This window comes from Talpa occidentalis, unplaced genomic scaffold (assembly GCF_014898055.3).
Source record: "Talpa occidentalis isolate TD23 unplaced genomic scaffold, MPIMG_talOcc4v2.1 talOcc4.4, whole genome shotgun sequence".
Lineage (NCBI taxonomy): Eukaryota > Metazoa > Chordata > Mammalia > Eulipotyphla > Talpidae > Talpa > Talpa occidentalis.
This window is the reverse complement of record NW_023604295.1, coordinates 53,450,578-53,583,485: the sequence shown is the minus strand read 5'-3', so window position 1 is coordinate 53,583,485 and position 132,908 is coordinate 53,450,578. Positions and strand designations below refer to the sequence as shown.

General features: G+C 37.4%; 1 protein-coding gene across 4 annotated transcripts; it reads left to right on the top strand.

The window, feature by feature from the left end:
- The first annotated feature begins 12,750 nt into the window (after positions 1-12,750).
- On the top strand, positions 12,751-102,841 carry NECTIN3 (nectin cell adhesion molecule 3). 4 transcript variants are annotated; one of them, XM_037525588.2, is made up of 9 exons: positions 12,751-13,051; positions 39,025-39,366; positions 41,940-42,236; positions 46,226-46,343; positions 52,362-52,513; positions 68,492-68,630; positions 69,919-70,003; positions 98,838-98,900; positions 99,675-102,841. In XM_037525588.2, exons 1-9 carry the CDS (start codon positions 12,892-12,894, stop codon positions 99,852-99,854), a joined length of 1,536 nt encoding a protein of 511 aa, XP_037381485.1. In that variant the 5' UTR covers positions 12,751-12,891; the 3' UTR covers positions 99,855-102,841. The 4 variants fall into 4 exon arrangements, 3 of the variants coding, with proteins under 3 accessions (XP_037381485.1, XP_037381483.1, XP_037381484.1); XR_008553874.1 differs by lacking the exons at positions 69,919-70,003; positions 98,838-98,900; positions 99,675-102,841 and adding an exon at positions 57,310-58,151 and having other exon boundaries at positions 68,492-68,529; XM_037525586.1 differs by lacking the exons at positions 68,492-68,630; positions 69,919-70,003; positions 98,838-98,900; positions 99,675-102,841 and adding an exon at positions 57,310-58,636.
- Positions 102,842-132,908: the final 30,067 nt, after the last annotated feature.

The following is a 132,908-nucleotide window of genomic DNA, read 5'->3' as shown; positions in this document are numbered from 1 at the left end:
ACAGTAATGTAAGTAACCATGGAGATAGTTATAGAGATAGAAAGGAAAGACAAATTCAAAAAGTTAAATAGAATTTTTGTGAAATGTATTAAGGCAGAATAGAAGAAGAAAAAAAAGTTAGAAAGCAAAGATTCACTTCAGTCTTGAGGTTTTGGTGATTTTTTTTTTTTAAGATTTATTTATTTATGTTCACAAGACCTGGGGTGTAAGCCATAGGTGCGGGGGATAGGGGGATGGTGTGTGAGAGGATTCAGCAGAGACAGAGTGGGGAGCAGAACAGGCAGATCCACTGAAATACACTACTGAGAGGGGCAGCGGGCAAGACAGGAAAGGTCTGCTGTGACATGTGGGTAGCTCCCTGGCCAGCTGGGGATCGAACTCATGCTGCAGTGGCTGGTGATACCTTCATAGCACTGTCTTTAACACTCATGCCACAAGGGAGTCTGAGGTTTTGGCGATTTATAGAACCACAAATGAAAAGAACAACAAAACTATTTGGTGATTTAGACAAATATTCACATACATTTTACATTTTATATATTTTATACCAAAATAAATTCAAACAGGGAATGACACAGAAACCATGAAAGTGGTTAATCACAAGATATATAGAATTGATCCACTTAACAAACTGGCTTGTTTAGTACTATTTAGTATTTAGTATTTACTATTTAGTATTTAGTACTAGTATTTAGTACTATTTAGTATTTAGTATTTACTATTTAGTACTAATAGTATTTAGTACTATTCATTAGGTCAACTTCTTTGTCATTTTTATTCCATAAAAGAAAAATGGTAGCATACCTGAGGGCAGTGGAGCTACCAGTAGTCTGTTATCTTTGAAGCTATGTTCCTGATTCTGAAATTGGATTTTAAGAATTCTAAATATTCATAGTGCTTGATTTACTTCTAGGAGGTGAGTTGTACCCATGCCTTTCCATTGCTAGCTGCTTAGACTATCAGAATCCATAGGTTCTGATTTGTGGGGGAGAGTGAACATAGGTTACTATCAATTAACTTTTAAATGATTGCTAAAAGAGAAGAAATATGGGTGACCAGATAAGTTGAATTAAAAGGCAATTTATGCAAATCATCTAGAAAGGTTTCAATATTTTCAGGCAAGTAAGTAGTAATGTTACCCAATGAGAGTGCAAGGGCTAAGAAAAGAGATGGAGGTTTGAAGAGAAAGAAAAAAAACTGGAGAAGTCACTGTAAAATTTTTAATAACAATTATAAGGGTTAGAAAAAAATGATGAGGATTACTGAGTGATTTTAAGAGCCTGAGGAGAAATTTGAGATCATGACATTTCAGGAATAACAGGTGCCCCATTGAGAGTTTAGCAAACAACTTAGGATCTTTGGCAGGAATGTTGAGTGTTGTTAGTGAGGAATAGCAAAGTAGATGAGGGCTGGTAACTGCATTATTGAAATATTTACCATAGAGTAGGAAAGTAAGGTGGAACCACCAGAATGGGAGTAATGGATTTGGAAATAAGAGGTAGATGACAAAAATTGGAAGAAAAGGATTAGATTCAATAGTGATGGTAAACTGATAGGAAAATAGGCAGCTATGTTCAAAAAAGCTCTTAAAGAGAGAAATTACCACTGAGAAAGAAAGTCCACAGAAGCTTGTAAAATAATGATGTTGCCAGGGACTTCAAGTAGAAGCAGAATTTTAAAAAGTATACACAGAAAGTCCAAAAAAAAAAATGGGTTGATGAACGAAGGCTACAGAATAATAACGTACAAGTAGATATACCCACCCCTATTCCAGGCAGCATGGGCTGAAGAACTGTGGGGCGGGGGGGAGGAAGAAAAGACAAACAAAATAAACAAAACAAACTTTCTGTAGAAAATAATGTAAAAGATCTTAAAATTCAAGCAAAAAACCCACATTTCATTTTGTTTGAGAAGATAAGATTGTCAAGTCAAGAATATGGGGGTGTTTGTTCATGGTAGATCCTAAAGGGTCTCATGAAAAAACAGACTGTTGGGAAACAGCATGGTTTAGGGTGTAACAGGGTGGTCCCCAGGAAAAGCGGAGAGCTTTGATTTTGATTTTGCTCTTTTCATTCCAGATGTGCTGGGCCCCTTCTACCCCTTTTTCTATGGGTCCCCACCAGAAGAGAGGGCAGGCTTTCAGGCCTCAGTGGCCCTGTTTTGGGCCAACCCTTTTGGCTAGGCATTTACCCATGAGAGGATGGGTAACTTTGAGAGGATGGGTAACTTGGAAACTATATTGTCTTTTCTTTGTTGCACACTAATTGTATTAAAGTTCCTTTCCATTAAAGGTCTTATATGTTTTGTCCTGATGCATCAGGTGGCAGAACCTATTTAGATTGGGCAGTTTTGGGGGCTCCAGGATGCCCCTTTTCCTGCCATGTAACAAGGGCAGTGCTGAGGCAAACAAGCTAGAGAAGGTGGCTGGAAGTAATGCTGAGTTTATGTCCAGGTCCTTGAGTGTCCCTCAAAGAAATTAACATAAGGGAGGTGCATTTCTTAGCAAAACCAAAAACAAAACCTCCTATTTCCTCTACACTATGCTAATTTTGGACACCAAATGGTGTCCTTCAATCCAATTATGACTGTGTGGAGCTAGCACAGACCCCACAGGCTAAGGGTCCAGTCTCAAGCTTGCCCTCACTTCAGGTGCCAATTACAAGTTTCAGGTTTGGAACAACCAGTTACAAATTGGGGCTTCTGGGACACCCTCCCCCCCCCCCCGCCACACACACACCCCAGGTTCAATAACTTCCTAGAAAGGTCTTCAGAACACAGGGAACACATTTACTTGCTTATTACAAAGAATACAACTCAGGGACAGTCAAACGGAAGGGATATAAAGGACAAAGTATGTGGGAACGGGAGTGGACCGTCCCTGTCCTCTCATGTTGCTTAGTGAGCTGATGTGTCTCCACTCCAGTCACACTTTCCCACTCCTGGAGTTTACAGTTCAGACAGGTTTGCAATGCTGGAGCAGGGACTCTGCAAACAATAGTCTCCTTAACCAGCTGACTTCTGGTAGATTCTAGCTGTTGAAGTCACTAGAGGGAGGTTGGAAGACAGCAATAGGAGAGAAGAAACGCCTTCCTGTGTGTTTACTTCCTGCTCCTCTCAGCATCCTTCAATAGTAATGGCTGTTCCCAGTCATCAGCAGTTGCTTCCAGACTCTCACTTCTTTTGCTCTCTGAGAACCACAATCATCAGGACTCTTCAGAGTTGCCAGCAGCAGCGACACTGTGCCCACTTTTCCTCGCTCAGCAGTACCCCTCCTCTGAGCTTCTGGGTAATAGCCCAAACTTTCCCTTACTCCCCCAGTTCTAAAGACAGTAATAGTTTTTCCACAGATCATATCTTGGGGTCACTTCAATTTTCCCCTTTTTGGTCTGGAGACCCCCTTCTAACAGTATCCTGCAATTAAGTCTCTTCAGTAATCTGGTATGGTTTCTGTTTTCCTAACTGGACTTTGACTGATGCTCAGTTTTCAAGCAATTATTTCCAAAACCCTCTCTTATAACAATGATTTTTCTCTAAGTCAAACTGTTTGAAAGTGCCAACACCCATCCGTCAGTTCATATAAATAAAAGCAAAAAAAAAAAAAAGCAAAATTTGTTCTATTTCACTGGCAATAATCCACATTAAGTGGGGGTAGGTTTAAAGAAAGGAAATTTGAAGAAAGGAGAATTTTAGTATTTTAAAGCAAAATAGTGTTTACAGTGGTTTTAGACATACATGTAATTTTTTGTTTGTTGCTGTTCATCATCTAAATCATGGTGAAACAAGTAGGACTTTCTACTTTTAGGTGAATTGTTTCTTTTGCAGACCTTGATTGCACTTGAGAATCATTATGGAACTTAAAAGTAGCATTATTTGAGAAAGGGAGAAGTGGATTTCTCTCCTAAACTAACAATGAAACAAACATAAATTTCACAAAGTTATCTAAAGGTACAATGTTGCGGGGGTGGGAGAGGGTGGATCACCAGGGTTCCAAAGAATATAGTTTGAGGAATTGATATTAAAGCAGAGAGAAAAGCTATGCAATAGCGTTACGTGCTGCAGTCTATGACAGATGTTGCGAATGGAAAAACCCAAGATCTGACCCCAAATATTAACTAATAACAGTATCCTTGCCAACAATGGAGGGAAGAACACTATACACAGGAGAGAGCAAAGGAGTCATCCCAGGTCTGCCTAAAAAAGACTGGGAGGCCTTATAGCAAAGATAGCATTTGGACAGTCTTAAAGAATGACTAAGAGTTTCCCACACAGATGGAGTAAAAGTAACAGAGGGAATAGGAAAATGACAGGAGGTTTTAGAAGGACGACAAGAATATGATATGTTTCAGAAACCACAAGTATTTCTGTGCCATTAGAGGAATTTAGGGGAAAAGGTAAAAATGAAGTTAGATGGGTAGGCAGGGATTTTTAAAATCTTATAAAGAAGTTTGGATTTTATCTGGTAGATCATGGGAACAACTAAAAGGTTTTGGGTAGAGGAATGATGAGTTTAGGTTTGCTAGCGAAGTCACAGAACAGTTTAAAGGTGAGGATGGATGGATTGTTATAGGATTTGGGAGAATATATAAGCAGAAATTTAGTAAAGGCGGTTGTATGAGCAGTCAGAGTGAAGGCCTGAACTAGAGCAGTGATAAAGTGAATGGAAAGGAGAAAATGAATTCAAGAGAATTTTACTAGTTTAAAATAAAATAATGTTTACAGTGGCTTAAAATATGGCTTGACTAGCTAAGAGACAGTAATCCAGGGACTGAGGGAAGCAGGAGGCAAAGGAGATGTGAAAAATGTTGAAGAAGGATGATAAGAGAAATATTCAAAATAAGTCAATGAAAATGGGTATTTGGTTTCTTTAAGTTCAGTGTAACAGAGTCATTTTTCCCCCCATAGGAGTTTCAACAGATCCTGCCCTGATTAATCACCCAGTTTTGTTTGTAATTTGTTTTTTGTTTTTAAAGATTTATTTATTTATTTATACAAGCACTGGGTACAGTCAGAAACTTGGGAGGGTGAGAGAATTCACGGGGGGGGGGGGGGGGGGGGCAGACCAGGCAGACTGACAAAGGACACTGCTGAGGGGAGCAGCGGGCGCGGCAGGAGAGGTCTGTGAGCCATGTGGGACCCTTGCCAGCCAGGGATCCAACCCGTGCTGCAGAGGCTGCGGGCAGCTTCGCAGCCCAGTGCTCAACTGCTGCACCACCAGGGAGGCCCTTGTTTGTAATTTATATCCAGAACAGATACTCAGCTACTCTCAGTTTGTCTGTTCAGAGATGCGCATAGGGAGACTGTAAGTTGAAATGTTAGATGCCCTGAAACTACAAAGCCTGGGGTTTCAGTACAGTTCCTCTACTGTGACATTTGATAAGTTGCTCAATCTTTTTTATTTTTGTATGTAAAAATATGGAAAATGATTACCTCTTCCTCATTGTTGCTTAAGGATAAAATTAGATAACAACTTTAGAACCGGCCTGATATAAAAAGCCCAAGAGGTGTTGGGCTACCCTTATTGTCAATAGTAATGGTAGTAATTGTAATAGTGTTAATGCAACAGGGTGGTCCCCAGGAAAGGGGGAGGTTCCCTGCCCCACCCAAGGGAGGGTGGAGCTGAGCAGGAAGAGGAGAAGCAGAAGAAGAGACTAAGGAAGGAAGCAGGATGGAGCAAGGAGACCTGGAGGAGGCACATGGAGCCTAGAGACACGTGAAGAAACTGCGCTTGTCTTTTGGTCGTGGACTAGGTGACACAGATGTGGGTGAGACCCGTGGGGAGGTGACAATGGCAGCTTTTATCTTGATGTTGATTTTGCTCTTTTCCTTCCGGGCTTGTCTGGTTGTTTCTGACCCTTTTCTGTGGGTCCCCACTGGAAGATGTTTTAGACTTGTGGCAGGCTTTGGGGCCTTGCTCTGGGCCGACCCCATATGGATGGAGTTTTACCCACGAGGGGATGGGTAACTTTGGGTGCTTCATTTAGAAACTAGACTCTTTGCCTTACCTGTATTGTTTCCTAGTTTTTATTAAAGTTCCTTCCCATTAAAGTGTCATATGTTTTGTGTTGATGCGGCGGATGGCAGAACCCATGTAGAATAGGCAGGTTTGCGGGGTTTGGGCTGCCCCTCTCCTTGTCCTATAACATTAATATTTTTAAACATAGATCCACAAATCGAATAGCAATCATGAGCAACCTGAGAGTGAAATTCTGAGAAGGCTCAAAATTTAGTTTCCACCTCCAACTGATATTTTGAAGCCTGTTCTAATGAACTGTCTTCTATTAACCATACTGTGCTAATCCAGCATCCTTCTTTATTGCTTACACACCTCTACAGTATACCTCGTGGGTAGCAGAATGATGATCCCCTAAAGATATCTACATCCTAATCCCCTCAACCTGTGGATACGTTAGGTTAATACCAAACGGGAATTAAGTTTGCAAATAGAATTAAGGTTGCTTATCAACTTGTTTAAATAGGGAAAGTATGCTGTATTACTCTGCTGGGTCTACTATAATCAGGAAGGTCCTTAAACAACAAAGAGGAAAGCAGAAGACTCAGAGGGAGGTGTGGTTTCAGATAACAGATGTGACATTAATGGTTTTTAAGATAAAGGAAAGGGACAGTATGCCAAGGAATCAGGCAGTGTTTGGAAACTGGGAAAGAAAAAAAGACTGATTCTCCTATAGAGCTTCCAGAAAGGAATGTAACTCAGCCTATACCCTAGTCAGGTGAAACCCATGTTAGACTCCTGAAGAAATCATAATATGTCTCTGTTGTTGTAAGCCATGAGTCTGAAGTAATTTGCTAGTGCAGCAGAAGACTGATTTAATGAGAAATATCTCTTTGATCTCTCTGGTTCTTGCCTCAGAGCTCAGACAACTTTTGGAATTTCCTGAGTGATAAGGGTGTGAGGAGTGTTTTTTGTTATTTATACTAAGCCCCTTTCAATCTTATTGGCATTTATGCTAATGAGGTGACTCTTGGAGGTTGTGGGCTGGTTGCCAGAGAAACCAACCTAGTCAATAGAGGGTTGGAACTTTCAGCTCTACCTCCACAACCTCCACGGTGGGGAAAGGGAAGGGGATTGGCTATCAGAGGCCAATGGTTTACTCAATCCTGCCTGCACGATGAAGCCTTCATTAAAAACTTACCGAAGTGGTACAATTGTTATAGGACAGGGAGAGGGGTAGCCCAAGCCCCGCAAACCTGCCTATACTAAATGGGTTCTGCCATCCGCCGCATTAACACAAAACTAGGAAACAATACAGGTAAGGCAAAGAGTCTAGTTTCTAAATGAAGCACCCAAAGTTACCCGTCCCCTCGTGGGTAAAAGTCCATCCATATGGGATCGGCCCAGAACAAGGCCCCAAAGCCTGCCACAAGTCTAAAGCATCTTCCAGTGGGGACCCACAGAAAAGGGTCACAAACAACCGGACAAGCCCGGAAGGAAAAGAGCAAAATCAACATCAAGATAAAAGCTGCCATTGTCACCTCCCCACAGGTCTCACCCACATTTGTGTCACCCAGTCCACGACCAAAAGACAAGCGCAGTTTCTTTACGTGTCTCTAAGCTCCATGCGCCTCCTCCAGGTCTCCTGGCTCCATCCTGCTTCCTTCCTCAGTCTCTTCTGCAGCTTCTCCTCTTCCTACTCAGCTCCACCCTTCCTTGGGTGGGGCAGGGAACCTCCCCCTTTCCTGGGGACCACCCTGTTACACAATGAGATTTCAGGTTGGGGAACAGAGGTGTCGGAAGGGTGGTACATGAGCCTTTGAGAAGTGGGGCACAGTGTAGCTGCTGTCGGTACCTCTGAAGAGTCCTGATGATTGTGGTTCTCAGGGAGTAAAAGAAGTGAGAGACTGGAAGCAACTGCTAACGACTGTGAAGAGCCATTACTGCTAAAAGGAGGCTGAGAGGAGCAGGAAGCAAACCGACAGGAAGGCGTTTCTTCTCCCCTATTCCTGCCTTCCAACCTCCCTCTAGTGACTTCACTTGATAGAGCTGTTATAGGGCAGCCCCGATAATGGAATTAGCTTTAGGACATCCTTTTCCCCCTAACAGAGCCAGCTGGTCAAGGAGACTATTGTTTGCAGAGTCCCTGCCCCAGCATCGCAAATGTATCTGTACCACAAATTGCAAAGGTGGAAGTGTGAACAGAATGATAAAATAGCTTACTAAGCAATGCTAAACGCCATTAAACTAAGAGTCAAGCAATGATCAATTAATGATCTTCCAATTCAAAAAGCCCAATCTGATTGTATACTCAAGACCTTACAAATTAGTATTATTCTGGGCCTCCCCTGTGGTGCAACAGTTGAGCGTTGGGTTGCAAAGCTGCCCGCAGCCTCTGCAGCGCTGGTTCGATCCCAGGCCACCTGGCGAGGGTCCCACATGGCACGCAGACCTCTCCTGCTGCCTGCTGCTGCCCTCAGCAGTGTACTTCGGTCCTTCTGCCTGTTCTGCTACCTGCTCTGGCTCTGGTGAATTCTCTCACCCTCCCGCGCTTCTGACTGTATTCAGTGCTTGTATAAATAAATCTTTTTTTTTAAAAAAATAGTATTATTCTGTTGAGTTTATCTGCTATTAGACATGTTCTTGGATATGTTAAGTCAATATAGTTATTTAATTCTCCAATCTTGGACCTATAGGGCAGATACTGTTTTAGGTGGTTGGGTTTTCACACTAAAAAAACAAAACAAAAAACCCAGTGTAGGGTCAGGAATGACACTGAGCAGGTTTTCTGATCCCATGCAGACCAGGTAAAGGAGGAGTTAGAGCCCTCAGTGGTTTTTTGCAGGTTTTTAATTGGGATTTACCCGGTACACAGCAGGCAAGGGTGCTGGAGGGGCGGGAGGCTGGCAGGCCTCTCAGCCCCCAGCAAATCTTCACTCTATCTGGGCACTCTGGTGTTCTCTCTCGGCTTCTGCTGCTTCTCCGTTTCTCTTTCTGCTTCTACTCGTTCTTGGCTTCTTCTGGCGTCCCCGTGACGCCACCCTTAAAAGCCCAGTCTTTCAGCCCAGGTGTACCCACTTCAGGTGCCCGCCATCAGGCATGCATTCAGGACCACAAGTTTCCCTCATCTGTCCTAATGGCGGGAGGGCAGAAAAGCCTGATACCTTTTACCTACCCTACACCCAGGTACTTGTCAACCTTTATAGAACTTTCTAGTGAAGGGAAAACAGACAATGAGCAAAGATGGCTACTATAATGAGAAAATAAAGCAAGTTAAGGGAGGGGACATGCATTGGGGCTGTAAAAGATTTCAATGGTAATGTGAAGTTTGATCAAAAACCCAAAGGAAAAAGGGAGAATGCAGCATGAAACTTGTGGGGGAAGATATTTTCAGTAGGAAATATTTGCATTTGATAAATGTGAGGTTTGTAAAGATTTTGCACATGGAGGATTTTCAGTGAATTTGTACTTCATTTTTTTAAAACTATTTGCATAGTTCTGCTTTAGAACTTTAGTTCAGTAACATTATTATCAAACATAGTACCAAGTTCATTATTCCACGAACCATTGCTAATATCTTTGACTGAAGGTAAAACAACATTTCTTCACCCAGTAGGATATAAAAAAAATTGCTGATGGTAAAGGGGAATTAGCTGGCTTGCCTCTTCTATAAAATACTTTTTTGTTTCAGGGGTAGCTATGAAAATTTAGTAATAGTCTCAAACCTTTACTTTGAATTATTTGAGTAAATGTAAAGTGGTCAGCACTGTCCATAATTACTTCTTTGTTAAGAGGTCAACCTTTGTTTTTTAGTTTAGAGTTACTGAACCTCAATAATTGGCCAACAGACTAAGGCAGAGAGTGGGGTGCACATCATCAGTGCATTTAACCCAAAACAATGAAAGCATTGTTGGTATTATGATCATGTTGCTGTTTCTTTAGATAATATTTTTCTTGACAATATACACATATATTGGATTCAATGGTGCCGTAACTATTAATATTTAACTATAATTTAGTGTAGCTTCAGCCGGTTTGTTATTCAAACAATAAGGTGAATTTATCTGCAATGTTAAAAGAGCTGAAATTGGTAAAACCTGGTAATAGTCCTAAAGGTTTTGAAAACGACAACAGTAATTCTGGCCCTTGAAAAATAATGATCTGTGCCATGAAATATAAAGGATTTCTCGCAATAATTTTTTAAGGCTGGGGTGGCATAGCTTTGTGGAGAAGAGTGTGATTTATGACAACACAGCAAAAGTAGAAATCTGAGTTACCTTAGTAAATTTATTTTTAACTTTTAAGAGGAATCTTAGGTTAGTGGTACTCATTGGAAGACAACAACTTGGTTCTGCCAGATGAACAGTGGCTTGTATTATTTGCACTTACTTGGCCTCTGTGCCTAGGTTCTTCCCTCTTTTTAGTGGGGATCTTAATAATTGCTACTTCCATGGTAAACGTGTGCTTTGACATTTCTGACTAAAGATGCTGTATCAACATAAATTATTAGAACATAATGCAAGTATGCATACAAAACACTAGCGTGGTGCTTTTTTAATGCTTATATATCTGTAAATGTTGCACTTTCAAGGCTTCCTCTTTACGTCAGAGGAGAATATACTCATAGTATCCCACTAATCCAACATCTCATAGTATGGAGGAATGTATTTCTTAAAACTCCCCATCATCCTTTTGAGAAGTACTAAGCCTGTTAATCCCTTATGGTCTCCAGCAATTGCAGGACGGCCCTCACAATAAATTTTTGGCAGCTTTTCAAATGTTGGCTAAATTACTTTTTTTCTGTAGACTGGACCCATCAGGGAAAGGTTGGGGGAATGAAATTGGAGAACAATATTCAATTTTTGATTGTTTTAAGATTTAACTGAATATCAACAACATGTTAAAGTACTAGTTAAACAGGTAATTAGTTGCTTCGCAGTGGGCTCTAAATTTAGCAGTGAAATTAGGTTTAGGGAATGCGAAAATAAGAGATTTTCTCAAGGGAAATATGGTGTCAGCACAGCGGAGGAATGTCACAATAGCTACGTTTCGTCAATTGTGATCATGATCAGGGAATCTCCCAGGGCAAGGTCAATTTCATAAGTGCTTCCTGAGGACAGGTGATAGAAAGGAGTGGCTGTAGTAGATGGACTTAACAGGGCATGTCAGAGACAGACAGGCATAGAGTCGGAGAGGAGAAAGGGGGTTAGAGGAAAAGGGGTATTAAATCTCGCGTTTGGAGGCTCGGGGGTAGAATTTAAAGAAGAAAAAAAGAAGAAAGAGCGGTGTGCAGGGGTAGAATGGTGTGTAGTCCTGCAGATGAGTAAAACCCAGCAGGCAAGTAGGTGGAGGGGGAGAACAGCGTGCTGCTGGCGGCAGGCAGGCATCAGTTTAGCTGCGATAGGCGGTTAAATCCTCGCTAGACTTTGTTATAGGACCACATTTGCGGCTCTCCTGGAGATGGCAGGACCTCCATAAAATTAATGGTGTCAGGACTGAGGACGTGTGTCCTCTGCCTCCAGTTCCCCCCGGGACAGTCCAGACTGTCCACCCCCGTCCTGCAGAACTGCCAGTGCCTGTGGCTCAAGGTCAGGCCACCAGGGCTGTGCGAGGCGGGCGGGCGAAGAGCACCAGGGGGCGCAGCCATTTGCGGGGGAGGGCGGGCGCGCGGGCTGTGGACCACGGACGCCCCTCTGGCAGGCAAATGTTTCATTCCCGAGCTCGCTTTCCCGCGATCAGTTCAAAGGAAAACAGGCCACGGAAATAAAATTACACGTGCGAACATGCAAATACACCAAGCCCCGGAAAACCCCACCGCACTCGAGGCGCGCCGAGGGGGAACCCCGAGGCCTCCTGTTGCCGGCCGCCCCACGCGGACCGCAGACAGCCGCGCGGCCGGGGACGCAAGCGCGAGAAGCCAAACCTGCCGGGGTCCCTCTCCTCGCCCGGCTCCGCTGACCCTCTCGCCAAGCCGCCCGCCCAGAGAAAGGAGCCAGCAGCGCGCCCGAGCAGCCGCGCCCCGGCGCGCCGGAGGGACGAAGGGAGGGGACCGGAGAGCACAGCCGTCCCGGGCAGCCGGGGCGTCGCCCCGCGCATCCCCCGAGCCCTCCCGCCGGCCGCGTCCCGCTTCCCACACGGGAGCCTCCGGCTGGGGCAACGCAAGGGCAGCCCCGTCTGGCCTCGCCCTCCCCGCCCCCACTCGCCCCGGCCCCGGCCCCGGCCCGGCCCGGCCCGGCCCGCGGGGGAGCGCCACCCGCGCGAGGCGCGCACCGCCGTCCCGCCGCCCTCCGCCTCCGTCTGCGCCCGGGCCGCGGCGGACCCGCGAGGGGCGGAGTGGGCGAGACCATCGGCCCCGCTGGACGGGGGTAGCCGAGCCCGGCTCGAGGGGCGGGGCCTCCTAACCCAGTCCAGATTTCCCGTTCTTTTTCAAGGCGGCTGTGCGAGAAAGACCCGTTATCAGAGTGGAGAGAAGAGATTTTTTTTTTTTCTGAAAGGGGAGGAGCGTGGGGAGGAGGGCGGGGTGGGGAGAGCCGCGGCCGGCAGTCGGGGATCAGACGGGAGCCGGAGTTGCGCGGGGCGGGCGGGCGCGTCCCAGAGCCGGCTCCGAGGGTCGGCGGCGCTCCCCCTCCCGCGCGGGCGGGTGGTGCGTTCCGAGTTCCCAGGAGTTCGAGGCGGGCGGGTGCCGGGGGGAGGGGAGTGGCGGCGGCGGCGGCGGCGGCGGCGGGCGGCTCCCGCCTCAGCCTCGGCAGTGGCGTCGGCGACGGCGGAGTCGAGGCGGCCTCGAGCGCTGGGCTGTCAGCCGGCGGCGACGGCTCCAGAACTGGGAGTTGAGGACGCGCGCGCCGGACCTTCCGCCGCCGCCGCGCCGCGGCCGCTGCCGCCGCCCAAAGCCTGAGGCGCCGGGGCCGGGAGCCGGGGGCGGGCGGGCGGGCGGGCGGGGAATGGCGCGGACCCCGGCGCCGGCTGCACTGGGTCCCGGAGGCGGCAAAGCACAACTTTCCTCCGCTTCTCCCCCCGGGGCCGGACTCCTGCTGCCGCCCCCGACGCCGCCGCCGCTGCTGCTGCTGCTCTTCCCGCTGCTGCTCTTCTCCCGGCTCTGCGGTAGGTGGACGCGGCGGCCGGCGGGGCTGAGGCGGCGCGGCGGGTCCCGGGCGGGCGGCGGGGCCGGGGGGCCGCTCCCCGCGGCGGCGAGGCGGTTGTGCCCGGCCGTTGGCGGCGCGAGCGGCCGCCGCGGACTTTGGCTGGAAACTTTTCGCCGCGCCCGGGGCGAGGCCGGGGAAGCGCCGGGCCGCTCCCTCCCCCGCGGCCGTGCGGGCGCGCCCGGGGCTTCTCCCCGCGCGCCGGGGCTCCGCGGCCCGCGCGGCTCTGGGGTCGCTCGCGGGACCGTTACTTCCTGCCGCGTTCGCGGGGAGACCCCGCGCGCCGGCTGGGGCCGGGCTGAGGTGCCGGGGTGCACGTTTGCCGCCGCCCGCCGCCCCCGCTCCTCCTCCTGCCCCTGGTGAAACTTGAGCTTTGATCGGAGGGACCCTGAGGGACCGGCGCCCGGCGGAATGAAGCCTCGGGGTCCCCCCTCTGGCCGTCCTCCTGGAGGAGGCACCCGGTTACCCCACCCTGCGGCATCCCCCACGGTCCTGCTCTCCGGCGCCCCGACCCTGTTCCGCCCGGCAGCCTCGGGATGGCTTTGCGTGGAGCCCCCCGCCGCCTGCCAGTTGGGGGGCGCCTCTCGCTGTCCATGTTTTGTTAGCAAGCCCGGTTGGTTGTTTGGACCGTGGATTTTGTGTTCCGGGGCCCGATGGGCATCTTCTGTGCGCCTCTCCTTAACATGCACGCTTCTTGCCCTTCTTCCATCAAAGAATGTTACAGTTTCCTTGGCATTTTGGGGAGCTGGTCTCTTTGTAAGTTGTGTTCTGGCCTGTTTATTCAGGGGCGTGAGAAAATCTGCTTTCATGCAGGCGAGATGGACGAAAGGGATTATTAAGTGGGTGGTGATGATTTGGGGAAATAAACCCCTCACTCTTTGGGGATTAGTTCTGTCTTTGGGTGAATTGAAATATTGCAGGACGTTGTTCATTCGAGGGAGGGCTCCTGGTGAGGAAGGTGGAGAGGAGCAAAACTTGATTTTGCACAAACATTGGCTTACCTAAGAGGTTTTTACTGGCATGTTAAGGCTGAATTTCAAAGAGATGTATGCAGATTTTTTACGTAGTGTCACTTAGGAGAGAATTCCGTTAGGGGTAGGTGTGTTAGTTTGATTGGTTATCAGAGAAGCAAAGTTCTCAAGAGATTGAGTGCCCCTTATAGGTTGAGAATTTTCACTACCAGTTCACCACCACCTTGGAAGCATTGTAATGAAAGTTTCCTCTGATTTACTGTGTGATAAATGGCGTGTTATCTAATCTGCATTGTTTCTGTCGCCCCTCTTCCCACATGTTTGGTTCCAAGACACATTTCTTCATGGTTGTATTACCTTTTTAAATTGATGCAAGAATCTAGATTGAAATTGTGTACTGTTCTTTTCCATTAGGATTGTGGATTACAATCGGGTGGGAGGAATGTTGGGGAGGGTGTTAATAGTTTATTACCCTGACTTAGATTGTGGTAAGGACTGAGAAAATATTATTTGTAGCTCCAGTAAAGACTTAATCTAGCAGGGAAAGCCTTATGGAAGACTGAAGCTAGGTACAGCAAGTACTGGGAGATAGAATTTGGGTGATAACTTCACAGTGATTGTGCAAGTGAAGTGTTGATTACTTTTTGAAGGAACAGATTGATTTTCACATGGAAGAAAATGTTTTTTTAAAAAAGTATTTAATCATGTGTTGTAGGAGGGACTTGAGTGTTTAAGAGTCCTAAAAATTCAAGCAGTGTAGGCAAAAGGACTGTGATTTGGAGGAGGTGTAAATTGAAGTTTTTAGAGTCGCCTCTGCCTACGGTTGTAGAGACAGGCACTAGCTTTGTGAAAACTGTGCACTGCTCATTTGAAGAGCTTCCTTTTTTGGCTTATAGTGTTATAACACCCTAATTTGTGAGTCCTTGTGACAAGTTTTTTTTTCCATCAACCTTTCTCTATTTTAGAATTCAGTCTGAGTAGGGCACAGTTGTGACTTAATGGATGCATAGTAAGTATGGAAACAGAATTTTCTTCATGTAACTTATTTGTTGATCTAACATTCACAGTACTACTTACTTACAGGGTTTGGCATCCTCAGTTGAATCGCTTAAAAGTTGAAAAATTTTTTAGAGTTACTATCAAATGATTTGTTAATCAGAACACTTATTACAGATTTCTTTATGCTGCAAATACTACTTACATTTAGCACAACCTTCAACTAGTCTCATACTAGTCTCATCGATTAGCATAAGATAATGTTTATATCCTGTTCATTTTACTACTAAAAAATGCTCTCAGCTGGTGTACTTGATATTCTGAAAGCTATAAAAAATACTTAAGATTTACTGTTTTGAGGGCATTCATTATCTGTCTTATTTGAAGAACTGAACTTTTAACATGAGAATCTTACAGGTTGACAAATTGCCAGTTTCTCTTTTTTCAGTCTAAAAAATTCCTAAATATAAAAGCTAAGGGGGCTAGATTTACATCAACATCCAGGTTGATAACCTTGTTTATCAAATTCTGGGCTTCTGTATTTCTTTCTGAGGCAATAATCAATTTATAGGTGTTCAGCTTTATCTCACCTTTCCTTCCAATATTTTTCTTGAGAGATAGAAAATATTGGCAGGTGTTCATATGGTATTGATGAAAGAGAATATGGACTAATTTACCTTTGCAAATTGCCATTTGAATCTAGGATTCTGTCTGCATTTTCAACAAGGTTTTATGTTAAGATAGATGTTGAGAAGGTGATGGAAATAGAAGATCTAACCTGATATTGAAGCTTGAACAGCATTTTCAGTACTTTCTATGCCCAGGAACTTAGGGCATTGTAATAGATGTAAAGGAAATAGATGACTTTAGAACATGATAGAGACCTGCATTGAGGTACAGTGAATTCCTCAGAAGAGGAATAACTAACCCATTCGGTAAAGGTATGTGAATGTGAACTGAGGGGGAAAAATTAATTTAGAAAAATCAATAGTCCGCTGTTACTGAAATTAAACATTTTGGTGGATGGTACAAGTTCTTTGTTTCTCTGTGCAGTTTTGTGTTTCAGATACTAAGCAGGCAGTTTGATTCTGAAAAAGGGCTGCCACTTAGTAGCTGTGTGAATTGTTGGTAAGTTATTTAACTTCAACTGAAGGTTTCTCATCCTTTAAAAAAGGTTGTGTTATCACCTTGCTTATAGAGTTCTTTTGAGGATTAAATAAAAGAATAAAATCACACACTTAGAGTGCATTTAATATGGTAAACATACAAATGCTAGCATTTATTGTATTTCGTGTTATAAACTGACCAGCCTGGTAGTTATCATTCTTATTCTTAAATTCTACACGTATGTCTTAAATGATTACATTTTCAAGTTAATTGAGTTGTATCTTGCAGTTATATTTCTCTTTTGAGTATCTAGCCCAATTAGTGGTCTTTAAATATTTACTTTTCTTCAGATAAATAGATCTTTAGAATACGGTGCAATTAACTATGTCATTGTATGGCACCTGGTTGAATCTTCCCTTTATGGTATACTGTGCATTTTAGGACTTGGCAGTTCATGAGGTCAGAGTGTTGGTGATTATATTGAAACTGTAAAGGTAGAGAGGGGAAACCACAGTTTTGCTTCTACTTTCGTATGAAGTTACTGGTAGTATCTAGTTTAAAGCTTGTAAGGCCATATTACCCATATGAGTCTTTCTGCATAGAACAGTTGGAAAGTGAATCAAATTTAGAAGCAGGCAAAAAAAGAGCAGTCTTCCTTCTTGCTTTTAGCTATAGCACCAGGAGCAGAAATTGGAAAAAGCTGGGCAGTTATGTATTGTTTTTGTTTGTATATTTACTTTTTTTTTTTGTCACTTAGGAATGCATATATTTTATATACACACATTAGTGACTCAGCACCTCTGATATACATTGTGTGTCTGTATAATTAAGGAATAAAACATGACTTGTTGCCTGTTATTTGAAAATTATTGAAAAGAAGCGGGGTATGGTGCCCTTGTTTAAAAAATAGTGTTTTGACATTCTGTAATTTACTCTTTAAAAAATAGTGAATAATATATTGTTATTGCATATTCTGTAATCTGTTAATCTTCATAAAACTTGATAATAAGGACTATATATGTGCAAAACTGTGGCATTTAATGAATGGCGATTTATGCACAAATGTAGGGTAAAAGAAAATAACCCTTAATTTAGTAGTAGAATAAATACTAGAAATGATTTTGTGTGCTAAAAATTCAGATCCAGAAATCTAAACACCAGCATTAATATACTTGTTCTGATTACCTTTCATATTTTTACCTCAAACTGCCTTTAAAGTGTTAGCCTATATCCTTTCCTGAGCACCATAAAACTTAAGATTTTTATTCTTATAATAGACTTTGATATAATCACTTAAAGTTTGTTGTGAATCTTTCTCAAGGGTGAGCTTAAATTTTTTTCCTAAATATTTCACTTATTATAGAACTCATTAATTTAAAATTCTAGTGGGAACTGCCTCCTATGAGAAGATAGAATCACACTGCAGTTGTTTAGAAAGGATAATGCATTGCATATACATTTTGCATATTGTCAGTTTTATATTCCCTTAAATGCAGCATCCAGGGAGATTGTTTTTCTTGCAACTCTGTTGATTGACCAATATTCATTTTGCTAACTAGGATGATAGGAAAGGATTACCTGTTGCATTGTGAGTATGTATTCATGAATTGGAATTTGAAGCATGTGTAAAAACATATCAGCTCTTTAACTGGTTAAGAATTGACAGTATGTTATTTCACACTTCAGATGATTATTTTCTAGGTGTAAAACAGTAAGTTTTGTATGTGACCCTGAAGATAGGATAGGTGATAATAGTTTTCCCCAAAAAAAATATTTATTTGGTTTTCTTTAACAATGATAAAAAGATCAAACTTGTTTTTTGTTTTTTTTTAAGATTTATTTATTTATGCATACTAGAGCTGGGGTACAAGCCAGAGGTGTGGGGGTGAGAGGATTCACTAGAGACAGAGTGGGAAACAGAATAGGTGGATTGACTGAAATACACTGCTCAGGGGAGCAGCAGGCAAGACAGGAGAGGTCTGCTATGCCATGTGGGTCAGCTCCCTGGGTGGTGATTGAACTTGTGCTGCAGTGGCTGAGTATAGCTTCCTAGTGCTACGACTTAACCCCTTGCGCCACCAGGGAGGCCCTTGTTCTTATTTTAAATTTAAAATTTGTAGGGTCTCTTTAGTCTCTAAACTTGGGTTTCTTCAGAAGAAATGAAAATTTTAAAAATGAGAGGAAGGGACTATAAATCGCTATTCTTAGCTAGTCAGGGTCAGCAAACATAGACTTTTGCTAAAGTGAGTTCATATCATAGTTAAGGGAATCTTTTTTAAAACAACATTCCAGTCCCCACTATAGATTTACTAAACAGCTACAGATTTTGCAAGAGAAAAGGGGTGGTATGAGGTGTGAACCAGGGATTGGGGCATTTGTATTTTGACTAATATTATATCTTCAGAAGATTCTTCACGCCCACAAGTACTTTTTGTTATAGCTTTTTTGTATGTGATTTGACTAGACCTGGTCATTCTTCTGAAAAAAATATGCTTTAGTGTTTTTTTCCATATTGATTTCTCATGTGCTTGCCTCTTATAGTAGACACTCAACAATCTTTAAGATTTTGAAAGCAAAGTCAAATTCATTCTAAATTAATGTTGTACAACAGAAATATAATGTGAGCCACATAAATAATTTTAAGTTATTTGGATCTCACGTTATAAAAGTAATAAAGGAGACAGGTGAAATTAATAATATATTTAATTTAACACAGTGCAACCCAAATATTATTTCAGTATTTCATTGACATTAAAAAATTGAGAGATATTGCATATTTTCTCTATAGTAAGTCTTGAAAATTGTGTCTTTTCTATTTACACTAGTTATATTTGGACTAGTTATATTTCATGTGCTTAATAGTGAAATATGGCTGGTTACCACTATATTTTATAGTTCAGGGTTTAACTAATCTTTGTCATTGAGATAGGTTAGGCCCTACTCTGTCTCTTACTTGTAAGAGCTAAAATGACATTATTCTTCCTACACTTAAAATTCTTTTTTTTTTTTTTTAAGATTTATTTATTTATACAAGCACTGGGTACAGTCAGAGGCGCGGGAGGGTGAGAGAATTCACCAGAGCCAGAGCGGGGAGCAGAGCAGGCAGAAGGACCGAAGTACAGTGCTGAGGAGAGCAGTGGGCGGCAGGAGAGGTCTGCGCGCCATGTGGGACTCTCCTCTAGTGGCCTGGGAGCAGCCGGGGATCGAACCGGTGCTGCAGAGGCTGCGGGCAGCTTCGCAACCCAGCGCTCAACCGCTGCGCCACCGGGGAGGCCCCACTTAAAATTCTTGAGTGCCCAGTTTAAGATGATTTTCTTTAGAAGTTTCCCTCATCTTTTCTTGCTTACAAGACTTCATTGTATATATAAGTACATATGACAAACACAAATTATTTATTAAACTATGGATTTTAACATTTTCTTCCTCCCTCTCCCTTCCCTCACCCTCAATAATGGCACTTTAAGGTATGACCAAATACTTGGTTGTGATTCCTTCTTCCTTGTAGTCCTTAGAGGCCTGCTCCTTTCTGTGATATCAAGATTAAGTGGCACATGCATACAAATGTCATTTTTTCATGCTTTTAGACTTAGCACAATATTTACCAAAGTATTTTGGTGGAACACTTGTCTCTGAAGATGTTTTTGGAAGAAAGTATCATAGCTGAATAATATTTGGGAATGGGAAAACTAATCATATAACTACTTCGTGAAAAGTCACAACTTGCATTGGTTTATCAGTGGTATATGAAATTCTTCAGTAAAATATCCAATTCCACAAACTAGATATCCTTTTCTTGTGTAATACTGTTAAATTGCAGAAGCTTTGCTGTGCAGAACACACTATAGGAAATACATCCTCAGGGGGGTTTGTACACTTGATGTTTTTCCTATTTGGATCTTATTCCTAAGCCTTCTTTCCAAAGTAGGGGAAAAAATTAAATAAACATGATAAATTTCATAGCATATAAATATCACATTTATTTAATAGTTTACCAGAGATTGCTAGGTTATGAAGATGCTACATGGTGAGAGTTCTTCATTTGTTTTTCTCTCTTTACTAAAAATTTCTTTCGTTCTCTTCATTTCTATTTTTTTTTATTCCTATTGTCTTACCCATTTTGAATCTGAGGTGTTTTCAAAATTGACCTAAGAGAAATGCAGTAGTTCTTTGCAAAATCAGCTATGTGTTATTTACTCCAGGATAGATGTAATTTACTTAAGCAACTTCTGTGGGACATACTTTATATATTGTACCCATATTTCACTCTAGATTTGAGTGTTAGGAATAAAGTGGGTAAATTTAGGATACCTACTCCCATTTTGTCATGGGAATATGCCAGTACTATTATTGGGAAGGACATGAAAACACAGAGAGACAGATATAAAAACAGGTGCTCTTTTACAGGGCTCCCATTTGAGTGTTTGAGAACATATAATTAAGAGTGTGCTTATGTCTTCTATTTAGTTCAATTCTGAGGAAAAACAAAAACATTAATTAACTGTTAGTAAACTGTGATAAGATCATTTTCATTTATAACTATTTGTTTTAATGATTCTTAATGTAGTCATATTGGTTGTAGGCAATAGTAAGATTCATTTCACAGTTATCTCCCTTCTTATTGATATACATCAGAGATATTCATGTCTGTAAGTTCAACTTAATAATAATAATTCACAGTAAACTATCTAGTTATAAAGTGTGCTTAGAGACAACTTTTTAAAATCTTAATTTATTGTTTTTTTTTAAAAGATTTATTTATGCATATAAGAACTGGGATATAGGCCAGAGGTGCAGGGGGTGAGAGGCTTCACCAGAGACAGAGTGGGGAACAGAACAGGTGGATTGACTGAAATACACTGCTGAGGGGAGCAGTGGGAGAGACAGGAGAGGTCTGCTGTGCCATGTGGGTTAGCTCCTGGCTGGCCAGGGTTCCAATTTGTGCTGCTGTGACTGAGGATAGCTTCATAGTGCTGTGACTTAACCCCTTGTGCCACTAGGGAGGCCCTATTTTTATTATTTTTATTTTTTTTAAGATTTTATTTATTTATACAAGTATTGGGTACAGTCGGAAGCGCGGGAGGGTGAGAGAATTCACCAGAGCCAGAGCGGGGAACAGAACAGGCAGACTGACGAAATACACTGCTGAGGGGAGCAGTGGGCCACAGGAGAGGTCTGCGCTGTGCGCCATGTGGGACCCTCGCCCGGTGGCCAGGGATCGAACCAGCGCTGCAGAGGCTGCGGGCAGCTTCGCAACTCAGCGTTCAACCGCTGCGCCACTGGGGAGGCCCACGGAGGCCCTATTTTTAAATTTTTATGTGTGTGTGTGTATATATATATATATATATATATTTTTTTTTTTTTGGTGGGACCCTCGCCAGTGTCCGGGGATCGAACTAGCGCTGCAGAGGCTGTGGGCAGCCTCGCAACCCAGCGCTCAACTGCTGCGCCACCAGGGGAGGCCCCCTATTTTTAAAATTTTAAACGCAAAATTTTTTTTTCCTAGAAGAGATTTAAGTTGGAGACCGTACATAACAGTTCTGTCTGCATAGGAATAGAGTATCCTACCTTTTTCATAAAACATTAGTATGTATTTGTTAATGACCCATAGCAACTACTATAAATCTCTGAGTTTTACTTGCTAAACTTAAAAGGGGTAAAAATTACCACGAACAAAAAATGTGAGAAACATGCAATTAATGAGTTGTATTGACTGTAAACTTGTGGTAGCGTCCCCATTTCTATAAGCAATTCTAATACTATAAATATGTGATTATTTGATGATGCAGTCCCATGTGCCTAATTTATATTAAAACCAGAATGAACTTTAACACTGAAATAATAAGGAACCCCTGTATCAAGCCATTACCTTCTGTTGTGCAGTAGCCATGTCAAAGGGCTTATTTTTCTTAAAGCTGGTATAGCTCTTAAATTTGATTGATCCTGAATAGCATAAAGAAGACAAAGCTAGTATTGGAAATATTAATGAAGACATCTATTCTTGGCAAGAAACAAGTCTGCCTAAACTATTGACACTCTTTTCTGTATTTAAGATAAAGTTTTTATACTTTTCAATGAGAAGACACTTTGAACTTTTTGATTTGTAAAAAAGTCAGCCATTATGACTTTTGAAGCCATGCATTATTTATTCAACTTATTTCCATATTTACAAAAGCGTTTTTATTGGGCATTTATGGTATATTTACCATTAATAGTGAAAATGTTTAAATATGTTAGTAGTTGGTAAACTGTATAACATGCCAAAAAATCTCTTCTAAAAGCTTTAATACTAAGAGCGTTTGTTAAAATATAAAACAAATATGAAGTTCCCTAAGAAAAATACATATTTTTCTTTGAGAATACTACTGTTACTTTGCTGCCCTCTACAGTCATCTGAAATAGTCACTGTAGATTTTTCTACTGTCAGATAATTCCTTGACCCACGAGTTTTAAATTTCAAGAGTGGGTTAAGTAATATTTACTGTTATATGACAACTTTTATTAGTAACACAATTGATCTGTACCTGTAACTGCTAAAAATAAAGGCTTAGAAATTGGAGGGTGGGATAGATTGAGCATCAATCAAGAAACAGATGATAGAGCACCAGTCAAGTGGTAGGTAATACAAAGAATGCCACAGTGACAAAAGACATGGTTATGTCCTATGGCTACTCCCAAGTTTATAAACCCATTATAAGATTCATTGCCTGTTCAAATATACGCTTAAAAAGACGTTTGCAACAACATAACATATCAAATAGTATGATATAGCCTACAAAAACATCTATAAAGCCTAGAAGAGTCAAGGAGAGCTAATTAGAGAGCAGACTTTTCAGCTGTATCTGAATGAATGAATTCGAGTTCAGACAGGTAAAACAGTTATTTCAAACAAGAAATAGAATATTTATTAAAGCACAAATTCTCTGTTACCCAGAAAGGAATATGCTATCCCTAATGTTCCATGGGATGAGAGGATTGTGGAGATAAATGGAAATTAAGCAAGGGCTTTGAAGGGAAGTGTGACTCTAAGGAGTAGATAACATGGTGTTTTGGGTATTGTGGGTGGGGAAGAAAGATTTGGGTATGAGTTTACAGTTTTCTTCTTGGGTGACTACAAAAGGACAGTGAAAGGATTGAGGAAATCAGTCCAGTAACTCTTGGAAGGAATTTTAATTATACTGTTTGTGGGACTTATTTTAGAGCTATAACTGGAAATTTGTTAAATGGGGATAGGAAGTTGTGAAACTGGGAGTTATCAGGATTCAGATACTGGATTTAATGAGCTGGTAAAGAGGAGGTAGAGAGGGAGGAGGGAAGGAAAGCAGAAGGAAGAAAGAGATGTGGGGAAGGGACTGGGAAATGTTTAAGATTGAGGTATTTGATTGGATAATAAGGGAAAGGAGAAATGATTTGGAAAGAAAAATCTTGATAAATAGACCAGTATATTTGGTATTTTTATTTTAGTAAAGTGATTAGGAAGAAGCAGCCAAATTCAAAAAAATTGACGTGGTGATAATACAGAAGTAGTGGGATAGGGCCTACTCTTGGGAACAATGGGAAAGAAAGAGTAATTTGAAGGAGATAAGTAACATGTCTTTGTTGTTAGGGACTGAATGTTAGTATTAGCCCCAAATTCAAGTTGAAGCCCTAATTCCCATAAGATGGTGTTAGGAAGGGTTCTTTGGGAGGTAATTTGATTTAATGAGGTCATGAGTGTAGAACCCCATAATGAGGATTAGTGCCCTTATAAAAGAAGGAAAGTTTCTGTTCTTCCCTGTGTTGAGGATACCGTGAGAGAGCAGCCAGGAAAAAGAGTTCTCACCAAAATCTGGCCATATTAGCATCCTGTTTCTGACTTATCTTTAAAACTGTGTGAAAAAAGTATTTGTTGTTGAACCCACCCAGTTGCTGGTACTTTTTGTAGCAACCTCAGTTAAGATATCATTCTGATATACAAAGTTCTGAAATTTTTAGTTAAAACAAAATTTATGGAAGGATATTGGGTGATTCAGATATGAAAATCAAGAACCAGGAAAGGTTATCGAGCTGCATTCAGAAGCACAGCCAAGAAAATGTTGAGGGATAATTGATTAAGGTCATTGCTTGCTGGTCCTTAGACACTGGATGTTGTAGCTGTCTCTGACACTTGGCATTGCTGCTGTTGAAACTGGATATTGTTTTTGCCATAGACCAAGAGAATATATTTTCCATGAATGTCCACTACAGAAAGTTGAAAAGTTTTTTAAAATTTTTATGATGAGACTTCTGTCTTTGGGAGGGGGATGGGAAAAACACATTGATATGCAAGATACAGGAATGGAAACTAACTTGAAACATTAAAAGCAACAGATGAGAGAGAGGGTAAGTCTTAGGAATAATGAAAGGTGCTTTGTGCTGGATAGAAGGGAAAAATGATATTTGGAGAAAATAGATCCTCTTAGATAATATGGAAGGAAGTTTGTGAGAGGGAAGTTGTAGAGAGTCTTTCATCTTTAATGTTTTGAAAATAAATGAGTGCCGAGTGACGCTGGGACTTAGAATCTTTGGGCTAAAGAAAGAAGACGTCAAGTTGAATAACATGTCAGTATTGATGACGTGAGTTGGTATTGTATGAATTTGTAAACTATGAATGATGGTGGGGAGTTACAAGTAAGTTTATGGTGGTGGCTGTGCTTAATCAGTCTCTCTGTTCACCAGAGACTATGGTAGGTGTATAGGAAGAGCTCACTTAAGTTGTTAATAAGTTCTTAGAAACTAACACTTTAAGAGAATTGAAGTATAATGAAACCAGTTTTACCATAGTCAAATCGATATGAATGGGAGTTAAGTTCCTCTGGCATACTTATGGTCACAGAAACATCTCCATATGTCTCCAAGACCCCAAACACTTTTAATATAAAGAAAAAAAATTTCTCTAACTCATTACTTCAGTTGATAGGGTGACCAGAGTCTATATTGGCACCTCAGGGTGCAAGGCCTAATGCCTTTCCATCACAAGGCACCCATATACTCGCCCACACTCACTCACACTTGGACAGGAATTACACACTAATTTACCTAACATAGAAGATCTTTGGGATATGGTCAGAAATTGGAGTAACTGGAGAAAACTCATGAAGATATTGGAAAAAGGTGCAGTCTACACACAGACGCCATCTGGAACTTAATTTTTTTTCCCCCCTCGGTGTTATCAAATGCCATTGAACAAAATGACATTATTTGAGGTCCTGCTGTACTGTGACAAAACTGGTTGGTAAAAGAATAAAATGTTTTTCTGGTCAATTGCATATATGTATTGAAAGAAATACAACAGAGCCAGACTACACAGTGTCTTTTGAATATGATGTTATAGGTTATTACTGGGAGTTTGGTAGCAGAGACATGTATGGGGAAAGTAGTATTTAAGAATAGTGATTCCTCATTAGCTGGGTAATATACAAATGTAGTTTTTTAAGGCCTGAGCTAGGATGGTGATGGCAGAAATAAAAGGAAAATGTTTAAAAGCAAGAGATAATTGAAAGACCAAATAATGGCACTTGCTGATCCTAGGATTCTAGGATCCTAGAAATTTATTCTCATATACCCTAAATCATGATTCCCATAAACCCCAAATCATGATTTTCTCCTGTGCATTTGTCTTAAGTTTTTTTATTTCTATTTCATTTATTAAAACTTTTTATTGATGTTACAATATAGGTTTCTAGTGTAAGGCATTATAAATCACTATCTTTATATACTACATTAGGGTCACCATTAAAATTCTAATTTCCATCCTTGACTCCTTTTATATTCGCGCTTCCCCCCCCACCCTCTGGTAACCAATATTTTGTTTTTGTAGTCTTAAGTTTTTGTTGCATTTTATTTGTTCATTGGTTTTGTTTATCTTCCACATACTGCGTGAAGTCATGCAGTGTTTATCTTTCTCCCTCTGACCTCTTTGACTTGGCACTATCCTCTCTAGGTCCAGCTATGCTGTTGCAAATAGCAGGATTTTTTTTTTAACTGAATGGTATTCCAATGTATATATATACACAACATCATCTTTATCCAATCCTGAAACATTTTTATAGCCATCTATACACAGAAAAGTATTCATTGTAAGTACAGTTGTATGAACGACTACAAAGGGAGCATAGCCATGAAACCATCACCCTGGACAAGAACTGAAACTTTGTCATCACTTTATAAGCCCTTAGCAATCACAAATCATCTTTTCTCCTGTAGTAACTACAATTTTAACCTCTAACCGCATAAATTAGTTTTAACTTTTTGAACTGTCTATAATACCTGACACTATGAAATTCATCCATGGTGTGTGTAGCAGTACTTTTTTTTTTTACACTACTGCTGTGTAGTATTCTGTTTAATGACTAATCCATAATTTATCAGTTTCAGTGTTGGGCAGACATTTGGGTTTTCACTTAAGGGCTTTTATGTATAATACTGCTATAAAAAACATCATTGTAGCTCTCTTTTGGTGGTGGAATTGTTGGTTCATTTTACATATTCATGTTTTTGTTGAAACAATTTTCCTAAGTGTTATACATCCACCTGTAGTTTCAGTTGGTTAACATCTTCCACAGCCCTTTGCAATGTCCGCATTGTTCATTTAACTGTTCTGATTAGTATGTAATGGCATGATATTGTGATTGTAATTTGTATTTACCTGATAAGTGAACTCTTGATTATGGGCATTTTGAATATTCTCTTTATAAGTGCCTATTAATTCTCTCTCTTCTTTCTCTGTGCTTAATGCATTGGCTAGAACATCCACTATGATGTTGAATTAAAGAGGTGACTATAGGCATTGTTTCATCCCTAATCTCAGAGGTTAAAAAAAGTGATGATTTTGAGGCGACCATATATATTTCCCTCGTTTATTAATAATGTGCTGAATTACATTTAAAAAACTTTAAAATTTCTTTGTACTTCTGGAATAATCCCAGTTTGGTTTTGATGAATATATCCTTTTATCTGGATTCATTTGACTATTATTTCCACCTCCTCTCCCCCCAACAGTTTGTGTTTATGAATTAAAATTGGCCTGTAATTTTCCTGTTTTAAAATACTCTTGCCAAGTTTTGGTATCAAGGTTCTGTTGAACTAAAAAATTCAGGAAAAACATTGAGAAGTTTTGTTATCTTTTTCATCTTGTATAAGAGTTCAACGTTGGTACTATTTTTTTTCTGTTAGAATTCATAGGCAAAGTCATCTGGGACTGGAGTACTTTTTTATGGAAAGAGTTTTTAATTACAGATTGAAATTTTTAAATAATTATGGTACTATTTAGATTTCTCATGTCAGTTTTTGACACCACATTTTTTGGGGGTAGGAGTTTGTCCACTTCGTGTTTTCAAATCTATTGACATCAAGTTGTTCATTACATCATCTTATCTCTTAAATGCCTGGCATGCTACCCCTCTTTTCAATCTTGATAATCACAATTTTGTTTCTTGTTTTTCAGTCTTGCCAGAAGTTTATAATGTATTAGAATTTATAAAGAACCTACCATTGACTTTTTCGATTCTCTATTTTGGTTTTCCATTTCATTTTGTGTTCTGTGTTTTCTTTTTCTGGAGGAATTTTTTTTCATATTCTTTATTTCTTGAGGTAAATGGTTAGATTATTGAACTTTCAGCCTTTCTCTTTTTCTTTTATATTATTAGAGCCTCTCTTTGTTTCCCTAAAAGCATGACTTTTATCTGTACTATATACAGATTAGTATTTGAAACATTTTGAAATTTCCATATCAGCTGCCTTGGTTACTGACTTTTAATTTTATTACATTGTGTCAGAGAACTTGCTCTGTTTGACTTTGGAAAGTAGAGGTCAATTTTGGCAGTTTCACATATATACATGAAATTTCATATATATACATGAAAATAATGTACATTGTCCTTATTGGTTTAAGACCTCTATATAGTGTGCTTCTGTGTTTATATCTCATTAAGGCATTATTTTTTTAATAAAGTGAATAATGATTTAATTTTCCCTAGGTATTTATCTTTTCTGTAGTTCTTCATTTTTTCCGCTGCATCGTGTAGTTTCTACCTGAAGTTCTTTTTCTTCTTCTTGAAGAGCATCCTTTGTATTAATCTTTAGGGTGAATCTGTGGATTAAAATTTTCTTTTTGCCTGAAATTTCTGTATCTTACTTTCTTTTAAACTACATAGCAGTTGTATTGATATTTCACTTACCATATACTTCACTGATTTAAAACATAAAATTCAGTGGTATTTGGAATTTTCAGTTATACAAGCACTGCCAGTCAGTTTTAGCACATTTTTATTCTCTGCCCCACCAAAAGCAGTCATTCTCCTATTGTTCCTTACCCTTCCAGTACTAATCAATAAAAATTAATAATAAATAATAATATTTATGTGTCATGTTAAAATATGTAATGTTTGATATGTAATTTCATTTAGCATAATTTCAAGGTTGATCTGTGTTGAATATGTATCAGTACTTCCTTCCTATCACTAAATATTCTATAGTGTGGATATATCACATTTATCTGTTCATCAGTTGATGATGACTTGAGATTATTTACATTTTTTGGCTGTTGTATATCATGCTTCTGTCAACATTTATGTACATATTTTTGTGTGGGCATTATTTCATTTGGGTATATACTTTTTAATGGATTTTCTGAATGGTGGGGTTTCTAATTTTTTGAGGAACTGCCAGTTCGTTTTCCAAAGTGGTTATATAATATAAATTCTCACCAGCATGTAGGAAGCTTTTCAGTATCTTTACTAACACTTGTTATCACCAGCCTTTTTGATTGTAGCCATCCTACTTGGTGGAAGGTGGTATGTCATTGTTTTGACTTGCATTTTCCTGATGGTGATGCTGTTGAGCATGTAGTTATTATTGGCTAATTATTTTCTTTCAAGAGATGTCTATAAAAGATAGATCCTTTCCTCATTTTTTCACTTAGGTTATTTGTATTTTTATTGTTGAATTGTCAGAGGTCTTTTCATATTCTAGATATAAGCTTCTTTGAGTCTGTAGACTGTGTTTTCATTTTCTAGATGGTGTTTATTTTAGAATAAGACTTTTTAAATTAATGAAGCCCAGTTAATCTCTCTCTTTTTTTAAAAGTTCCATTGGTGCTTGTGTATTTGGTATCATATCCAAGATAGCCTTTCCTAACATAAGTTCATGAAAATTTACTATATATTTTCTTCTAGGAATTTTATAGTTTTAGCTCTTAAATTCAAGTTTGTGGTTTATTTTGAATTAATTTTTATGTATGCTGTGAGGCAGGAGATATAACTTCACTTTTAAAAAATGTGGCTGATCAGTTGTGCCAGGATAATTTGTTGATTAGATCCTTTTTTCTCCATTGAATAATCTTGACACCTATTGAAAATGAGTTAATCATAAATGTGGTTTATTTCTGAATACTATACTATTCTGGCAGTCTGTTTTTCTCTTTTATGCTAGTTTCACAGTTTTTATTACTATAGTTTTGACACACATTTGTTGTTACTACTGTCTTGCAGAGTCTTGAAATTTGGGAGTGTTACTTTTCCATCTTGTTCTTTTTCCAGTTTGACTATTCTGAATCTCTTCGACTTCCATATAAATTCAAGGTGAACTTTTCAGTTTCAGCGGTGATTCCAGATGGAATTTGGATAGAGTTTGTGTTGAGTTACGTGAACCAATTTGGAGAGTGTTGCCATTTTAATAATATTAACTGTTAAGGTTGATTATAATGAGATGATTTCCCCTTTTAAGTTTTCTTTAGTTTCTTTTAACAGTGTTTTGTAATTTTCAAAGGATGGTTCTTCACTGTTAAATTTCTTTCTGATGTTATTATTAATGGAATTGCTTTCTTAATTTCATTTTTAGTGTTCACTACTGGTTTTAGAAAAACAGTTGAATTTTGTGTATTGATCTTCTGTCCTACAACCTTGATGCCCTCTTTTATTGGCTCTAATAGTTTTTATGGGTAAAATTTTTAGGATTTTCTGCATACAAAATCATGTATTCTATAAATAGTTTTATTTCTTATCAATTTGGATGCTTTCTATTTCACTGTTATACTTTTATTATGAAATATGATACTAGCTATAATTTTTTGTAGATTTTATCAGGTTGGGTATCTAGCCTGATGCTAGATTAATTTTTCTAATACCCCTAGTAATTTTTTAGCTTCCTTTATTATCACTCTACAATATTCTTTTTATTTTTCCTTTTGCTTATTTATAGTTTCCCTGACTTGACTTTAAACTTCTAAAGGGTAAGGAACATGCCTCCTCCTTGTGCTTCTTCAGCATAAAGCCTGGTCAATACAGGTAGGTATTAAATAAGTGTTAGTGAAAAAAATAAACAAATTGGATTGTCTTCTTGCTTTAATCTCTGTTATTTTGTTACCGATGCTTGGTTTTTACTGACTCTTCAAACTTTTCATGCATCTGTTTTTGTGAATTTATATTTTTGTTGTTCTTTCTACAGTGCCTTTTCTATGCTTTGAAAAACTTGCCTAGTCTAAGATTCAGCTTAAATACCACTATTCATCCCAAAATTTACCCATTAGTGTAGGCAGGAAAATTTCACTTTTTAGATAGCGCTTTTCTCATTCTGTGGACTTCTCTTTTTTCATTCCTTCAGTATTTCTCTAAGTTTGCAACTTTAACTAGGGTGACTCATTAAGGGTAGTAGTCTCCAGTTTGCCTTGAAATGTGTAGGTTTACAACTGTTAGTCTGGTGTTGTATTCTTCCTCTTCCTTTTCACTCTCAAAATGTTTTCGTTTTTGGTGACAAATTATGTGATCACTCCCATATGATCCCGTTGATTGTCTTTCTTTTTTTTTAATTGTCTATCTTATTTTCTCTTCTAGAATCTCAACTCCTGAAAGTCTGAGGTTATACTGTTTTGTACTTTATAGTATTTAGTACTTAACATTAAGTGAATGAAACTCTAAATGTTCACGTACTTCTTATTTCTATGTGCTGTAATTTTGTATTTTATCCATATATGCTCACTTCTTCTTTAACATAGATTTAGTTTGTAATATCTAATCTTTTGCCCCAATCCCCTACCCTCCATTGTTTTTTCATTTTTACATCAGCCTTGTAAAATCTTAAGTATAGTCAGTCCATCACTACACATTTAATTAATTTATTTATGTTTGCTTGCTTGCTTGCTTGCTTGCTTGCTTGCTTTTTAGCTTCTAGTGGTGCTGGAGAGGAAAAACAACTTTATAACCATGCAAATTGGTGCTACTGCAGAATCAGACTTTTTTTTCAGATTCATTTTTATTCATCAAGAACTGGGGTACAGGCCAGAGGTGTGGGGGTGGGGGGTGAGAAGATTAACCAGAGTGGGGAGCGGAGCACGTAGATGTACTGAAGTACACTGCTGAGGGGAGCAATGGGTGAGAGAGGAGAGGTCAGATCTGCTGCGCCATGTGGGTTGTCTCCCTGGCTGGGGATCGAACTCATGCCACAGTGGCTGGTGATAGTTTCATAGTGCTGAAACAACCCCTTGTGCCACCAGGGAGGCCCCAGAATTAGACTTCAGCTTTAACTGACCTCAGATACATGTAGCAATTCTTCCTTCAGTGGTTGATTAGTGCAGGACTCCCATATCTGAATTTTTTCTTTTAAATTTTACTGGGACCTTGCTAATTAACTGATAATAGTCCCCTTTTATAGGTGATAAAACTGGCTCTCAGTTATCCAGGGTCACTCTGGTAATAATTGAACATAGTGTGTTCTTGATTCTAGATTAGTTTGACTTCAAAGTTACTTTTTTCCCCATCCTGTTACCATTTATAGTTTTAGCTTTAATTCTTAGGTCTTAGAAGTACGTACTACTGAACGATAAGCTGTGTACTTGTCTGTCTCATTTAAAACTGGATATTTGAGGTTTTCGTTATTAATGCATGTTGTATAAATATATAAATTTTTACATGGATCATTATAGAATGCTACTGAGACTTGATATTAGATTAGCAGTTTTATAGCACTAGTTCTTTATTCTTATCTGAGAGTATTTACGTGTTTGTAGGACTTTGGCTTTTGTGTGTGTGTGTGTGTGTGTGTGTGTGTGTGTGTGTGTGTGTGTGTGTGAGACCTAGACTCTCCAACTGGCTTTGAAAAAAATTTTATTGGAGTTACATTGATTTATGACATAAGTCATATGACATAAGTCATTTTCTGGTCTACATTACTATGTTTTGACATGATCTCTATGGCTCTCCAATTTTATGTATCACTTCAAATAAGGTTATCACTTCAAATAAGGTTACTTCTGAAGTAAATTATTAGTGTGGTAAAACTTTCATTGGTTGAAAATAGTTCACTTTATAAATTTTACTGCTGATAGAAGTAAAGCTTAAGATCATGTAATTACTGTAGTATTTTGGGGAATAAATTTTACTATGATTAAACTCAATTTTGTTTGGGTAAAAATTGTCAGAATTGCACAAGTTGAAATAGTAATTGAAAGCACAGAATCTTAAACTCCTATAAAAATCCATTCTCCCATGTATTTTGCCTTTGGTGGAAAATGTTAATTTAGGAACTAAAGCCCCTCTCAGACTTTTTTGTTTCAAAAATCACTGTGCTTTTGTCCCAACTGATTGACCTTTTTTGTTTTCTTTATGTGAAATGTTTAGAATTTATTAATGTTGTGTTCAACGTGATGGAGTTGGAAAGATGACTTTACAGAGCCAGGAAACTTCTTTTCAGTGTTTTGCTACTAGTCATATGATAAGGACAAATCACTTCAGTGTCTCTGTAAAATGAGGTTAGATCAGATGCCCTGTATGTCCGCTTCCTAATCTAAGATTTTGTGCTTCTGTTCTGAAAATGTGAAGAAATTGTGCTTTTAAGCATAAAGGAAATTAATTATAAAAGAAACTAAACGGCAGTAGATTGAAAATAGATGGAAATAACATGTTAGAAAGAGTATTATAAAGACTGAGATCACTAAAGATTAGTAGGAATGGTATTTTACAATGGAGTGAAATTCATATTTAGTGTTAATGTATAAAAAAATACTGTAGAAGGCTGCTGTCTCTTGACCCTGGTATACTGTGTTAGTTATGTGTAGTAGATTATTAGTATAGAAATTTCAGCTTTTAAAAATTAACTCTTTAAGGCTTATATTTTTAGCTTTGCAGAAAACTCTCGACCTGTTTGAAAAGAAGCCAACCTCTCTGGTACTGTGCTGTCTACCACTTGCTGCAGTGAAGCGCAAATGTTATAGCAGTACTCTTCACTACTATAATCGCTACCCCTCATGTGGTAGTTGAGCACTTGGAATATTGTTAGAATAATTGAGTACCTTGTATTTTAATTTTTATTAAGTGAATTTATATTTAAATGGCCACACACGTGCCAGAGGATAATTAGACAACTTTAGTTCTGGTTCTACTCTTGCATCTTTTTTTTTTTTTTTTTAACTGCCCTTTATACATTTTGGATTCAGCCTTCCTTTCAATCTTATTTCTGCATTTTGGCTTCATACTGAACTACATATTTGCCTGGGCTGAAATGGTTTTCCTAGCTTATTATCATCTTAGCATTTAAGGCACAACTTAAATGCCAACTCTTGCAAAACTTTCCTTGAAATGGTGTATTTAAATCTGACAGTTTTCAAGGATGTACAGATATAAATTGATGATAGAGCTTTTACAAATAAGAAAACTGAGTCTCTGAGAAATTTATTTCCCCTCTGTCTACCATTTTCCACCACAACCTACCTAATACTTCAATTTCAATAATGCTTTAACTACTTTGCTTTATATAATCCTTTGATATGCTTCTTTTCTCCCCTTGAGATCAGTTTAAAGTCAGTAGTCTATCACTGAAGTCACCTCTTTACCCCATCATCGCCCTTATCTCTCTTTTAAACTTAGCTTGACTGATAAAACAGCCCAACCTGTATTAAATCTTTGTCTCTGCCTTCTCTGTACCTCCACTGAGGCATGTTTAACTTGAAGAAACTTGGTGAAGTGTCTTCGCAGTGTGATTGTACCATTATGGAGTTTAACCAGCAATTAAGGAGAGTTCCAGTTTCCTCCATAATCTAACACTTTGTATTGTCGTTCTTTTTTAATGTTAACCACTCTAATGAATGTAGTGATATCTCATTCTGGTGTTGATTTGCATTTCCCTAATGACTTTAGCATCTTTCCAGTTGATAATAATTCAAAGAAATTTTTTTGAAAAGCAGAAAATTTTAATTTTGATGAAATCCAACCCAAGGTTATAAGAATCTGTTAGTCTTTACATATGAATTTAAGAAATAGCTTGTCAGTTTCTATTAAAAAGTCTGATTGGACTTTGGGAATTTATTGACTCTGTACTTTAATTTAAAGAGCTAACATCTAAAGAATACTTAATTTGTATGAACAGTATATCTATTTAGGTCTTCTTTAACTTAACGTGGTTTTGTGTATATAATTTTAACTGTACAGCTTTTTCATAATTTTTGTGAGAATTTCCCTTATTTGATCTTTTTTGAATATATAAACAGCAATCTTTTAAAATTACACCTTAATTTTTCTTTGCCTTTAAATGGAAATACACTGTTTGCATCTTGGTCTTAGTTCCTATGTAAGGGCTATTACTGTCCTTGTTAAATACTCTTATACTAGCTTTTCTGTAGATTCCATCAAATTTTCTGCACAGATTATTATATTTTCTGTGAGTAAAACCAACTTTATTATTGTATAATCTGGCTGCCTTCTTCGTTGATAATATAATGGAACCCTCAGTAAAATATTGGTCAGGAGAGTGGCTGGCTACTTGAGTTTTTGTTCCCTATGTTGAGGCCTTGAAAGTTACTCCAGGTAGTAAGCTGCAGCAAGTTATTAAATTCACATTGTTGGGCCTCCCCTGGTGGCACAGCGGTTGAGCACTGGGCTGCAAAGCTGCCTGCAGCCTCTGCAGCACAGGTTCGATCTCCGGCCACCAGCGAGGGTCCCACATGGTGCGCAGACCCCTCCTGCCGTGCGCGCTGCTCCTCTCATGCCCGCTGCTCCTCTCAGCAGTGTATTTTGTTGGTCTCCCTGTTCTGTTCCCTGCTCTGGCTCTGGTGAATTCTCTCACCCTCCCGCACTTCTCACTGTACCCAGTGCTTATATAAATAAATAAATAAATCTTTTAAAAAAAAATTCACATTGTTTATTTAGTGTCTTTTAGAGATCAGTATACTCTGTTGCCTATTTTTCATTGTCAACAGGTTATTTCAGGCAGGAGGGTAAATTCTGTTACTCCTCTTTGTTTAGTAGCAGAGGTCACTATTTTTGTGTATCTATCCCAGTCAGGCTTTTATCCTATTCACTTGCTAAGACAGGTGCTGAATTTAGTGACTACTTAACAGCCTTCTCTTTTTTTCCCTATTGACAGCATTTGGAGTAATTTGTTGAATATTTCTAGGTGTTTTCTTCACTTACTGTGTGGCATACATCTTAATTCTATTCTATCTTCTCTGACTATGCTTTCACCATCTTCCTTGATTTCTCAACACTTGATTTTTCAAAACACTGAATGAGAATACCATGGGTGCTTGGTCTTTATGCTGTTAATAATCTGTAGATGGTTCCGTTTATTCTCATTACTTTATATATTTGTACATGTTGAATACTCTAAATTTCTAGTGTATCCATAGAAGTTAGATACTTGTCATTATGTTTTTATTTTTGTTGTTTTGTTTTGTTTTTGTCTCGAGCTTCCTGTTGAGTATATGTATTTCTGAATTATTTGTGTCTGTGGGCCCTCTGAACCCTCACTGAATGACTATTGAACGACACATTAAAAACTCCAGAGTTGTGTTTTTGTGGGGGCTATAGAGGAAGAGGAAAAAATGTCTCTTTCCTCTCAGAAGGGATAGATTCAATGTAATTAATTAGCTTATAACACAAAACATAACTTTTAAATCCAGTAGACACACAGCAGAAACAGAACTTTTATGATTTTCATTGACACCTAGAGTGTGTAGTAGCTGGGAACACCTTATGACACGGTTAGGGTCTTGCCAGATATGAAAGGTTCAGTTCTTCATTGTTCCTTAACCTCTCTCTTCTAGACTTACATCACCATTAATGAAAACTTATTTCAAATAATTGAGGGCTTTAGTAATAAACATTTTTCTCCAGGATACAATGTAGTTTCCAAACTCAGTCAAACTCACTTTAATATTTCTCCTCCTTCCTACTGTTATAGGACAGGGAGAGAAATCTGTTATAGGACAGGGAGAGGGGCAGCCCAAAACCCCGCAAACCTGCCTATTCTAAATGGGTTCTGCCATCCACCGCATCAACACAAAACATAGGAGACTTTAATGAAAAGGAACTTTAATAAAACTAGGAAACAATACAGGTAAGGCAAAGAATCTAGTTTCTAAATCAAGCACCCAAAGTTACCCATCCCCTCGTGGGTAAAAGTCCATCCAAATGGGATTGGCCCAGAGCAAGGCCTCAAGGCCTGCCACAAGTCTAAAGCATCTTCCAGTGGGGACCCACACAAAAGGGTCACAAACAACCAAGCCCGGAAGGAAAAGAGCAAAATCAACATCAAGATAAAAGCTGCCATTGTCACCTCCCCACGGGTCTCACCCACATCTGTGTCACCCAGTCCACGACCAAAAGACAAGCGCAGTTTCTTCACATGTCTCTAGGCTCCATGCGCCTCCTCCAGGTCTCCTGGCTCCATCCTGCTTCCTTCTTCCTGCAGCTTCTCCTCTTCCTGCTCAGCTCCACCCTCCCTTGGGTGGGGCAGGGAACCTGGAACTTCCTCCTTTCTTGGGGACCACCCTGTTACACTACCACCCATTGTTGCTTTCTTAGTTATTGTCTCTTTTCTCAGGAATTTTTTAACTGGAATTAGATTGAATTTGTATATTAATATAAGATTTGGTAGTTATATACTATTAAGTTTTCCTATCCAAGAACATGACATATCTTTCACTTTTTCAGTTTCTCAGGTTTATAAGCTTTATAACTTCACAGGTGTTTCAAATGTTAATTTTTATAAATAATCTTTTGCTGCAATAAATTTGTAAAGTTTATCACCTGTTGTAACATGTTGACTACTTACTTTGTATACGTTTTGCATGCTTTGTAAGCAACTCAGTATTGGTCTAATAGTCCTTTACTTCATCTTTTTTAAGTAATAGGGTTTTCAAATAATAAAATTTTAAGTTAATGGTTATAAATTCCTCTCTGTATTTTTTTTGTTTGTTAATCAGGTATATGATAGTTTGTAGAACATGCATACATTTTATATGTCTTAGGTTAATTTTAAAAGCTAAGTGACTATACTTGAAAGCATGATAGAACATGATGGTTAACTTTTGGGAGTTGGTTATTTTTGGGGGGCAATGGTTAAAATCAAAAAAACCTTTTGTTCCATAGCTTTAAGTATAGTCAGTGTCAATTATCAGTCTTTTTTTTGGTGATATTTTCTGTCAGCCTTTGGATAGTGTAGTTTGGCCATTCATTCCTTGGCCCAAGTGGATTCATAAAAATAATATGTAAAGTTTTTATTATGTAGAACTGTTTGAACATGTCTAAATACAGTCTTTTGTTTGTTTGTTTGTTTCCTTTTTAAAAGTGGTGGCTTATAAACATTTTTGTATTCATTAAAAATATTAAATAGATTTAATGCTTAAGTTTCAAAAGCATTGTTTATACAGTTTCAATTTTTGTGTGCTTGTACTGGTTTACATCTTAGTTTGAGTACTTGTTTTGTGAAGTCGCGTATGTGAGTTGTAAACCTAAGGACTTACCCGTTGTACTATACTTGTCAGTGAATATCATTGTCAGTATTCATGAATATTATTCTTTTTTCCCTTAATATGGTTTTGATTTGTTTCATTACTTTTAGGAAGGAAATCATTATCTTAAGGGAGAAATTTGATGTCATTTAATTTTTAAATTTTATAGAACTTTTAATTCTTCACTCTTAAAAATGGAAAAATAATGATTTCACATTGATATAAGCATTTTTTTATTAATGTTTTCTGACAGTTGATTGCAAATGAATTTTTTACAGAGATTTTTAATATGAGGACCCTCCAGAAGAATTTTATATTGCTTTTATATTGGTTTGTCAGATTCTACATGTATAAGCTTCTGTTGTGTAGTAACAAAATTATCCTAAAACTTAGCTTTAAAACAATATGTTCTTATTATCTCTTAGTTTGGATTAGGAATTCAGGTATGACTGGACTACTTTCTTTGCTTCAAAATCTCTTATAAGGCTGCAGGCAAGTTAAGATGTCAGCTAGGCCTGGGAATCTCATCTGAAAGTTTGGGGAAGCTTACTGGTTTTGAGCTTGCTCTTTGACCTAGTCTTAGCCTTTTCTGCTACAACAGGTTGGCTGTTATTTATTTGGGTACCACTCTTTGGGTTTTTTTTTTTTTTTTTAAAGATTTATTTATTTATTATGTATTTGTACAAGCACTGGGTACAGTCAGAAGCAGGAGGGTGAGAGAATTCACTAGAGCCAGAGCGGGGAGCAGAGCAGGCAGAAGGACCAAAGCACACTGCTGAGGGGAGCAGCGGGCGGCAGGAGAGGTCTACGCGCCATGTGGGACCCTCCTCCAGTGGCCAGGGAGCAGCAGGGGATCGAACCGGCACTGCAGAGGTTGCGGGCAGCTTCACAACCCAGCGCTCAACCGCTGCGCCACCCGGGAGACCCCACTCTTTGGGTTTTATACCCAGCCCCAAGAATGTGAACTCTTCAGTCCTTTTGTGTTATTGAATCGTAAATGTGTTTGTGTACCTCCAGGTAGGGAAGAGAGAAGGGAGGGAGGGAGGGAAACAAAAAAGGAAAGGAGAATGGTCATAATTCACATAACCTCTCTATTTTAAGCACTGTTCTTTTTTTCTTCCATAGGTGCCTTAGCTGGACCAATTGTTGTGGAGCCACATGTGACAGCAGTGTGGGGAAAGAATGTTTCATTGAAGTGTTTAATTGAAGTAAATGAAACTATAACACAAATTTCATGGGAGAAGATACATGGCAAAAGTTCACAGACTGTTGCAGTTCATCATCCTCAATATGGATTCTCTGTTCAAGGAGAATATCAGGGAAGAGTCTTATTTAAAAACTATTCACTTAATGATGCAACAATTACTCTACACAACATAGGATTCTCTGATTCTGGAAAATACATATGCAAAGCTGTTACATTCCCACTTGGAAATGCTCAGTCCTCTACGACTGTAACTGTATTAGGTAGGTATGCTTAAATTGTGTATTTTGGTGGTAGTTGTGAGGATTAAGTGGGACCTCTTAAATGGGCAGTCTTTGTTCCAAAACTACCTATTTGCCTATTAGGGATTTTGTCAGGTCTGCAAGATCTCCCTACTCAATCTTCCTTCACTTTTCTCCTGGATGTTATTGCTGAATAAGTGTTTTATATCACTCAGTTGGTATTAGTTAGTGTCTGCTCCAGAGAATCAGACAAGTAAGTGTACATACAAATGGCAAAATTATAGCTTAGCATCTGTAAAATGCAAGAAAGCAATTTTATCCAGATTTGTTACCGTCTTTTTTCATGTTTAAAGATAGTAATAACTTTAATTATTTGAGGACTTCATGTCTTTAAGACACTAAGAACTGTAGGGAAATATAACCTAGACTTAAGAAATTTATACTTTTGAGAAATGTTTGGATTGGAAAAATCAAGTTCAGTCTGTCAATGTAAAAAAGGTCACAAAAAGTTCAGTGTCAAGAAAATTAGTTTGTATGTGTAAGAGATCTCATGAAACTAAACTTTTTTGCTTTAAACTTGCATAATGCTTTACTGTTTGAAGAGATGAGTTGATATATAACATTTCTGCAAAGAAACTTTATATATTTAAAGTCACATAATAATTGGCTTTGATGTGGAGAAGTATTTGCCCATAAAAGGGAAAATAAAAGTTAGCAAGTTTTAGTACACTTGAATTAAAAACTTACGCTCATCAGAGCACACCATGAGGGTAGAAAGACAAGCCCTACGCTGGTAGAAAGTAGTTGCAACAACTGTGATCCAAAAAGGACTCTTCCCAAATCAGTAAGAAAAAAAAATTGGCCTTGTAAGCGTTTTGTATAAGAAGAAATTATAAATGGCTCCGACAACATCGAAGATCTTTAACCTTGTTTATAGTCTGAGAAATTAAAAATAAACTCTCAATGATAAATTCCAACCATATACCTACAAGATTGGGAAACATTGAGAAGGCTGTAGTATATAGGTATATAGGTGAACCACAACATTAGAACCAAATTGGTACTTCTGAAGAATTTTTGGCATTATCTGGTAAAGTTGAAAATAAGCACAGTAGAAGGAATGAACTTGAGAAACTTTTGTACAAATATACCAAGATACGTGAGTGAGAATGTTTCTTATAAAATTGTTTATATCAAAGAGGAAGCTAAAATTCAACAGTAAATTAACTGTGTAAGCAATAATAATTATTGCAATAAAAATGAGTAATAATTTTTAGTACTAATAATTAGTAATACTTAATGCAATTGCATGGTGATGTAAATGATATGAAAAACTGAAAGTTAAAAAAAAAATTCCCCCAACTGATAAACTAATAATGTTACCATATAAATAAATCTCAGGAACATGAAAGTTGCCATTTAAGTTTGCATTTATTGGTTGTACACCTCTCATGAAAAGTAAGTAGAAATTTATTCCAACGTCGTTCTGATACTTTCATAATTGGACAGATAGGGTGTTGAGATCAAGAAGCATATGCAGGATTTGGGAGAGGCTAGTGTTCCTTGCTAAGATTTGTGGTGATTACGTGGGGATATTTGCTATAAATTATTAAATGTGATGTATGCACTTTCCCTTTTATTATTTTGCAATAATACATCTTGTAAAAGGAAACATAAAGAAAATATTCATGTACTTACATTATGAACCAAAAATAAGCAGATACAAGTCAAGATGGATTTGTATTGGCATTGAGAAAATTCATCAATTAGAAATCTTGGAAATGAAAAAAGTATTTGAGATAAAATCTTAATGCATAAAATAAGCCTATAGGCTTAACCCATTGAATTCTTGACATGAGTACTGAGTAATTTACAAAAAGAAGCACTTAAAATTTGCTGGAAAATGTGAAGAGAAAGCTAAGAAATATGGAGGGTAGATTGAAGGAATCTGACATTCAGGTTACTTTCTCCTGCTAATGAGCTTTTTAAACCAGAAAAAGAGGGGTCACATGTACATTCTAATAAACACAACTATTAGTGATGCTATATTTTGACAGTCTAGATTCCATATTGGTAGCAATACAAAGTGTATTTTCTTTAATACACTTTGTTGTGAAATGAAACATCATAAAAACCACTTTTTTTTTTCTTCCCTAGTAATAATAATATCCTTAATTTCATAATGAAAATTGTGATCTAGTCCTCAGGAGTTTTTTTTTTTTTTTTTTTTAATTTTCTCCCCATACCGAATTTTTCTTTTTTCCTTTTTTTTTCTCCCCTCAGTATATACTAATTTGGGAGAGAACTCATTTGTTCCTAAAAAGAAAAATATATCTCTCAGAGACAGCCATCTAAAGATTATATGAAATTTTGGCTTCTTGTTTGTCTTGGTTCATGATCTTCTCTTGTGCCAAGAATCCAGTTGATGGTAGCTTCCCTAAAGTGTGTGTGTGTGTGTGTGTGTGTGTGTGTGTGTGTGTGTGTATTTTAGATGCTTTTGTTCCTAACTTTATGAAATATGGCTGCATATAACTTGGGAAGGTGTAAATGTATTTTTAATTGAAATGTAACTAATATTTTTAAAATTTACACAGTTGAACCCACTGTGAGCCTGATAAAAGGGCCTGATTCTTTAATTGATGGAGGAAATGAAACAGTAGCAGCCATTTGTATCGCAGCCACTGGAAAACCAGTTGCTCATATTGACTGGGAAGGTGATCTTGGTGAAATGGAATCCACTACAACTTCTTTTCCAAATGAAACAACAACAATTGTTAGCCAATACAAGCTGATTCCAACCAGATTTGCTAGAGGAAGGCGAATTACTTGTGTTGTAAAACATCCAGCATTGGAAAAGGACATCCGATACTCTTTCATATTAGATATACAATGTAAGTAAATGATGATATTTGCTTTTTAAACATCTCATGTATTTTATTTAATTTTCTTCATTTCACATACTTCTTTATCAGGCTTTTTAGTTTGAATATTTAGTATTTAGATGTTCCTACAACTTTCCTTGTTGACATTTTTTTCTTCATTTAAAATACTTCCATGCAAATTTTATTTAACTATTGGTATAACATTTTTTTATCAGTTTGTAAATGAGGAGGTGACTTTAAAGTTGCTCTCCAAGTTAAAATTATTTAACCTTTTCCTTTCTAGACCTTAAAAATAATTTAAGGGGATTATAGAAAATTATTTTCTTAAAATATGTAATCATTAGAAATCAGCAACTACTAATTTGGTCCAATTAAATTAGTTATTGTTCACTTCTATTGCTGTTACTCATGTTGTTTTCAGCAAGAATCCTTTACTTCCCTCGATGCATTTTTAGTTTGAGTTTTTTTTTTTTCCAATACTTTTAATCTGATTTTATTGATCACAATATAAGATTCTCAGAGTTTAAAAAATATTTTAAATACATTGAGATAGTAATTTTTTTAGGCAAGGTTCAAAGGGGTCCATCTTACATATTTTTGTTGAGATACTCTATTGTATGTTTGTATGTGTGTATTTATATGTGTGTTTATATACTTCTCCCTCTTCTATAAAGTTTCTCAGTTTTTTATATATTCTTTGTGTAGCATTTTAAAGTTTTGAACAAGAGAAAGGTAATGTACAGACTGATTATAATAAGGAAAATAAAAATTAAGCTGATTAGGGATATAGTTAAGAGAAGTTTTTAGGTTCTGCTGTCATTTCCACTTATACATAGATTATAAATCTAAATAAGCTTTTGAAGGAGTTTTTCTATTTTTTTGTTGTTACAGCTTTGGTTTTTGGTATTACATGCATGGAATTTTTAATTACCCATTTTCATTACACTCCATGATTTCTAAAGCTTATTCTAAGGATCATTTTTAACATTTATAGGGTTGAACTTGAGAAGGTATAGTTACACTAATGTACACTATGTTCTTGAGTACAAATACTTTTCTCCTCACTTTTCTGGAGAATCCAATTATAATTTTTCTTTTTTTCTTTTCTTACTTTGCTTTCACAGACTCTTAACTTTTTCCTTTTTCTTGTAAAATTCAGATCCCAATTGTAAGTATTATTAATACTTTTCTCATATTTTTCCTTCCCTGTGTCTACTAATGACTGAAGTTTTCTTCAGTTCGTATTATTTTTTGTTTCCGTGTATGTAATCCTAAATATATAAAAATATTTTCTATTTATTGGCATGCTTTTAAAATGTTCTTAAGTTACTCTTGACTTTTTCCTCTTTTTAATTGAAACCTGCAAAGCATATGAACAAAGTTCAGGAGCTAAAGTCTTAGATCCAAAACTCACAATGTAAAATTTGGGGATATTTTACTACCTATTCCTTTTCCTTTTTTAAAACTAGTAAACTCTTAGATCTGTACTGTTCTTACAGTTACTTTTTTAGTACCAATTTTAAGTTGCAAAAATGTTAATTCTTGATATTTGTAAAAGGCAGGAATTTCTGTTTTAAAATTACTAAGGTACTTATACCTTAGTAAGTCTTCATTTTGCCACTTTTTGTAAACCTTGCTTGACAATAGATCAGGCTTCCCTGGCAGATCAGGTCTCCCTCTAGCTTCTCATTGGCCATGTACTAAATATCTATAATTTACTGTGTAGCTCATGAAGAGTCCCTATACCATGCTTAAGTAACATTTCCTTAGGGAAGACTTTCATGACCTTCCCCAACTCCATCCCCAATCTTAAATGATCTGAATTAAGACCCTTCTTATCTTTTCTTAGCATAGTAACAGATATTTAAAAAATTCACCTTCCTATTACCAGTAGGATATAAAATTTATATTTAATTGTTTATTGACGTAATTATACAGCATGTGTGTTTAAAGACCTTTAGGTACATTGAATGGATAATAGCTTGTTTTATTTATTTAAATAATTTTGAGTTAAGTTCCTTGAGGTCAAGTAGATTTACATATTTGTATTTGCTCTGGGGGATATAAATTCAAAACTATCCAAATGTGTACTTTCACACCCTGCCCACCATCAGTGCTCCAACAGTCCTCCACCATGTACAGTTGAGGCATTAGGTAGTTTACTTTTATGATAACTATTGTCTTGAAAAGTTTGTGTCACATACCTGCATGCCCATAGAATATTAATATGGGAAATCTAATTTCTGTAATTGTCCAGATTCCTCATAAAGGATATCTCCATTTATTTTATGTATTTATTTAGTCAAGCACAATATGTAAAATTTATCATGTTAATAATTTTTCTGTATACAGTTCAGTATTATTAACTATATTCACATTGTTGTGCAGTCATGCATCCATCTTCAGAACTTTTCATCCTGCAGAACTAAAATGCTCCTTTCTCTCCCCTGAGGCACCGGAAACCACCATTCTACTTTCTGTGTCTGAATTTACACTATTTTATGTACCTCACATAATGTCATCCTACAGTATTTGTCTTCATGTGACTGGCTTATTTCATTTCGCACAACACCCTCCAAGTTCATCCATGAGCAGCATGTGCCAGAATTTCCTTTCTTTGTAAGGTTAAATAATAACTCCATTGTGTACATATACTTATTTTTTACTCATTATCTTTCTATGGTCATTTAGGTTGCTTCCAACTTTTGCCTGTACCTAATAATGCTATGATAATAAGCTACAAATATTTCTTTGAAACACTGTTTTCACTTTTTATAGAGATATGCTTGACATATACCATTATATTAGTTTCAGGTGTTCAATATACTTTGTTACACCCATTTTCATACATAGTTTCAAAAAATTATTTTTACTTGAGCTCTCTTAACAACTATCAAATTTGTAATATAGTATTACTGACTATAGTCATCTTGCTGTATATTACATCCCAGTGATTAGTTATTGTAAGTTTGTACCTTTTGACATTAGTAACACACCTCCCACCTTCCACGTCTGGCACCTAGCAATCTGTTCTCTTTATCTGTAAGGTTGGCTTTTTTATTTTATTTGTTTAGATATTCATATATAAGTGTGATCGGGCAGCATTTGTCTTTCTCTGTTTGACTTACCTCACTTAGCATAATGCCCTCAAGGTTCATCCATGTTATTGTAAATGACTAGATTTCGTTCTCATTATGACTGAGTAGTATCCCGTGTGTGTGTGTGTGTGTGTGTGTGTGTTTCTGTCTATGTCTATCCATATCTTCTTGATCTATTCATCCCTTGTTGGACACTTAGTTTGCATATGAACCTAGGGGTGCATATATCTTTTCAAATTAGTATTTTTTTTCTTCTTTGGATAAATAGAAGTTGAATTGCTGGATTACAAGGTAATTCAATTTTTAATTTTTTGAGGAATCGCTACACTGTTTTCCTCGGTGACTGTACCAGTTTACATTTCCCACCAGTAGCACCCAAGGGTTCTCTTTCTTTCACATCCTCACCAACAATTGTTATTTATTGTATTTTTGGTAATGGCCATTCAAATAGGTGGAAGATAATAACTCACTGATAATTTCCTTTCAACTTAATCATTTCCTTAAAGACCATTTTATATGGTAAATGATACTAAATGGTACTACAGACACATCTCATTATCAAATTAAGTATTATAATATATTTTCCTTGTACATATGTTATTATAGGATCAACTACTTTTGGTGATTATAGGTTTGACTATTCTTAACATTCATAGTAACTGGAACTGAACATATTTATAGTTCCTTCTATTTTGGTACTCATCTTTCACTTTTAATCAACAAATATTTATTGAGTATTGTCTTCCACTTTGGTCATGTGTATGGAGAGAAAGAAAAATGATTTCTTCAAGTTTATTATGTTAATGCTTTATTGTTGTATATTGCTTTATTGTTAACTAAAGATATACCTAATATCTTTATTGTTAACTAAAGATAATCTGTCATACATTTATTTTATAGATGCTCCTGAAGTTTCAGTAACAGGCTATGATGGAAATTGGTTTGTAGGAAGAAGAGGTGTTAATCTCAAATGTAATGCTGATGCAAATCCACCACCCTTCAAATCTGTATGGAGCAGGTAATAATGTTATATGTACTTCTACAGAGAAATGATCTTAAGGTGGAAAGTATTCTCAGATGAATATATAAAATTGTATTTATCATTGTTGCATAACTATAGTAATAACTGAAAATTAAATTAAATGAACGGTTTCTAAGTGTTCTGTCCTACCTCTTCTAATCTTCCTACTCCCACAGTTATGTCTCAGAGGCTGTTTTAACAATTCTTATGATAGTTATCATAGTTCTTAAACTGCTACATCTTACTTATTTTTAACATTGTGACTCCTTTTGATGGATCAAGTTTTAATTTTATATCTACCTGTTCACATACTCACATATTCCTACCCTTCATAGTCCCATTGAAATTAAGCTGCATTTTGTTAAACTCTACTGTTTTCCTCCCTATGACAGATAAATATTATTTACTGACAGCTAAGTGATATACTGGAATTCTGTTTTCATTGAAGCCAATAATTGCTTCTTTTTACTTGTATAGTTTCCTATCTGAATTTCTGAATTCTCTTTATGAAATTTCAAACTGTTAAGGTTTCCAGTCATATTTCACAGTACTTCGGGTCCCTCCCTTCAGTCTAGAGAGTTGTATCTCTGAATTCTGGTTAATTTTTAAAATTCTTGGTCCTTTCCAAGCCTTTTTTTCCTGTTTGCTCTTACTAGAACTCCTGTTACTTAGGGAAGAATAGAAGTCCTTGTTTTCATGGCCAGCTTATTTATTGAATTAACCTTCATTCTTTTGCCTAAAACACAAATCCCTATTTTCTGTACAGAGTTGGAAAGTGTCTTATTTTTTCAGCTTTCAAATAATCTTATTTGTAGCCCTCTACTTCACTCTGGTTTTCTCTAGAACAGTGAGTCAAACTCTAAATCTCTTTTGGGTTCTTTGGACCAGATTGGCTGCTTTCATATCCATGTTTTTTCCAAGTATTAATTCAGCTAAAGCAGAGCTTTTTTCAATATTCACGCTGTTGACATTTTGAGCTAGATAATTCTTTGTTATGGAGGCAGTATTATGAATTGTTTGATGTTTTGCAGCATCCCTGGCCGTTGTTCTCTAGAACCAGTATCATACTTTGTTCCTACCCTCACACCCAGTTGTGACAACCAGAACTGTTTTCAGATATGCCCCCACCACCACCCCCTGAGACAGAAATCATTCCCGATAAACACTGAACTAAAAGCATGTGTTGTTTTCTGTCTTCTAAAAGTTGGTTGAAACTTCTTGTCTTTGGAATTCTGCTTCCTGTGTTTTTTCTCCTTGTGGGTTTTTAAATAACTTCAATACTTTTCCTCTTGTTTTAAGTGGGATTTCATGAGAGTAAGGAAACAATGTATTTCATCAATCTTTTAGCAAAGATATAGTTTTGGGGTTTTTTGGTGTTTCTTTTTAGCAAAGATACAGTTTTAAAAGTAGAGGATACCACTTTCATTTTCTTTTTTTTTTTTTTAAAGAATGTCTTTTTTTTTTAAAGATGTATTTATGCATACAAGAGCTGGGATACAGGTCAGAGGTGTGTGGGGCGGGGGAGGGGCTGTGAGAGGATTCACCAGAGACACAGTGGGGAACAGAGCAGGTAGATTGACCGAAGTTCACTGCTGAGGGGAGCAGCAGGCAAGTCAGGAGAGGTCTGCTGCGCCATCTGGGTTGCTCCCTGGCCAGCTGGAGGATCGAACATGTGCTGCAGAGGCTGTGGACAGCTTCATATTTTGCATCTTAACCCCTTGCGCCACCAGGGAGGCCCACTTTCATTTTCTTAAAAGTGGGAAGCAGCCATTGGTTAAGGTGTTTGAAAGGATATTTCTAAGTCATGCAATTCTGAGTTCTCATCCTAGTGTCTGCACATGTACATATCTTTCAAATAATTCATTTACTATAGTTTTTTATTTCTTCATTGAGACTAGTGCCTTGTAGAGTTTTTGTGACGGTAAAGGCAAAATTATGTAGGTACATAGAATGTTAGGTACAAAGTCATAGAAGGTTCTTAGCCTGTTTTGTGTATTTGCTATGGTATTTGGATTTTTCTTACTGTGACTTACTTGAATAATGGATTTTAAAGAATTAAATGCCATTTTTACATTTCTCATCATTAGGATCCTCATCATCAGGTATCACCACCAAAGGGTATCTGCACTAATCACCTGTAGTCCACTGTCAAAGTCCATTGTTCTTCCACCCCCCTCACCCCCTTCAGTTCTGTGGTCAGCTCTCAGGGGTTAGTTTTTAAGTTTATCTTTCTCTCATTCTTAGTTTCATTTCTCTATATTCCACGTATTGGTGACACCATCTGTAATTTATCTTTTTCTTTCTGACTTATTTCACTTGTATTCTCTCTTCCAACTCTATTCATCTTGCTGCAATCTGCATGAATTTATCTTTTTTTGATTACGGACAAATATTCCATTGTGTATATGTACCACGCCTTGATCCACTCTTCTGTTTTGGGGCACTTAGGTTCTTTCCCTATCTTCACTATTGTAAATAGTAGTATTTTGAACATAGGAGCACAAGTTTCTTTTCAATTAGTGTTTTTACATTTTTTGGATAGATACCTTGAAGTGAAATTGCTGGGTTGTGTAGACATCCATTTTTAATCTTTTTAAGAAACATTCACACTGCTTTCCATAGGGGCTGGGCCAGTCTACATTCCCACCAACAGTTTATAAAGAAGGTTCCTTTTTTTTTTTTTTTTTAATATTTATTTACTTGTGCATACAAGAGCTGGGGTGTAGGCCAGAGGTGTGGAAGGGTGAAAGGATTCACCAGATGGATTGGGGAGCAGAACAGGCGGATCTACACTGCTGAGGGGAGCAGCAGGCGAAAGACAGGAGAGGTCTGCTGCGCCATGTGGGTCAGCTTCCTGGCGGGGAGATCAAACTTGTGCTGCATGTCTGTGAATAGCTTCATAGTGCTGAGACTTAACCCCTTGTGCCACCAGGGAGGTCAGGAGGGTTCCTTTCCTTTTTCTCCACATCCTCACCAACACTTGTTTCTGGTCATCATACTGGTGTGAGATGGCATCTCATTGTGGTTTTGATTTGCAATTCCGTGATGATATGTGATAATGAACACTTTTTTCATGTGCTGATTGGCAATCTCTCTGTCTTCTTTGGAGAAGTACCTATTTAGCTCCTCTGCCCATATTTTGATTGGATTGTTTGTTTTCTTTTTGCTGAATCCTGTGAGCTCTTTGTAGGCCTTTCATATCAGTCCGTTATCAGATGTATGGTATGCAGATACTTGCTCCCATTCTGTAGGGTGTCTGTTTATTTTAGTTTTGGTCTATTTCTCCTTATCCAGAAGCTTTTTTTAGTAAGAAATATATAATTAATACTTCACTCTTAACTTATGGAAAAAGTTTAGAATACTGATGCTTATAAAAATTCTGTTTTCGGGCCTCCCCGGTGGCACAGCATGTTGAGCACCACACTGAGAAGCTGGCCAAAGCCTCTGCAGTGCGGGTTCGATTACCGGCCGGCCAGGGAGATACCCATATGGCGTGGCAGACCTCTCCTGTCTCGCCCGCTGCTCCCCTCAGTAGAGGTTCGTCTGTCTGTTCTTCTCCCTGCTCAGTCTCTGGTGAGTTCTCTCACCCTCCCACACCTCTGACCTGTACCCCAGTTCCTGTATAAATAAATAAATCTTTAAAAAAAAAAATTCTTCTTTCAAAGTCTTCTCAAGAGAAAGTTGGGTGTTCTTTAAACTATGTAAGAATGTTACTTTTGTTACTTTTTAAAAATTTGCTTTGCTCAAACTATAGTTGTTTGAGTGTCTGGGTTTACTTGACATCTTGTCCTTTTATCTTAAAAAAGTAACTTTAATGAACTTTAAAAACAGTCACAAAATAAGGACCTTTTACTGTGTGTGTTGCTGTTATTTTTTGGTACCGTAAGGCTAGAAAAGGGATTTATAACAGTAGATTTAGTTCCAGTGTAAAGAATGGTTAAGAATGGTTCCAGGATAAAGAATTTTGAAGTGGAACTTTATTCCTGTTATGATTTTTATTAATATATTTGCTAGATATGACTTGTCAGCCAAATTAGTGTAAGACTATTTAAAAGGAGTTATTACTGATACCAAATATTGCCTTAGTTTTTATTGTCACAGGTTCCCACTTTACAAATTAAGTTATTTTGAAAGAAGACCCTTCTTGGTGCTTCAGAAACTGTCTTTGGTTGGAGCACAGTATAGACTGGCTTAATATTAAATGATGCTTTTTGAATATGTTACAGAAGATGGTATAACATTATGTCCTTAAGTGAGATGATTTTCATTAAGAAAATCACCTACATGTTTCTAGGTCGTGAATAGATTTATATTTCATTGAGAATTATTTTAATTTCTTTGATTTTATGGTATGTCTTTTAATGGTTTATTTTCCTAATTTTTTCAGTATTCTGAATATAATTACTGAAAATCACATTTTTTCCCACCTCCCCTCCAATCCAGTATGTTGAATTCAATATATTGAATTTTTATTTCACTTTTTTACTGAAGTAGCATTGTTTTATAACATTATGTTTCAGGTATGCATCATTGTAAATCAACATTTGTATGTAGTATATTATGTTCAGTACCAAAACTCTAATTCCCTGTGTCATTCAGACATTTGACCCCTTTTTTATAATTTAACCTATCCCCCCTCCTTCCTTCCCTTGGGTAATCACTAATTTGCCTTTATAGCCTACAAATTTTTGTCTTTTTTAACTTGTTTCATTTCTTTATCACATACATGTAGGTGAAATCACACAGTGCTTGTTTTTCTCCACATGACTGACTTCACTAAGCATGATTTCTTTTTTTCTTTTCTTTTTTTTTTTTTTTTTAGTAGTTGGGTAATATTCCGTTTTGTATACATAGCACAACTTCTTAATCTCATCAGTGGGCACTTACATTATTTCCAACTCTTGGCTATTACAGATAATGCTGTGATGAACATGGGGTTACATATATCTCTTTGAATTAGTGTTTTTGTATTCTTTGGGTGGTAAGTACCCAAAAGTGGAATAACTAGATTACATAGAATTTCTGTTTTTACTTTTATAAAAAAAAATTATTTATTTATTGGTGCGTGCAAGAACTGGGAGGTAGGCTAGAGGTTCAGGGGGTGAGAAGATTTGCCAAAGACAGAGTACGGAGTAGAACAGGCTGATCTACTGAGATACACTGCTGAGGAGAGCAGTGGGAGAGACAGGAGAGGTCTGCTGCGCCATGTGTGATAACTCCCACATTGATGAGGAATCAAACTCAATGCCACAGTGGCTGGCTGATAACTGGATAATGCTGAGACTTTAACCCCTCCGCCATCAAAGAGGCCCAGCTATTTTCACTTTTTTAAGGAATCTTCATACTGCTTTCCCTAATGATTGCACCAATTTGTATTCCCTCCAACAGAGTACAAGAGTTCCTTTCTTTCCACTTCTCCAACACTTGTTATTTTTTATCTTTTGGTGTTATTTTTTTATCTTTTGGACAATAGCAAGTCTCACCAATATGAGTTGAGCCATATTTTGATTTGCGTTTCTCTCAGGATTAGAGATGATGAGTATCTTTTCATGTGCCTATTGGTTATCTGTTTGTTTTTTGGGAAAAGTGTTAGATGCTTTGCCCACTTTTTGTTGGGGTGTGTGTGTGTGTGTGTGATATTGAGCTCTTGTTAGGTATATGATTTGCAAGTATCTTCCATTCAGTAAGATGCTTTTTTGTTATGTAATGTAAATTTCTTTCTCTGTGTAGCAGGTTTTTAGTTGTACCAAGTTCCATTTGTTTATTTTTGTTTTCTTTCCCTTTCCATCAGAGTCAAATCCAAGAATGGTTATTCTCAATGGACTTCAGCTATTAATAGTTCATTTTGATTAAAATGAAAATTGTAACATGCTTTTACTTCACAGTGAATTTTATACCTAAAAGATGCTATTTCTATAACTATTAGATCTGAAAAGTAAACTGTTTTTCTTAAGTAGCTGTGGATGACTAGAGATTGAAGATATTTATTTTAATTTCATGCTTTTTAAAATCTAGGTTGGATGGGCAGTGGCCTGATGGTTTATTGGCTTCAGACAATACTCTTCATTTTGTCTATCCACTGACTTTCAATTATTCTGGTGTTTATGTCTGTAAAGTGACCAATTCCCTTGGTCAAAGAAGTGATCAAAAGGTCATCTATATTTCAGGTAAGCTACTATTTACTCACAAAATGAGTAACTTAAATTATTCCCGTATTGTCAGTCATAACAAATAGCACTATGATCCATGTGGTAATTTATACTTGGGAAAATACAGATTTCCTCAATGTTTGAGTTTTCCAGATAACCTAAAATGTGTGAATAAGTAACCCTATCTTAAATACATTTGTCAGGTGGCATTCCTTTACTTAAAGAAATGGCAAGACATCTGTAAAACAAGTTTATTTATATTTTAAGATCTGTGTATATAGTTAATTTTTCAGTTAAATAGAGTAAATATTTAGTGCCTTACTAGGTTCTTTAGTGTTTACACCAAGGACAAACATTGAAGGTTTTTTTGGTTTTGATGGATACTCTGCATATATGTTTCTGGTAAATAAAATAAAACATCAACTGTAATGGCCTGGCTTATTAAATAACATTGTCTGTCACTCAATATGGTATTACTACCTTATTGGGTTACTGAGAAATGAAGTAAAAATATTATTGCTAATGAAGTAAAATTTAAGGTTTTTTTGTTGCTAGTTGTAAGTCGTTAAGAACCTAGATTTTTCACATTTGATTTGTCTCACTGTGAATGTTTCCATTAATTTGATTGAATAAAAGTTTGGACATTCACAAAGTATAGTTAGAACCAAAAATATACTTTTTCCTGTGTGTGGCTATAAAAATTTTTCAATGGAATGTTTACTTAAAAAACTATATAAAATATTTTGAACATCTTACTATATATGTAGCAGTCTTCATGTTTAACAAATGGAAAACTAAGGAAAAATGAAAACTGTGGAAAAATGCAGATTTGTATGTAAATTATGTAATAGTAAAGATTTTTATCTGTTCAAATCTAAAACTAAATAGAGGTTTGAGAGAAATTTAAAGCTTGTTTGAATGTTAAATTCTCAGTACATACATGATTATTCAATCTAAGAACAGTCTCATTAATTTTTAGACTTCCACAATTTGTAGTGTATGCTTATTTTTTTACTTATCAATTCAAAATGCATATTTAAATTATTATTAGACTTTTTACTGTTTGTGTCATACAAAATTTGATAAGAGATATTTGATGTGGTGTATTATTATAAATCAATGTATTACAACTGTAATCTTATAAATTTCGAGATTCCATTTGAGTATTCTTATATATACTGATTCCATGGTGATACCCTAATGTGTATCTTTTGGCATTCTGGTCTGCTGCCTAGTGTTAGTTCCTGACTTGTTAGTCCAACTACCTATTCATCGTCAGCCCTATGTGAAGTACAATAGATATTCAGTTTAACATTCAGAACCAAGAGTCTCCCTTTCCAGTCTCCTGCCCCCGACAACCTCTTCTCCAGCCCTCCTCTTCTAATGTATTAATAGCTTCATCCTTCAGTTTTTTCAGGGCATTATCCTTGACACTTAACCTTGATGTCATTATTTCTCTTGTACTCTACCCAGTCCATTAACAAATCACTGTTGCTCACCTGTTACATTTGTATACAAAAACCTAACCAAATCTCTGTTTCTGCTGCTGGTATTTTTGTCCAAGCATCAACAGCCCTTCCTTCACTTTTACAGTGGTCATTTAACCTCCCTGGTTTTACTTGGTCCTCAATGAGCAGCTGGAACGATCTGCTCACAGGGCATGTCAGGTGATTTTATTGGACTTCCCATTTTATCCACAGTGAAAACTGAAGGTTTTGGATAAGAGATGAGTTGTTGGAGATTCCAATATTCAGTTTTACTTATAACCCAGAGTCGGGGGGAGGATGAGGAGGAGCGGGCTTATAGTGTGGCTCCTTATCCAGTACTAACCAACTGCTGGAAATAATGTGTTTCTAGGATGCTTTTGGTATATTTCCCCCTGCCTCCTGAAATCTCTTCCCTTTGGGACAAGAAAAGCTTTTTTTGCCTTTTTTTTTTTTTTTTAATGTTTTCCCCTATACCTAAGGCTCAAAATATATTCCTATACAAATCTTGAATTTCAAATCATTATGAATTTTGGGTCCACAGAAAATATCAGACTTCAGAATGTACACTTATTTAGCAGTCTTTATACTTCAAAATTATAGATTTTGTTTAAACAATTTATAAAATCTAAAATGTCAACTGTTTAAAAAAAGATTAATATTTTAACATAGTAATTAGACTGACAAGGTGATCCTATTCAGTCTTGTAAACCAGTGTTACATCAATAAAAAGAAACATACTTTAATAGACATAGACTATTTGTTTTCCTGTTTTGCAGAACTCATTAATTTGGGGGGAAAAAAAGCACTAAGTTCTTCATTTAGGTGGAGAGAATTCAGTCTACTATTTCATTACGTAATTTTCATTGTGTACTCATTTGTTATACTTTCAGCAAAGAATATTAAAAAGTCTAACTGAAAAAAAAAATAGGAATGCTGTTGAGAAGAATTTTAAATCATGATAAATGAGTAGTTATTAGTGATTGCAAAACAGTTTTATCTCCTTACATGAACTATAGCTCTCATAATTATCTTGGAGCAGCATGAGAATTAGAAAGCATGAATAAATGTCTTATATACTTTGTTTTATGTCCATTGCTTAAGCCACAGAATAATAAGGTATTATCAGTTGTCTCTCTCATGGAATGATATAATGAGACTGATAGTTAACTAGCTGGTGGAGAAGTGGAATGGTAGTTTAAAAACTACTAAAACCGGGCCTCCCTCGTGGTGCAGGCTGTTGAGCGCCTCACTGTGAAGGTGTCTGCAGCCTCTGCAGCGCAGGTTCGATCTCGGCCAGCCTCCGAGAATCCCACATGGAGAAGCAGACCTCTCCTGTCTCGCCCGCTGCTCCCCTCAGCAGTGTATTTCGTCAGTCTGCCTGTTCTGTTCCCCGCTCTGTCTCCAGTGAAACCTCTCACCCTCCCGCGCATCTGGCCTGTACCCCAGTTCTTGTATAAAAATAAAATAAAATAATTAAAATTAAAAAAAATAAAAACCACTAAAACCACTGACAAATTTAAAAACATTTTTAAATGGGCTTTTTTTTGATTTCTCAGTTTTAATTAATTAGGTGATTTGTACTTTTTTAAACATGGTGATGCCTGTTTATTATAAAACCTTTTTTTCTTTGGGAATCATTGTAAAGATGACATAATATTTAAAACTTGTTTTTCCTTTTATCCCTCTTCCCTCAGAGAAAGCATGATTTGTCTTATAAAAGATTAATTTTTTAGTTGATTTCTTAAATATCCTGGTTCTGTGCAGTTGGATTATGTGAGGTTTTATTACTTTTATACTGGAAGTGATCCTACAATTCCCTAGTTTGTTTATTTTTTTCCAGATTGAATTTATTCAGCTAGTGAATATTTTCTCAAAAATTAAAACTTCCTTGATTCACTGACTTACATATAATATGATAACTAATATTCACTTCAAGATATTTGAATGGATTGCCTGTTATATTGGTTTACACTTATAAGAAATTAGTAATACTGTACTTGTTAAATTTTATATTATATTTGCTAAATTTTTACCACATTCTATACATATGGCATTCCGTGATGAAACCTGTTTCAGTAAGTATTTCTCTATAGCTTGTAATTTTAGAATAACTTACCCATGTAGATTTAGTATTTTTCTAACAATCATTTTTTAAAAGCTCTATCCACACTGCTCATTTAAAAATTAATTATAGGAGATTACCATTTGGGTCATTTATTTTTATCAATGAAGAAATTCAAGATTTTTAACTCATTCTACTTCAAACTAGAATTTGTGTAACATGACCTACAAATACCACTGATGATTAACCAATCTTTATTTTTACTATTTGTATTTAGTTGCTTTTTTAATATTAATGGCTATTTACTCTGTAATCTAATGGCAGTAAACAGGACCATTTACATCTAATATTTAAGTATTATTAGAATGTTCTCTCTAAAATATTAGCTACTATTTTTGAGATTTCATACTAAAGGAATGTGTCATTAAATTTTATAGATATGGTTAATATTCTTCAATATCCTAAATGTTAAGATATCTTACCCTTTGGGTATTGACATGATGACATTTGTATAATATTTTATAATTTGTTTTCCTTCATCTTTCTCTGTTAGTCTCATTTGATAACAGCCTATTTGGCTAACACATTTTAAACAAGCATTTATTTTTTAAATTACTAAATAATGGTATGTACTACATATGTCCTTTCTAAAAATTGAAAACTTCTATTTAAGGAAAATATTTTTGAGAGAATTATTAAACCAACAATTTATACTATGGCCACTTAACAAGAATCTATAGTTTTTCATTCTTTTAAAGATTAGTTCAGCTCTTACAGAAATAAACTATATTAGGTAAAGATGGATATTAGGAAAATACTTCAATTTCTTCATTCTTTCACATTATCTCCTTATGCTACTGGCTAAGAAAATGTACATTTTGAGTTACTTGATTTAATTTAGATTTTTCCTATACTTCTTAAGCCAGCTATATATAGGACACTTAAATAATACTCGTCATTTAAGAAAAGTATTCTTTGGACTAAAATACCATGTTTAAACTTGGAATAGAATAATTTAGGGTTTATATCATAGGTAATTTTTCATTCCTTTTTAACTTCATTGGTAACTGACTAAGTGTCAGTTTTTAAAAATATACATATATATGTATCACTAAATTCTTATCTTCAATCAAATTAAGAATGAAAAACTATTATTACCATGTATAAATATTAACTGTGCTGTCTTTTCAACTTGCTGCTGAATCAGCCTGCATTGACATTCTTTGCCTTTCTGTGTCTTGTCTATCTTTACTTGTTTCCATTAGATCCTCCTACTACTACCACTCTTCAGCCTACAGTTCAGTGGCATCTCTCAACTGCTGACATCGAGGATCTAGCAACAGAACCTAAAAAATTGCCCTTCCCATTGTCAACTTTGGCAACAATTAAGGATGACACTATTGGCACGATCATTGCTAGTGTAGTGGGTGGGGCTCTTTTCATAGTACTTGTAAGTGTCTTGGCTGGAATATTCTGCTATAGGAGAAGACGGACGTTTCGTGGAGACTACTTTGCCAAGAACTACATTCCACCTTCAGATATGCAAAAAGAATCACAAATAGATGTCCTTCAACAAGATGAGCTTGATTCATACCCAGACAGTGTAAAAAAAGAAAACAAAAATCCAGTGAACAATCTAATACGGAAAGACTATTTAGAAGAGCCTGAAAAAACACAGTGGAACAATGTAGAAAATCTCAGTAGGTTTGAAAGACCAATGGATTATTATGAAGATCTAAAAATGGGAATGAAATTCGTCAGCGATGAACATTATGACGAAAATGAAGATGACTTAGTTTCACATGTAGATGGTTCAGTAATTTCCAGGAGGGAGTGGTATGTTTAGCAACCACTGAATGTGACTTAACTATGTACAATGTTTCATTCATACTAGTTGATTTTCAGATTGTTCATACTTTTTCTTGAGGGAAGAATAAGCTTTTTCAATTGATTTTCAAGCTTTTTATATTCTAATTTGTCAAATGAAAATGTAAAATCTGGGTTCAATGTATCTGAGCTGCTTTACAGTTTTTTTTTTTCAATGCTGTACTACTGTCTCAAGATTTAAATTTTAATGCAGAGTACTTTATTGGTCTGACGCACACAGGTAAGAAGAAATGTCAACGTTAAATGTATGACTTTTTTTGGTACAAAAATTAAAAAAGAAAAAAAGGAAACTACCTTGGCATTGTGTATTAAATGTTTACCTAAGTCTATAATCTCAAATACAATGTTTGTGAAACATATACCTCTCAAAAGTTATCGCCACGAAATGAAACTACATCAAAATTGACTATAAAACTAATTCTAGAAATGTTTATATATATATTTTAGTATAAAAAGTATTCAGCCTGAAGAAAACACCTTTCCTTTTCGAGCATTATTTTGTAAGTTTCTATACAAATGGAATCTTTACCTCTGCATTTTAATGAGCCTTGCCATAGTTACTGTACAGTGGCTTTTCAAAGATATTTTGTTGCACTAAAGCTGTAGTAGTAAACAGTGAAAATGATGTGTGAAAGAGTATAATTAGTTGATTGATATTTTTGTCCAAAATACATACACAAATAATAAAACTATGCCTTTAAGCATAATTACTACAATTTTTTCATCTCTAGAGGACAATTTTTATAATGTCATGTCAACATGGATTTTGGTATATTAAGTGGTACTTTTGTTTTAATGCTTTATGTCTGAAATATAATAAAAAGATGATATACAGTAAACTATACTACAGAGAGGGCATTTTAGAATATGGAAAAACATGGGTAAAATAGCAGTAGAGTATCAGTTTTAGAAGTCCGATATTTCAGCCAAGAATAATCTGTACAATGAATTTTTTAGACAATATTGTTTTTGTTATTGATGCTGTTCAGATGGGGAAAGATAAAAAAAACAAATTGGAAATTTGAGATTTAACTAGAAGAATCTGAATTATCAACATAGCACTAACACTTGCTGATGGATGTTGGCACACCATTCCCATTTTCCTTTTAAATGTATGTATGTGTTTCAAGATTTTTGTTTTTCATATTAAAACTGGAAACATGAGGATTTTTTTTTTATAAAATGTAAGTATATTCTTTCCAGAAATCATGTATCTTTTGAAAAAGAAATGTTATCTAAATCTTGAAATGTGGATTTTATTTGTGAGGTAATTGAATTGCTTCTACAGTGGAGTCCTATAAAATTGTACTATGACAGCTATTTTTGAAGCCCAAAGAATATGATTTTTCTGCTGATAATTCCTTTGAAAAATGGACTGTGTAGAATTGCCTTAGGTGTTTTGCCAGGGAATTGATGTGGAATTTAGTAGGAGATCATAAATTAAATAAATTATTTTGTTAATAAAAAGGCAAAGTAGGTACTTTTTTTTTTTTTAACCTTCCCAACCTCCCAATTCTGTTCTTGTCAAATCTAAAAAAGATGTAAGGCAAAATTCTAACATGTTCATAGAATTTTGCAAGTAGTGAAGGCTTTATTATGAATGATTATAATCTATTTTACTAACAGCATTTTGTGGAAATTAGATACCTTTTGTTTTTCTTCCCACTTAGTATAAGACAAATATTGGTTATGGGTACATTTAAGTAAAGTTCATTGATAGTTTGTGAAAAACACCTGATTTTTAATATAATTGACCATACAAGTATTAAGAAGGAATATCAATGTTAAATATATGAGTCATCCAAGTTATTGGAAGAAAAACTTTCTTGATACTACCTTATAATTAAAAAGTCTTAATATTTGAATATTAGCAATGATATCGCCACTAGAACTATGTATCTAAAATTTCTTGCCATGGAAGATGCAAATTCGTCACATTTCAAAAATTCATCTTTAGGACGATGATTTGAAAAGCTGTATGAATCTGAGCAGTAAATCACATTTAGAATACCAGATAAATCTCAACTTGAGTACAATCTAAGGGAAATTAGTAATGCATTTCAAAAAGAAGTAGTGATTAAGAACTTCCTTTTATATTGTGGCCATTGTGTGGTTAAGTTTTTTTTTAATGTGTGTGGTTGTTTTTGCTTTGAGTTTTTTGTTTTGTTTCGTGAAAGAGGATGACTTAAACTGCAAATGAGTATATATTCTGTATCCCTAAATCTAAATTATCTGGCAAACTAAAAATGAAAATTTTAAGAATCTGATGCTAGTGCTTAAGATTTTCTGAAACATCGCACTATTGTTTATTAGAACTTTATGTATGTTTACTGTACATAGAGACTTGTTTGTAAACATGAATAGTCATTAAATAAAACATTTTTGTTAAATTAATTTTTGATTATCAGTGATTAGTACACAGCTGATTGATAGGTATATATGAAAATTATTTGTCCTTGGAAGAATAGTTTTCCTTCATTTTGGCCATGTTTATATTTGTTTTGTATTCTTTTGCCTGTTTTTTCATTTTTGTATCCACTTTAGAATTTTTTTCCATCCCTGTTAAAATATTTCAACAATGCAGTGGAGATGAATGAAATTCTTGTTTTTTATCTCCTCTCATTTTCATTAAAATATACTGAAACTTTAAAAGTGATATTTGAGATATGGTTGAAATATATATATTTTCGATGTGCCTAAAAGATTTCTATTTGTTAAGTCTAACATTAAACCACTGAAGTTTTCAGTACTATTGTTTCTGATAGCTATATATAGGAAAGTTTTATAAAGATAACCCCGGCTAACTGGTTAGCATAAGGGACTGGAGGAAGTACAATGTATAAATGCAAAAATGGAGAGAAATACAGAAATTGTACGTGCAAAATATCTTAATTGAATTTGATTTTGCTTTTGGTAAATACTGTGAAAGCAAAGTATATGAACAGAAAGAAGTTGTTAATATGTGGAAGTAATCAATGTAAAATATAATGAAGAAATAGTATCCATATTGAATTTTTAGTTCTATCTAGTAAGGGGGATGAGTTATAGAGTGAATTGTTTTTCCTATTGACTTGTTAGTTAGAATTATATCATCCATGAAAAAACTCCCTTCTCAAATTTTTGGGATACTGAATTTGGATTTAATTTTAATTATACTAGTGATTTTATTTATTTTACCAAGTTGCTAGGTGGTAACCCCAATAGCAGTGCACCTCCCATCTTTAAATAAAAGCTTTTTTTTTCTTTAAAGGCATATTTTTATAACAAGTCTGTGACTTTGTGTTCTTGTTATGATACTTGCTGTAGAGTGAGTAAGAATGAAACCTGTTTATTTTAATGAATAATGTTTTGTAGGAATTAGAAACTTACTTTATTTCTATTCCCAAAAGGACTACATCAGGTTAAGGAAGCTTAAGGAGTGTCTAAGTTGGGTATTTGCCTTTTAAAAAATTTTGCTTTTAATTAACCATTGAATTCTTACCTCACATATACGTATCATGAATAACATTTTCCAGTGATGAATTCTTTTGTGTCTTTAGCCCTAGCAGTTAAAACAAACTTTAAATGATTTTGCTGTGACTTTGCCATAAGTCATTTTATGTTGGCTTTAAATTTGGAATTAACACATTTCTTAATATATTTCCTATGTTGGTCTTTAGTGTTTTTCATTTATTGCTTATAAGCTGCATTGATTAGAAATAGCATTGTTTCTGTTTCCTATCTGGTATTTAAAGTTATGATGTATTTTTCCCTTAAACTTAAGATTATTTTAGAACAAAACAGCAGTTTTTTTAAATATACAATTTTAGTGGATCATTATGCCAATAAGAAAATGTATGAAAAGAGCCTGTGTAATATACATAGACTAAGTGTTACGGTTTTTAAAAACCGCTTTTTTCCTTATTTACATACATACTTCTGTATTATAATGTCAGATGTGCTTTTTCTTCTGAAGTACATATCTACTTTGAAATGAATAGTGATAGGTTTCTATCAAGAGTTTGAAACCAAATACTGCTTACAAATTACCCCTTAGTGTATATACTTTGCTGTATATACTCTTGGGTAATTTCTTGAAACTTGATAATAGTTACTTTGTCATGTTTAATTTAGAAAGAAAGGCAACTCAATTCAATTTTTAGATACCTTCACTGTCCTTTTAGCTATAACTATTGTGGATGGGCATTATGGATGATATAGTGAAAGTGATTTTTAATAGAATAACTTTAAAATATAAATTAGCAATACTTGTGAATAGCTCAAGGCCTCATTTCTGAACAAGTATATTATTTCTATATAGACATATCTAATTTTGTAATCTCAGTTATGAGAAATACCTCAGGGAAAACCTAGTCTTGAAGGGATGGTTCAAAAGCCAGGGGTAATAATAGATTACTACTAGCCTTAGCCTCTCTTTAAAAAATCTTGTTATGAAAATGATACAGAAGTTGGCTAGGGTAATGAAATGAACCACAATTACCTGTTTCAAATATCAACTCATAGTTAAGTCTTGTTTCATTTAAACTATCCACATAAATCCCTCCTGCCTTTAGTTCCTTATCCTCAAAGATAAGGAACATTTGGAATAAGCAGTCAGATTTATATTACACCAAAAATAATTTAGTATCTAGTGAGTTTAGTTAGTATCCAAATATCAACACATTGTGATTGGTTGAAATATTTTTAAATCTGTGTATTTGCTGCTTCCCTACTCACCCAGTTTCCCCTTGCAACATATTTGCTTAAGAAATTATCCTAGAGTTTCCCACTTTGGACTGTGCCATTACACTTCTGTTTTCTATGAATTGACATATCTAGAGTCTTTTATAAGATTAAGGTTTAATTGTGGGGGAGCAGATTACTTTGAAAGTGTGGTAGCTTCACTGGCAGGCATGTGATTATTGCTATTTTGACATTAGCAAGCATTTGATGCTCACAGTATAGATCTGTTAATACGGGAACTACTTAATGTGTAAATCTGTTAACTATGTTCTTTTATCATTAAGATTTGGTGTCTGTATTGCTGGGCATCCTTTACCTAAAGTTCCCTTTCCCTCTTTTTTTTCTACCCTGGGAAGCCAGTTTATATCTAACATCTAACTCAAGTGCTAAGTTTATGAAATACTTTTTTCCCCCTTGTAATTTAATAACTGACCCATTATTTATAGCAACATATCTAGTATAACTTAATATTTTATTCTAGTTTTAAACTTAATCAGTGGTGTCCACAAATATTTGGACTATAACCATCAGATGAAAATTTTTCTCATGGAAATCATACTATTTGGGGAAAATGATGTGAATGTCTTGTTAAAAGTTACCACAAACACTTTTAAATGTTCACAAACCATGTGTATCACAAACCATGATTGAGTGTTCATTTGTTTTTTAATCTTGGTTTTATACTTTTTGATTCAATGACTAGAAAGGTTTGGTTCCATGTTCACTGTGTTCTGATACTTTGCTTTTAGGTATGATAGCTGAAATGCTACCTCAAAAACAGGTAGAGTCAAATGGAAGAAGTTGGCTGTTGGGAAGCTTACCATTTTTCATCACAGCCCTTGCTTTTAAGAGCTTGTCTTCTTGTTCAAGACGTTTTGGTTTTTCAGTGACAATAACCTCACCACTCATGTTAAGAGTATGGCTTTACAATGAGCTTTTTGTTACTAAGATTAAATTTATTTCATTTGGTCTTATATTTGAAGGTTTGTGGTTTTGTATGCCCCCTCTCCCTGCCCTATAACAGTTTCCTGTCACATCTGATGAGATTTCCATGGTTTTATTTCATAATATGACTGATACATGTTTAAGTGTTAGGAGTAGATAGTTGCATTGCCAGTTTTGTTTTGTTTTGTACCTACATTGTTGGTATTATCTTCATTCTGCCAGTTCTTTTCAGAAATTATACATACTAGGGATAAATACCTAGTTTACAACACCAGTTAGCATTGATACCCTCATTTCGTTCATGTGTCTAACACAGGGTTCCCATTTTATGACTGCTTTACACTTTTGCCTGTAGATAAGTCTTAGGTACATTGTTAGTTCATTCAGCTGAGTTTACATACAGCTCAGTGTGTCACAATATACTGACAACTGACAAGGATCAAGCAAGTGAAGATGTAACTATTCTATTCAGGAGCAATCCTACTCCAATTTTCTCATGACATTGTGGGTACCTAGTGTGACTGGTGAGCAAATTATCACTTATCCAATAGGGTTATCAGTGCCAATCTATATTTTTTTATTAGTACATTTGTTTTTATTAAATATTTCATACTTTTTTAGATATAATCTTGCTATATTTCATTGGGAATGTATATTTTTATGTAATCTGTGACTCCACTTTGCTTTTTTTTTTTAAGATTATTTATGCATACAAGAATGGGTACAGGCCAGAGGTGTGGGAGGGTGAGAGGATTTGCCAGAGATAGAGTGGGGAAAAGAACAGGCAGACTGACTGAAATATATTGCTGAGGGGAGCAGCGGACGAGTCAGGAGAGGTCTGCTGCCCCATGTGGGTAGCTCCTTAGCCGGAGATCGAACTTGTGCTGCAGTAGCTGCAGACAGCTCCATAGGATACATCTTAACCCCTTGCATCACCAGGGAGGCCCCACTTTAGGTATTTTGCTCTATCTTGTAAGGACAAGGACTGGGACTTTATCAGTTAGCGCTTGGCACAAGACCTGCACATGTTGTTACTATTGGTAATTTTTGTTGGATGAAGGATAGAGGATTTTTATTAAAAAAGTAGTGAGAAATACCTAGACGGATATAAAATAAAGACTTAGAACTTTGTGTGAAAAAGGACTATGGATTGATACTTTCACACAATTTATATGGTTTTAGCAAATTGCTGTAACTTATCTTAGTGTGTGTACAAAGCAGTATTTGAGGGTTTTTTCTGTTTTTTTTGTTTTTTTTAATTGAGGTAACAATGGCTTACATTGTTGTTGGTATTTTGGAATTATACAATTATTTTGGAATTATAGGATACCCACCCCCAAGTAGCATTACTGTAGTCCACCTGCCAACAAATCACCCATAGTTTGGTGTTTTTGTTTTTGCTTTTTTAAGATTTATTTTTATTTATACAAGAGCTGGGGTATAGGCCAGAGTTGCAGGAGGGTGAGAGGACGCACCAGAGACAGAGCGGGGAGCAGCAGGCCAGACAGGAATTCTTGGCCAGCCAGGAACTGAACTGGCACTGCAGAGGCTGCAGACAGCTTCCCACACTGTGCTCAACAAGCTGTGACACCGGGAGGCCCCAAATCACCCATAGTTTTGAAAACTTTGTCATGCGTTGGTTTCATTTGTAAATTAAGTGCTTGAATAGCTTTCACTTATTTCTTTGTTTTAGAATAATAAAGACAAAATTGTGAGTTTGCTGTATTTAATATTTATGTATTTTTTTTTCAAGAAGTGAAAATACTTCTACAATTCTTTTTTAGTATGGTTTGTAACGAATGAACATTTTCCCTTAAAAAACATGTTAGTATCTTTAATCATGGATAGTATGCTTTGTTGTATTGAGGAATGCTATTTTTTTGTCTTATGAGGTGATTTTCCAATGTATGTAAGTATAGTTGCTGTGATAATAAGTTATTTTCTTAAGTATATGGTCCAGTACTTTAATGCTAAATATTCAAACACTGGTCATTTTGTTTGCTGCTGCTTGCAAGCATATAATTGGTTTTAGTAAATCATCTCAGGTGATAGTAATGTTTCATATCAGTCACACAGTAAACTAGCTTAATGTTTAAAAATGCCATTTATTTAATGGACTTTTTTTCACTAGTGATTTTGTTGAAATATAGAGCTTGTAGGTAGCATTTGTGTAGATAGTATGTTTGTATTTATGTGGGCAATAAATTCATCAAAATTCTTTAATTTGAATACAAGAATTCAGTTCTTTGCATTTAACACTGGTGTTTATCACCCATTAAAGCCCTTAAAATTTAATACCTTTATATAGAGCTGCTTTATTTTTCCTCGGTAGAGAAGTAGAAAAGGCAGTGAACATATCCCATATATGTATTTAACAATACCTATGTAAATTAATTGGTAAATGGATTCATACCTAATATTTCTTCCAGATGCTCACTTCTGCACTCAGTAGCCTGTTCTGATACTTTGAGATATGCAAAAAGAAAAGGATAAATATGAATAAAGAATAAATAGAAGCAGGTGAAAAAAATGACTAAGATAGAAAGTGTGGCATACATATAGGCAATTCTCAGTTTACAGAATTCTAGAACCAGAAATTATAACTAAAGGGACAGAATGTAGCTATAATTTAAGTGTTTAAAAAGTTGTGTGTGTATATGTGTATGTATATATATATATATAGGTTGAGAATTCAAGGTATCAAAAATAGTAAATATTCAAAGTTGGGAATTATTTGAGGGTATTAAATGCCTGGTGATGTTTTATTACATACAAAGCTGTTCTAAATTAAATATTGCTCAGGTTAAATGAGTCTTAGAGGAAAGGTTTGATGAATTTGTAATGATCTGTATATTGAGAATCTTAATTTGGGCTAATTCAAAGTAACCTTTGTTTTTGAAAAACTTCAGAAGTATTACTATTAATAATTTTATTGAAATAATACTAAATTCTACCTGGGGCAAAAATTATAGGGTCATTTTATCCCTTAACAAAAGAAAACTTTTCATTAGCCAGTATAGAATAAGCATATTGGACATATCAGGAATTTTTGTGCTACTGATGAGGTACATGACCTTGTTCAAATATCCTTGGTCACATAAACCATAACAGGTTTCAGTTTGTATATTGTTAGACTGAATACAAAGCTATAATTTATGGGATGGGAAAAGTGAGAGTGTAGAGTAGGTAATCTAAGTCATCCCAAATAACTTTTCCACGTTTATAAAAACAGTAATATTTGCCTAGGTTTCAAATCTTTCATCTAGCACATACATATTCACATGGAGATGGTAGGTATTAGAGAAATGAGTAATAATGAAGAAAATTAAATCAGACATATTTTAATAATAAGGATAGCATTCTGAATGGTGGGATCAGTTAGAATAATTATTTTATTATATTTAGGTTCTTCTCACTGAAAGGTTTTTGAAATGGGTGGCTTACTTGCTCCCATAGCTGAAAGATTTTCAGTCCAGGTATGAGGTTTACAAAATGACACAAATAAATCCAGGGTTGTTACTTTGCTAAAGGAATTTTTACAATTGGAAAGAAAGTAAAAACTTTCAATAATGTGAAACACCATGTGACCCACATTTAGATAAAAAAAATAGTTGGAAAACAAATCTAAATGTGTATGTATAAACACTAATGATAAGTAGGTGAAACATTTCACAAATTTGCCATGTCTGGATCGCAAAATAATTGCAGTTATTTAAGTGTACATGTGTATGTATGTCACTTTAAATGAAAACTAAAGTACATTTTTACCAAATAGGAAAACCAAAAGGAGTGTGGTCTACATTAAGAGCCTGCAAAAAACATTCCCAATAGGGGCGTAGTGGTGGAGGTTTCTAACCTAGCTTTTTTCACTCTTATGACTCATTGATTGGCTATGGGCAGAAAATTTTAACTATAAACCACTGTTTCTTTATAGAATGTCATCTTAAATATCTTTCATATATCTTATGAAGGCACTTTGTAACTAGTCACCCTAAAATAGTTACTGGATTTTATATGGTTGAAAATTGTCAAAGAAATAGATGTAGGCATTAATAGTTATGTCACATTACACTTATATTTGAAAACAGTTAATTTATAATAAGTTCTCTTACTTGAGGGGATCTTAAAATAAGGTGACAATTTTTCAGAACTGTAAAAAGTCTAACTGCAAAATATGTTTTTAAAATCCTGCATTATAAAATGTGTGATGCCAACTGGAAAAATTGGTATTCAGAAATGATAAATTATGTCTATAGCCAGCAGATAAGAAAGAATTTCCTTTTAATTTTTTAGTAGACATATGTACTTTGTATTAAATATGCACTAATTGATGGAAATTATCTACAAGTTCTATTTTAATATTTTTCAGAAAACTTAAGATTTTACAATTTTTTTACTTACTAGGTCTGGGAATTTTGTTTTGCTCCTTCAAGGTTTTTGAATAATAGATTTTATTTTATGTTTTAATAGAATAAAATGATAAATGTCTATATTGTTGGTTAACTCTTAAAGTACTGAATTTTTTTATCATCTTTTATAGTAAAAGTTTCTTTATCCTTTCCTCTATTTTCTTTCTACCAGACATTTTTTTTTTCCCCATAGAGAATAAATTCACTTGTTGATATTGACTGGGCAATTCTTTTCATAACTTGAACAAAGCAAATCTGGAGCAAATAAGGTGATATCTTACAAAGAAATAGGGTGATAGCTTAATGTTATTAAAAACACTGAATCAAAAAAAAAATACTGAATCAAATATATGGTCCTCTAAGTTTGCCATTGATTAACATGCTTCAATCAAATAATCCTTACATATTTGGAAATTGGGGGTGTGCAAATTCAAGAACTATTTTAAAAATTGTTTTAAAAGCCTAATTTTTTTGTACTTTACAGATGTTCCATTTAAGCAGACCTCTTCCGTCGCAGTAGCTGGAGCTGTTATTGGAGCTGTCCTTGCCCTTTTTATCATTGCAATCTTTGTGACTGTGCTGCTGACTCCTCGAAAAAAGAGACCATCCTATCTTGACAAAGTGTAGGTAACTTCTTTGCCTGTATTCAACTATGAAAATTCACTCTATCGTCTTTATTTCTTTTTTAAAGATTTATTTATTTATATAAGCACTGGGTACAGTCAGAAGCGTAGGAGGGTGAGAGGAGTCACCAGAGTCCGAGTGGGGAACAGAACAGGCAGACTGATGAGATACACTGCTGAGGGGAGCAGCTGGTGCGGCAGGAGAGGTCTGTCGTGCTATGTGGGACCCTCATCGGTGGCCGGGGATCGAACCAGCCCTGCAGAGGCTGCGGGCAGCTTTGCAGCCCAGCGCTCAACCGCTGCGCCACCAGGGGAGGCCCTCTGTATCATATTTATATCTGCATTTTACAATTACCTGTAATGTGTCAGAGGAGTGGAAGTAAGGATTGTAGTTCAATTTTAGTGAGGTTATGGTTTTATTAGAATATCTCAAGCCAGATCTGGTGAATAAACAGTGTCAAGGGGCAAATATAGAAGATACCCTTTTCACTTACAGTATATTAGACATCTTTCTAAATGGCAACACATGACAATTTTTGTTGTCCTGCCTTCTGAATAAAAATGCAGGCCTTTCATGAAGTAGTTGGAAGACATGTAAACATACATTAAAAGTTAATTGCTTCTTCAGATTGTATATTGCCTGCCTTATGTAGCAATAATTAAGCTTAGACTGCCAAGAGTAATTAAATACATTGACTTTTAAAATTTTTTTCCTTAAGGAATTTTAGTTTTGGTGAATTACAAAATGTGCATTTGTTTTGAATTCAAAGAGAAGCAGTGTTTTTGGCCTAATCATCAAGATAGACTTAAGAAGCAAAAATGCATTTTGCTATAAAATCTAATGATCTACATCCCAGTTCATTGCTTCATTTTTGGGATGTGAATAATACTTTTGCTACTTACCTCACATAGTAGTAATGAGGATAGAATGGCTCTCTTTAAATTGTAGTAGGTATAGTTAAGTATAAAAATGTGCATTGCTTAAATAAATTCATCATGTACTAGATTATTTGCATAATTAAAAAAATGCTTCCTATCTGAGCTGCTTCCTTGAAGATAAGTCAATTAGATTGTTTCTAAACATTTAAACTAAACTTTTAAATCACTTTACTTTTTCTATTTATGATAGCTTACCTGAAATATAAAAACCGAATTAAACATGTTAGGCTAGTAATAAAGCTACTAGTCTAGGAAAATATCCGTAAAGCTTAAAGGAACTTTGGACTATTTTCTGCCTTTTTCCTTTTGCAAAGTGTGGCATTAACATTTTTTATCCATTTTAATGCAGAATTGACCTTCCACCCACACATAAACCACCTCCTATGTATGAAGAACAATCCCCTCCTTTGCCTCAAAAAGACCTTCTATATCAGGTAAGTGTTCATGAGTATACCTAAAATGAAATAAAATAAAAAATAGTAAGCCACATGTATTATATGTTTTAAATGTTGTCATTTATATTCCAATTAAAATTCTGATATGAATATATTGGGCCCCACATTACATTTATGATAACTCTTAAAATTTATTTGGAATCAGTTCACAGTAATTCCTATAAAAGTATTGATTCACTGCTTCTATCTCAAGTTCTATACCAAGATTAATATGCCCAACTTGGGAAAGCTTATTAACCCATTAGAATGCAGCGTTTTCACCTTTTTTTTTTTTTTTAATCACCCATGCAAGCTGTGTTTGGGTTATCTGTGGGAATATTCTATATTTTGTTCCTAAAATGTATCTTGTGTATTCAGCTTAAATAAGGCAAATAATTTAATTCTGTGGAAAAACTCCAGGGAAATATGTTCCTTAGATGTTCTTGGCTTCTATTCCTCAGTTGATCATATAATCAGTTTATTACCCTAGCTTCGGGCTGACAGTGGGCGCTAGCTTTGTCCTCTTAATGTGAATTAAATGTCTTAGGGGTAAAGATGTGCCATCATTTCAGACATCTTGTTTTCACATAAGAGCGTAGCTTCACATCTCTTTCATAAAGTAACTTGACAAGTAATGTGAAATGTCAATACAGTATTTAGCTAAAGCCATTGGTAACTTCTGAAGGAAAACTGTCTTCCTCTCCACAAAAATTAACCAGAGGACTTCTAGATTTAGTTTTAGGATTTTTTTCAGAAAGTTCTTAGTAATTTTCTAGGACAGCCCTAAAATTTATATAATTTTACTCTTGTCTTTAAAATTATTGGTTATATAGCATGATCTTACTTAATATTTTCAAGTTAGATATTTACAAAAACTTGTGAATTAGAAAAAAGTTGTCTCAGATCAGATATTTGGGGTTTTAGTTAAGAAAATAGGCTATATTTTATTGGGTGATTTGAGTTGACAGAGGCACATATTGCAAGTCCTTTGAGTTAAAGTTTTCCTGGATGGATCAGTTTTGGAAGCAAGAGTTTTGAAGCATGTGATAAGATCACTCAGTTGTTATTAGAGTCATTTGATGTAGTAAATTGCCTAGTGAAAAGCATAAACCTCATTGGAAATGAAGAGTTACATGGGAAAGTAGTAGAAACTTTGGGAAATAAATTGAAGGGTGAGCCTGAAATAGCTATCCAACATAGGCTTTGGGAATCAGACCGTTTAGGAACATTGTGACTTTTTCCTTACCTGTAAAATAAAACAAGGTAAAAAGCATTATTTTTGTAAATATAAAAATGACTATAAAAAATTTCTAAGTATTAGGTAATTGCTGTCATTTACTTAGGAAAGGCAGAACTTGAGTTGGAGACAAAATAATTCTTAATTCTATAAAACTTTTAAGACTAATTTAGGCTAAAATTATTACCCATCAGTTGGATAATTTTATGTGATTCATGCATTATAATGTCATCTGTTAATTATGTGACTGTGTGTTAATTAATATTGTGTTAGCAAAATGCAAAATACATAGAACTATTTCTTGGTAGCCAAGAAATCTCTTAAGTGTGTAATTACTATTTAGTTTTCTGCAGTGATAGCATGCCATAATAGTAAATGCCTTTGTAATGTTTCACTTTACTAAATAACTTGTCAACATTAAACTCAAGAAGTAATTCCTCCATAAAATTATTAGTTCTCAGCCTTCATAGCCAGACTGTAAGATCTAGTGAACAAAGTTTCATGCTTCCCTATACCAGCATTGCTTTAATGAAGAGAGTCTCACTACTTGTATCCATCAGTGTTCTAGAACTTGGGAATTTGCAGTTCCTTACTAGCCACATTTTCTACCTTATTTTAACCATTGATTTTACGGTAAATAGTGTCAACATTCACCCTTGAGAATTTTCCCTCTAAATATATCAGGAGAATGATGCCTAGCATTATGAAGAGACAATTTCCTTGAGTGGAAACTATTACCATACTGCAGAGAAGTTGAAATTTTTTGTGTATTTTAAATATTAATCCCTTATTGGATATATGATGTGCATGTATCTACTTCCATGAAATAGAGTGTCCTTCATTTTGATGCAAATTTTTTTTGCTGTGTAGAAGCTTTTGTAGTTTGCTATAGTCTCAGTGTTACTTCAAGAAATAAAAAAAAAAAATATTCCCAGCTTGTCACATCATTAAATTGTAAGAATTTAGGAAACAAATACTAACTCATGACAATAAAATGTATTTTTTTTATTGTGTTTTCTAAGCATTGTATAGGTAGTAATTATATTCCGGGTACAAAAAAAATCAAATACTATAGAAATTTATAGTCAACTGTAAAATTCTATTTCATTCTTGCAATCCCAAAATAAATCATTTCCTTCCCCAGAGATCACACCATTGTGAATTTAATGAGCTTCCTTGACTTTTTTTCCATGAACTCAGTTTCATGAATATATCATCCATATTTACATGTATAAATTTTATTTTTAAAAATATAATGGGGTCATGGATCCATATTGTTCTAGAAATAGCTTTTTCCACTCTCTTACAGACCAATGTTTTTTAGAGTGGCCAGTATAACCTTTATTAAAATCCTTTGGGGGAAAAAAAACAAATAAATAAAATTCTTTGGATTATTAAAAATGAAGATGCTTGAACGAAATTTTAGGCTTACTGAATCAGATTCTTTGGGGTTAGAAACAATAGACATTTTACCTAACTCACTAGGTAAATTTACACATGCAAATTTGAGACCTAATGCTATATAGCGATCATTTTTATTACTGTAATAGTATTTTTTTAAATATTTTTTTAAGATTTATTTATGCATATAAGAGCTGGGGCACAGGCCAGAGATGCAGGGGGGAGCGGGGGGTAAGAGGATTTCACCAGAGACAAAGCGGGGAGCAGAACAGGCAGACAAACTGAAATACTGCTTCGCCATGTGGGTTTCTCTCTGGCAGGCCGGGGATTGAACTGGTGCTGCAGAGGCTGCAGATAGCTTCATAGTGCGGTACTTAACCCCTTGCGCCACCAGGGAGGTCCTGTAATAGTATTCTAACATGTTGATGTACCAAAGATTACCTAATGATTTTCCTAGGTACTTTTGTGTTTGTGCTTTTTTTTTTCCTATTGCAGTAATTGTTGCAGTGAGGGTACATTAAATACTGTATTCTATAACTGTTTTTATATAATTGTTTAAAGAAAGAGTGATGTGAAATACATTTTACATTTTTTTTTAAAGATTTATTTATTTATGCATACAAGAGCTCGGCTGTAGGCCAGAGGTGTGGTGGTGGGGTGGGCAGGTGGTGAGAGGATTAGCCAGAGACAGTGGGGAGCAGAAAAGGTGGATCTACTGAAATACACTGCTGAGGGAGCAGCGGGAGGGACAGGAGAGGTTTGCTTCACCATGTGGGTTAGCTCCCAGGCCAGGGATCAAACTAGTGCAGCAGTGGCTGTGGATAGCTTCATATTGTTGAGACTTAACCCTTGTGCCACCAGGGAGGCCCACATTTTATATTTAAATAGGTGCCAAATTGCTGACCAGACTAGCTGTATCAATTTGTATTCCCATAAATAATATATTAAAAATTCATTTCTGGGCCTCCCTGGTGGCGCAGCTGTTGAGTGCTGGGTTGCGAAGCTGCCCGCAGCCTCTGCAGCGCCGGTTCGATCCCAGGCTGCTCCCCGGCCACCGGAGGAGGGTCCCACATGGTGCGCAGACCTCTCCAGCCGCCCGCTGCTCCCCTCAGCAGTGTACTTCAGTCCTTCTGCCTGCTCTGCTCCCCGTTCTGGCTCTGGAGAATTCTCTCACCCTCCCGCGCTTCTGACCGTACCCAGTGCTTGTATAAATAAAAAAATAAATCTTTTAAAAAAATAAAATAAAATAAAACTTCATTTGAAACCTTAAATTTGAAGAAAACATGTTTGAATGAACATTAAACATGAAACATTTTCTAAAGAGTTCATTAGTTTTAGAAAATTTAAATGATAAAGCACAGGGCATAATTTTTAAAAACACTACTACCAGTTAGTGATCATTAGAAATACTGAATTAAGGCCTCCCTGGTGGTGCAAGGGGTTAAGTCGCAGGACTAAGACTCTATCCGCAGCCACTGCAGCATGGCATGAGTTTAATCCCTGGCCATCCAGGGAGCTAAGTCACATGGCACAGCAGACCTCTCCTGTCTTGCCCACTGCTCCCCTCAGCAGTGTATTTCAGTCAGTCCACCTGTTCTGTTTCCCACTCTGTCTCTGATGAATCCTCTCACCTCCCACCCACTCCGCACCTCTGGTCTGTACCCCAGTTCTTATATGCATAAATAAATAAATCTTTTTTTAAAAAGAAATACTAAATTAAATTCAAGATGCATAAGAGTTAAGCAGCCTTTGAAATGCCAAAATTAAGATTTTTAAAAAATCTAACCAATGACAAACATTCCGAAGGATTTGTTTTAAGTAATCAAAACCAGTTTATGTTTGGGTGTATTGACCTTAAGTCATTTGACTTGTAGCTATTAAATTATTCTACTTTTTCTTCTATGAGTATGGAAATTTTTTACTGAGTCTGCCTTGGCAACTTGTCATATGAGTTTCCAAGCTACTGTAGTGTAAATTTTCTGTCCCTTTGACATAGAGGTAGACAGAGCTAGCACTCTTCCCCCGGAGACATGTTTTCACTGCTAGATAAGTTGGGTTATGCTGTGATTGTTTCAGATTTGTTTTGTAGACTCTTTGGCATAGTTTCAAACCAAGATGTTTGTCCCCTCACTTTTATGTAGAGTAATATCTGCCATTGTTTGCCTTGCTGATATTTGCTTAATTGGGAATGTGTGCAGAGCAAGCAATTAGCCTATTGTTGACTCAGTTTTTTGTGTTTTTTTTTTTAATATATTGCATACTATTTGGGGATCTGATTCTGTGAAGAAATAAGCACCGAAGTCACACATGTTTCCTTGGGCATGTAAATTATAAAGCTAATCTTATAATTCAGATTAAACAACATTTAGTATTGAATTAATGAGATCCATTGTTTGAAGGGGAAAGAATGAATCTGGAGTGGTACTTTTGTTTGAATCATTGCTGCTGCTTTACAAATATTTTTCAGAATTCATCAAACCTGTGAAAATCATTTCCGCATTTACAAATATGTCCCAACTCATTTTCCTTACCTTTATGTATTATTAGGAAATACATTTATAATACATTCCTTATCATCCCTTTTGATGAATTCATTTAGGCCTTTGCTTGTTTTTTAAGAGACTGCTTGAGTTCATTTTGCATTTCTATCATTATGTGGTTGCTTATCTATTTTTTTATACAGGACTGAACTCCATGATGATTTCTATTGTTTGATTCATTTGGGGAATATAATTTTTCACTGTAGCTTTAGAAAATAGAGCTAGAACCAGAGGTTGAAGTTCATAAGAACAGATTTGAATACTCACTATAAAGAAGATCTTTCCAGTTAAGTTTGTCTGATAATGATCTGATACCTCAAGAAGTGATACATGTTTTCTGACTGGGCTTGCTTAAAGGACTCAGTGGTTGTCTGTTGTTTTATATTATAAGAGGCATTTCTCCATGAGGAATAATGTCAAATTTGAAGGTCCCTTCTAGTATTACTACTTGACTTTCTTTTTCCCTTAGAAAATAATATAGATTATAATTTGAACAGTAACACTGGTGTTTCTTGGGACCATTTTCTATATAGATATCTTACTGTGATACGGAATGTAATATTTAACTATATAATTAGCTAATGAGTTACTAAAAGCACACACATTAGAGGTGACTGACTCTACATTTTCTTTAATTTTAGTTTTAAGATCTATTGATATTTCCAGATATTGAGTCTTTATAAAAAGCAATTAAACATGAGCAATACTTACTTTAAAATTGTTTTACCTTTTTTTGAAGAAAAATATTTTCTTCAGTCGCAATTATAAATGTTTTACAGTTGATTTATAATTATGACTGACTGCTCACATAGATTTTAAAGCTTAAAATATACTTTGATATTTTTACAGTAGTTTTAACTACAATGAATATTAGATGAGATATAAAACTTGCTAACTACAGAATATCTCATGAACATATGTAATTTTGGAAGAATGAGAATTGTGCAGGGTCTTTAAAAAGAAACACTTATCTTCACAAAGATTCCTATTTTAAATTCATTGGTACTTTACGAAAGGTAGTAATCTCAATTTAAAATATTTGGCGGTGGGCCTCCGTGGTGGCGCAGCGGTTGAGCGCTGGGTTGCGATGCTGCCCGCGGCCTCTACTGAGCTGGTTCGATCCCCGGCTGCTCCCCGGACAGTGGAGGAGGGTCCCACATGGCGCGCAGACCTCTCCTGCCGCCCGCTGCTCCCCTCAGCAGTGTACTTCAGTCCTTCTGCCTGCTCTGCTCCCCGCTCTGGCTCTGGTGAATTCGCTCACCCTCCCGCTTCTGACCGTACCCAGTGCTTGTATCAATCAATCAATCAGTCAATCAATCTTTAAAAAAATAAAATATTTGGCGGGCAGTAATTATTTAGGCTATCAATCCTGTTTATTAAAAGCCATTTAAATGTATTTGTTTGAAACATTTTAAATGCCTTTTTATTGATGTATGTGTTACCATGGAAATCACAAATAGTGCTTTAGAAAAGGGTTGTAAAATAGTGGTTTAATTTTTAAGTAGAACCTGAAAAATTGCAGACTATACTAAAGAAAAGGTAGCTACAGAGTTGAAAAAGTTTACTGTGATTACTGACTGCTGAGAGATATGAACTGCATGCAAGACTATAAAACCATGTGTGTGCCAAACAAATTACTTATAGTAGAACACAAAAACGTGTAATATGAAAGGAAGAAGTGATAAGCTGGGCTTCATTAAAGTTTAAAATGTTTGTTCTTTGAAAGATACCATTAAAAAAAAGAAAGGTAAACCACAAATTGGGAGAAAATAGTTGTAAAACATACATCAAACAATGGCATTGTATCCAGAATAAATAACAAAGCTTTAGAACTCAATAATAGAAAGACAGTAACCCAAGTTTTAAAAAATGGAAAGAAGATTTGTATTGACCCCATCAAAAAAGATAGAGTAATGGCCAAGTTAGCAAAAGCAAAGATGCTTACTGTCATCAGTGCTCAGAGAAATACATTTTAAGCCACAAAATAATGCTGCTACATGCTCATTAGAGTGGCTAAAATTAAAAAGATTGACAGTACTAAGTATTTATGTTATAATTGTAATTCCAATTTATATTTTTTCCAATAAAAACTTGATTAGCATAACATTGCATTATCTACCTTTTTAGTATTTGTTCAGTTTATATAAAAACAATACTTAAATTTAATTTCCATTATTGCTCTACTATGTTAATTTTCACTATTATTATCTGTCCTTATACTTTAAAGTACCATATGTAAATAGAAATCCAAATACCAATATTGTTTTCAGAAAATATTTATCACCCCAACCCCAATACAGTTGATTTATAATAAACATGTGATATGGTTTTTGGTTTCACAGAAATGACTCAAGTTTATGTTTTTATTTTAGCCCTTTACAACTTAGTAATCTTGTTCTTGATGGTAGTGTTCTTATTTCTTTCTTTTTTTCATAATGAATTATCTATGATCCACAGTACTTAAGTTTTTTTTTTCCAATGAGGAATATGCTATATGGGTTATCTGACTTGCCAAGGGAGAGAGTTGTCAGGGCAGCATGTAGCAAATCTGAGTTATTGTCCTGGAATAGAAAACCTTATTTGAGATCTCATAACCCAGCCTCCCACTCAGGACAAAATTTCCTTCAATAGCATCTCAAGGAGGTAGTCAACCAGCCTTAAACAAGTAAGGCTTGCATTAACAATTTCACTACCTCACGAGGCATTGTATGTCATTTTTGATAGCCAGAATTGTTAGAAAATTAGAAATCTAACCACCTTTCAACTTAATCAGTCCTGATCCTGACTTCATTAATTCTTAAAATTCTTATAAGCATTTTAAATTGCAACTATGAAGAACATATTTTTTTAATTCCAAGTGCTTTTCATATATATCTCAAATACAACAATCCTTCAGAAATTGTTTGATAACTATCTAGTTTCCCAACTTGCTCTCAGTATTTTTAAAAACCAGCCCGAGTGTCTCCAGTATTTTGAACCATTGCTTACAGGATATACAGTTTATCTTACTTCCCTTAGCAAATTCTAGTTTAATTATTTTTCATGAAATGTGTTTTCTGAAGCAAACTATTTCAGCGTGGATAGAACCAAATGAATTTGGATTATAACCTCTTGTTTAATCGCTATACCACTGTTAAAATAGTGTGTTTCGTGTGTGTTTGTGTGTGTGTGTGTGTGTGTGTGTAAGAGAGAGAGAGAGACTGCCAGCTAAAAAGGATTGTGCTGTCAATTCAGACATCTTTCTTGCAGTTACATTGATTTTCTTAGCCTAATTATGTTTCTCTCCATTACATGTAATCTTTATTTTACATCCAAATTCAACCTATTATAATTTTTTTGTTTCATAAAATTAAAATTCAGAAATTTTTATTCTTGAATGCACGGAGTTGTTATGAAAGATAAACCAAAATGAAATGACTCAAAGCCAGTAAAAGGATATGTCAAGAACTTGTTGAATTATCAAAATCAGTTATTGTAACATCTGTGCATCTACATTTGAAGACAGTTTCCTGATATTTTCCCTATGCTTCACATAAACCCTTTTTAATGTGATTTTTTTTTTTTACAAAACTTTATGTACTTTGTAGGTAAATTATTTCAAATTAAGAAATTAGAACTAATAGAAAAAATTAGAGTGGAATATAGAGGGGAGCAATTGTTGAGAACAGAAGCGAGAAAGAATGAACTTGGATTTCTAGTGATCTTGAGAGTAAGAATAACTGAGGGTGTGGAGTAAAAGTAAAATAGGAAGAAATGATAAATATGTATGAATTCTAAAGCTTTCCAAACAGAGTTTGATGATAGAAGATCTATATACTTATAAGGTAATTCCACTTTCAAGCAAAAATTGGCATCCAAGGATCGTTAGTATGGTACCACACCCACCTTGTTCTGGTGATAAAGGGCTGCCATTTGGCCTTTGCCACCCCAGGAGGCCATTTTCTCTATTTAATTCTGAAGACCCTGTTCACTGGCAGCAGTGCCCATATTATTCCTGGCCTACAGAGAATAGCCCATCGCAGTACTTTGAGCATGCCAAAGCTCCCTCATTGAATGTGTTTCATGAAGAGCTGGTTGTAAAGAGAATGTTCTCAGGACCTTCCTGATGGGCAAAATTAAGAGGTCACTAAACAGGTTTTAATCCACCTTAGCATTTGATTTCCTTAAGCTTTTAGATTCTTCCCTCTATAGTATACTAAGGAAATTCTAGAATTTCACTTTCATTTAGTGTAGTTTACCTTTGGACCTGGATTTTTTGTTAGCCAACTAGACTTAGAGCTACTACCAGTTACCTATTAGATGACTTGGTATATCTGTGTAAACAAGTTCTGGTTGATTCAACATATTCCTTCTGTCTGATCCAGCACCTTTCAGATTCATTTTCATGTATTTTAAGGTTTCTGTCTCTATAAACTGGGAAAATCTTGCAATTTGAGGCATGGGGGAACTCTTTGTAGTTCATCCTATAGTAAGTTGATGTAGAAAATTGTGAAGGAACTCTCTATCATATGCAGTTCAAAGAAAATAACTGGTACTTAGAGCATGCTGCTTACAAAGATGCTTAGGTAGATATATCATTTCATTTGCATACATTTTTTCCTCATCATCACAGACAACATATTACTGAACTTTATTCACTATATAATAGGGTTTCTTTTCCTTTAGCTTTAATAGCATTTTCCTAAACTTCTTTAAATGCTCTCCAATATCCTCCTTGAAGGCCACCAACCTTTTGTTAACACTTTTTCAAGGCCCTTCCAACTGTTGCCTGTAGCCTGGCTTCAAAATTACTGAAGTATGTTAGGTTTTGTTATAGGCACATCTACTAACAGTTTCCAAAATCTGTTGGTTTTCTGTAGCTACATGACAGTTCATCTAAATGTACTGGCTTAAGTGAATAATAGTCATTTATAACATTCTCATTCTGAGGTTTCAAGGTGCTACTAAGTGGTTCTTGCTCAGAGTTTCTCACAAAATTTTAGTCAGGTATCTGAGATGTAGACATCTGAAGGCTCAGTTATCTGCTTCATAGAATGGGAAGACTCAAACAGCTGGAGACTGGAATGGTTTACACTCCTGCTGCCCAGGTACCTCTCTCTTTGATCTTAAGGAATTTTCTACATCTCTAACATGGCAGCTTTAGTATAGCCAGGCGTCTTACATGACAGCTCAAGATTCAAGGATATAAAGCAAGGTGTCATAGACTCCACCTCTTGATGGGAGAATGGCCATGTTCTGAAAAAGCATGCATGATTGAAAGTAATGTTGCAACCCTTTTTGGAAAATGCTATTTGCTTCCTCTGCGTTCTCTTATATCCAGACTTTTGAAGCATGTAAATAAAAAACTAGAGGGCAGGTGTATGTATCAGCATAGGTAAGTAAATCTTTGCAATACTTCCAATGTCACTTTATAATCTATGTTTTCTACATAGTGTTGGGTGGTCACAAAATATGACCAACGAGTGACAGAAGGCAGATCTTGATGCTAATATGAAGGAATTGAGGAAGGATGTTTGAGTGGGAATCCATTTTATAAGTGATAATTAATATTTTCATATCACAGTGATTTTTTCTTTCCTGTGTAATGTCATAATTGGAGTTACTTGGATGAAAGAGATGGGATCTATAAAGTAAAGGGGATGGCTCAAAATTAGGAAAAGATGACCCAGTGAAGGAGATAGGACAAGTAAGAACTATCAAAGTAAATCTTCAGAAAAAGTCCAATAAGAATAAGGAATTATCTGAAAAACAAAAGGGAAACATAAGTACAAACATAAAAAACAGGAAAAGTAGTTTTAGAAGTAATTGTGCTGTACATCAAGGTTAGTAAACTTTTGAACCAAAATGAGTACAGGAAAATTAGCAAAATACCTTAGTGCCAAGAAAGGCATCTGCAAATGTGTTGCTCTTTGTACCTGTTTCTAAAAATCAGAAACTACAAGTGAAGGCATGACAAATATTTCTGGCAGCCACCAGAAGCCAAGAGAGAACTATGGAGAAGTATGGTCAGTCTTCAGACACATGGCTGATAGCTTGATTTGGGATTTATACCTCCCAAACTGAGAGAGAATTAACTTCCATTGTTCTAAGTGACCTCATTTGTGTTAATTTGTCAATACAGGCCTAAGTAGCAATTGCATATGGCCATGTACTTATATTGAAATCAATATCTGTTGGTGGTGGGAATATAAGGCATGAAAATTTTTAAAGGCTAACCGCAAAACTCAGGGCAGTACATGATACTGGACAGCTCTGAGAAATAAAACCAAAGGACTCCAGAGAGAAGGTAACTTCAAAGTACAGCATCTAAATGACTAGTTAATATTGTTTTATTTATTGAAATTACATATTTAAATTTTATATAAAAATGTCATGATAACCAGATTTAAAAAATGACTAGTGAGTCCAGTTATATGATGCACTTGTGTATTATACCTATAGTCACCATGTTATACATTAGATTCTCATACTTCATTCATTTAGTAACGGAAAGTTTGTATTCTCTTACCTCCACTCCCTACTTTCTCCAGCCCCCAACTTCTGGCAACCACTACCATTCTACTATCTGTTTTTTTTGAGTCTTTTTTAATTTTTTTATTCTACATAGAAGTGATATCAAACAGTATTTGTCTTTGTATTATTTATCACACTTAGCATAATGCGATCCAGGTTTATTCATGTCACAAATGGTAAGATTTCCCTTTTTAAAGGCTGAGTAATATTCCATTGTGTATACATTTTCTTTATCCATTCATTATTTGACAGATATTTAGATTGCTTCTGTACCTTTACTATTGTGAATAATGCTGTAATTACATGGAAGTATTCTCACCAGGTTTCTTAGTTCTTGTTTTTACATTCACTGTCCTAATAGACATTTTTTACTATTGAATTGTATCAGTTCTCTATATACTCTATGTATTGACCCATTTTGGATATATGGCTTGCAAATATTTTCTTCCACTTCCTTTTCAATTTTTTTTGTTGGTTTTCTTTGCTTTTCAGAAGCTTTCTAGTTCTATTAGTTTGTTTGTCTACTTTAATTGCCTGCACTTTTGTTGTCAAATCTAAAATGTCACTGCCAAGACCAATGTCAAGGTGCTTATCTATGATTCTTCTAGGAATTTTATGGGTTTTGTTCTTATGTTCAAATCTTTAATCCATTTTGAGTTGACATTTTTATGTATGGTATAAGATAGGGGTTCTGCTTCATTTTTTTCTCTTTTTTGCTTGTGGCTATCCAGTTTTCCCAATATCTTTTTCTTTTAAGATTTATTTTTATTTATACAATAACTGGGATACAGGTCAGAGGCAGGGGAAGGTAAGAGAATTCACCAGAGACAGCGGGGAGCATAACAGGCAGACGGACCTAAGACACTGCTGAGGGGAGCAGCAGGCGAGGCAGGAGAGTTCTGCCGTGCCATGTGGGTTTCTCCCTGGCCGGCCAGGAATTGAACTCACACTGCAGAGGCTGCAGACAGCTTCACAGTGCAGCGCTCAACCTGCTGCGCCACCAGGGAGGCCCCCCAATACCTTTTTTTGAAGAGAGTTTCCTTTCTCCATTGTGTGTTCTCAGCTCCTTGGTAGAAAATTCATTGACCATATGTGCATGGATTTGTATCTGGGCTCTCAGTTCTGTTTTTTTAATTTTATTTTTTGTTTTTAATATAGTACTTTTTTCTTACATTATTGTTAGTTTTTGGAAAATAATGTGATTTCTTTCCTCAGGTATGGTCATTATAGTTCTCCTACCACCAAAGCACCCATAGTCCAGCACCACAGTCTTTTGTGCCCTTTCCCTGACCTGTTTTCACCCCTCCCACATCCTCCCTTCCCTCACCTCTTGATTGGGCTCTTGATTCTGTTCCACTGATTTGTAGGTCTCTTTTTTAATGCCCATATTATACTGTTTTGATATTTATGCCTTTGTAATATAGTTTGATCAGGAAGTATGATGCCTCCAGCTTTGTTGTTATCAAGATTGTTTTTGCTACCCAGGGTCTTTTGTGTTTCCATACAAATTTTAGAATTTTTTATTTCTGTGAAAAATGCCATTGAAATTTTGATAAAGGATTGCATTGACTTGTAGTTTGCTGTGAATATTATCAATATTTTAAGTATTAAATCTGATCCATAAACATAGGATAATTTCTGTTCGTTTGTGTCTTCAGTTTTTTCCATCAGTCTTATAATTTTTCAGTGTACATATCTTTCACTTAGTTTTTTATTCATAGCTATTTTATTGTTTTTTATGCTATTGTAAGTGGAATTATTTTCTTTATTAGTACAAAGAAATGCATATTTAAGATTATTCATGATTGTTCCGTTTAACTTCTAGGGTCCAATGTGAAAATAGCACTTTTCCATAAAATCTTTCAATGAGAGTTACATATGGTTAGATGCTAGAAAGATACCTAGAATCTTGAACATGAACTATGGAAACAGTTTTAAATGTAAATCAGCTTTAATAATTACATACAAATTTTCATATATATGAGCTAAATCTCTAGAAGTGAAAATTAGTGGTTACATGGGTTTTAATTTTGATAGCTATTGACCATAAATTAATACTTTATACCAATGTACACTGCCACCAATAGCATATGAGATTAAATGTCTTTAGTTCATTTATTATTCCTGCATTAAAAAAATACTGCTTCACTATATTAAGATCCTACCAGTATACTTTTGAGTTGAAAAGATGCTAAAGTTCACTCATAGCAGGAATCTAGAAAACTTAAATAAGGGACCAGGAAAAAGAATAACTATAAGAAAGAAAATATCAAAATCAACAAACAACTATGAACCAGAGACACTCTATTGGAGGTGGGGGGTGGGGAAAGGAGGGGATGGTGTCAAAATAAGGGGGTTGTAATTGTATGGGGAATATAAAAATAAAATTTAAATTTAAAAAAAGAAAACATGCTAAAGCATCTATTTTTTCCTCTCTAAAGTGTTGGCTCATACTTACTGATATATTGGATAATGTAACTGATATATTAGATAATGTACTGATATATTGGATAATGTACATTGGATAATGTAATTGAATTATGTATAATTAAAGGAAATCCTCTTTCCCTTTAGCTTTTTTCCTTCCTTTCCTTAGGGTTGAAGAGCAAAACCCCTCACATTTCTTCTTTATTGGGCATAAAGATGGAGAAAGGGAATTATTGTGAATAATATCATTTATTGAGCACTACTTTATGCCAGGCTCTGTTGGAAACATTTCATATGAACAATTTCATTTAACCCTTAAAATCACCTTCTTATGTAGGAATTACTATTCTCCCCATTGTATAGAAAGAAACTAAGATTTTGAGGGGTGAAGTAATATCCCCCATCTCATTTCTAGTAAAATACTTCTAGGTTTGGGCTTGTAATTTCTATTTCTTTTTTCTTTTTTTTTTTTTTTAAAGGAGTAAGCATCTTTTTTCTTTTTTTAAGATTTATTTATTTATACAAGCACTGGGTAGAGTCAGAAGTGCAGGCGCAGGAGGGTGAGAGAATTCACCAAAGCCAAAATGGGGAGCAGAACAGGCAGAAGGAGAGAAGTACACTGCTGAGGGGAGCAGCGGGCGGCAGGAGAGGTCTGCGCGCCATGTGGGACCCTCCTCTGGCGGCGGCTGGGGAGCAGCCAGGGATCCAACCAGCGCTGCAAATGCTGCGGACAACTTCGCAATCCAGCGCTCAACCGCTGCGCCACCAGGGAGGCCCTGTAATTTCTATTTCTTGTTGAGAAATAAAACTGAGAGAACATATGCTATCTAACTAATTAGAACTTAACACTTATTTACAATTGTTTGATGCAAGGAATTGTCCTATGCACTTTACATGTGTTAACTCATGTAGTCCTCATAACAACCTTTTAAGGTATATGCTAGTATTAGTCTCATCCTTCAGATGGGCAAACTAAAGCTCAGAATATTAAATATTCTTACAACTGTCATCCAGCTATGAGATCTGGGATTAGAACCAGGCAGTCTAGCTCGAGAGTCCACAATGTATTGCAAATACTGGAAAGATCACTGGCCTGAGGGTCAAGAAATGTGGACCCCCATTTGTGTCCCAACTTTGTCATAAGTAACTCCTAGGAGAATCCCTTTATCTTGTTGGCGCTGAGAGGAAGGCATTTTATTTCCAATTACTCCTGAAGTCCTTCTCGCTAACTTTAGACTTCCTCAGTTGAAAAGGACTTGAACAAGCCTCCTGTTCTGATTCATCAGTTATAAAGCACAATCCTGGACTTAGTAACTATGCTATCTTACAACCTCTGTGATTATACCCAGAAGATGTTCTGCTGCTGGTGTTTAATACATCATCATCCCCCAGCCTAGGGATCTGTACAGAACAGGACTCTTACTCCAGTGCACATTACCATTTGAAAGCTATTATAAGACACCGTGTGAGCCCACTACACATATGCATGGAATCCCATAAGGAAAAATAAAACCTCTTAAATTAAAAACAGTTGTAATATATATATATGTATGTCATCTCTTGGCAAATTAGAAAAAAAAAGTTAAGCTACAATGTGGGCTGCATGTATTTTCTCAGAACAACTCACTGTGTCATTTGACTTGTACAGTTACCAGGTCTGTTGCACAGATTTGCAGCCAAGTACTTGATTTTTTTTTTCAATATTTCACAAAATAGGGAAACATGAAGGCATTTTGTTGATATTAATCATCTAAATATTCTGAGCCTTCTTGTGTTTTGAACTCAATGCAGGTTTTTTTTTTTTTAAAGATTTATTTATTTATACAAGAACTGGGGTACAGGCCAGAAGCGCAGAAGGGTGAGAGGATTCACCAGAGACAGAGTGGGGAGCAGAATAGGCAGATAGACTGAAATACACTGCTGAAGGGAGCAGTGGGCAAGACAGGAGAGGTCTGCCGCACCATGTGGGCATCTCTCTGGCCAGCCGGGGATCGAACCCGTGCTTCAGAGGTTGTGGACAGCTTCACAGTGCTGCACTCAACCTCCTGCGCCATCAGGGAGGCCCTGAACTCAGTTCAGTTTTGACTAAAGTGATATTTTAAACAAACTGAAGAGATTTTGTACTGTTAAACCCTTTTTTTTGTCTGTTTTTTGTTTGTTTTTTTTGGGGGGGGCACTTGCCCTATTTTATGACTTTTCTCTAAGTTCTACAAGCAGATTTTAAGCCCTTGTCATCTTGGTGCTTATCTTCTCCCTCCGTGTGTGTGGCAGCTGTTCATTCCCATGACCAGCTCTCCTTTTTATGCTAGCACCTCTCACCTTTGTTCCTCTCCCCACCTCATAAGGACACTTGTGCACGTGCACACTTGCACACCCTCACATCATGTGTTCTTCTGCGCCCTTGTCCCTGATGCAGAAGCCAAAATGAAGCTAAGTTAAAATACATATTCACAAATGAATGTGAGCTTCAAATGCCACAGACATGTTTAAATCTAGATTAGGAAAATTGGAAATAAAAACAAGATTCTTTCCATCTAGTTCTTCACATTGAAAGACTCTAATTAGCCTGAATTCTATGTCACAGAAAAGAAATTTGGATTATCTAACTTCTTTCTGTATTATTAAAAATTTATATTTTCTCAGATCATACTGGATATAAGGTGATATGATACTCAAAATTGATTTTAGGTAGAGAAAATTAAACTGGGTGTATACTGTCAATTGTTGAACATGCTAAGCAGTAAAACTTGCATTGTTAATGGTGCCTTCTTATCTATTAGAAAATTCTCCACCCACAAATTGTTTTGCTATTTTTCCCTTTGGCCTCTTTCTCTGATCTGCCTGATACTCTGCACATTGACCAGAGGCCTCCTTTGTTCAATGAACAGAGTAGAGCACCTAGACTGACTATAATTTCGTGCAGAAGTCTCACTGAGAACATTTGTCTGTTATACCTATATTGTTGAGTTTCCCCAAATCCTTTTGAATTAAAAATGATTTTCTAGCAAGATACCCTGGGATTCCTTGGAGGAAAAATGATCCAAGATTTTTGCTATATTTAAAAGTACTGATATTGAATATGTTCTTTCCCTCCTCCATTTAAACCAAGCTACAATCAAAACATTATGAGGGACTTAATGTTTTTATAGTAAGAAGTAACAAACTGTGTCTTGTTCAGTGGGAGACTTGACCTCACTGCTTAAGGCTTGTCACCATACACAGACCCTGAGAAACTGCCCAAGAAAAGAGGGTCAGGCCTTTGCATACTTGGTACACCCTGCGAGAACATGCAGGAGTCACACTCACACACACACACAGTCATACAAAAGGGCAAAGAAAGTCAACGGACACTTATAAATTTAAAATATGATAGGTCAAATTAACCATCAGTAGTAGTAGTGTTAAATTCAGGGAACAATAACAAGTACAGATGAGGGGTGAAGGGGAGGTGTAAAAGAGACCTAGAGATACAATAAATCCAAATTCTATACTAAAGAAGTCCCAGAGAGAAAAGAGACACAAAATGGCAGAAATATTTCCAGAGATGGTAATACAATTAATGGAGGTTAAGTTTTCAAATTAAAATTGTTACCCAGTTTCTGAATAAGAGAAATCAAAAAGACCAGCACCTACACAGATTATAATAGTTCGATGCATTATGGACAAAAAGAAGATCCTAAACATTTTCAGAGAACAAAAATTACACAATAAGATAAAGGCTTTTTTCTTTCATGCACAGATGGTGCTCATGCTCTTTGATGTGTTACCCATTCTGGGTCTGTTAGGAAACTATGGTTCCTCCTCCAAGTGCATTGCCACTCTTCTGTAATGCAGCGTGCTCTGTCTCTCTGAACAGGAAGGGCTATTTCTGAACCCGCAGCTGCTGCTCATCTTCACATGGGCAGCAGTTTTTCTCCATGTGATAACATTTAACCCTCCCATTTTGTTGCATTTTGACATTTTCAAGCCTTAAGGCAGCTTTAACCCCTTCTGGATCTTTCACCTTTAGTCACACATTATCCTTTCAATTAGAGTTCCTTAACTCATCTCTGATTTGTCTTTATCTTTTATTGTGGCCCATAAAGTCTTGACCCTTTTTTTCCCCCAGCACATAGCTGCCCTCTCCCTTCTATTCCTTCCCCAACCTCACAGTCGGCTCAATGTCTGTAATGTGAGCTACTCACCACCCGGGGATTTTATGGTGTTTGTCTTCAAGAACAATGATTTTCTCCTCTAGCTGGCTGCTATAATATACTCCCTCATACAATTGAACCAGTCAGTCTTCCTTTCTCCTTTCACCGTGCTTTTGAAAAATCTGTGTTGTGTTTCTGGAATGGAATGTGATCCTCTCAAGGTTCAGCTCAATCTGTCGTAATAATTTCTGTTATTATCCACACTGTTATCCTTTTCACAAACAATACCTGATATCTCATAAACCTTTAATGAAGTATGTGGCCCATATTTATTCTTATTATTCCCTATTATTCTCTGTATCTGTACATGCATGAAGTACCCGCTGCCTTGATTTAGATCTGTCAGTCTAATGGTGTCTTCTGGCTTCTCTGTTCCCTCTTCCCTGCTATTGCTAGTCAGATTCTGGATTCCCCTGTGTACTGAGAACCTAGCTATACCCACTATCACCTTCATCATCATGGTCAACTCAGTGCTTCTCAGGCCCTGCTTTAACTGTATTGCTCTGGATCTAGATGATTGTAGAGACTTAGGACTCTCAGTCTGGTGCTTTACAAAATCCCCATACTTAGCCCAGTGTGGTCACACAAGTTCTCCCATCTGATTAATAAAGTCTGGGTCCTTAGTAACGCTATTTAACTTCTACGTCTCTGTAGTTTATCTTAGCCTCTGAACTCTGGGCATTCCTGTGATGTGTGTTAGAGTTCCACAGACGATTACCTGTGTTTCGAAATGCCTCTAAGCACCTAAAGTGGTTCCTAACTCATTTTGCACCAAAATCTGGCCCTAACTTCTGATTCTCATGAAGTTATATGTGATCATTACTTTTTTCACTTCATGTATTCATATTTTCTAAAATATTTATGCTTGAGTTTGGGGTACTGTACTAGACCCTGCTGGAAATGTTTAGTAATATATATATAAACTTTCTAAAAATCTGAACAATCCTAAATTCCAAAATTCGTTGGTTCCTAAGTTTCAGATAAGGAGTTGTAGGCCTGCGGTGATTTGTGCATATAATCAGCTCAGATCAGCAGGTGGCTATATGTCTATGGTGTGCTGAACACTGTGGAAGAAAAGCAAAAGTAAAAGCATAAGACATGGCTTCCCACTTTTTTTTTTATTCTTTAAAAAAAAAAAAAAGATTTATTTATACAAGCACTGGGTACAGTCAGAAGCGCGGGAGGGTGAGAGAATTCACCAGAGCCAGAGTGGGGAACAGAACAGGCAGACTGACAAAGTACACTGCTGAGGGGAGCAGTGGGCGGCAGGAGAGGTCTGCATGCCATGTGGGACGCTTGCCGGCAGCTGGGGATCAAACTGGCGCTGCAGAGGCTGCGGGCAGCTTCGCAGCCCAGCTCTCAACCACTGTGCCACCAGGGGAGGCCCAAGGCTTCCCACTTTTAAGCAGCTTGCATTCAGACTGCCTTGCTTTGTTTAACTGGAAGACAAACCATGTGAAACAGGATGGTGAATTCTGGTGGAGCAGGGGCCCTAAGTCCTATAGCATCTCCACTAGTAGAGTATCACTAATGATAAGGTTATTTCAGAGCACAGACCATTAATTTACATTCTATTTAAAGAAGACAAGTTCATCTCTATAATTCATTTCTCATGGACAACTGAACCAAAATTCCATCAGCGCTCAGCCCAGATATCCCAAAGAACGATGACACTCTTCATTTGTATTGTTTGACCTACCTGCATGTCACGGAGGAAGGAATGCTCAGCTGCTTCAGCGATGCCTTCTGAGGGCACCCATGGGCATCTGTCTAGGTCCGATCAATTCCAGTCAGGGTCACCCACAGCCTAGGGTCATTTCAGCTTGGTCAGGGAAAGATAACTTAAGTCCATTTAAGTACTGTTAATATTTAATTTAAATATTTTTTAAGTTGATATTTTAAAATATTTATTTATTCCCCCTACTCTTTCCCTGAAAGTCTACATGTAGTTCTTTGTTTTAAATAATGGAAATGCTCATGTCAGAGTGACTGACTCCTTTCACTGTCAAGTAAAGGAATGTCATCTAACAGTGCCACTTACAAAATACAGACTAAGGAGATGAGCTGTTGTTTGTAGGTATTAGCCTGTTACAGAGGCTAATAGGAAATATTAAGCTCTGTTTGGCCATTTAAATAATATGTGCCTGAAGATAAACTGCTGTTTTAGCTGTTGCTTACTTTTTATTAAGCAGTGTCTCTTGCCTCAGAAGATTGCATCTAGCAGAGCACATCACCATGTACACATTTAATACTGACATGGCAGGGTAAATTGAAGATATGAAAACATCTTTGATTTACCTTATTAGCTAAGCATCATATCTCCACTGGAAGGTTCCCCTCTCTTCAGTATCATCTCCTTTACTTTCTTCCTTAAATCACTGAGTCTATGAACCTTCATTCCAATTGCTGATGCTTACTCTTTATATTTCACTCCCAAGCTGGTTATCTGCTTATGGAAATATAATGCAAGTTTCATAAGATTTTAGTGCCTATGGCAGGGAAGTGTTGAACTGGGATAAGCTTGACTTGTCTAATTCAAACAAAACTGCCAATTTAGGCTCTACCATTACAAAGGTGGTGTCCCTGCAAGTTAATATTGGCTTTCTGTAGTGCATGATTTCTCTTTCTGTTCTCAACTTCTTTACTATTATTAGGTTATCTTCCTTCAAAAAGGGAAACTATCTTTTACCTTTCTTTTTTTTCTTTCAGAAAAATGGTGGGAAATGCCACTGAATTAAATTTAACCCCCCACCCCCAAAAGTATAATTATTAACTAAATAGGTTCAAAGGATTCTAATCTTTCCATATTTCATTTTCTACCTTTTTATTATACTCACAGTAGAAAAAGTAAATTTTTGCTAAGGGAAATAATGCTGTATTAGCTCACCTTCTCAATAGGAAGGAATGGAAGGGTAGTGTTCTGCAGTTGGTATATTGCCTATTGTTTCAGCACCTAAAATATGTTCAGTATTAAAAGATTTTAAGGAGGCTCTTTAGTTTTGTCCATTTTTTCTAAGAATAAGCATAAATTATTAACCTCACAGAAATTCTTACCAGTGTACTTTTTGCTGGCTAGTGCCATGAGTTAAGAGCCAGCAGGTTGTTTTGAAATCAGGAGCAGGGACATGAAGTGCCTAAAAAACAAAGTAAATTAATGTCTGTAAAAGAGTAACTTTTTCCAGAAGCCCACATTTATCTCATATACCCTCATCTTTTTAAAACAAATATTTTTTTCTTTAATTGATATGTAAATGTAGGCCTAGAAGGCATGAAAGCAAGAAGGAACTTGTATGTTGGATTAAAAATGAAATTTGGAAAGCTCATGTTATTAATTTCTAGAGAGGAATTAGAGTTTGGTTCTTATTTTAGCATATAAAATTTTGAGAATTACAATAACTCAGTTGAAAATGGGATGATTTTGGTCATATTTTATCTGAGAACACATCTTTTCACAAGGTAGAATATGGTTGGATGTAGGCTATTATTTCTACACTTAGTTGCTTGGGGTACAATACTATGTCTTGTATAGAAGAGGCAGTTAACATCTTTGAGGTATTTGGCATGTAAATGTAATTATATTAATAGCTCTAAATTGACCTGTGGACAAATTTGGAGATAAATTGCTGTGTGTGGGCAATCAGTTCAGCATTAGAGCAAGAGGTTGAAGAGCAAAGGTGTCCATTGTGACTAGGACAGTTTAGCATTTTGATGTTAAAATGTGTAGCTATTTGTTCATTATGGAAAATGACACATATGAACTCATAGTCATTTGATTTGTGCCCCAGAAGGGGGTAGGACTTATGATTGGTGACATTTTCACATTGTATATGAGTATCTCATTTGCCCATAGATTATTTTCTATCGCTTTTATTATCTGTCTGCTTTAATTCAATATTCGTACTTTGTTTGCATACCCATTACAGTTTAAGTGAAGTAAAACTTTCTTGTGTATTTTAATATAAGGATTAGGTGAGGCCAAAATGAAGATAAGAAATTTCATTAAAATATGTCATATCATATTTCACTTTAAAAATTTTAAGTCTAGAAAGTATACTCAGTAAAAGTAATAAAATTTATTTATCAGTGATAAGAAAGAGCACAGTCTTCCTTTTAGATAAAGCAACATTGTCAACAACTAGCTGTTAAAATTTCTGTAGGGAAAAAATCCAATGCTATTTTGTGGGATAAAATTGCTAATATTCTTGTATCATATAAGTAAACTCATATTTGAAAAGTTTGCTATGAGGACATTCTGTAGTTATTTCTTCTTGTAACTGCCTCACTGAATCATTTATATTATAAATTGGGGGACTTGTCACTGCATTTTAAGGTACTAACTATATTACTGCAGGATAAAACAGGAGGGAAAATGCCCTCTAGGTTGATATTTTTTAAAGTATTATGCCACAGTAGACCATTATGTATTAAGCCCTGGGCTGGGTCAGATTAAAAACTCTAGAGATTCTCAAACTTCCAAAAAAAAAAAATGCCTGCCTTTGTTTTTCTTTGTTTATGCTTAATGTGTTTTACTTTAATTGAAGCTAGAGGGCCTCCCTGGTGGCACAAGGGGTTAAGCACAGCACTATGAAGCAATCTGCAGCCTCTGCAGCACGAGTTGGATCCCCGAGTTGGTCCCTGGCCAGCCAGGGAACTACCCACATGGTGCAGCAGACCTCTCCTGACTTGCCTGCTGCTCCCCACAGCAGTGTATTTCAGTCAGTCTGCCTGTTCTGTTCCCCTCTCTGTCTCTGGTGAATCCTCTCACCTCCCCCCACCTCTGGCCTGTACCCCAGCTCTTGTATGCATAAATAAATCTTTAAAAAAAAAATAATTGAGGGCCTCCCTGGTGGCGCAGCGGTTGAGCTCTGGGTTGCGAAGCTGCCCGCAGCCTCTGCAGCGCCGGTTCAATCCCCGGCTGCTCCCCGGCCACCAGAGGAGGGTCCCACATGGCGCACAGACCTCTCCTGTGGTGCCCGCTGCTCCCCTCAGCAGTGTACTTCAGTCTGCCTGCTCTGCTCCCCACTCTGGCTCTGGTGAATTCTCTTACCCTCCCACGCTTCTGACTGTATCCAGTGCTTGTATAAATAAATAAAAATAAATCTTAAAAAAAAAAAATAATTGAGGCTAGAACCCAAGCAGGAGGTAAAGTGAGGCCAGAGCTTCTATTTGACCAATTAAAATGAAGAAAACCCAAACTAATTGGCAAAGCTGGCAAGTACTAACCATTGCCATTCTTTTCAGTTTTATACCCTTTTATCTTTCAAATTCTCTGTCTTCCTTCTTTTAAGTTGCTTTCTGTAGTCAATTTTTTTTTAAAGATTTATTTATTTATTTATTTATTTATATAAGCACGGAGTACAGTCAGAAGCGTGGGAGGGTGAGAGAATTCACCAGAGCCAGAGCGGGGAACAGAATAGGCAGACAGATGAAATAAACTGCTGAGGGGAGCAGCAGGCACTGCAGGAGAGGTCTGCGTGCCATGTGGGACCCTTGCCGATGGCTGGGGATCGAACCAGCGCTGCAGAGGCTGCGGGCAGCTTCGCAGCCAGCGCTCAACCGCTGCGCCACCAGGGGAGGCCCTGTAGTCAAATTTTAAAAAGACTAAGTATACTTAACGCAATTTCATGTGGTAGTTTAAGACACAGACTTTGGAATTACATGAGTTTCAATCTTAGCTCTATGAACTTAGGAACATAGTTTCCTCTTGCTAAAACTCAGCTTCTGAGTCTTCATTATGGGAACTCATAAAATTTCCTCAAGGACATAAGAATGTGAGCACATCTAAAGCATCTTGTACAAGAGATGTAGACAAATCTTTTGTCAATGCTTACAAATTACAATTGTTCTTTTACCTAAACCAAGCCTAACTATGTTGGTTTTACTGAACCAACTGTGTTTCTCACTCTTACTTCCTTTAACCCTAGTCCCTGTCCTCCAGTTTTCCTTGCAAGATTCCTGAATATCAAGAATTAAGAACTATCACTGACTTAAGTGAGACTCAGAAGAGATCCTATGTGTGGGTAGTATTTTAGCAATTATTTATTGCATACCTGTGATAGCACCATGTGAAGTTTGCGGGAAATGCCCTGTCACCCTCTTACAGGGTTCCAGGTAAAGATTAATAGGATGGAATGCATGACAGAGCAGAAAAGTGAATCTTCCAATATGCTGGGAAAAAAGAGTTGAAGGCAAGCAAAATCTTGGGGAATAAGATTTAGACAGATTATATACATTTAGCCAATATGATGTATAGTGGCAATTTGCATTGCTCATGATTAATTATAGATACTAGAAAACTAAGAATTAACATAAATATAATAAATATTTTTTAATTTTAAAGAAAAATCTTGATTTAAAATACAATACTTCCTTGACATTCATAGAGAGGATACGTCCAAGGAGTTTAGAAATCCTGCATTCCTAAACAGCCCTTTTATTAAATACACATGTAAGAGTTAGAAATGACAGAGACACATTGAAAAATGCATATTGAGGGTCCTCCCTGGTGACGCAAGGGGTTAAGACGCAACACTATGAAACTATCGGCAGCCACTGCGGCAAGAGTTCGATCCCCAGCCAGGGCCCTGACCCACATGGTGCAGCAGACCTCTCCTGTCTCTCCCACTGCTCCCCTCAGCAGTGTATTTTTGTCAATCTGCCTGTTCTGTTCCCCACTCTGTCTCTGGTGAATACTCTCACCCCCATACCTCTGGCCTGCACCCCAGTTCTTATATGCATCAATAAATAAAAATAAATCTTAAAAAAAAAAGAAAAATGCATACAGAGCAATTACTTAGATCATTGACTAACTAGATGATTAACCATAGATCTTGATTCAAACTCTGTCTCAACAATGTATTTATTCTTCTGTTTTTGGTATAGTATTCTATAACTATCAACTAGGTCACGGTGATTGATAATGATATCAAGTCCACACACACAGTTAACATTTCTATTGATTACTGGCATGTTATTTTCAACTATATTTGTGAATATATCTAGTTCTTTCAGTTCTCTTGTGTTACTAATGTGTTTCTGTTGCTCTTTTATTGGGTGCATACACATTTAAGACTTGTTTTAGTGTTATTAAAAATTATTCCTTATTTCTAGCAATTATCATTTTCTTGATCAGCCTATATTAATACAGAAGTTCCAGTTTTTCAACTTCTTTTCTCATATTTTCATGGTATATGTTTTTCTGTCCTTTTTATTTCCTCTGTATTTTTATATTTAAAATAGATTTCACATAGTTAACATCAAGTTGAGTGTTGCTTTTATATCCAGTCTGAAAATTCATGACTTTAATTGCTATATTTAATCTCTTCTTGCTATTGCTATGGTTGGACTTAAGTTCAGTATTTTGTTATTTTCTATTCTTTTGGTTCTTCTTTTCCTGCCTTCTTTTAAATTAACTGAGTATTGTTAGTATTTTTTAATCTCTATTGAATTATTAGCTAAACATGTTTGCTTTACTTGTGTAGTGATCTCTCTGGGATTTAGAATGTGCATTTTTAACTTATCATTGTCTTGCTTAATACAGCATTATCGTACTCTATGTATCATGAAGGGAATATAACACATACTTCAATTTCCTCTCTCCCTACCATATTATTCTACCACATTTTATTTTTCCATGTTATAATCCCCATAATATACTTATTATTTTTGGTTTTGACTATAATATTCCTTTTCTTTTTATTAAAAATTGATGAAGTCTTGTTTGTAATCCATTTTCTTCAGTCTAAAGAATTTTTCCATAACATTTCTTGTGGTACAACTGTTGACAACTTCTCTTAGGTTTTGTTTGAGAATTTCTTAATTTCACTTTTATTTTTTCATATTTTTGTGGGTGATAGAATTCTAGTTTGACATTTTTTTATTGAGGTAACATTGGCTTACAACACTATATGATTTAGAGATACAGGTTCACTGTGTGTTACGGCACTACACCCACCACCAGAACACCAATAGTACCCCACTGTAGTCCATGGGCACCCTCCTTTGCTCTTACCCTCACCTTCCCCCTCTGCTAGCCTCGATTCTATGATAAGATTTCCAGGGTTTGTTTGGTTTAATTTTATCAGTTCCTTTGTTTTGTTTCTCTATATTCTACATACAAGTGAAATCATCCAGTATTTGTCCTTCGCCTTCTGACTTATTTCTCTTAACATAATCCCCTCCAGTTCTACCCATCTTGTCACTAATGGCAAGATTTCTTTTTTTCTTTTTTTTGTAACTGAGTAGTACTGCATTATTTATGTAAACCTCATCATCTTAACCAATGGAAGATTTCTTGATATTAGCCCATAGCTCATTAAAGTTATATTCAGTTTTTTCCCCAGTCTGTTCCTTCTGTTCTTTTTATGGTCAGATTTGTTTTCAAGAGCAATGATCTTTTCTTTTGCAGTGACTTTTTCATTTCAGAATTATATTTTCTCTAGTTTTAGAAGTTCTCTGGTTCTTTTTTAATAGTTTTCAATTGTCATGTTATCTTTCATATCCTTAAACATATTTATAATAGTTGTTTCATAGTTCTTGTCTACTAATTCTATCATATTTGTCTTTTCCAAGTTAACTTCTACTTGATTTTTTTCTCCTTCTTGATGTTTAGTACATTTTAATTTCATTCTGGACTTTGTGAGTGCTATATTGTATTACAAAATGCATGCATGCTATTGTGATTTATCAATGGCTAGAGTAGAAGAATTCATTCATCTGTTTATCGTCCAATTAGTGCACAAGAAGACTGTACCTAGAGTCCAAGCATTTCTTCCTCTTGGACATCAGGACCTATAAAACAACATAGATCGTGATGTGTACTACGAGTGGCAGAAACAAGAACGACAGAAAAACTAGGAGTAAAATAACTAGCCTCAGATGTGGAAAGGCTTTGTAGAAAAAAGAATGACTTTAGTCAAGCCATCATAGACAGTATTCCAGCTGCTAGAAGTTTAAAAAACTAAGCTTTCAGACCAAGCACTAACATAAGCAAAGGTAGTGAAATGGAGAGCATGTTGATAGATACAGCTAAATGCCAGGACTTTCAGCCATTCTTTTATTACATTTACTAAACATCTATTGTCCAGGCACTGAGCACAAAGCAGGTGATACAGGGTTAGGGATTCAGCAAAGCCATGTTTGAATCACAATCTACCACTTACTGGCTATGTGATTGAAGATACCTCACTTAACCAGGGCTTCAGTTTTAAGCAATTTAAAATAAAGATGCTGGTTTTTTATAATTATTGTAGAGCTTAAATGAGATAATTTCTGTGAAGTACTCCAATCAGCACTCTCAATCTAGTGAAGAAGACAAGCAAATAAGTAACTGATCTTGCATGCTGTGAAAACACAGGAAGGAAAGGGACTGTCTCTGCCTGAGGATTTCTTGCAAGTCTTCGCTGAAAGACTGATGCTTGATCTGGGGTTGAGGGTAAGAATGCATGTGTAAACCTCAGGGAAGCTGGGAAACATTCTTCTTAGGATGACGTTTCAAACACTGAATCCCCCTTATAATCTGTGTAAAATTGAGGGACAGGGAGTGACAGACAAGATGAGAAGGGTGACCATAAATGCACCTATAGATAGCTAAAAATAACCTTTCACTTCTACCCCAAAACACTTAGTTCAATGTCAGATTCTTCTACTGAGAAAAGGCAAGAAACCTTCTGTGCTGAGCTCTCCTCTACTGAGATGTAAACAAGTTTGCGTGAGAACTTCAGCAGACTTCCTATATGTTTTCTTCCTTGCAGACGTCTGGAACCAGGAGTGAGAGTGAGACAAACTCAAGAAGTGTAGTTGCTTTTCCTATTCTCATTTGAAATATATTGCTTAGAGGGCAGACATTAACAAGACATGATCGGTTCCTTTAAAAATAGAAGTCACATGGGGTGCAGGTGCCCTTTTGAATTAATGTTTCTGTGTCCTTTGGGTAAATACCTAGGAGTGGAATTGCTGGATCATATGGAAGCTTTATGTGTAGTAGGTCAAGAAATCTCCACACAGCTCTCCATAGTGGTTGGACCAGTTGCACTCCCACCAGCAGTGCAGGAGAGTTCCTTTTTCTCCACATCCTCAGCATTTGTTGTTGAAGGGATCATGCTCAGCAAAATAAGCCAGAAAGAAAAAGAAAAATACCGGATGGTCTCACTCATAGCAGGAATTTAGAAAACCTAATTAAGGGGCCAGGAAAAAGACTAATTATAATAAAGTAAAAATCAAAATCAACAAGCAACTATAAACCAGAGACACACTGCCGGGGAGGTAGGGAGGGGGGAGAAGGGAGAAGGATCAAAACAAGGGGGGTGGGAATTGTATGGGGACTATAACCAAGATGAAAATGCATACGTAGTGCAAAAATGAAAAATGATGTAAAAAATATATAAAAGAAAATTAAAAAAAGAAAAAAATGAACAATGATGTAAAAAATTAAAAAAAACTAATAAAAATAGGAGTCACAGTGGTCTTGATTGATCTGTTTCATTGATGCTTTAAAGTGCTTCTCTTTTTCTATCATTTTCTAGACTGAGCACTTGCCTTTGCAGACTCAATTCAAAGAAAGAGATGGCGACAGTCTCCAGCACCCCGTGAGTAACACACTCCTGCTGTGCGGATCAGCCCAGGCACAACCAGTGACTATCTTGCTTAAGATTTCACTTTATTCACCTCTTTGCTAATTGAGTATCTGTCACACAATTATGTCACGTCCTTGAGCTTGCTTGTCCCTCTTAGAACTAATCAACTTTCATGAAACCAATAACCAGGCAGAGAGGTCAGTCCTAGAGATACCACAGAGCCTCAGGGAAATTCATTTTACGGTGTCAGCTGGTCAAGCAAGGAAGAAAGGTGAAGACCAATATATCTTTTATAATATTTTATTTCTCACTTGTGTCCAATATCAAGTCAAATTGCTTGTTCATTTCACTGTCTTTCCTTTATTCCCCCAATACTGAAACCTGAAGTTTCTTTTACTTTTGTGTTAATTGTTTTGATTTAATTCTCTGTGCCCCTCATATACACTTTCCAAGTCCATCTTGCTGATTGACTCCTGAAGTTCACAATCTTGTTCTCCAGTTAATTATAATTGATAGCAAATCCATATTTCAAAACTTGAAAAGACTGCAGTCTTCATTAGTCTCAGTTTTCTATTTAGGAGTTGCCACCACTCTTGCTCAGGTATAATAAGCAATAAATGACTGGAAATGTTAGATCGTTGAACTTTACTGTGTCATTCAATAGCTTATGGAATAATGAATCAGAGACACAGACTGTAATGCATCCTATTCTTGCCTGTTTTTACTCAACTGCTAGAAAAATTGCAAACAGATTCTCTACTAATATAGCAATGTTTAAATTTTTAGAATGGACTAAATAGCAGGAGATTTGACTATGAAGAAGAAAATCCCGTGGGGGAAGATGGGATTCAGCAGATGTACCCCCTTTACAATCAGATGTGCTACCAAGACCGGAGCCCTGGCAAGCACCATCAAAACAACGACCCTGAGAGAGTGTACATCAACCCACGAGAACATTACGTGTGATTTTCTACTTCTTTCAATGTGTGTTCTAACAAATGTTTATTCTCAGATTGGGGAGAGAAACTGAGGCCAATAATTACAGGCCTTATATAAAATAATCCAGCCTAAGTATATTGGAAATGGTAGTGACTTGGAGCCAAAAGTGAATTTCTTTCCTTCATTAAGAGTTTCTCAACTACCAACTGTGTCTCTGAACTTGACTATAGCTTTGTGTGTTTCTCTGAGAATGGTGTTTCACTACTAACATTTGGCCTACAATGGCACGTTCATTTAAAGTAGAACATCTGCCTGTGATGACAGCAGTGAGTCTCCAGAAAGAACAGCCCCAACTGGGAGTATTCACCTCGCTGGGTCTCGGGCAGGCCAGCCTGTTCATCTGTAACTCAAATGAGCAGAAAAAGGAGTTCAAAATCCCTTACACTAATTATTTAGTTGGGATTTGGCTTTCCCAGACAAGCCTAATACAATTACAATACCTGTGTACCAACAAGAGGCCTGAAGAAAGAGGCAAACTTTGCTATTTATGCAAACAACAAAAGGCAGCTTAAACCTTCAAGTATATGGGTTGCTTTGAAACTTCTGTGATGCTGCAATCTATGTTCCTCCATGATCACTAAGGTCCTGGGGATACATGCTCTTGCTGTTATCTGCCTAGTCTTGACTAGCTGTGTGCTAACTGCAATTCTTTTCTTGCTCTGCCATTGTTCCCACAGTTGTGTTCTTTACTAGCCAGTAGCCTATTTCCACTTATTAAATTCTAAAAATCCTGTCTAAATGCTGGGCAGCCTTGAGCCCCATCCTCTTCTCTGGAGTATTGTGCATAACAAGCTCAGCTTTCACTACTGAAATTTCTTTCAAATTAATCCTATCCGCATGGCTTTAGCTACTTTCTGCATTCTTCAGACTACTTATTATCCCTGTTTTATCTACCTCAGATAAGCCTGCTGGAAAATTACCATGAAATAACACCTGCTCTTAATCATCAGGTGGAATATTTGAATTTTTTTTTTAAATAACCACTTCAATATAGTGTATGTGTTCAATCCACATGGTGTCCTTTGTCCTTCCCCCTGCTTTGCTGGTCAACAAGAGTAAAGAGCTACTAAAAAGCAAATGATACAGTGATTGACTGACCTGTGTGTATCCTGCAGCACATTGGTACCTGCCAATGTCTGTCTTGAGCTTTCTCACTCCCCTTTGTCAACCTGTCCTCTCTGGGATAGAAGGTAATCATTTTCCTCAGGTGAGCAGGGGAGGGAGCATAGTGCGTGCGTAAGTGTCAATCACTCTCCTTCATATCTCAAGGAAAGCATTGTTTTACTGTATGTTCTGGAAGATTATTGGTATGTCACAGATATAAAAACCACTTCAGACTTGTCATAAACTAAGAAAGAGCAGCATAAGCACTCAAATAAAACAGTACACATTTCCCACTTAAGCTTCAAGGGGACAGGAGAATTTTCATGGAGACGTCTAACAATTTACCAGACACACAATGATTTGTGTTGTGCTAACTGTAATTCTTGTTTGTGTGTCTATTTCCTTTTTTTAGTAGCCATGCTTCATCAGATAAATTATCCAGAGGTAATACACTCTCCTCCTATTGCCTGGGTACCAACAATTCCAGAGGGAAAGGATGCTTAAATTCTAACTCAGAGCTTTAGCTAGGCAATCAGCAATTTAAATGGCTGTAGTTGTATGGAATCAAAGGGTAAATTCCAAGAATCCCATTGCTGTATCACTTGGCTACCTCAGATTTAGAGTTCATTGCTCTTTGTAGCAAGAGGACACATGAAGAAGATATTTGATTTTTATTACTTGAAAGTTCATCAGTGAGAGTATAGTTGAAGATGCAGGAATCTGTGCAATTGTTTTCCAACAGAAAGATGATATGTTTAGAGCTTACCTTGCCAGGGAAGTGTTTCATAATTACTGTTCGAAGGGAGGGGACAGAGTGCACATCACCTCCTTTAGAAAAGCTTTAAAAACATCCTACGCAATGCAGATGGTCAAGATTCCCAGTGGAAGTAGGTTGTTGAATTAGCTTCACAAAAGCACACAGTGAACTGGTGGGCAATAGAGATAGGTTCCTGGTACTTGGGGTTGAGATTTGGAAGCACTGGGTTTCAGGAGCCTTTTAACCTGTCTTCAGCTCCCTCCCTACAAAGAAGAACCCACTGTCAACTTTTTACCTTTCTTGATATAGAACAGAAATGTCAGAATCTAGACACCCCTCACACAGCCAGCTACTTCAGTATCTTCTTTGCTTCTCTGTCAGCTTTATTTTTTTAACAAACTGGTAGATTTTATGGCTGCCCGAGTATGGGTCTCATAAACTATATAATTGCTTATCCTGGTGCCTCCCATCTGCTCTCTCTAAATACTGAGTAGAATAGAAAGGAGCTTTAAAAGGGTTTGATCAACCAGCGCCCTCAACCAAAAATGCCATCCAAATTTAGCCTGTTGATCTCTAAGTTTGGAGCCTAGACTACTTGGCGATGGCCATTTAAATTTGGAAGTTAGATTCTTAAAGGTCAGTGAGTGAGGATTAGGCTGTAAGCCACAGCTGGTACTAGATACTCTTCCCATAACTGATATACTAAAACACACTGAAACAGAAATAAATCCCCAGAGCACTTATCCACTTATGGTTGCAGCTTTGCATTTCAAAGGGGGGAGTGTTCAATCTCCTCTTAAACACACAGCCTTCACTGCCTATTTTGTAGGCATCCAAGATCAAGAGTGTGCCTTATTGCCACAGTACACCACACTAAAATAAAGCATCTGCAATGTCTAGGGTTGTCTGACATACTGGGATGAGAATTTAGATTAATTCTTAAATGGCAGCCATTTATTATCTCTTCTTTTTTTTTTTTTTTTCTTTTTATAGAGGCATGTTTTATTTATTTGTTTGTTTGTTCGTTTTTGTTTTATACATGCACTGGGGACAGTCAGAAGCGCGGGAGGGTGAGAGAATTCACCAGAGCCAGAGCGGGGAGCAGAGCAGGCAGAAGGACCGAAGTACACTGCTGAGGGGAGCAGCGGGCGGCAGGAGAGGTCTGCGCACCATGTGGGACCCTCCTCCACCATGTGGGACCCTCCTCCGGTGGCCGGGGAGCAGCCGGGAATTGAACCGGCGCTGCAGAGGCTGCAGGCAGCTTCGCAACCCAGCGTTCAACCGCTGCGCCACCGGGGAGGCCCCATTTATTATCTCTTCTACAAGGATTACCCTATCCCTGACCTTATATGTTCTATTTGAAGAAGTTCATACTCCTAGGACATGTAGTTTAAAATTCTTAACCAGGCTTCCCTGGTTGATTTTTTTTTTTTTTTTTTAAGCAGAGGTATAAAAGGGTGCATGAAAGAAAACCATAAGAAATGTCCATTAAGATGAAGGCAAATGAGTGTTTTTATTTTTACGTAATTTTGAACAACTCAAAATGCTCAGACTCTCACATCCTTTAGGTTAATCACAGCTGAAAAGACAACCAGCTCAATAATTAAAACCACTGCATTGCAGTTGATTTGGTGCACAAACTTCTCATTCCTCTTCCTCACGCAGCTCTTTAGTTTATACTTCTTGCCCTGTTTTGTTTGTTTCACCTCTGTTGAACAGCAAGAGATAGTTGTCCTTCCACTGTGCACAGCTGAAAAGAAAGCTGGCTGCGGGAAAGCCAGAAGAAAAAGAGAAGGCCAGGTGTACAGCAGAAATGTCAGGACCAGGACTTACCAGGGGTCTGTTCTCTGCTTCTCTTGTTCTGTGTTTAGCTAAAAAAGCCCTTTAACATCCTACAGACAAAGCTGTTTGCAGATGCTTTCTTGCTAGTTCTGTAAAATCAGAAACTACATTTGCAAACCTATTCAACTATAGATGTAGCTGACTGACTAATTGTATTAAACTTAAAGGTATTTGTGTTTTCTTCATTAAAGAAAATTGTAAACGTCCTTGGTCAATTTGGTCACTTATAATTATTAGGTTGTTTTGGTGTAGACTTTAGTAGGTAGAGGTGGATGAAAGTTCTAGGTCCCCCGTCCCAAACTCCACCAGGTGGTACTTTACACTGACAGCAGTTTTTAGGCCAGTTTCTGTCATTCATGTTTATGAGCAAGTAGACTCTGGGACAGCTTGTAATCATCTAACTGGCCTGGCAGCTTGAAAAATTCCAACTCTGTTCTCTTAGGGAAGCCAACAGTACCTTACACAAAAGGCTTTTTATTCAATAACATTCCAGCAGAGTCAGTGTCAGGTGACTTGACTGTGTTTAACTTCTACACACAAGTTAGTATTCTGAGAATCCTATTGCTGTTGACTTGCTAGAGTCTTACACGCTATTCCTAGAAGGGCTGGAGTACCCTACGGTATTGGGGCCAGTCCATATGCCTCTAACACCACCCACTAATTTGATCATTAAAAATAATCACTCATTAACAGTCTCTGGTGTTGTGCTACAGATAAAACTCTTGTAGTAGTAGTCTCTGGAGTGACTTAGAGTTTTTCGCATGCTAACGAACAACCTTTTGAGGGTACATTCCCATAGGACACTTCACATGTTAACTAATCACCATATTTAATATGCCAAATAATTTAAATTATATAGGATGTAATAGTTTGTCAAGGACTTCTCATATTATCACTCTCACATTCGTGTAAAGTAGATGCATTCACTGCTCTAAAGTCAACCACCAACACAATAGTCTCACTGGCATTTCTCTTAGTGATAGCCTATTCCTTCTTGTGTGTGAGGGTGTGTCAGAGACAGTTACAGCGAGGTCAACTAAAACGTAGCAGTTGAAAAAATAATTGTGGTTCACCCAAAAGAACTCGCACATTTGCAAAGATCTCACTATTTCATGCCTATTTTATTGGATTTGCTTTAATATTATCTCAGCAAAAAGATTCGAGCTAGGTATAGAGTGGACTTATTTACCTGGCAGCTGAAATACATAAGGTATAAAATTTATTTCTTCTATATTTCCGGTAGGTTATTCTCTGCTCAAATTTCAGTTTGTGGCAATTTAGAGCTGAGCGTACTCGAATAAAAGAGAATGTAAAAAATTCAGGTGATACTAAACATTGTTGTATCATACATTATCAATTTATGTGGCATCATACATTAGTATCACACATTATCATTCCGTGATGGGGAAGTTCCTTCTATATCTCAGGGAGATGGGAAACCACCGTTGACAAGTGATTCTCCATGCCACTGGTTAGGAATTAGTCCTGTCCTTTGGGTCATTCCCCAGAGTGTTCTAATCAGTGTTTGGGGGCTTTGTCCATGATAGGAATCAAATTACATGTCTCTCTGCACCAAGAAGTGCTAGTTATTTCTACATTCTTTACCTCTACCTCTGAGGGATAAATGCCCACCTCCCAGGGGAATAGATGTTGTGAATGTTGTTGCCACATATATTTATGAAAAGCAGCAATATCTCCAGGAATAGACAATGGGCAGTGTCAAGTCCTCTGAGTGCTTCCATTCTAGAACTGTGTTGTTTAGAGTTGCCACTTGTACATGTTGTACACAGGAGAGACAAGTCATTTGGGCCAGGGAAGATAAACTCTTCGACTTAGAATTATTATTAGGTGTAATAATAATATTTCAGTAAACAGAAATAAGCTTTCAGAGATATTTTAATCTTTTACTCCATCTGTAGGTAAGAGACCAAAGAGAGGCCTACTCCAAGTTTTTTTCCAGAACTGCCATTTACAGTTTATGTTCAGGTCCCTAAATTTATGTTCAGATCCCCAGCAGGATCCTCAGTCTCATGGCCTGAATTTGTTCTGTGTATTATCACAGGATGGGATTTAGCTATGAAGGTCAATTGGAGGAGACCTTGGAAGCCTCCCTGGGAACCGAGAACATCAGATTTGCTGCACTGGCTTAAAACTGTGGCCTCTTATACTCCAAATATGGCTGACAACCATGATGAGATGTTTTATGTGTTTCCTTCAGAGGTTCAGAATATACTTCAGACATTCCTAATGGCCCTTCCTAACTCATAGTAGACCTATGAAGCCCAGGGTTACATCCGATTTTCTAAGTGAATGGACACCATTGTTTTGGTTTTCAATACTCTTTCCAATAATGGCCAGTATTTTTTTTTTAATCCACCCTAACAAATCGATCAGGCTAAATTAAATTCCTCTCTCAAGTCACGATGATGGCTCAGCGCCCATTATATTTCAGCTACAGGCAGCAGTGTTTTTATATGAAATGCATTAGTTGCACGTGCCCACACAGTGACTCATTTATGTCTCTGCTTTTTCATGTGGTCTTAGTAGAACTTATTGCATATATTCCTTTTAACTGAGTATTTCAACACCCAGAAGAGCATTTGTTATCTTAGGTTTCATTGTGTACTTAAAATTCCAAGTGCTTTGTAAAAAAAAAAAAAAAAAGTTAAGTAGCTGATGTTTGCTACTGGATCCCTGGATTATTCCACTTGTCTATCCAGAAAAGTTCCTGTTTATCCTCTACCTTCGGTATCTATTTCTAAGCCAACTCTGTTAAGACATAACATCTGCTCCAGCCTATTCCCTCTCCGTGTGGCCCTAACCTCTTAGCTTCTTTACTTGTCAGTTTCACCCCTGTAAATTAGTACTGTCTACCTCACAGGGTTTTATGGAGGGAAAAAATAGGACATTTAAGGGTAGCATAGTCTTCAAGAGAGGTCCTACTTTTAAAGTGATTTTATAAAAGTACTTGGTTAGAAATGAGAAACTCTATAGCTATTATTTTTTTTTTCCTATTCCTCTTGTGCTATTTTTGTTTCTGAAAAGTGATCTCTGTCTGAATAGAGTCTTTATGCTGGTTTTAACTTTCTTCCTATTAACCCTTTCACACTAAATTTGTCCTATGTATCTTATCAGGCTCTGAACTTGACTTGTGAGACCAAAATGAATTGTCTCACAATGAATCCCAAATGTTTTTCCTCCCATCTTTGAAAAAATTAGTGTCTTCCAAAAAGAGGCATCTGTCTGTGCACACAAGGAGTCATTGACTAATGAAGTCTCACTCTGACCCTGACAAGATTTTCCTGGGTGCCTCAGTTGTTCCTGTGTTAACTGAGGTTCACTCTGTGATCACAGCACCTCGGTGTTGTTGTGAGTCTTGAGTAATAAATGATGAAGAGCATTTTGCAAATATCATGTCCTCTATAAATGCATAGCGAATAACTAGAAAAGTTTAAAGTAGAAGTGTGTTTTTGTGTAGCTCATTTCAGAATACTGATCTCCCATTGTTTTCAAATAAATGTCCTACTAGTTCAGTCTGAGAAAAAAAAAAAGAAAGGTCTTACTACCTATTCTTTTGTTTAAGTGAAATTTTAGTTTCTAGTCATTTCAATTTCTTTTGATGTTTAGGCAGAGATCAGTAGCATATATTCTTGCTTGTCAGAAAATACACAAGTTGTATTTTAAATATTAAAAATGAAAGGGTCAGATAATATCATAGTGGGCAGGGAAGAGGAATCTAGCTCCAACATGGTGAAATACAGAAGTATGAATATTAGTTTTGATTTTGAGATTATAAGTAGTAGATGTTAATGTGTTATTTCTAGATAGTCTTTATTTTCAAGTTGCCAGAAATTGTCATATTTTTGCAGTTTCGAATTCTGATTTTTGACATGACATGATTTGAATAAAGTTTTTATCAACTAAAGTTTTTCATTTGCATTGTAATCAATGAATTGATTTTTAAGGTTCATATGAAGTTAATAAGCTCATTAAATGACTGTAAAATTCAAGACTTAAAGAACATCTTTCCTAAAAACAGTTTCTATACTGGAGTACTTTTTTTAAAAAAAAGATTAAAAAAATAGTAACAAGTGCTTTTGTACTTCATGTGGTATCCAAAATGGCTTTTAAAACATTTACAAGCTATTGTAATTGCTTGTGAAAATTATTTAATACTTTTTTAATGAAGCTAAATTTATTCCACTTAAAAATTGTTGTTCATTCCTGATTAATCCTTAGATGTTAAAATATCCATTCTTTTATGAAATGATATTCATGCTAGATAGTAACTTTTTAAATGTTCTTATTTACAAGAAAAAAGAAGTTGACTTCTATTTGTTTTAGGAATTGATGCTTTTCTGGTATGTGAAATCCCAGTGTTCAGGAACCACTTTATTTTTTCCCTTTATTGAGGTAACATTGGTTTACAGCACTGTATGTGATTAAGGGTAGAGGTTGACAGCTCCTCAGCTATATGTCACCATCACCCCCACCAGCCAGTCACCCATCCCTTTGCCCTAGACCACTCCACTCCCTCCACAGCCCCACTTTCCCTGCTCTTCTGGTAACCTCATGGGAACCACTTAAAAAAAAAACAAACAAAAACAACATATTACTGAAATACCATATAATTCATCTTTTCAAAGTGTAAAACCCAGTGGATTCACAGTTATGCAACCATCACCACAATTAATTTTAGGATTTTTTTATCACCCTGACTAAAAACCCACCATTCACCCTCATATTCACCCACTGCACTAACCTTTGGCAGTCACCAGTCTTAATTTCTCTCTTTGTGGATTTGCCAGTCTAAACATTTCATATAAATAGAATCATAATAAGGGCCCCTTGTGTCTGACTTCTTTCACTAAGCATAATTTTTTCAAGGTTCTTCCATGCTATAGAATTTATCACTCTTATTGCTGAATAATATTCCATTGTGTGATGATTCATCGGTTGATGATTATCTGGGTTATTTTCACTTTGGGAAAACAATTATGAATTATACCCATTGCTGCTATGAGCATTCATATAAAAGTGTTAGTGTGAACGTATGTTTTTATTACTCCTGTGTAATTACTGGGAGAAAAACTGCTGGATCACATGGCAACTCTGTGTGCTAACCTTTTGAAGAACTGCCAAGCTGATTTCCAAAGCAGCCACCTCACTTTAATTCCCCCCCTCAGTGGAACATCTCCACACACTCACCAACACTTGTTGTTATCTGACTTTCTCTGTATAGTTATCCTAGTAAGTGTGAAGTGCATTCTCATTATAGTTTTGATTTGAAATTCCCTGGTGACTAATGATGTTTATTTAAGAATGTAAAATCATTCTTAGCTTATGGAGTATGTAAAACCAGTCTGGAGGCTGGTTTTACCCACAGTTAGCCATCTCTCCTGATGCTGAGAATAGGAATAGTGGATAGATACATTAAAATAGTATTATAAACACAATGTATATTTAAGAAGCTAGAGGAAAGCATGGGTCTATTAAAAGGAAACATGGAGTATTCAAAAGAATACATGCCAAAGAGTGCTAACAAATCTGTTTGTTGGGTTGAAAAAAACTTGATTCATAGCATGTGCTGATTTCTCTGCTATGGCCGATTTTAAGCTACTGACATGACACACACTGCACCTGAGGTTGGAAGGAAACATGCACAATTGGAACCTACAAGCTGGTGCCAGCTGACTCAGTGTCACTGCTGTAAACCATCTCCTAGCAGTGCATGAGGGTAAAAGCTGCCACTGGTCTCCTGCGCTCCTACAACCACCCGTAAGAGGGAGAATATTTTAGTCTCCCAATCAGCCTTTGGCTCTTTCTCAGCTTCCATCATTCTGGAATCATAGCCATCCTCCACGAGGCAAGTAAGTGCCTATACATGCTCACTCCTCAGAATGTCAAAAAAGTGTTGGAATAAAGTCAAAGCACAAAGAGAAACTTATCTGTCCAGAGAACTTCCTAGAAAATATGTTAGCACAGTTTTGAGAGAATTGGAAATGACCAGGTAAACAAAAGAATAGATGAGTTGCAAACATGTAGTTGCTTTGTGCAAGAGTTTAAAAATGGAAGTCAAAAAGAACATGTTGGGGAATATTTGTTTCAGTGGTTAGATATGCAACTGTGAACTCTTGCTTCAGGTATTATATTGCCAGAGTTTCTTCTCCCCAGAGGTTGCAGGAAGAGTCTCAAATTTAGATTTATGCTTTCACCAAAAGCACAATGTAAGGGAAAAAAATTCCTTCTACTCCCTCAGAAATTGCTGTAAGAATGCTCTAGAGAAATTAAATGGTGGATCAAAAAAAAAAAAATGGTGGATCATTCAGAAAATAAATAGTTTAAATCTCGAACTCTCAATGGCTATTTGAAATCCTGGACTAATATATTTTCACATTGATACTCTTCAACTCATTCTGTTTAAGAATAACCCAGCCTTCTCACAGTCTCCTGTACCCACCCCTCACCTTTCTAAACACTTCCCTTCCTGATGATGGTAAAACAGAGTACACTGTTGGATTGATGCATTTGACCTATATTTGTCAGCCCAAAGCAAAGCAGTAGCTTAGCCGAATGAAATAGGTCATTCTGTTACCCTGCTCCCTCTTGAGGGCAGTGGGTAGAGCTATTCATTGTTCAGAACTCACAATTGCTAATTCCCCGAATTTTAAATTTCCTAAGTAGAACGGTATAGGGCAAAGAGACTTGAAGAATCTGTGACCTCTGAGCGCACTCTTGTACTCTTGTTGGCTAAAGACAAAGTGAAGCATTTCCTAAAATGCAATCTCACACCGGAGTCCCTGCTGTGATTCAGCCTGTCTTCTTGGGTTTCCTGACATAGTCCTGCTTTCCAAGTATGGGCTAAAATGGCCAGATTTTCATACCTCTGCCCCCTCAGTCACTGCATGTGGCCTGCGCTGGGAAGGGCATGTCCTTGGGTGAGGAGGTCCTCTTACCAGGATCAACCTTGCAGAGTTGGGGCAACAAGTCCTTCCTGAAAAGGGATGTGGGCAGTGCATGTCCTCTGCCCACCCAGAAAGAACATGAAGGAATCTGGTCGTTTAGACTCACTATTTATACGCTGTAAATGGCAAGATAATGTTTAAGTTGTAAATTCAAATGTTTTATGCCCTATATTTCCCCACCCCCATTCTGGAGAAGAGTGATCTCTTTGGTTCTCTCATCTCAGGAGAGAGTTGTTTCAGTCCTTTCTAGATTTTTCCCTAAAAGCTTAAAATGATTGTTCAGAGAACAAAGAAGAGAAGGCAATTTCTCTCATGCTGGAGGGGAAAAAAAAAAAAACAGACCACAGCCAAGAAGCTCCTGTAAGAATCCAGGCATGCATACTGTTTCTGGTATTTCCCTGCATAGGTAGCAGAGCCTCAGAGAGAACGGTTGCGAATAAATATGGAAAACAGGACCATCCTGTGTCCTGGTCCTGTCTCAGAAGCCACAGGATGGTGGATGGACCGGAAGAGACCAGGCAGTAAAGTCCAATCCCCACTGCACTGACCACCTTGACACTGTGTAGGATTTTGAAACAACCTGGACTTAGGAAAAAGGTAAGCAGCAAGAATATTCTTGCCTTGCATTTCTAACCCACCTTTGGAAGCGCGGATTTAGAAGTTGAGCAGAAGAAAATAAAGAGACATGGTATTTCTTACACACCTATGTGAGTCATACCTGCTTCACATATGGCAAGGACTCTATCTTGCCAGTCACTTCTTTCTTCCCCTCTTAATTTCGAGGGTCCTCCAAGGCTCCTGGCTCCTTCCACATGGACCTTCTGTGTCCTTAGGCCATCTGGACCACGTACTGCCAGATGGATACTGAGAGGATTAAGCGCTTTGTGTAAAGCCTCTCCACTCCTTTCCTGCCCCCTCCACCCCATTTGCCTGTTCTTGCATTGCATTAACCTCCAGTCCCACAAGTATTTATTTATAGTAGCACTTTAGAAAAAACTGGACACAACCCTCATTCATGTGCCTTTTTCTCCTCTTATATCTTTTTCCTTCCTTCCTTTCAATTACCATACATGTAAGGTTTTTTGAGCTTTTGAATTGTGAAACAATTAATTGTACTAGTTGTTAGAAATCTCAAAATGTTATTTCAAAAATGAATTCAAGGTGGGTAGAACATACCACCACTGATTTTAGAATTCTGAAGTGTTAAAATAGTTGTTTTGCAGTCATATCAAGCAGAATGAGAGAGAGAGGGGAAAAGAACATACTCCAAATCTCATTAGGAATATCCTGGAAAGGAGAAGTTGGGATTTATTCACGTAACATGTCACTTAATAGGTCTTATTCAAACATTTACCAAGCTTCAAAGATGTCTCCCCTTTGAAACTCTGACCTAATCAGCCCATGTTTCCGACATATGAGAAATAACAGGGTTTCTGCTAAAAGGACATGCATTCCCAATTCTTAATTCTAATTCTTCCTTTGGTAATCCTTAGGCCCTGGTATCTTTTTACAGCTGCTCTATAGTTACTACTCCCCTTTTCTCCATTCTGTGCTTGTCCACTTTATACCCTCAGCCTGTTTTCCGTGCTGTTCATCCTCCCACCCGCCATTCATCCATCCATTCATCCTTTCAATAAGTATGCCTGAGTGCCTGCCGAGCTCTGCTCTGGAAGCTGAGAATATGGCAATTAATAACAACAAAAAATCTGCCTCATGGAGATAGGTGAGGAGAAAGTAAATTCTTTTTTAACATTGTGTCAGTGATAATATGAAGGGAAAACAAAGTCAGGGAAAGAGAAAATGTCGTGGGTGCAGGTTCACAATTTTAGAGGGGGAGACTAGGGGAGTCTTTACCAAGAGGTAATATTTAAGTTAAGGTATGAGGGGTAGAAGGCCATGTATCTAAGAAAGCAGCTCTCCGGAAACATTCTTTGCAAGCACAAAGGTCCTGTGGCAGGTTATGGTCATCACATTTGAGGAAAAGCAGTAAGTGATGAAGGAGAAAAGAACGAGGAGATGCTGAGGTCTAAGAGGGAGTGGAAGGTGGGCCCTGGGTCAGGTTCTACTTCGTGGGGCTTTGTCAGGACTGTGCTTCTCCATAGGAGGACTCTCAGCAGGGGAGTGATAGAATCTGTGTATACTGTGACAGGACCACTCTGGCAGCTACACTGAAATTGACCAAAGAGAAGCAAGGGCAGCAGCAAGAGCTTAGTTTAGTGGCAGGCTCCAGCATTTAGCTCGTGCTAGAAGTCCACTCTTCTCAAGTCACTCTCTTGCCCCGGAACCAAATCATGATTCATTCTCTTTCTAGTACTCTAGCTTTTGTAACTTGACATTCTTTCTACTCAGCGCCTTCCCCGTGCCTAGCATGAGCTCTCGCTCCCTGTCAGTGTGATTACTGTTCCCCCAACCTGTATTTCCCACTCTTCAGCCTCCTCGAGGAAAGCCCACACACTCGCTTTGGCTTCTTTGTCCGGCTCCTTAAAGCCCATTTCAGGTGTCCCTCCTTGAAGCCGTGCCCAGTGTCCGAAGTCCACATGAGCACCTTTGTTCTCTGGTCTCACCCTCTCTCTGCACCTCTCATTTTGCCCTATTTTCTCCTTGGATTTTGGTGTTTTTGTGAGTTCATAAGCTCCAAAAGACAGCTGCTGGACAGTATCTATTTTTGCCTCCTCCATGCCCCCAACACAGGCAAGGCATGTTATATGTATTTGGGAAATAGTGAATGAAATGAAATGCGTGCTCTTCAAAACTAAGTCAGCGCTTTCAAAAAATGCCCTTAGTAGGGATCTGGCAAACTGTCTCGAATGTGTTAAAGATGTGCAAGAAAAACCCTTGCTGTTGACCACCGCCTACAACTCCCTCCTCATGCTCCTAGCTGCTTTGCTCTCAGGCGTATTGGTACCCAGAGTGGTAAAACCTTAATGCCTGCTTCCCACCAGGGCGATGAGAATGTCTCCCCCAGCACTTCTACAGTCTCTCCTCCAGCGGGCTGCAGAGCACTCTTGCAGGGGCCACCTGAGCCGGCTGCCTTCTCTCCTTTCCCACTCCTGGCCCTGCCCAACTTGCCTCTCCCTCCCCTGCATTGTGTGGTTTATTTGCAGGCATCACTTCAAGGATGAATCTCATCAAGACCTGCTGAGCTGCATATTTATCCAGTCTGCAGGTTTTTCTCCCCAGCTGTGGACTTTTTTTTTTTTTTTGCAAACTCTACATTACCACCTAATTGAAACGGCTGCTTGGTTCCATTTCTCTTATTAAAGACAGATTAAGAAAATCAGTTCGATACATTAGCCATTTAAAAGTCATCATTAATATCATGCTCTTGATTTACAAGCTAGCTATTTTTAAAAAAAAAATGTGTTCCTACACATCCTTCTACTGCTTTTTGGTCCCCCCTTGCTGGTATCAAAATACACTTCATTTTGGTTGCTCATTTCTTTCCTTTCAGCCTACTTTAACAGTTACAGTTTTTGCTCATTCCCCACTGGGCCTCTTCTAATTCATATTTTTTTCCCTCGCCCATAAATCTTTTGCAATTTATCATTTGAAGTTTCCAGTTGTTCATGAACTTGAATGGTAAAAAAGAAATGCAATATTTTAAGTTTCATTTCGGTGTCCTTGAGCGCTCTCTCCTTGTTTTCTTTGATGACGTTCCTGGCTCCTTGCCACTGTAGTCTGCAGTCCCCGGAGCTGATTCTCTTCCACCCCATCCACAGCAGGGTCTGGGCTGGATCTCAAGACATTGCTAGAAAATATATCTAGTCAGTGTCCTGGGACTTAAAGATTCCCTCTCCTTGCCTGCCCCTTGAACATAAACTCGAGTAACTGGCCTCCTATTTCGATGTCTAAACCCAAGGATCTGACCTAACTCGTCCAGATCTTCAAATTATCCAGGATCCCTGCTGTCACCCTTCTGGTCCTTTCCTGGACCACAGCTTAGGGCCCAGGGTCTATGTCTGCATGTTGCAACACCCTGGTCTGACTTCATGTTTGGATGATGTATTTAGCTCTCCACGGCTTGGATGAGTCAGGGACCCCCATTCGAGGAGCCTCTGAATGCCAAGTGATGACTGGCCAGCAGCTGCCACTCTACGCTCCATGGCATGCTCTGCGTTCCTAGGTGGACATCTTTCCACTGTTCTTTGCTTGGCAGGAGGCTGCCTCACCAGATGGGTAGGTCTGACCTGTTTCACTTTTAACAAGCATGTCAATCTGACACCCCCTGCTATTTGAGTGTTTAACAATTTCCGCCCATTGTAGCATCCTCTAGATTTTCCTCTCCATAGACATGTCCTCAGGACAACCAGCTATTAGACAGTGTTTGTCTCAAAACCCACACATCCTCTAAGACTCTTGTATATTTTCCAGCACTTCCCTTCCCAGGGTCCAAAGTCCTTCTGCTACAGCAGCAGCTCTGACAGCTCCAGACTTTCCCCGGATTCAAGCTGCTCTGGTCTTCAAACCTGCTCCCTTCTTCCTTTCCTCTTTGCAAGCAGTGCTCTGAGGCATCAGTTCTGCAAGGCGCACCCTCAGAGATTGCTGTTTCTAGTGAAACACCACACTGAGAATAGCATAGTTACCACCAACAGGATCCATTTATGAGAGTTGAGGAAAGCCCTGTGGGTAGGTCTGTCATAGGTGTTGTGAAGAAAACAGGCTCTACCTGCGATAGCACTTCTTTTTTTTCCCTAGAAAAATGAAAACTATAAGGCTTGGAACAACAATGAAATAGCCGTTTTTTACTCCTTACAGTAGTAGAGCATTTTTAAATGATAATAATATAGAAAACAAGATAGTAAAATAATGCTTTTTTATACTCCTAACAGGAATGTAAACTAATGCATAGTTCTAAAAAGAAAGTTTATATTTGCTAATGCAATAATTTCCTATTTAGCAATCTACCCATACTCTGGTTTCTCTTCAGATCGTATAAATCTTTCGCCTTTTTTAACAATCTACCCAAAGACATATAAAAATGATCAGAAAATGATTCATGATTAAGATGTTTATTAACTTATTATTTAAAAGAGCAAATATTTAGAATAATATAAATCTCATTAATAGAGAAAAGTTAATACAATGATATTTATGGTACGAAACATTATGTAGCTATAGAAATGTTTTCAGACTAGATCTTAAATAACAGAAATATTAATGCTGTGTTAAGTGAAACATTCAAGATACTATATCTTTATCATGTTGATGGATGGGGACAATCAATATAAACAAAATGGCTATCCTGTCCAAAATGATATATAAACTCAATGCAAGCCCCATCAAAATACTGGCAATATTTTTCAGAGAAACCAAACAAAAAGATACTGAAATTTATATCGAACCACAAAAGAACTCAAATTGCAAAAAATAATCATGAGAAAAAAGACGAGATATGGAGATACCATGTTATCTGACTTCAAGCTTTACCATACAGCAACAGTACTCAAGACAATATGGTATTGGCACAAAAAAAGACACGTGGAAAAGTGGAACAAAATAAAAAGCTCAGAAATAAATCCACATCCACACTAGCACCTAATCTATGATAAAGCAACAGACCATAAAATGGAGAAAGGATAGTCTCTTTAAAAATGGTGCTGGGAAAACTGGAAAATCACATATAAAAGAATGAAGTTGGATCATTCCCTAACCCCAAACACAAATATAAATTCCAATTGGATTAAAGATTTTGATACAAAACCTATAACAATAAAATACATCGAAGAAAACATTGACAATACACTGAAAAGATATTTTTGGTGATTCAACCTATGACAAGGGAATACTACTCAGCTATAATAAAGAGATGAAACCTTGTCATTTGCGACAACATGGATAGAACTGGAAGGAATTATGCTAAGTGAAATAAACCATAAGGAGAAAGACAAATACTGAATGTTTCTATTCATTTATGGTAAAATAAAGAAACAGAACAGACAACAACAAACCCTATAAATCTGATTGTAAAGCTGAGGCTACCTGATGGAGAAGGGTACATGAGGTGCAAAGTGGAGGGGGTCAAATGAACTGTGGTGGACTATGGGTGCCTTGGTGGTGGGTGTAGCACGTATCTGTGGGGTGTGATCCTTACAGCTTTATAAATCTATATGGTTTTCGGGAGGGGAGGGATTGGGGTCAGAATGGGGGGGCTGCAATTGTATGGGGAATATAACAATAAAATTTATTATCTAAAAAAAAAAATAAATAAATAAATCTATATGGTTTTGTAAACCAATGTTACCTCAATTAAAAAATACAATAGGGCCTCCCTGGTGGCGCAGCAGGTTGAGTGCAGCACTGTGAAGCTGTCCACAGCCTCTACAGTGCGGGTTCGAATCCTGGCTGGCCAGGGAGATTCCCACATGGTGTGGCAGACCTCTCCTGTCACGCCAGCTGCTCCCCTGAGCAGTGTATTTTGGTTGTCTGCCTGTTCTGTTCCCCGCTCTGTCTCTGGTGAATCCTCTCACCCTCCTGCTCCTCTGGCCTGTATCCCAGCTCTTGTATAAAAATAAATAAATCTTTAAAAAAATTAAAAATACAATATGCTTTCAAAAAGTATAAGAATAAACCAAAAAAATAACAAACCAGCATTAAAAACACAAGTGGCTAGACTTGAGTTAAATATAAACATTTTAGCAGCTAGAGCTGTTGAAGCATGGATTACCTCCAAGCTGACAAGGACATTCAGTGAAATAGCAATGTGCTCTATCTGTGAGTTATCCTGTTACATTGTTTAAAAAATTACATCCTTTTAGCTTCTTAAATTATGTGTGTAATTCATATTTTCTTGTATTCAAGAGGAATAACCAAGGGATTAAGCAAAACAATCGTAATGGTATAAAATTGTCTTTGTTGAGATGAACCCCATGCAGCAAAAATGCTGGAACTTTAAGTAGCTAATTCTGATGATCATGTCCTCATCATTCTTGATGGAGTTCCAGAGAAGGCTGTGCAGATTACAGCCTTGTTCTGGGCCCTCACCAACTACAAAAATGTCAGTGTAAACCATGAAACTTTTTACTGAAGAAAGCAAAAGTAAACTCAGTGCATACATGAGAAATTTGAAGATAATTTGCACTCCTAGAAGACTGGATGTCTTCTGATTATTGGGGGGAAAAATCTTTCCCCTGAAACAAACTTTCTTTGTGTAGCTTTCTAGAGAAACTCCCTCAAGTCTTTTGTGTGATGGGGAAGAGAAAAGATAACTGGGTGGAAGAGGCAGTCTTGCAAATAAGGAGGGATGCAAAATGCTGGAGACTTCCTGGGCTGGGCCCACATGTGCTCTTGACTTTTTGAGCCATCCTCAGCTGCAGTGTAGAAAGTGGCTTCAGGCTACTGCCTTCCTCCCTGTTGAGAGGTTCTTTCACAGTTGGAAAGCCTTGCAGGCGACTTTTGGACTTTCCTTCCCAGGTTCGGTTGGATGAGGCATCTCTCTGCCCCCACAACTCCTACATGCTTGGCTTGGGGGCTCAGAAACACTTCTCTTCCCTAAGCCCCACATTGCCTAGCAGTGACTTATACATTCCTCACTCCAAAGGCCATATTTTCCTAACCTCAAACAAGAACATGTGGGATAAGAACAGTTTCCCAATTTGTCTTGGAAATGTCTTTTCAGTATAAAAATTACATCATAGTGAGATATATATAGCAAGATGCTTCTTTTGAGGAAAAATGCATGAAATTGAGCTATCTGGTACTTTTTTTTTTTTTTAAGATTTATTTATTTATACAAGCACTGGGTACAGTCAGAAGCACAGGAGGGTGAGAGAATTCACCAGAGCCAAAGCGGGGAGCAGAGCAGGCAGAAGGACCCAAGCACACTGCTGAGGGGAGCAGCGGGCGGCAGGAGAGGTCTGCGCACCATGTGGGACCCTTCTCTGGTGGCCGGGGAGAAGCCGGGGGTCAAACGGGTGCTGCAGAGGCTGCGGGCAGCTTCGCAAGCCAGTGCTCAACTGCTGCGCCACCGGGGAGGCCTGCTATCTGGTACTTACAGTTACTGTACTTCTGGCTAATTGTCCTGAGGAAGCTTGAGAGAATTAGTGGGGTCCCCCTGGGAATTCCTTCCCACACCGGGTCCGGTCACTACATCTGCAAAGAGCAGAGATGTTCTCTGTTCTCTAATCCTCCATCTCCTTTATATAGAATGACTTTGCTACCTGTGAACTAATAGGCTACCAGTTTTCAGCCATCTCCAAGCTTATTCTAAAAGGAGCTTTACCATTTTTGCTTATAAGCTTTTTTTTTTTTTTTAATTTTTTTTTTTATAGAGGCATGTTTTTATTTATTTATTTGTTTGTTTTTTGTTTTTTGTTTATGCATGCACTGAGTACAGTCAGAAGCGCGGGAGGGTGAGAGAATTCACCAGAGCCAGAGAAGGGAGCTTTTAAAACAGTCCATGTCTTTGATAAGCAGTAAAAAAAAAAAAAAAAAATTTCCCTCTGTTTTCAGTGGTAGTTTCACTTTTTCAAAGGCTTTCTAAAGAGACAAACAGTAGATCTCACATTACAATAAATATCTGAATAATCAATTCTGATGAGGTATAGGCAGGCAGAGAGGAACTTTAGGGGGGTTCCAACAGCTTCTGGAACTATGCTGAGTGGATTCATAACCCCTTCTGAGCAAGGTCATCTGTATCACTAAGACCTCTGTCTTTTTTTTTTTTTTTGTGTGTGTGTTCTTTTTTTTAATTTTTTATTTATTTTTTAATAGAGGCATGTTTTTATTTATTTGTTTATTTGTTTGTTTTGTTTATTTGTACATGCACGGGGTACAGTCAGAAGCGCGGGAGGGTGAGAGAATTCACCAGAGCCAGAGCGGGGAGCAGAGCAGACAGAAGGACCGAAGTACACTGCTGAGGGGAGCAGCGGGCGGCAGGAGAGGTCTGCGCGCCATGTGGGACCCTCCTCTGGTGGCCGGGGAGCAGCCGGGGATCGAACTGGCGCTGCAGGGGCTGCGGGCAGCTTCTCAACCCAGCGCTCAACCGCTGCGCCACTGGGGAGGCCCTAAGACCTCTGTCTTTAAACTGTAAACTGTCTTTCATGAATTCTAGGGGGGTTCAAATGCCTCATGGATATTGTAATATGACTCAGGATCTGAAATAATGCAACGACAGGAATTTTCCTTAAGGATCAAGGGGGAAAGTCCAAAAACACTCTTTGAAAGATAGCTCCCTGTCTTGGTCCCCTTACTTTAGAAGATCGCCAAACTGATTCCCCTTGGTGGATACGGCCTTTGAGTCTGTGGCTGGTCACAACTGTCACCACCAGTTCAGGAGGTCGATGGTGCACTCTGGGGACTGTGCTTGTGTCCCTGCTATGGAGAAAAGACTGGTTCTTGGGGTGAGGCAGCCATCTTGAGAACATTTTACCTTGGTCAAAGAGAAATAGAGCACACACCCGAAATTTATATGAAGTTATGACCTAAAACCCCTGGATTCAGCTACAATGATGTAAACCTACTTTACTGTAATAAACATAATTTGGAGGGAAATTATTTAGTTATAATGCAATGTTATCTCAATAAAAAGTCATGTAAAAAGAGTATTCAGGAAGAGTGCAAGTTCATTATTCCAATATAAATTCATTCAAAATACTTATCGTGCACACTTCTCTCTGCAAAGGAGACCATTGCTATTGTTGTGGGCTGTAGAAAACTATTTAATATAATTAAATATGCTGGTTTATAAAAATGGAAAGCAAAGAAAAAGATTTTTTTAAAGCCCTTATCATAGGATGGCCTTGAAATATATTAATAGATTTATCATTGAAGAAGAGGGAGTAAGGTGTCTTAGTTCCACTTTTATTATTCATTTCTTTCCCAGGGAGATTTAGATAAACTTGTTTCTTTCTCCCTAATCATCTCCAAGAGTGGAAAAGGATTTCCTCACAGAATTTTAATGCAGAAAAGAACCCTAGAGAATGTCAAGCCTGAGGGTAGATTTACCAGAAAAAAAAATTCACTTTTTCTTTTTCAGACATTCAAGAGAACTTTTGAGTCAGCTCCCCCTCCTGAGAGAGACTCAGAAAGGTCATTGATTCCCTCATTTGAAGCGTAATTTCACCCAGGAAAACTTGAGGAGAGAGGAAAGAATAAAGCCAGATTTATCCATGGACTTTTTTTTTATTTTATCCAGGGATTTTTAATATAAAAACAGTGGGAAAAGAAACAGTTTTATTAAATAACTGACAGGGAGGGGAAAGTGGGTTTTTAAAATAATAGACACAGCTATGAAATGTAAGTCTTCAAATAACAGTGTAATAATAGTATTGATAGCTAGCCCTTACCTAGTACTTGCTATGCAGAGGATTTTTCTCTGAGTGCTTTATATTTATATTCTTACTACATCTGAGGAGTCTTCACACTATAACTGAGGCCTACATGAACAGAGAGATAATAATCTGTTACAGGTTCTGTCAGTGGAAAGTGCTAGAGCTGGCGTGCCTTGCTGGGCAGGCTGACTTCAGGATGTGCACTCTGACCACTACACATGCTTTGAATTGACACCAGCTTCTTCTGTTCAGTGGTTTCATTCTGGTACCAAAGAAAATCTCAATAGAGGACTGGAGCAAGCATTTATTGAGCACCAACTAGGAGCCAATTACTGACCAATTTTCACAACCCAAGAAAATCTATTACTCAAGAAAATCTCATTGTAAGATGAGTGAATATTTATGTAGCACCTCTGGGTGCACATTATCGGGCCACTTCTCATAAAACCATGAGAGGTCACTTTCCTGTTGTACAAATGAGAAAATAGATTAAAAAAAGTGAAGTTCAGAGAGGTGAAAACTACAGCTGGGCAAGAATGACAGTAGGCATTTGAACATGTTCCACTAGCCTACATTAAGAACTACAGGCAAGTGATCTATTTTTCTTTGTTTTGTTTCTACTTTTCCTCCTCAAATTTCAAGTATTTATTCTTTATTTTCCCAATTTTTGAAATTTTTTATTATTATTGTTTTTTCTTATATCACTATTAATTTCTGGACAGTATTTAATTTCTCCCCTCGGGTGTAGTCCCCATAATTCTCCCAGCTTCATAGCCCCCATGATCCATCATCACAGTCCCTTGGGCTCTTCCCTTCCCTGTTTATAGGTAAGTAATCTCAATCTAAATTTGTTTTGTTCTCTAGATTTTTATGTTAAAAATATATTTATTAAATTTGCCAGATGAGAAGGTTATTGAATAGCATAACAATGGTCAGTTAATATTAACTGTTCTGTTTTGACCTACAATCTTAAATATCTTTGTTTTGAAAGCAATAGCATGAACAATGGCTGAAAGGATAGAGTATGTAACTAACATTATGAAGATACTACCTGGTTGGGTTGTACAAGTATGAAGACATAAATATAATTATATGTCCAAGTTAACTTGAAGGGTCTTCCAGAAAGAATTCAGGACTTCCTTGGTGGTGGAAGGGGTTAAGTCTCAGCACTATGAAGCTATTGGCAGCCAGTGCAGCATGAGTTCCGTTCTCGGCCCGTGAGCTAACCCACATGGCACAGCAGACCTCTCTTGTCTCACCCGCTGCTCCCCTTAGCAGGTATTTCAGTAGATCTGACTGTTCTGCTCCCCACTCTGTCTCTGGTGAATCCTCTCACATTCCAGCTCCTGTAAGCAGAAATAAATAAAATCTTATTTAAAAAGAAAGAAATATTTCAGAAGTAGAGACCGGTACCTGCTGTTTCAAATCAGCCACTTGCCCTTCTACTCTGATTAGGGCTTCTTGTTTGACCAGTAATGAGCAGAAGCTAAAAGACAAAGTTGGCCTTCTCTGCAGGCCCCTGTTATGCCAAAAAGCAGCTGATTTATCCATCCAACTTGCGTGCTAGATGAAATTGCCCAGATAAACAGATGGCCTGGCCAAGGTGGTATTTCACAGCAACAGGTTTGTTTGAATAACATGGTCATGAACCTTTCACTCTGGGTCTAAAATTTAATTGTGGGTTTTGGATGTTACCTGGAACATTCAAGGAGCATGCATTCAAATACCAAACTAATGGCTTGGTTGTATCATAAGTTCTACATCAATTTCTATATTCACTTATAAGAAAAATCTAAACACATATATGTTTTAGATGTGTGTGGGTAAGTGTGTGAGTGCTGGGCGGGGGTACTGTACCTAAAGTTCTAAACCCTACAGTTCTGATTTATAATTAGACAGATTAGTGTGGGGGTTTGTTCTTTTTCAGATAAAAGAATATGCTTCATTGCCTTTTTGAGGCTGAAGTTTATATTCCAATACAACAGCAGACCAGGACTCTGTGATCCACTTTACACTCTGTAAAATAACTGTAAAGTTACTAATTTTAACTTGACAATTGTAAAGTTAATTGTAAAGTTAAATTTTTTTCTAAAGATTTATTATTTATTCAAGCACTGGGGACAGTCAGAAGCGCGGGAGGGTGAGAGAATTCACCAGAGACAGAGCGGGGAGCAGAACAGACAGACTGACGAAATACACTGCTGAGGGGAGCAGCAGGTGGCAGGAGAGGTCTGCGCGCCATGTGGGACCATCGCCAGCAGCCGGTGATGGAATAGGCGCTGCAGAGGCTGCGGGCAGCTTCGCAACCCGGCGCTCAACTGCTGCGCCACCGGGGAGGTCCCGTAAAATTATTAGTTTTATAAAGCTCTAGAATTTATTTTGAAGCCCCCATTGTAGTTTCCTTATAATATGGCAAAGCCTTACATTAAGGAATGTGAGCAAGAGAATTTATATTAATTGGTTGGCACCAGATAACATACATAAAGGACTGGATTCTTACAAATTTCCAATACCTGCATTAAACAAAGTTGAGAAAAGGAAGAAGGGGAACTAAGTAGGAATTAAGTATGATTGCAGTCAGATGGTAAAGGAAGATAAATACCAGGAAGAAACTGAGTTCTGCATCCGTACATGATTTCGAGAGGGATTCTGGATCTGGGGCTGTTGTGTAGGCAGTTAACGTTTTCTAGTTTTTCAGGTGTCACTGATAATTTCTTCAGTTGCATGAGTAACTTCATTTAAAAGTTCATTTTGGTAGTAGCTATCTCTGGTTATAATTATATTATTGCTAGAAGCTATAAACTATACTAAAGCTTTTGAGACTATATATGATATATATGTATACATATACACACATTATATGACTTTTTAGTATATTTCCAAATAATCACTTAGAATATCATTTTTTAATATTTATTTTATGTATTTTTACATCGTTTTTCATTTTTCACAATGTATGCTTTTTCATCTTGATTATAGTCTCCATACAATTCCCACCCCCTTATTTTAACCGTAATCCCTCCTACCTCTCCCCGCTCCCCCGGAATCACTTAGATTATCTTAAACTCTCATACTTCTGAAATTCCTTAGTAAATTGCACAGGCAAAAAAAAAAAAATAGTGTAATATCAAAAAGAGTTCAAGGCAGTATTTATACAGTTATATCATATTGTGCCTATCTTTCTGGTTTGAAAGATAATGTTCAGTAATGTCCAATAAAATATCTTACTGGATGCCCAGTATCTTACTGCATGCCCAGTCTTACTGGATCCCAGATGGACTCATTGCCTAATCTTTATAAAAGATGGATTTTTTTTTTTGGTCTGTGTTTAATGGTGGTATTTTTTGCAGTAGCTAATGCCAAGACTTCAGGAGAAAAATTTGGTGTTGGAAATATTTACTATAGTGCTGGTATATAAACCAAGAACTATTAGACTTTAATGTTTTTCCCTTAAACTTTTTATAGCCTTTCATTTTTAATAGCTGCCAATCTGCTGATTTTATTTTAAATAGATTCTTCAAGACTGTGCTTTGTCAAAACAGACAGATGTATCATTAAATTCCCTCCCAAATTACACGTTAGGCGATGTCTTTGTTTCAAGTGCTACTGGGGTATTTGAATTTGTTATAATCTAGAGTAAAAAGGAGGCCAGAGAGCTGATTTACAGAGCAAAAGCTCTATAATTTAGAATTGATTGTTCTCATAGCATATGGCTTCCTCAAAGGCGTATTAGCCTTGATGGGGGTGGCTGTGGTTCTGTGTACACATTCTTGCAGTTCATTGTGGCATTGTGGAAGAGTCTAGTGGAAAAGTCCATCTTAGCAGACTCTAGGGTGGCTTTTTCTATGGGATGATCCTCTCTTTAAAGACAGGAGAGAGGGACAACTTGATTGCATAATTCTCAAAAATTCTTTATTGGGTTAGAGAGTACTTTCCTGTTACTGCTACAACAAATTATCACAAATTAAGTGACTTAAAACAACACAAATTTAGTATCATTCAGCTCTAGAGGTCAGTAGTATGAAATGGGTCATTAGGCTAAAATTAAGGCATCAACATTGCTGCCATCCCTCTTAAGGCTTTAGGAAGAATCTGTGTCACTGATTGTTTTAGTTTCTAAATGTCTTCTGCATTTCTTGGCTCCTGGCCTTTCCTCTGTCTTCAAAGGCAGCAGTGTGGCATCTTCAAACTTTCTCTCACTCTGGTCTTCCTGCCTCCACCTTTGATGTGTTAGAATCTTTGCGATTACATTGAGCACAACAAGATAATAGAGAATAAGCTCTCCACCACAAGATCCTTAACATAAATCACATCTACAAAATGCCTTTTGCTGTGTAAGTCTCCATTTCCATAGGCTCCAAGGATTAGGACATGGGCCTCTCTGGTGAGCCATTATTCTGCCTTCCACAGATTATTTATTTTATGAATCATATTAAGCAACTTCCATATGTAAGTCTTTTTCGAAAGATGAAAGCCCATGAAAGATTTCTTTTTAGCCTGACAACTCTGTCTGAAAAGCCATCTTGTTACTAAATAAGCCTAGTTAATGATTTTGATAAATGAAAACCATAGAGTTATTTTTAGAAGAGGACCATATCTCCAATAAGGAAGCAGCTAAGTGAATTGAGGCCCTAAGAACTAGATGTGCATGTCTCTGTCTGTTACCCCATGCTATGACACTTGGGGTGACAATGACACGATACTGTCTCTGTGCCACTGCTTTTCTTTATCCCACAGAAATTCCTCTTTTAAGAATTGGTCATTGTGTTTGTATTACAGTTCACCTGGGTCAGAGAATGAGGTGAACAAGAAAATTTGGAATCTTCAAAAAAGGACTCTCTGGATGGAAGAAGAAAAAAAAAAAAAAAAAACTAGCATTGGAAGCCCTTACAATGGAGAGGATGAAGAAATTTCTGTCAACTCTGTCAAGTGCTGGACTCTGTGTGTGGTGTGGTTTACTGAGTTGCGTAAAATAACTGTGCTTCTCAGAGAAAGCCAAGTTACTGGGGAGAATCTAGTTGGCTTGAGTGATAGAAGAATGATAGGGGGGAAAGCAAGCCCTGCATTTACGTACAGAATGTCTTCGGAGAAGCCTGTGTATCTGATTAGTAAGCCTTACTAAATCCTGAAAATGTTCTCTTTGCTTCTAAAACTGTCTCTACTTTGAGGCTCGATGTTCTTTCTGTTCCTTTTCCTTCCTCTAGGGTGCATTTAAACCTCCCTTTACTACCTGAAATTTGTCATGTGTGGGCTCCTTTGGTTTGTGCTGAGCTGAATGGTATCCCATTGGGTTCTGGGGGCTCCTCCATCAATCGCTTGCCAGCGCTCCCTCAGGGTCACTGAATTAGTTTTCCTTTTATCCACCAGAAGGAGATAGAACATTTTTACATTTCTCCCAAGTTCTCTAGACCCCCTTAAGCCCAAAGAAGTCATTCTGACTGCCTCTCTGAGAACAGGTGCTGCCCCTGCTGCCAACTTGTGCTGCAGACAGTGAGAGATTTTATACTTTTAAGTTATTTGTCTCGACTTTTTCTACGCATCTTTCAGGATAGGGAAAAGGAATTGATGTTTCCATCCCGAACCTCTTTTCTCTCCATGTACTGATCGTTAATGTTCAAAACTTTTTAGTTAACTTTTCTATTCTTCCAAGCTTCACTATTGAGGCTCTACTGCATACAAGATGCTGTGCTTGGGATTTCTACGAATTCTATTTCTGATTCCTAAAAATAAGCAGCATGAACACATCAAAAGGAGAGAATACAGAGAGTCTAAATTGGGTTTGTTACACTGTCACATGGTGTGATCTTGAGCAAGTCCTGTCCTCTCTCAGAAATTCTGTTTCCTTCACTCTGAAAGACAACAGCAATGACTGAGTGCCAAGTCACTCTGCAATACCAGGGTGCAAGTCATGGCCACAGAAGCCAGAGAGAGAGCCCACCTATCTTCCATGCTAGAGAACTTCATCTGGCAACTCAACTCTGCCCCTAGTTCCCAGTAGCTCCCCCAGTCTGGAAGTCCAGTTCATAGTACACTGGAACCTGTAATCCAAGGTGGCTGCATGTAGGTGGGGGTGGGGAAATTACATCTCCCCTTAATGGAGGTGTCTCCCCTTAATGGAGGTGTATCTGTAACAACTCCAGCCCTGGATTCAAACAGTATAAGGTCAGGGATTCAACTCTTTCGTGCCTGCCCTGTTTCAGTTATTGATGCAAAATATTAAGGAAATGCAGAATGAAAAGACAACTTCTAAAAGGCAATACACTTGAAGGAAAACACTCCCTCTCTAAAATAAACATTTCCCCTTCTTTGTCTAATGCCAGAAATAAGAGATGAAGTCTCTTTAAAGTCAAGCAAACAAACAAATAAAATGGTAACTATTATTATAAAAACAGGATTGTAGCACTTTATAGATAATTTTACATAGTGCTAATTCAATTCACCAAATTCTTTTTAATTAAAAAGGCAGCACATTCTATCAAAAATTCAGAAAATAAGAAACAAATTTAGCAATAATCCCACTGTTCAGAGATTCATTGTTAATTAAAGTTTTAGTGTGATGTCACAGAGTTCTATAATTCTTTATAGTACTGCCACAAACTGAATGTTTGTGACCCCACTCTCCTCCCCCAAGTAAAAAGGTGTATGTGGAAATCTCTAATGTGATGGTGTTTGCAGGTGAGAGTTTGGGGAGGTGATTAGGTGTTTGAGGGCAGAACCTTCATGAATGGGTTCAGTGATATCAGTAAAGAGACCACAGAGAACTCCTCTGCTCCTTGGCCCTCGTGAGGACCATGGGCCTGGTAGTGGACCCTCACTAGGCACTGAGTGCACCAGTGCCTGGAATTTGGACTTCTCAGCCTCCAGAACTGAGAGAGACAGTTTCAGTTGTTTATAAGCCACTCAGTCTATGGGAATTTGTTATAGCAGCCTGAACAGACTCAGGCGAATTCCACCTAAAATTGGAAATAGTCTCTACCTCTCTACATAGTATCTTTTTAATAAATAAATAACACCATATTGTCAATAATTATAAAATAATTCATACCTATTATAACTTTGGAAGTTACTTAAAATGTGAAGGAGAAAAAAAATGATCACCTTACTCATTCCCTTAGTTTTTCAATAGTAGTGAATTTTTGTCTTCACACTTTATGCTTCATGTTTTATTTTTCTCAAAACTCTTGTTTGAGACTCAGCACTATTTTCAGGCAGTTTTGTTTCTTCAGAGATGCATGACATTTTCCTCTTGAAGTCCAGGTAGAACAGCATGTGGCTCCCGCCCCATGGACACTTCCCTCGCTGGCACAGTGATTAACCTGGCGTCAATTACACTAAGTGCTGTTTAAGGAGGAGGACATGCAACCTGGAAATTGAACCATTAACACTAAATTAAGGCTATCGTGAAACAGTCAAGAAACTTTTAGACATGAATACTCTTTCCTCTCTGCTTTCTGCTTCACACAGATTTGGTGAATTCATTCAAGTTAAGTGGAGCTGGTGAGGTGAGTCTCTGAAGAGGCATGGAGACCACCTCTCCTTCCAAGAAAATTTTCTTTTACTTTGTGTTTACTACCATGTTTGAAGTTCACAGATTTCATCCCCAGCCTCCCCCAAACCACTTTTTTAAAACAATTTTATTTATTTTTTTTATATAGAGGCATGTTTTATTTATTTATTTATTTGTTTGTTTGTTTGTTTTTTGTTTATACAGGCACTGGGGACAGTCAGAAGCACGGGAGGGTGAGAGAATTCACCAGAGCCAGAGCGGGGAGCAGAGCAGGCAGAAGGACCGAAGTACACTGCTGAGGGGAGCAGCGGGCGGCAGGAGGGGTCTGCGCACCATGCGGGACCCTCCTCTGGTGGCCGGGGAGCAGCCGGGGATCAAACCGGCGCTGCAGAGGCTGCGGGCAGCTTCGCAACCCAGCGCTCAACCGCTGCGCCACCGGGGAGGCCCTCCCCCAAACCACTTTTGTAGTGCACTTTATTTGTATTCCTTACTATGCTCTGTATGTGTGCATGTGTGTACGTGAATGGTGCCGCAAACACGCAACAGAGTCCATACACACCTACACATTTGTAAGTGCATAAGTTCAAGTTATAAGTAAGAGGAGCTTATTCAGGGCTTTGAAGTCAGAGTGCATTTTCTTTTTGTAGTTGATAAGCGCATCGATCTGGCTAGCCATGGCTAAATTCTTATACAGAAGTCTTCAATCTATCATACAGTTTGTAATAATCATCTATATACTAGTATTTTTGGAGGGCCTACTCTGTAGCACACATTCAAGTAGGATTCAGGGCCGCAGCAGTGAACAAACAGACAAACTTTGCTATCCCACAATTTGTAGTCCAGTGGGGAGAAGCAAACAAAAGGCAGTAAATAAAATACATGTAACAACTGCTTGGGAGACACTATAAAGCAGGGGGCTAGCAAGTATGTATGAATGTCTGTGGGTGTTGGGTCATTACTGTTGGTGGAGTGAGAAGTTAAAAGAAGTGAATGTATTTGCTGACTACAGTCATGTGCTACCCTCCTACCTTACTAGAAAGTGTGCGCACTGGTATAGATGGAGAGGAGTGAGATGGTCAGCGTGAATTTTTGGCCACCTAGGGACATTGGCTTTTAGGGGATCAGGAACACAGAATTATGAGTAGCCTGGACAGTAGAATTCATTCTCAAGGGCAGTAGAAGCAGAGCAAATGAGCAATATGAAGTTCAAAGAATGGCATTTGGAAAGGGGGGTATGCCAGGCACGAGGTCAAGCATGCCTTTTCAAAGCCTCATGCAGGTCCACAAGCGCTGTTCACTGTGTGGCCCGGAAACTAACTTGTTAGACTTGAAGAATCTTGGACCCCAAGTCAGACCTCCTGAATCAGATCTTGCATTGAGTAAAGATCCCTAAGTGACACATATATGCAATAAAGTTTGAAAAGTACTGTTCCACCTTCTTGCCCTGAAGGATAAGACCTATTTTCTAGGCATCAGAATAATCTGGCATAAGTTCTGTATCCAAGGAAGGCCTGAGCATAGGGCATACCAAGAAAGGTGGTCACCAGCCTTCTATCATCCAAGGCACAATTAGTCGTGACTCTAAACACTTGTTAGATGTCAATCTCTCTTGCCCCGCACCATCCCCTCCAGAAGTCCTGCTGTCATCCAGGGATTATATTTTTCCTAGATAAGGCTTCTCATAAGAGGAGAGCTATAGGAAGTAATTGGGATCTTTTGGGAAAAAAGAACTTACAAATACCCAGTTACAACCATTGTTATCCTGAACTCACAGTGCATGTCCCACGTGAGAACTCATAAGGCAGAGCTCAATCTGCCCAAGTCAATCAAGCAGAGAGAGGTTCTCCCTGAGAAGCCAAACGCTGCGAATGAGGCCCCACGGGAGCCAGCGAGACTGGAAGGAACCATCAATCTTGTGAGCTGCTTCTCTAGAGCTTCAGAAATAATGAGTCTGTCCAGCAGAATGTGACTAAATGGCTTGAAGTTATAAAACTGAGTGCCAACCGAGGGCCTTTCCCTACTAAACAAACCTGCCAACGGTCTCTATACCAACCCCCTGCAACGAGATAAATGGCCAGGCCACTCTGGAATCTCATCACACTCTTCCATCCCCAGGGGTGGCGTGTCAGGTATCTGGCATGCTGAGATATAGATAAAAACATTTACAAATTAATGAGGGAGAACCATGAGCTAGCTACAGTGCTACATGTTTTACAATATCTTCTCTCATAAATCTCACAACAATTCTAGGCAGTCATTTATTTGAAAGATGGGAAAACTAGAGTTCAAAAGGGGAAATAATTCAGAGAGTGAATAGTAGACCCATGGCCTCACCTGCCTCATTCTGGACTCCAAATCTGTGTTCTTAACATTGGCCTAATCTGAATTGGCTGTGGACATCCACTGCCCACGTCAGAAACAAAGCTACACGGGGCATATTCTCCAGCAGAGGGGGCACTTGGAGGGACCACATCTGAGAGCAGAGCCCAGCACACCAAATCTTAAAAGTAATTCTGTGCTAGAGGAGGCAATGAATAGGAAATTTATTTAAAAATTTGAAAGATCTGTAGTTATCTATGTTCCTGGGACCCATTCAATAGTTATGGAGGGGGTGCTAGGTTAAATGAATGCAAAAATGAAAATATTTAGCATTTTATAATTTATAATAGTTTACACACACATATTTAATTATCTTTACAATTTTGTGGTGTACATAGAAGAGATGTTTTCCTTTTTACCAAGGAAGAAAACTGAAACTGAAAAGTGAAACTGAATTTGCCCAAGTTGCGCAATCATGACCAAGAACTCACATTGTGATGCCACAGTGTATGCTCTCTCTGGGAGACCACAACCGTGGAAGCAAATGCAACTGCCATGCCCGTGTGTTCAGATCTAAGCTCATCATCACAGAGGAAGGTGCTGTGGGAAGTAGAGCCGCTGATAGTAGGCAGACTGCATGACAGACTCAAGTGTGCTTTGCATTGATGAGGTCCCTACATCTGATAGCATGTGGAGCTTAGAATGTGTGTTCAGATAAATGATTTCATCAAACAGGAATCTTCTGTGTATGATACTGTACACACAGCCACAGGTGGCTCCTGAGCACTAATGTGGCTGAGCCCAACTGAGATGTGCTGAAGGGTAAAATATACACTGAATTTCAGGGCAGGGGATGAAAGAACACATGAAGTACCCTTTTAAAGTTAGTGCATTGTGGGGGCCTCCCCAGTGGCGCAGCGGTTGAGCGCTGGGTTGGGAAGCTGCCTGCGGCCTTTGCAGCGCTGGGCTGCCCCCACCTCCCCCGCCCCCCCACCTCCCCCCCCCACCTCCCCGCGCCCCCACCTCCCCCCACCTCCCCCGCCCCCCGCCACCCCGCCACCCCGGCTGCTCCCTGCCACTGGAGGAGGGTCCCACATGGCGCGCGGACCTCTCCTGCCGCCCGCCGCTCCCCTCAGCAGTGTACTTTGTCAGTCTGCCTGTTCTGCTCCCCCTGCCTGTTCTGCTCTCCGCTCTGGCTCTGGTGAATTCTCTCACCTTCTCGCACTTGCACCTCTGACTACCCAGTGCCTGTATAAATAAATAAATAAATCTTAAAAAAAAAAGAGTTTAAAGTTAGTGCATTGAAAACACGCTGCTGAAGTCTATTTCCTTTAAGGTGGGCTAAATGAAATATCTAGTTAAAATTACTTTCTCCTGTATCTTTTTACCTTTTTTTTTTTTTAATTTATTTATACAAACACTGGGTACAGTCAGAAGCGCGGGTGAGAGAATTCACCAGAGCCAGAGAGGGGAACAGAACAGGCAGACAACAGAAATACACTGCTGAGGGGAGCAGCGGGCGGCAGGAGAGGTCTGTCGCACCATGTGGGACCCTCCCCGGTGGCCGGGGATCCAACCAATGCTGCAGAGGCTGCGGGCAGCTTCACAGCCCAGTGCTCAACCACTGCGCCACTTCAACCGCTGCACCACTAGGGGAGGCCCTCTTTTTACTTTTTAATGTGGCTACTAGAAAGTGTAAAATCACATATGCAGCCTGGATTTTACCTCTCTGAGACTTGCCTAAAGTTGATGATAAGTGAAAGCCTAGAAGAAGGTCCCAAGACTCTTTTTTAGTTCGAGCACTTAAGAAAATTTTAACATTACTCACTGGCTAATTCTGTGGCTTAAAAGGTGGGACCCTGTGCCTTCCCAGTCCAGCTGCACACAGACATCTGCAGGTCTTGTGAAACTGCAGCTTCTAATTCTGTCGGTGAGAGGGTAAAGGACCCGAAGTCCTTTTTTTAATATCAAGTTCCCAGCTGATGCTGATGCTGTAGTTGCATGTACCTACTTTGAATAGCAAGAATCGCTAGAAGATGCACAGATCCACATTTTTGGAGGCTTTCAGCGCTTTGCAAATCACGCCATGAATATAATAACTGAGGCGGAAAATTGCTGTTGATGTGGATACCCCCATTCAACATGTGGCAAGCCTTAAACAAGATGAGTCAAGTGTAGATGAGAGCTCGTGTGTGTGTGTGTGTGTGTGTGTGTGTGTGTGCATACATATCTTGGAAGGAAGACATCCTTCCAAGCTGA

Bases quoted from the DNA above. Each gene is read 5' to 3' on its own strand.
- NECTIN3 (XM_037525586.1), top strand. From the start codon at position 12,892: ATGGCGCGGACCCCGGCGCCGGCTGCACTGGGTCCCGGAGGCGGCAAA. The intron at 39,367-41,939 runs GTAGGTATGCTT...AAATTTACACAG, and splicing joins TACGACTGTAACTGTATTAG to TTGAACCCACTGTGAGCCTG. The intron at 46,344-52,361 runs GTAATAATGTTA...TTTAAAATCTAG, and splicing joins TTCAAATCTGTATGGAGCAG to GTTGGATGGGCAGTGGCCTG.